General features: G+C 42.9%; 2 protein-coding genes across 2 annotated transcripts; both read right to left on the bottom strand.

Annotated features, from left to right (window-relative positions):
• Window positions 1–30,494: 30,494 nt before the first annotated feature.
• On the bottom strand, window positions 30,495–52,438 carry CMTM6 (CKLF like MARVEL transmembrane domain containing 6). Its single transcript, XM_040246319.1, has 4 exons — window positions 52,229–52,438; window positions 42,220–42,396; window positions 35,425–35,523; window positions 30,495–32,921 (listed from the first exon to the last, which is right to left on the bottom strand). Exons 1-4 carry the CDS (start codon window positions 52,361–52,363, stop codon window positions 32,784–32,786), a joined length of 549 nt encoding a protein of 182 aa, XP_040102253.1. The 5' UTR covers window positions 52,364–52,438; the 3' UTR covers window positions 30,495–32,783.
• Window positions 52,439–75,605: 23,167 nt separating this feature from the next.
• DYNC1LI1 (dynein cytoplasmic 1 light intermediate chain 1) lies at window positions 75,606–129,387 on the bottom strand. Its single transcript, XM_040246318.1, has 13 exons — window positions 129,088–129,387; window positions 128,822–128,895; window positions 93,515–93,631; window positions 92,555–92,785; window positions 90,329–90,498; window positions 88,050–88,143; window positions 85,359–85,494; window positions 84,531–84,642; window positions 82,545–82,604; window positions 82,376–82,420; window positions 81,594–81,714; window positions 79,300–79,455; window positions 75,606–76,807 (listed from the first exon to the last, which is right to left on the bottom strand). Exons 1-13 carry the CDS (start codon window positions 129,231–129,233, stop codon window positions 76,695–76,697), a joined length of 1,575 nt encoding a protein of 524 aa, XP_040102252.1. The 5' UTR covers window positions 129,234–129,387; the 3' UTR covers window positions 75,606–76,694.
• Window positions 129,388–144,179: the final 14,792 nt, after the last annotated feature.

Raw genomic sequence — 144,179 nt, 5'->3', positions numbered from 1 at the left:
TTCTCTTGTCATTTCTGTGGGTAGAACCACTTGGTTATCTCCTTCTAAGCAATCACGGTTCTCCAGGCTTTAGGTTTGATGTAGGGATCATAGAGGGGTCAGAACTGAAAGCTTCATAATCAGTGTATTCATAACTCCAGTCTCATTGTTGCTCTGGAGTTTTTAGGGTCAGAAAAGGATGAATCGGCAACAGTGGCAAGGCAATTAAGATGAGGATGATGACTAAAAATTATTCAGACTGTTTCAACTTCTTATGCATCTCTTGTCTTTGTATGTGTTAGTTTAGTCATCAGCATGAGTGAAAGTGAAAATCTCTCAGTTGTGTCCGATTCTTTGTGACCCCATGGTCTATAGGCTGCCAGGCTCCTCTGTTCGTGGAATTCTCCAGGCAAGAATACTGGAATGGGTAGCTGTTCCCCTTTTGCAGGGGATCTTCCCGGCCCAGGGTTCAAACCCAGGTCTGCCGCATTGCAGGCGGATTCTCTACTGTCTGCGGTTTAGTCATTAGCATGAGTGATATAGTTTAAAAAACCAGAGAGCTAATAAAAACAACGATGATTCATGTGTGATCATGAAAATGTAGGAGCTCTTCTGTGATGGGTTATATTGCCTCTTGGAAGTCGAGTGGAAAAGGATATGCCATGGAGAGAGAGTGAGTTTTCACCTGTATTTTAAGTTGAGCAAAGTTTTGTAATTTTTACTCGATCTCATTTATCGAGAAGTGCATAATGATTATGGTGTTTGCTTGAAACCAGTAGAAGAGGGTGTGATTCCTTCCTTTCCTAATTATTTTAGACTGAGGTAAGTGGGTTCTTCAAATGTGTGACGTGGTGGAGGGCCTCAATGTCATTACGCTGACTTTGGAAAGTTATTCTACTGTTGAGACCTCTTCTTGTGATGCAAATGCTTCTCATATTATGAAAATTATTAGTATGAGTGCTATAAGTGGAATGCAGGAACCTGTTGATGAAATGGTATTTTATGTTGTGTGGGCATAAAAGTAGTAGGAATACCCTGGTGGTATTCCAGATAAACCAAGAAAATGTTGTCGGAAGAAGGTTTTCTTTGCACCTATAAATAGCATTACAAAATGTATTTTTCTCCTGTCGGATTGAGTGTTTAACCCAGGAGCAGCGGGAAGCAATGCACAGAGCCTCCTGTGATAGCAGAAACGCCTCTGGTGACATGATGATGTCATTTAGTCACCAGGTTATGTCTGACTCTGTCACCCCATGGATTATAGCCTGTCAGGCTCCTCTGTCCATGGGATTTCCCAGTTAAGAAAACTGGAGTGAGGGTGGGGAAGAAAAAAGAAGAAAACTGGAGTGGGCTGCCATTTCCTTCTCCAGGGGACCTTCCCCACCCGGGGATCGAAGCTGCATCTACTGCTTTGGCAGGTGGATTCTTTGCCACTGACGCACCAGGGAAGCACCTCTATGGTGATACATGGTGAAAAGCTATAACTATGTACTATGTATTGTGAAGGACAGTATCGAGGGTTGAGCTGGCGATAACAATTCCTGTTAAACTGCTGCTGTCAAAAGGAAAAGAAATCCTAGGGCTCACAGTAGACGATCATTTGCTGTTATCTTTGTGAATGGTTGCTAGTCAGCTAAATACTTTTACTCTACGGTAGGAATAATTGTGATAACTGACATAAGGTATGGTTGTGTATCAACATCTGTACCTACTGTAAATATATGATGGGCTCAAAGGATAAATTCTAGAAACTGATGGATATCGTGGCTCAAACTCTGCCCATCTATCCTGAAGACTTTTTTTTTTTTTCCTGAGACTGTACTTGCGAGATTATTCCAAATCCTAATAAAATAAGGATATAAACTTCAGGGTAATTAAAGAATCAGAATAAAAGTGTTGTATATAATTGGGTCTCCTCCTCCTCCTGCAGGACCAAAAAATATTGTGTTTAGAATTTGGTCTGTTAATAAGAAAGTCATTCCAGCTGCTGATACCAGTAATGATAATAGGAATATAGCTGTCATCAGTACAGATCATACAGATAATAGTATTATCTGTATTGAGATAGTATCGAGATGGTTTTGTATTAATGATTGCACTAATGATATTAGTCCGCCTAGGACTAAAGAAACACCTGCCAAGTGTAGGGGGGAGTGGTGAGGTCACTGGAATCTCCTGTGTGAGCTTGATTTTCAGCTAAAGATGGACACACAGTTCAGCCTCTGCTGGCACCCACATCATTGATGTTGTAAGAAAGAATGTGGGCCTCTGGGTTTTGTCAGTCTTTTAACTTTTTTGAGGCTTTCAATGGCTAAGTCAAAGATCTCACGTGGTAAATGTCACACTGCACTTGAAAATATGTGGGTTACTTTCAAAATACTTTTGATACTGATTTCTAACATAATTCCACAGTGGCCAGAGAAAAAACTGGATGATTCCAGTACCTTTAGACCATGAAGATTTTGTACCTTGTTTCATGTCCGTGGATATGTTCCACTGTCTCCTGGTTTATGGTCTATGGGAACTTGAATAGAATTTGTTTCTTGCTGTTGTGTGAAAATTGTATACATCTTAATTATGTTGAAAAATACACAATTAAAGTCTTTGTGGTCTGGAAAATTGTATTTATGTCATGAATGTAATACACAAGATATATTCAGTCTAGAGAATACTTATTAGAGTTTCAGTATCTCTACATTTGGGCATTTAAGATTCTTTTGTATTTATTTGAAACAGCTGGATACTTCATTACTTACTTGTCTAATTAGAAAAACTTGAGTTTATTAAAGACCTGGTCATTTAATGATCCTTAATACTGTAATTAATACATCGATGGATTTTCCTCAATGATATAAATTTGCACTAAAAGTATGATTAGAAAATGAAAAATGAATGGGAAGGCAACAGTTTTTTGGATGTTGCTTTGGGTGAGGACACATACCGCTGTTAATAGTGTGGCGATTCTCCTCAGCATAACGTTTGAATGGATGTATTCCTTTTTTACTGGGAGTACAAGCAAATAAACAGAAAAATGCCTGCTTACAAGCCCTGTGCTTGATTGGAGTAGGGCTGAGCGGAGGTAGTGGGGAGCTCTTGCTGCTGAGGGAATTCAAGCTGGGAAGCCAAATGGGGTGGGTTTTCCATTTGCGGCTGGAAAACAAGTCCTCTGAAGGGTAAGTTTGGATAGTTTAGATGAAGGAAAAATTTGTTGTAAATCCTATACGTTTAAGTTGAATAAGAATCATGCTATTGATAAAATGAATTGGATATCTCTGATGAGATTATATAAATTTACTTGCAAAGGAGCTGGATTTGAGTTACCTCCTGTTCAGCCGTGCCATCATCCATCAGTAAAAAAAGATATAATTCCAACTCCTCCTCATCCAACAGAAAGTTGGAAAAGATTGTTGGCAGTACCAAGAATTAGCACTATCATTAGACAGAGGGAGAAGTATTTGAAAACCTGGTTCGTGTTCAGGTCTGTGTGTATGTATCATATTGAGAATTCTATAACAGATCACGTAACAAGGACAGCTACTGGTGTGAACGTTATTGAAGTCATCTCTTATGAAGCTAAGTGATCATTTGAAAGTTTGGTGATTCAGTGTCCATTTGAAGTCATTATTTCTTGGCTTGAGTGAATGAATATTATTGTGGGGATTAGACTGGTAATAAAAGCATATAAGAGTGGTTTTTATGTAGGATGGATATGTGTTATTTTAGTAGATGTTACAGTACGTGTCTATACTTGGTAGTGTTAATATGAATTGTGTAACTAGTGCGAAAGAGGCAAATAAGATTCCTTTTATTTGGAGTTACATCAGTGTTTTGGCTCCAGAGATTAATGGATGATGACTATCCTTTAAAAGCCTGAAAAGGCCATCCTGTTACGCATGGGGGCTTGAATTAGCAGTTCTTGAATACTTTTTCAATAAATAAGAAGGTTTGAGCTTCTGTTACTAGATTAACAATCCTCATTGGTTCTTTAACATTGTATTTATAGTCAAAGGACCCCCAAATAATTATGGGGTGGAGTGATAGAGAGGGAGGAGGTAGAGTTATAAGGGCATTTTCTCATGTCAGTGATGGCTTAGTGTTAGGCGTGTGATGTGTATAATTACCTCATTGTGTTATAATAGGGAGTGGAAAGCAGTCATTTCTATATTAATTCCTATGATGATAATGGTGGTGTTTGATCATGAGAGAGGTAATATTATTACAAGTAATTCCCCAGTTAAGTTGGCAGTTGAGGGCGGGGCTAAATCTGTAAGGCTTGCTAGGAATCCTCATGTTGTGAATGGGAGGAGCATTTGTAGACCTCATGCTGGGGTGGTTGGGCTGTGGATGTGTTGATGTGAGATTGCTGGGAGAAGGGTATAGTTGGTGTGATGTGGGGGTGATTATTAGGGCAGCAGCTGCTCCATAACTTCAAGGTGTTTGGATGAGAAAGGCTAGTGCTGCATGGCTGACAAGAATATGCAGTGAGTAAACACTTTGAGGTGTAAACCCTTCTAGTGAGTGAGATTTATTCCTCAGAAGGAAACTGTGAGAAAGGGATCTGCCCTGAAATCTGTACATGGGTTTGAAATGGTTGTGACCTTACATGCTGTAGCCTCCCTGTAAAATTACTAGTACGGCTGCAAGGACTGTGGCCCCTGCCCGGGGGCTTCTGTGTGGGCTTTAGATGGTCAGAGCTGAAGGTCAGAGGTGGTTGTTTTTCTGAAGGCTGTTCTGCATGTTAGTCCCATGAAAATGTTAGATCAGGAGTCCAGTATTAATTTGTATTCAATGTTGAATTATTAAGAAGTTTAAATTGAATTTATATTTAGTTGGAGGATAATTGCTTCCCAGTGTTGTGTCGGTTTCTGCTGTACGACAGTGTGGATCAGCCATAGGTATACATACATCCCCTCCCTCTTAACCCTTTCTCCCACCCCTCCAGGTCATCTCAGACCTAAGCTCTGTGTGTTACACATCAACTTCCGGCCAGCTATCTATTTTACATATGGTAATATATATAGTTGATGTACAATATTGTATTAATTTCTGCTGTACAGCAGAGTTGATTCTTTTCTTAACAGACTTCCCTGGTGGCTCAGCTGGTAAAGAATCCGCCTGGAAGACCTGGGTTCAGTCCCTGGGTTGGGAAGATCCCCTGGAGAAGGGAACGACTACCCACTATTCTGGTCTGGAAAATTCCATGGACTATACAGTCCACAGGGTCATAAAGAGCTGGACACGACTAAGTGACTTGCACTTCACTTTGCCGTTGTGGTCTATCACAGGATACTGAATATAGTTCCCTCTGCTGTACAATAGGACTTTGTTTATTCACTCTGTATATAATAGCTTACATCTGCTAACCCCAACCTCCCATTCTGTCCCTCCCCCAGCCCCTCACCGTTGGCAACCACCAGTCTATTCCGTTTGTCCATGAATTATTAAGAAGTTTCATGAGCCTGTAGTCTTGTGGTTATATCCTAGGGCTATGTAGAGTGGGAGGGATCCTACCAGTGTGTCGAACAAGAAACTGTATATATTCAGATCCTGTCTGAAGTCGTTCTGTTTGGTTACCCCATTGGGTAATGACAGTAAATGTTGGAACTAATATTGTTTCAAATAAAATGTAAAATGGGGTTTGTTCTATGGCAGCCAATGTTAAGATTAGGACTATATGTAATATGTTGATGGAGATTTTGGGGGAGGTTTAAGGACTCTTTGGACAGGTGGATTGGCTGGCTAGAAGTGTGAGCAGCAAAGTCCTATTGTTAAAGCTGATGAGGGAGTCACAGAAAAAGCTCGGGAAAAGTTGAGGCTGTTCTTATTAAATTGACTGAAAATAAATAGGCTTATTCCACTAATCCGTAAGCTGTGGCCTGTAGTGTTAATTCAGATGATAATATTCTTTGAGAATCATGTTAGTGGTACTAATGTTGGCATAATGATTTTTATCATTGGAGAAGGTTAAGATTTTGTACCTAGTTGGTGCCGTACATATTTGATGCTGTTACTAATAGGAATAGTCCAGGTGCCATTCACAAGCTGCAGATACTAGTAGGACAATGGTATTTTGCTGGCTAGAGTGAAAGGTGTTTTTAGAAATATTAGTGTTGGTCTCATGAACAGTGATCATATGATTCCTTCTTGGCATAATAGTGAGGCTGTTAGGTGAGACCAGTATGTTAATAATCTTATAAGAGATACTGTACGTGCTGCTGCTGCTGCTAAGTCGCTTCAGTCGTGTCTGACTCTGTGCAACCCCATAGACGGCAGCCCACCAGGCTTCCCAGTTCCTGGGATTCTCCAGGCAAGAACACTGGAGTGGGTTGCCATTTCCTTCTCCAGTGCATGAAAGTGAAAAGTGAAAGTGAAGTCGCTCAGTTGTGTCCGACTCTGAGCGACCCCATGGACTGCAGCCCACCAGGCCCCTCCATCCATGGGATTTTCCAGGCAAGAGTACTGGAGTGGGGTGCCATTGCCTTCTCCACTGTACATGCTATGCTAATATATATACTAAAGACATTTGATAATTATGACCTCAATCAATCTACTCTATATACACATTTATACATTCATTCATTTTAGCTTAAACTGATGATCATATTCAGTTGATTCCAGTCCTTTTTGGGTTCATCCATCAGTTCAGTTCAGCTCAGTTGCTCAGTTGTGTCTGACTTTTTGCAACCCCATGGACTGCAGCACGCCAGGCCTCCCTGTCCATCACCAGCTCCCAGAGTCCACCCAAACTCATGTCCATTAGTCACTGATGCCATCCAACCATCTCGTCCTCTGTCTTCCCCTTCTCCTGCTGCCTTCAATCTTTCCCAGCATCAGGGTCTTTTCCAATGAGTCAGTTCTTTGCATCAGGTGACCAGAGTATTGGAAGTTTCAGCTTCAACATCAGTCCTTCCAATGAACACCCAGGACTGATCTCCTTAAGGATGCACTGGTTGGATCTCCTTGCAGTCCAAGGGACTCTCAAGAGTCTTCTCCAACACCACAGTTCAAAAGCATCAATTCTTCAGTGCTCGGCTTTCTTTATAGTCCAACTCTCATATTCATACATGCTGCTGCTGCTGCTAAGTTGCTTCAGTAATGTCCAACTCTGTGCGACCTCATAGACGGCAGCCCACTAGGCTCTCCCGTCCCTGGGATTCTCCAGGCAAGAACATTGGAGTGGGTTGTCATTTCCTTCTCCAATGCATGAAAGTGAAAAGGGAAAATGAAGTCACTCAGTTGTGTCTGACTTGTAGCAACCCCATGGACTGCAGCCCATCAGGCTCCTCCGTCCATGGGATTTTCCAGGCAAGAGTACTGGGGTGGGGTGCCGTTGGCTGCTCTGCCTCCATACATGACTACTGGAAAAACCAAATCGTTGACTAGATGAACCTTTGTTGGCAAAGTAATGTCTCTGCTTTTTAATATGCTCTCTAGGTTGGTCATGAGTTTTCTTCCAAGGAGCAAGCATCTTTTAATTTCATGGTTGCAGTCACCATCTGCAGGCATTTTGGAGCCCCAAAAATAAAGTCTCTCACTGTTTCCATTTTTTCCCTATCTATTTCCCATGAAGTGATGGGACCGGATGCCATGATCTTAGTTTTCTGAATGTTGAGCTTTAAGCCAACTTTTTCACTCTCTTCTTTCACTTTCATCAAGAGGCTTTTTAGTTCCTCTTCACTTTCTGCCATAAGGGTGGTGTCATCTGCATATCTGAGGTTATTGATGTTTCTTCCGGCAATCTTGATTCCAGCTTGTGCTTCATCCAGCCCACCACTTCTCATGATGTATTCTGCATATAAGTTAAATAACCAGGGTGACAATATACAGCCTTGACGTACTCCTTTTCCTATTTGGAACCAGTCTGTTGTTCCATGTCCAGTTCTAACTGTTGCTTCCTGACCTGCATACAGATTTTTCATGAGGCAGGTCAGGTGGTCTGGTATTCCCATCTCTTTCAGAATTTTCCAGTTTATTGTAATCCACACAGTCAAAGACTTTGGCATAGTCAATAAAGCAGAAATAGATTTTTTTTTGGAAAACTCTCACTTTTTCCATGATCCAGCAGATGTTGGCAATTTGATCTCTGGTTCCTCTGCCTTTTCTAAAACCACCTTGAACATCTGGAAGTTCACAGTTCACATACTGTTGAAGCCTGGCTTGGAGATTTTGAGCATTACTTTGCTAGCGTGTGAGATGAGTGCAATTGTGCGGTAGTTTGAGCATTGACATTGCCTTTCTTTGAGATTGGAATGAAAACTGACCTTTTCCAGTCCTGTGGCCACTGCTGAGTTTTCCAAATTTGCTGGCATATTGAGTGCAGCACTTTCACAGCATCATCTTTCAGGATTTGAAAGAGCTCGACTGGAATTCCATCACCTCCACTAGCTTTGTTCATAGTGATGCTTCCTTAGGCCCACTTGACTTCCCATTCCAGGATGTCTGGCTCTAGGTGAGTGATCACACCATTGTGATTATCTTGGTCGTGAAGATCTTTTTTGTACAGTTCTTCTGTGTATTCTTGCCACCTCTTCTTAATGTCTTCTGCTTCTGTCAGATCCATACAATTTCTGTCCTTTATCGAGCCCATCTTTGCATGAAATGTTCCCTTGGTATCTCTGATTTTCTTGAAGAGATCTCTAGTCTTTCCCATTCTATTGTTTTCCTCTATTTCTTTGCATTGATCACTGAGGAAGGGTTTCTTATCTCTTCTTGCTATCCTTTGGAACTCTGCACTTAAATGGGCATATCTTTCCTTCTCCCCTTTTGCCTTTCGCCTTTCTTCTTTTCACAGCTATTTGTAAGATAGAAGGTCTATCTAGTCATAGCTGTGGTTTTTCCACTGGTCATGTATGGATGTGAGAGTTGGACCGTAAAGAAAGCTGAGTGCCGAAGAATTAATGCTTTTGAACTGTGGTGTTGGAGAAGACTCTTGAGAGTCCCTTGGACTGCAAGGAGATCCAACCAATCCATGCTAAAGGAGACTAGTCCTGAGTGTTCATTGGAAGGACTGATGCTGAAGCTGAAACTCCAATCCTTTGGCCACCTGATGCAAAGAGCTGAGTCATTGGAAAAGACACTGATGCTGGGCAAGATTGAAGGCGGGAGGAGAAGGGGACGACAGAGGACGAGATGGTTGGATGGCATCACTGACTAATGGACATGAGTTTCAGCAAGCTCCGGGAGTTGGTGATGGACAGGGAGGCCTGAAGTGCTGTAATTCATGGTGTCACAAAAAATCGGCCATGACTGAGTGACTGAACTGAACACATTGTGAAAATTTTTGCTCTAGTTCTGTGAAGAATGCTGTTGGTAATTTGATAGGGATCACATTAAATCTGTGGGTTGCATTTGGTGGTATAGTCATTTTCACAATACTGATTCTTCCAACCCAGGAACATGGAATATCTCTCCATCTGTTTGTCTTTGATTTCTTTCATCGGTGTTTTATAGTTTTCTGTAAACAGCTTTTTTGTTTCCTTAGGTAGTTTTATCCCTAGGTGTGTTATTCTTTTTGTTGCAGTGGTAAATGGGATTGATTGCTTATTTTCTTTCTGATTTTTTGTTGTTAGTACATAGGTATGCAAGTGATTTCTGTGTGTTGATTTTGTATCCTGCAACTTTACTAAATTCACTGCTTAGCTCTAGGAATTTTCTGCTAGTATCTTTAGGGTTTTCTATGTATAGTATCATGTCTGCAAACAGTGAGAATTTTACTTCTTATTTTCCAGTCTGGATTAGTTTTGTTTTGTTCTTCTCTGATTGCTATAGCTAGGACTTCCAAAACTGTGTTGAATAACAGTGGCAAGAGTGGGCAGTCTTGTTTCTGATCTTGGAGGGAATGCTTTCAGTTTTTCTCCATTGAGAATCATGTTTGCTGTGCATTCATTATATATGGTCTTTATTACGTTGGGGGAGGTTGCTTCTGTGCCCATTTTTTGTAGAGTTTTTAATCATAAATGGGTGCTAAATGTTGTCAGGTTTTTCTGCATCTATTGAGATTAGCATATGGTTTTTAATCTTTCATTTTGTTAATATGGTATATCACATTGATTGATTTGCATATATTGAAGATAAATGGGATAAATCCTGGGATAAACTCAACTTGATCATGCTATGTGATCTTTTTAATGCATTATTGATTTCTTTTTGCTAGAATTTTGTTGAAGATTTTTCCATCTGTATTCATCAGTGTGATATTGGCCTTTACTTTTCTTTTTTTCTGATGTTTTTGTCTGGTTTTGGTATCAGGGTGATGTTTGCCTGGTGGAATGAGTTTGAAAGTGTCTCTTCACTTGAAATTTTTTGTAAGAGTTTCAGAAGGATAGGCATTAGCTCTTAAATTGAAATATAGTTATTTTTAATAGAAATAAATGACAGATAGTAAAAAGAATTTATAAGTTTCTGTTTGTCTAATTTCTGATGAATGTTAGTGTTTGTGAGGCAACATGAACTAGTGAAAAGGATGCAAATGTGTTCTAAATTGACTCAACTATTATAGTGTGGTGGGTACTTGTATGTATCTTGATGTGCGGGGAAGGAAGCAAGAGTGGGGTCTAAAAAACCAAAATAACTACCCCCTGGGGTTGCTGGGCTTCCCAGGTGGCACTCGTGGTAAAGAACCTGCCTGCCAGTGCAGGAGACCTAAGAGGTGCGGGTTTGATCCCTGGGTCTGGAAGATCCCCTGGAGGAAGGCATGGCAGCCCACTCCAGTATTCTTGCCTGGAGAATCCCCGTGGACAGAGGAGCCTAGTGGGCTAGTCCATAGGGGTTGCAAAGAGTTGGACACAACTGAATCGACATACACACACACACACACACACACACGCACGCGCGTGCGCGCGAGTGCTGTAAGAATTCAGTGAAATACTGCACAGAAAAGTCTCTTAACAGCATGCTAGACAGCAGGCAGGCACTCAGTACAGTTTACTTATACATTTTCTTCTTCATATACCATGCCAAGATTTGAAGTCTGTTTGATTTCAACAAATGAAAGCAGTGAAAAAAGGATTATAAATATGTCAGAACTGTGTCCTGAATTTGACTGTGATCAAACATAATTATCTGCGCCTGTCACTTCTTTTTGCACTTCCTGGCTAACTCTAGGCAAAAACAGTGGGCTAAATACTTATACTGATTCACTGTGATCAGATAGATAGGACCTTCTAAGGGATAGAATTTTAAGATGAAAAGAGCCAAGGAAGAGGGCAGCCAGCTGGGACAACTGTAATGTTACAATCCACAGAGCACTTTATGTGTCCCACTGCTCCTTCACATCCGTTGATCCTTACACGGATGAGCCAAGCATGGATGATACCAGCCTCATTCGTGGGCGAGAAGGAAACTGAGGCCCAGAGAGGTGAACTGACTTGCCGACACTCACATTCTGGGCAAAGCCAGGTCTTACACCCAGGCAGTTTTTATTCCTATTATTCTGCCAAGATCAGTGGACTGTTCAAGAGCTAACAGTGCAGAGGGAAAATCTTCTTAGAAACAGGACAGCCTATTTTCCCAGCAGACGATCAGTGCATGTATTATATATATTATATATTTTGGCTTAATAGTATTCGGTTAAGCAGTGAATAAAAATCTTAAGTCTGAAAGTAGTCCAATATCATTTTGGTAAATCTATTGGAGGGCGAGGAGTTATGCTTTGGTGTTAGCGTTTGTCCATTGTGAGTGAGGATTTGTTGAAGAAAATTGTGTTGATTTAATAAACCATGTATCAGCCTCTTAAAGGCACAATGGGCCTACTAAACTTTGGGCTGTTGGCTGTTTATTCAGCAAAGAACAATCAGTAAAGCTCACTTGGAGGCCACCTGGGGACGAGAGGCGAGCACGTGAAGGGCCATGTGTGTGTGACTTTCATGGAAAATGCACTTTGGTGATGATGAAGTACAGGAAGGGCAGCTATGCTCAAAGGAGAAATCGAGGGTAGGGGAAGATCAAGGGCAGTTGGCTTGCAAGCTTACCCAGCAAAAACATGCACTGTTAAACCAATTACAAGGATTGTAGGGTCTTAATTTTTAGGAAGGATTGATTGTTGAAGAAGCCAAATTCCAGTCTGCAGAAACACCAACTGAAATTTGAAAGAGAATTGACCAAGAACTATTTAGGTATCTTTTCCATGTCTCTGAGAAAATCACGAAGCATGAAGAGGGCATTCCCCACACCTCTTTCCAACCTGTCAACATCCTGGCCCCAGGACGCAGGCTTTTTAAGTCAATTAGAGAGGTCCGGGGCCTACAGTTGGGCTCCATCATGTTCCTTTCACTCCTTTTTTCACCCCACCTTTCCCTGATTAAAGAAACAGCTGGGTGTGCGCTCCCAGTAGTGCACGCATGCCTGCTCTGTGGCGTCCAACTCTTTGCGACCCTCCTCTGTCCATGGGATTCTCCAGGTGGGAATACTGGAGTGGGTTGCCATGCCCCCCCACCCAGGGGATCTTCCCAACACAGGACTCGAACCTGCGTCTTCTGCATTGGCAGGCGAATTCTTTGCCAGTGCGGCCCCTGTCTAGATTGAGGTATAGTTGATTGACAGTGTTGTGCCAGTCTCTGCTGTACAGCAGAATGGCTCAGTAATACACATAGAGACATTCTTTTATAAAAAGATATTCTTTCCTATAACAGTTTATCCCAGGATGTTGAATATAGTTCCCTGTGCGATACAGTAGGACCTTGTTGTTTTTCCATCCTAGTTTGCATCCACTAATCCCAGACTCCCAATCCATCCCTCCCCCAGCCTCCTTGGCAATGACCTGTCTGTTCTCTGTGTGATTTCTGTTTCATAGATAGGTTCATTTGTGCCATATTTTAGCTTCCACACAGAAATGACAGCATATGATATTTGTCTTTTTCTTTCTGACCAGCTTCACTTAGTTTGATAATCTCTAACTGTACCCATGCTGCTGCAGATGTCATTATTTTATTCCTTTTTGTGACTAATATTCCATTGCATATACGTACCACACCTCCTTTATCCATGCATCTGTTGACAGACGTTTAGATGGTTTCCATGTCTTGGCTGTTGTGAATAGTGCTGCTATTCCTTTTTGAATTAAAAGAGCTTTCTCTGGGCACACGCCCAGGAGTGGGATTGCTGGATCCTATGGCAACCCCAGCTTTATGGGGAACCTTCATGCTGTTCCCCATAGTGGCCGCACCAGCGTACATTCCCACCAGCAGTGCAGGAGAGTTCCCTTTCCTTCACACCTTCTCTGAAAGAAGGTTATCTTTACAAATACAGATGGAGTTTTGCTCCTTCGGAATTGAGTATATAACCTGAGACAAGCAGGAATCAGTGCACAAAGCCTGCTGTCCTGGTGAAGGGCACTCTTGCTGATAATACACAGTGGAAAACTGCAGCTGCCCAGTGTGGGTCAGGGAGGACAATAACTAGGGCTGAGTTGGTTCTAATAATTCCCTGTCAAAAGGACAATCCCTAGGTCCCATAATATAGCAGAGGTTCACTTGATGTTTGTTGCCTCTGTTGTTGTTGGTTGGTGAGTCAGTAAATCGTGTCTGCCTCTCTGTGACCCCATGGACTGCAGCATGCCACGCTTCCCTGTCCTTCGCTGTCTCCCAGAGTTGGCCCAAACTCATGTCCATTGAGTCAGTGATGCCATCTAACCATCTCATCATCTGTCATCCGCTTCTCCTGCACTCTATCTTTCCCAACATCAGGGTCTTTCCCAATGAGTTGGCTCTTGGCAGCAGGTGGCCAAAGTATCGGAGCTTCAGCATCAGTCCTTCCAATGAACACCCAGGACTGATCTCCTTTAGGATGGACTGGTTGGATCTCCTTGCAGTCCAAGAGACTCTCAAGAGTCTTCTCCAACACCACAGTTCAAAAGCGTCAATTCTTTGATGCTCAGCTTTCTTTATAGTCCAACTCTCACATCCACACAGGATACTAGAAAAACCATAGCTTTGACTAGACAGACCTTTGTCAAAAAGTGATGTCTCTGCTTTTTAATACACTGTCTAGGTTTGTCATAGTTTTTCTTCCAAGGAACAAGCATCTTTTAATTTCGTGGCTGCAGTCACTGTCCATAGTGATTTTGGAGCCCAAGAAAATGAAATCTGTCATTGTTTCCACTTTTCCCCATCTATTTGCCATGAAGTGACAGGACCAGATGCCATGATCTTCGTTTCCTGAATGTTGAGCAAGCCAGCTGTTTCACTCTCCTGTTTCACCTTCATCAAGAAGCTCTTTAGTTCCTCTTCACTTTCTGCCATTAGGATGGTGTCATATGCATATCTGAGGTTGATGTTGCTCCCAGTAATCTTGATTTCCGCTTGTGATTCATCCAGCCTGACATATCACATGATGTACTCTATGTATAAGTTAAATAAGCACAGGGACAGTATACAGCCTTGATGTATTTTTTCCCCAATTTTGAACCAGTCCATTGCTCCATGTCTGGTTCTAACTGTTGCTTCTTGACTGTCTACAGATTTCTCAGGAGGCTGGTAAGGTGGTCTGGTATTCCCATCTCTTTAAGAATTTAGAGAGTTTGTTCTGATCCACACAGTCAGAGGCTTTAGCATAGTCAATGAAGCAGAAGTAGAAAAGTTTTTTTTGGAATTATCTTGTTTTTTCTGTGATCCAACAGATGTTTGCAATTTGATCTCTGGTTCCTCTGCCTTTTCTAAATCCAGCTTGAACATCTGGAAATTCACGGTTGATATACTGTTGAAGCCTGTCTTGAGAATTTTGAGCATTACTTGGCTAATGTGAGAGGAGTGCAGTTGTATGGTAGTTTGAGCATTCTTTGGCCTTGCCTTTCTTTGGGATTGGAATGAAAACTGACCTTTTCCAGTCCTGTGGCCACTGCTGAATTTTCCAAATTTCCTGGCATATTGAGTGCAGCACTTTAACATAATCATCTTTTAGGATTTGAAATAGCTCAGCTGGAATTCCATCACCTCCACTAGCTTTGTAGTAATGCTTCCTGAGGCCCACTTGACTTTGCAGTCCAGAATGTCTGGCTCTAGCTGAGTGGCCACACTATCATGGTTACCCGAGTCATTAAGACCTTTTCTCTTTCTTTCTTTCTTTTTTTTTTTAAACAGTTCTTCTGTGTATTATTGCCACATCTTAATATCTTCTGCTTCTGTTAGGTCCATACCATTTCTGTCCTTTATCGAGCCCATCTTTGCATGAAATGTTCCCTTGGTATCTCTGATTTTCTTGAAAAGATCTCTAGTCTTCCTCATTCTGTTGTTTTCCTCTATTTCTTTGCACTGTTCATACAGTGTTACCTCTGTTAAGAGTTACTAATCAGTGAAATACTTTTACTCCTATAGGAATAGCAATAATTATAGCAGCTGATGGAAAGTGTACTTGTGTATCAACATCTTTACCTACTGTAAATATATGATGGGCTCATAGGATAAATCCTGAAAGTAGATGGATATCATGGCCCACCTATCCTAAAGGTTCTTTTTTTATTTTTTTCCGGAAGAAGAAGTTACAGTGTGCGAGATTATTCCAAATCCAGGTTAAATAAGGGTATAAATTTCACAGGGCGACCAAAGGATCAGAGTAAGTGTTGGCAGAGAATGGGATCTCCTTCTTCTGCAGGGTCAAAAACATTGTGTTTAGAGGTTGGTCTGTGAAGAACAGAATCATTTTGGCTGGTGACACTGGTATGAATGATGATAGTAATACAACTGTTATCAACACAGGTCATGCAAACAATGGTGTCTGGCATTGAGATCCATCGGTTGGCTTTATATTAATGATGGCACTAAGGAAATTAATCGCTCCTAGGACTGAAGAATGGAGAAGGCAATGGCAGCCCACTTTAGCACTCTTGCCTGGAAAGTCCCATGGACGGAGGAGCCTGGTGGGCTGCTGTCTATGGGGTCGCTAAGAGTCAGCACGACTGAAGTGACTTAGCAGCAGCAGCAGGATTGAAGAAACACCTACTAAATGCAGGGAACAAAACCGTAAAGGTGACGGAAGCTCCTCCAGGAGCTCGGTTTCCTGGCGATGGTCGTCACACAGCTCAGCCTGTCACAGCCCCAGTTTGCATCACTGATGCGAGTGAGAGTAAGGAAGAGGGTGGGAGGAATCTGAAGCTTCTGTTACAGGTGAAGCTGTACTGGGTGCTCTGGTTATCAGTGAGACTAGCCAGCTTCCAAAACCTCCAGTGATGGCAGGTATAACTGTGAAGAAGAAGACTGACGAAGGCATGGGCTGTCACTGCTGCGTTGTGGATTGGGGCATCTCAGAGCCATGCTCCGGGGTGACCTAATTCAGCATGAATTAGTTGGCATAGGGGAGAACCTACTGTTCCAGCCCAAGCACCAATTAATAAACATAAGGGGACTTCCCTGGCAGTCGAGTGGATAAGAATCTGCCTGCCAGTGCATGAAAAGGGGTTCAATCCCTGGTCCAGGAACAAGAATTAAATAAACTGTACTTGCGCAGGGCTTTGAAGGCTCTTGGTAGCGGTAAGATTGGTATGAGGGGTAGCATTTATGTGGAGATTGCAGTTAACATTGGGAGGAAAGTCATTTCCTTTGTGTGCTCAAGCTGTTGTTTATGGAGGGGAATATGTTTAATGATGTAGCGTGTGGGAGTTGTGTGGGCTTTCCTAGTGGCTCAGACAGCAGAGAATCCACCTGCAGTGCAGGAGACCCTGGTTCGATCCCTGGGTGGGGAATATCACCTGGAGAAGGCAATGGCAACCCACTCACTGGATGGGTTGCCTGGAGAGTCCCATGGGCAGAGGAGCCTGGCGAGCTGCAGTCCACGGGGCCGCACAGAGCTGGACGTGACTGAGCGACTAACACAGGCAGTGCTGTAGTAGTGATTAGTGTAGGTAAAATACTCTTGTCATTCCTTGACTTAATTCTTTTATTTTTTGGCCACGGTGCATACGGGATCATAGTTCCCTAACCAGGGGTCAGACGCATGTCCCCTGCAGTGGAAGTACAGAGTCTTAAACACGGAGAGCCAGGGACATTGCTTGGATGATTATTCATTTGAGTATAAATTCTGATAGTGGTGGGAGGTCTCCTATTGATAATAGAATAGAGAGAATAAGTGAGATGGGTATTCTGTTTCCTGTATATGATCATGCTAACGTAGTATTGGTTGAACTGTGAATGAATAACATTAATGTTGTGAGTGTTCTTATAGAAATGGGTAGGTTTAGGATTGTTCTTGTTGCTTGTCCCATAGGGGCAGTTGATGAATAAGCTATGATTTTTTTGTTTGATTTAGTCTGCCTTATCCCCCAGTTATAATGGGAGTGTGGATATAGGTAGTACTAAGTTTAGGTTAATGGAGAGTGAAATTTGGTATAACCCTGACAGGTGGTTGCAATTTTTTGTCACATTAATAGGATTAAGCCTGCTGTTAGTGAAAGGCCTTCTGTAACTTCAGGTACTCCAATGTGGAATGGGAGACTCCTCCTCTTATGACTAGGCCACTGTTAGGATCGATGATGTGTTGGATTAAAGGTTTTTGTGATGGTTCATTGGCTGGTGTATAGGAGATTAATGATGATGGCTAGGGACTTCACTAGTGGTCCAGTGCTTGAGATTCCATGCTTCCACTGCAAGGGGCTCAGGCTCAATCCCCATCGGGAAACAGATCTGCATGTCCTGAGATGCAGCCAAAAATTAAAAAAAATTTTTAGTAATGATGGCTTAAACTGTGAGTAATATTGATGCAGTGGCTTGTGTTAAGAAGTTTTTTTTTTTTTTAAAGAAGTATTTAGTGGCTTCTTCTATAGCTCATGGGTTAAAGTTATTGTTAGGATGGGGAGGATACCTAGTATGCTTACGTTAAATCTGATGCAGATAAGTAATCAGTGTGAGCTAGTTGTTACAATTAAGGTGCCTGAAATAATAGTTGACACAAAGAAAATGGGGTTTCTTAGTACAGGAAGGCTATAAACCATCATTTTCAGGGTCTGTATGGGCCTGATAGCTTATTTAGCTGACCTTACTATAGTGTGAAAATGAAGTTGCTCAGTTGTGTCCGACTCTTTGTGACCCCATGGACTGTAGCCTATCAGGCTCCTCCGTCCATGGGATTTTCCAGGCAACAGTGCTGGAGTGGATTGCCATTTCCTTCTCCATGGAATGTAGTATAATGTGGTAGTACCAAGAGTTTTGGATTCTTAAGTGAAAAGGATATGAAAATGTTAGTTGCTCAGTTGTGTCTGACTCTTTGTGGCCCCATGGACTGCAGCCTGCCAGGCTCCTCTGTCCATGGGGCTCCTCCAGGCGAGAACACTGGAGTGGGTTGCCATGCCCTTCTCCAGGGAATCTTCTCCACCCAGGGATCAAACCCAGGTCCCTGCATCACAGGCAGATGCTTCACTATCTGAGCCACGAGGAAGCCCCAAGGGTCAGTCCAGTTCCTATAATTCTAGAAATAAGATGGAAACCTCCGTCACTCTATCAAAGGAACTTTTATCAAACATATTGTTTATGTTTGTGGGGCTGTGTTTGACAACGTTTTGATAAGTAGTGAGATGTGTCATATAGATGGGGCTAGTGGCCCCATCTGAAATTTTTTCAGAGTAGAGGTATGAGTGATCATATTGGAATTGTGGGTAGGATGCTCAGATTCATATGAAGAAAATTGCTAGAGATTTGTTTTTTTTTGTTGTTGTTTTTATTTTGCCATACCTCTAGGCAAGTGGGATCTTAATTCCCCAACTGGGGATTGAACACAAGTCCCCTGCAGTGGAAGCGTGGAGTCTTAACCCTGGACAACCAGGGAAGTCCCTAGTAAGTGTGTTTGGATAGTGAAGTTAGTTATATATAGGTCTGGTGTGTGGGGACCGTGGACTGCTCCTAGGAATAGGATTGTAGTAAAGATATGATGATAGTGGTGTATTCTTCTGGGGAAAATATGGCAAATGGGCCTGCTGCATATTCCACGTTGAAGCCAGATATGAGTTCTATTTCTCCTTCTGTTAGATCCAAAGGGGCACAGTTAGATTCTGGTAGGGTAGAAGTAAACTGTGTGATCCACTAGGGGATAGGATGAGAAGATTATTCATAAAACGTTCTTGTGTTGTGATAAGGGTTGGAAGGACAAAGGATTCATTATTCAGTTCAGTTGCTCAGTTGTGTCCGAGTCTTTGTGACCCTATGAACCGCAGCATGCTAAGCCTCCCTGCCCATCACTAACTCCCGGAGTCCACCCAAATTCATGTTCATTGAGTCGGTGATGCCATCCAGCCATCTCATCCTCTGTCACCCCCTTCTCCTCCTGCCTTCAATCTTGCCCAGCATCAGGGTCTTTTCAAATGACTCAGCTCTTTGCATCAGATAGCCCAAATACTGGAATTTCAGCTTTAGCATCAGTCCTTCCAATGAACACCCAGGACCGATTTCCCTTAGGATGGACTGGTTGGATCTCCTTGCAGTCCAAGGGACTCTCAAGAGTCTTCTCCAACATCACAGTTCACAAGCATCAATTCTTTGGCGCTCAGTCCTCTTTATAGTCCAACTCACAACCATACATGACCACTGGAAAAACCATAGCCTTGACTAGACTGACCTTTGTTGACAAAGAAATGTCTCTGCTTTTTAATATGCTGTCTAGGTTGGTCATAACTTTCCTTCCAAGTAGTAAGTGCCTTTTAATTTCATGGCTGCAGTCACCATCTGCAATGATTTTGATAAAAGGGGACTTTCCTCACAGTCCAGTGGTTAGGACGAATGCTCTAACTGCCGGGGCCCAGGTTCAATCCTTGGTGAGGGAACTAAGGTTCTGCAAGCTGTGCAGTGGCTCAATGAAAAAAGACAATGGTAGAAAGCTAATTGGTAGTGGTGCGTCATGTGAGACTGTCTGTTCCTGCTCCCAGGAGTCTAGTCAGTGCAGGTTTTGAGCATGAAGCTCGTCCGGATGACATAGATGATAATAGAGGGGCTTCCCAGGTGGCTCAGTGGGTACAGAATCCACCTACAACAGGAGATGCGGGTTCGATCCCTGGGTCAGGGAGATCCCCTGGAGCAGGGCATGGTAACCAGTCCAGTATTCTTGCCTGGAGAATCCCCATGGACAGAGGACAGTCCATAGGGTTGCAACGAGTTGGACATAACTGAAGCGACTCAGCACGCACACGCTGGATAACAGAATGGAGTAGACTGCAGCCATGAAGTTAAGACGCCTGCTCCTTGGAAGAAAAGCTGTGACCAACCTAGACAGCATACTAAAAAGAATTAGACGTTACTTCACCAACAAAGGTCCATCTAGTCAAGAATGGTTTTTCCAGTAGTCATGTATGGATGTGAAAGTTGGACCATAAAGAAAGCTGAGCACCAAAGAATAGATGTTTTTGAACTGTAGTATTGGAGAAGACTCTTGAGAGTCCCTTGGACAGCAAGGAGATCAAATCAGTCAATCCTAAAGAAAATCAACCCTGAGTATTCATTAGAAGGACGGACAGTGAAGCTGAAGCTCCAATGCTTTGGCCACCTGATGCAAAGAACTGACTGACTTGAAAAGACCCTGATGCTGGGCAAGATTGAAGGCAGGAGGAGAAGGGGACGACAGAGGATGGGATGGTTGGATGGCATCAGTGACTCGATGGATATGAGTCTGCGCAAGCTCTGGGAGTTGGTGATGGACAGGGAAGCGTGGCGTGCTGCAGTCCATGTGGTCGGAAAGAGTCAGACACGAGTGAGCGATTGAACTGAACTGACTCAAGGAATGCCATGTCTAGAAGAATTGGATTAAATATTAAGAAACATTTTATTAAGGGAGAGGAGTGCAACCTCTGATTATAAAAGTTTAAGTTTTACGAAATTACAGGGCTCTGTCACCCTAACAAACCCTTTTCTTGGGCAGAGTAATTATGAATTAATTACACTAAAATTATATCCTTAATTATTTTAAGGCACTTTAGTAAGGTAGGCTCATTTCTCGTGTCCTTTCAGACTGGGAGAAATCCAGCGTAGATGGAGATCAGCTTGGATGGCTCTATTCTGAACTCTGATCACATAGGACTTTAATCATTGAACAGACGATCATAGTGGTTACACCACTGGGATGTCCTGAGCTGACACTGCTCGTAAACCCTGCTGTCGCCAGGAACTCTAGAATAAGGCTGTGCTGTTAGCCATAGGGCAACCAGTTCTCTTGATTGAGTTTTTGGATCAAAAGATATTTCATTACTCTGACCACTAGGTGTAGATTTTAATCACTTGGAGGCTTTTTATTCTTCGAGATCACCCCAGCCAAAATTGTTGATCCGTATGAAATCGTTAGCCATTAATGGTTTAATTTCTGCAGTTAATTAAAACTTCGTAGGGTCTTGTCTTACTTGGTCATTCCCGCCTCTTCACAGGAAGCTCAGTCTCACTGACTGAAAGTGAGAGACAGTGAAACCTTCGCGTGGCCTTGCATGCAAGTCCGTATTTAGAGAGCAGATAGTGTCGCTGTCTTCACACTGAGGGCACCGCCCCTGTTTTCCTGACGCTGGTGGCAGGCGGCGCCTCTTGCACTCGTTATGCTAGAGGTAGTGTGAACAGGCACAGCTTATGTCTGCCAAGTTCTTTTATTTTTTAAAATCTTCCCATAGGTGCCTACCTGTGTTGGTTTAACAATATATTTGATAAATAGTTTACTATTGGTTTAGTTTTACTATGATCAGTATAGTATTAGTCATGGATGTAAGCTTATGCTTACATTGCTTCTCACTCATATTAACATTAGTGCTTCTATAAATTAATAGATTGTTCAGGGTTAAACTAGGAGTTGATTAATTTGCCGTTGGTATTAAGATAATGTTGAATGCTTTCTTAACTGATGGCTAGGTAAGATTGTAGACTGTTTCTGAAAAGCTGTACCTTTTTAGATGAACGTTTAAGTTATAGTTTTCTGAGTAATTTGTAAAGTTGAACTAAAGTTTTCTGGACAGCCAGCTTTCACAGGCTTGTTTGGCTTATCACGTCTACTTACAAATCTTCTATTTTGCCGCATAGATGAATCTGTTATGGGAAACTGATTAGCTCATCTGGTTTTGGAACATTTAACTTAAATTCTCTTTGTTAAATATTTACTAGTTAAATTATGCAGAAGCAAAGGGGATAAGCTCTGATTTTATTACTTTCACTGCTTCTCTCCTCACTCCCTTATGGTGCATTCTTTGTTGTTTAGGTGCTCAGTCATGTCTGACTACTTTGCAGCCCCGTGGACTGTAGCCCACCAGGCTCCTCTGTCCATGGGATTCTCCAGGCAAAAATACTGGAGTGGGTTGCCATTCTCTTCTCCAGCAGATGTTCCCGACGCAGGGATGGAACCCGGGTCTCTTGTATTGCAGGCAGATTTTACTGCTGAGCCACTGAGGAAGCCTAATGCCAAAAACATGTTGAATTTCTGTCTCCTATACTTAATTTTTTAAATTAATTTTTATTGGAGTATAGTTGCTTTGCAGTGTTGTGTTAATTTCTGCTGTAAGCAAATTGAAGCAGCTGTACGTATACATATATCCCCTCTTGTTTGGATATCCTTGCCATTTAGGTCGTCACGGAGCACTGAGTTTCCTGAGCTATGCAGTAGGTTATCATTAGTTATATACACTGTTGACACTATGTGTAAAAAAGATATATCAACCTCAATCTCCCAGTTCGTCCCACCACCCTCAGCCGGGCCCCATTGGTGCCCACACATTTGTTCTGTGTCTCTATTTCTGTTTTGCAAATAAGATCATCCGTACCATTTTTTTCTAGATTCCACATATATGCATTAATGTGATATTTTTCTCTGATTCAGTTCACTCTGTATACCAGTCCCTAGGCCACGCCTCTGTCAGTAACCCAATTCTGTTCCTTTCTGCCTAATTCTCCCCTGTATACATGTACCAGGTCTGCTTTATCCATCCATGTCAATGGACATTTTTGTTGTTCCCATGTAAATAGTGCTGCAGTGAATGCTGGGGTGCCTGTGTCTTTTTGAACTATGTTTTTTTCCGGGTATATGCCCAGGAGTGGGATTGCTGAGTCATTATCTCCTATGCTTTAGATATTGGGTGAATGTCTTATATGACTTGTAGTAGTTGAATGTGTGGGCGGTTTGGACTGGATTCAGTTCAGGGTATTTGCGGATCATGCATCCTCCTGGGTGTGAGCAGGTGCTCTAAGCAATACTTTGATTTCTCCAAGCACCTTCTCTGGTCTGCCGGGCTTCCCTGGGGGCTCAGCTGGTCAAGAATCTGCCTGCAGTGCGGGAGACCTGGGCTCCATCCCTGGGTGGGGAAGATCTCCTGGGGAAAAGGCTACCCACCTCGGAACTCTGGCCTGGAGAATTCCATGGACTACAGTCCATGGGGTCACAGAGTCAGACACGACTGAGCGACTTGCGCTTTCACTACCTTGTTACGACTTACTTCCTCTCCTGGTTTGTTAGGTGGTTTATGGGTTAATGCAGAATTTGAAGAGGGTGATGGGCAGTGCATGCGTGTTTCATAGCTTGATTCAAATAAGCACTCAATTCTGAATTTACTACTAAATCATTTGGCTTTCAGCTTCATGAAAACCTTTTTGTCATAGGAAATAAGTTCTTGAAATAGAAAATGTAGCCCATTTCTCCTCATCCTGTAACTTACACATCTGACCCAGTGTTTTTATGTACTCCGAATATGCTTACTGCAGTTCATTTTTAGCGTTTGCTGAAGATGGCAGTGTATGGACTGGATTAGCAAGCGCTGATGAGGTTTACCTGTGCTTATCGATTATAGAACAGACTCCTTTACATGCATAAAGCTCTGCTAAGTCCTAAGTGTAAAGCTACTGCTAGTAGCATTCTGGTGAATAGTTTTGTTACTGTAACTATTTGGGTTCAGGGCTTGGTGTAGTGGGGTATCTAATGCTAGTTTGGGTCTCCGCTGTCCAGTACTCAGGAAACATTAAAGTCACGTTCGGTTTATTTCTGCTAGGCTTTTTAAGGCTTAGAACTTGTTTGTGGTGGTGGTTATTCTGTAACACTTTACAGTGGTGTTTTCTATTAATTTGGATTACTTGTATGACTAATGGTGGCTGACAGGAAATTTACCAACCCTAGATAAACTTACTTAGACTTCATTTATGGCTTAATTTTGATTGTTGCTGTTTCCCTTGGGGGTGTAAGCTGGGCGCATGAGGTACTATTTTCATGTGCTTGATACCGGCTCCTTTTAATCTTCATGATGCTTGCATGAACAATTTTATTAAAAACAAACAGGCTGGGAGCAAACCCTTGTTAATGGAATTCAGTGTCTTCCTTTTAAGTATTTTAGCTACATTAACAGGTGAGTTTGTATATTTTATGTAATAACGTAGCTTATGTATGGTTGGTCTATATAATTTATGTTGAATTGAGTGTTGATTTTTTAACTTATTTTGGTAAAACATACACTCCTTATATAGACAGACACTTCCCTAGAACTAAGTAATTCATTGGTATGTTTAGGGATATTTTCTAGGTCTGTTTTCCTTTGAACATGAAAATATTGTTAAATAGACCCACTAATAAATTCTGTGTATTTGTATTTTTTGCCTTGTTTGGGGGTTTGGCATGATGTCATAGGCATATGGAGCACAGCATTTAGAAGGGGTGGTAAGGGCAGTTTGTTTAGCGGGTTACTTACTGTTTAATGCATACATATGTGTACATGTCCACAGGGAATGTAAACTAAAGCGAGGCTGTTTCAGTGCTAGACTGGTCGTAATGGATTGTCTGAGATTAAAGGCGAGACAAGAGGGAGGAACCCAGCAAGCACATTGCCAATGAGAATATAATCCAAGTGGTTCCACCACCTTGCAGACCCATTTAGCTGTGTTGAATGGAGAAGGCAATGGCACCCCACTCCAGTACTCTTGCCTGGAAAATCCCATGGATGGAGGGGCCTGGTGGGCTGCAGTCCATGGGGTCTCGAAGAGTCAGATACGACTGAGCAACTTCACTTTCACTTTTCACTTTCATGCATTGGAGAAGGGAATGGCAACCCACTCCAGTGTTCTTGCCTGGAAAATCCCAGGGACGGGGGAGCCTTCTATGGGGGGCTGCCTTCTATGGGGTCGCACAGAGTCAGACACGACTGAAGCGACTTAGCAGCAGCAGCTATGTTGAAATTGCGTATACCCCCAACCCAACAGTTTCATTTCTAAATACACACCCAACACATGTGCACAAGATGTTCGAGTATGTTTATTCGGTGCCATACTGGTTGAAATGATCAAGAATTTAAAATTTTTTTATCAACAGAGAAATGATAAGTAGATTGTGGCATATACGTTCAATGAAATACCAAGTGGCAAAAAATAGACCAACCAGAGTTACATATATCAGATAAATTTCAAAATCCTATTGACTGAAAAAAAGCAAACTACACATGTTGTACACTGTGGATATAGTACAGACAAGAAAAACAGAAAGGATGTCCACCAAATTCAAAATAGTGTTGACCTTTGGAAAAGCAAAGAGGAAGATGAGAGGTGGTGGTACTTAAAAGGATAACTTCATTTTCACTTTAAATGGGGACCCTTAAAGCAAATAATGGCAAAATGTTATGATCTACTAAAGCTGGGTGATACCTGCAACAAGCGTTATCTTGTACTTCCGGTGCTTGACATATTTCAAAAATTAAAAATAAAAGTAACCAGGGACTTCCTGGCAGTCCCGTGTTTAAAGAGATCGTGTTCCCACTGCAGGGCCAAGGCTCCCTCTCTGGCTGGGGAACTAAGATCCCGCCTGCCGCGTGGTGCGGCCAAACCAAGTAACCAAATGGCGTGCTATCAGGGAAAGAAGACTACTGTTTATTAAACCAGTTTCCTGTGGTACACATTATTTGTAGAATTGTAATTTAGTGTAATTACAATTTTCTATTTTAAACGGTTGTCGGTTAGACAGGCCTCCCCCAATTTCTTAAACAGGACAGACACTGTTGATCCCTAACCCATGGTCCTTTCTCTTGCTAACAGAACCAGTTTTGTTTAGCTATCAGAAGGCAATACGCTCCACAGGGAGGGATCTTGATGACTTTAAGCCAGTCACAGCAATTCTGTTCTCCATGTTAATAACTGATTTGGAAATAGGCATTTAATGGCTCCTAGTAAAATAGGTGAAGTCTACCAAGGGGCTTCTGTGGAAAACCTTGGAGAGACACGGATATTGTTGTAGAAGAAGATGACGCCTAGAGATGTCACCACTCTGTTACACCATAGAGGATCAAGTTCAGTTCAGTTCAGTCGCTCAGTCGTGTCTGACTGTGACCCCATGAGTCGCAGCAGGCCAGGCCTCCCTGTCCATCACCATCTCCCGGAGTTCACTCAGACTCACGTCCATCGAGTCCGTGATGCCATCCAGCCATCTCATCCTCCGTCGTCCCCTTCTCCTCCTGCCCCCAATCCCTCCCAGCATCAGAGTCTTTTCCAATGAGTCAACTCTTCGCATGAGGCGGCCAAAGTACTGGAGCTTCAGCTTTAGCATCATTCCTTCCAAAGAAATCCCAGGGCTGATCTCCTTCAGAATGGATTGGTTGGATCTCCTTGCAGCCCAAGGGACTCTCAAGAGTCTTCTCCAACACCACAGTTCAAAAGCGTCAATTCTTCGGTGCTCAGCCTTCTTCACAGTCCAACTCTCACATCCATACATGACTACAGGAAAAACCATATCCTTGACTAGATGGACCTTAGTCGGCAAAGTAATGTCTCTGCTTTTGAATATGCTATCTAGGTTGGTCATAACTTTCTTCCAAGGAGCAAGCGTCTTTTAATTTCATGGCTGCAGTCACCATCTGCAGTGATTCTGGAGCCCAAAAAAATAAAGTCTGACACTGTTTCCACTGTTTTCCCATCTATTTACCATGAAGTGATGGGCCAGATGCCATGATCTTCGTTTTCTGAATGTTGAGCTTTAAGCCAACTTTTTCACTCTCCTCTGTCACTTTCATCAAGAGGCTTTTTAGTTCCTCTTCACTTTCTGCCATAAGGGTGGTGTCATCTGCATATCTGAGGTTATTGATATTTCTCCCGGCAATCTTGATTCCAGCTTGTGCTTCTTCCAGTCCAGCGTTTTTCATGATGTACTCTGCATAGAAGTTAAATAAGCAGGGTGACAATATATAGCCTTGGCGTACTCCTTTTCCTATTTGGAACCAGTCTGTTGTTCCATGTCCAGTTCTAACTGTTGCTTCCTGACCTGCATGCAGATTTCTCAAGAGGCAGGTCAGGTGGTCTGGTATTCCCATCTCTTTCAGAATTTTCCACAGTTTATTGTGATCCACACAGTCAAAGGCTTTGGCATAGTCAATAAGCAGAAATAGATGTTTTTCTGGAACTCTCTTGCTTTTTCCATGATCCAGTGGATGTTGGCAACTTGATCTCTGGTTCCTCTGCCTTTTCCATATCCAGCTTGAACATCTGGAAGTTCACAGTTCACGTATTGCTGAAGCCTGGCTTGGAGAATTTTGAGCATTACTTTATTAGCATGTGAGATGAGTGCAATTGTGCAGTAGTTTGAGCATTCTTTGGCATTGCCTTTCTTTGGGATTGGAATGAAAACTGACCTTTTCCAGTCCTGTGGCCACTGCTGAGTTTTCCAAATTTGCTGGCATATTGAGTGCAGCACTTTCACAGCATCATCTTTCAGGATTTGAAAGAGCTCCTCCACTGGAATTCCATCACCTCCACTAGCTTTGTTCATAGTGATGCTTTCTAAGGCCCACTTGACTTCACATTCCAGGATGTCTGGCTCTAGGTGAGTGATCACACCATTGTGATTATCTGGGTCATGAAGATCTTTTTTGTACAGTTCCTCTGTGTATTCTTGCCACTTCTTCTTAATATCTTCTGCTTCTGTTAGGTCCATACCATTTCTGTCCTTTATCGAGCCCATCTTTGCATGAAATGTTCCCTTGGTATCTCTAATTTTCTTGAAGAGATCTCTAGTCTTTCCCATTCTATTGTTTTCCTCTATTTCTTTGCATTGATCGCTGAGGAAGGCTTTCTTATCTCTCCTTGCTATTCTTTGGAACTCTGCATTCAGATGTGTATATCTTTCCTTTTCTCCTTTGCTTTTTGCTTCTCTTCTTTTCACAGCTATTTGTAAGGCCTCCCCAGACAGCCATTTTGCTTATTTGCATTTCTTTTCCATGGGGATGGTCTTGATCCCTGTCTCCTGTACAGTGTTACAAACCTCATTCCATAGTTCATCAGGCACTCTATCAGATCTAGTCCCTTAAATCTATTTCTCACTTCCACTGTATAATCATACGGGATTTGATTTAGATCATACCTGAATGGTCTAGTGGTTTTCCCTACTTTCTTCAATTTAAGTCTGAATTTGACAATAAGGAGTTCATGATCTGAGCCACAGTCAGCTCCTGGTCTTGTTTCTGCTGACTGTATAGAGCTTCTCCATTTTTGGCTGCAAATAATATAATCAATCTGATTTCAGTGTTGACCATCTGGTGATTTCCATGTGGAGTCTTCTCTTGTGTTGTTGGAAGAGGGTGTTTGCTATGACCAGTGCATTTTCTTGGCAAAACTCTATTAGCCTTTGGCCTGCTTCATTCCGTATTCCAAGGCCAAATTTGCCTATTACTCCAGGTGTTTCTTGACTTCCTACTTTTGCATTCCAGTCCCCTATAATGAAATGGACATCTTTTTTGGGTGTTGGTTCTAAAAGGTCTTCTAGGTCTTCATAGAACTATTCAACTTCAGCTTCTTCAGCATTACTGGTTGGGGCATAGACTTGGATAACTGTGATATTGAATGGTTTGCCTTGGAGACGAAGAGAGATCATTCTGTCGTTTTTGAGATTGCATCCAAGTACTGCATTTTGGACTCTTTTGTTGACCATGATGGCTACTCCATTTCTTCTAGGGGATTCCTGCCTGCAGTAGTAGATATAATGGTCATCTGAGTTAAATTCACCCATTCCAGTCCATTTTAGTTTGCTGATTCCTAGAATGTCAACGTTCACGCTTGACATCTCGTTTGACCACTTCCAATTTGCCTTGATTCATGGACCTGACATTCCAGGTTCCTATGCAATATTGCCCTTTACAGCATCGGACCTTCTATCACCAGTCACATCCACAACTGGGTATTGTTTTTGCTTTGGCTCCATCCCTTCATTCTTTCTGGAGTTATTTCTCCACTGCTCTCCAGTAGCATATTGGGCACCTACCGACCTGGGGAGTTCCTTTCAGTATCCTATCATTTTGCCTTTTCATACTGTTCACGGGGTTCTCAAGGCAAGAATACTGAATTCCCTTCTCCAGTGGACCACATTCTGTCAGACCTCTCCACCATGACCTGCCCTTCTTGGGTGGCCCCACAGGGCATGGCTTAGTTTCACTGAGTTAGACAAGGCTGTGGTCCTAGTGTGATTAGATTGACTAGTTTTCTGTGATTATGGTTTCAGTGTGTCTGCCCTCTCAACACCTACTGTCTTACTTGGGTTTCTCTTATCTTGGATGTGGGGTATCTCTTCACAGCTGCTCCAGCAAAGCACAGCCGCTGCTCCTTACCTTGGATGAGGGGTATCTCCTCACCACCGCCCCTCCTGACCTTGAACGTGGAGTAGCTCCTCTATGCCCTCCTGCGCCCAGGCAGCCAGAGGGTCAACCCAGAGGACAAAAACAGAAGGATGGGCAGGAAAACATGGAAAGAGCCTGGGTCCCTGGTGACACTCCTGAGCCACTCAATTTATCACCTGTGGAACTGAACCACCCAGACTTCTTGTGAAATAAATTTTCCTTAGTGTTGAAGTGTTTTAGGCCTTCTCTGGTGGCTCAGCTGGTAAAGAATCTGCCTGCAATGCAGGAGACCTGGGTTCGATCCCTGGGTTGGGAAGATCCCCTGGAGAAGGAAAAGGCTACCCACTCCAGTATTCTGGCCTGGAGAATTCCATGGACTGTATAGTCCATGGTGTTGCCAAGAGCCTGACACTGTTTCTGAGCAACTTTCACTTTCTAAGTGTTTTAAGACCCACCTAGTTAGATATTCTGCTCCTTGTAGTTGATTGTATATTGATAAAATCATGCTCTTTAGCAAAACACAGATGTCTGAAGAATGTACAAATTCCAGTGAGTTCGTGATGACTATAAAAATCTTGTTATTCTCATACGTCTGGAGGCAGGAATTTTGCAAGCTACACAAATACCTGTAGCTTTACCAGAACCAGCCTAGTTTTGCTTCATTTTCCCAGTCACTGAACAGCCTGAATGAGAATGAGCCTGTTCTGGGGGCTATTACCCACACTAGGAAATGTGACTGCGTCCAAGTTTGCTGCTTTGGAAGGATCTGAAGGCCTTTAGTTCACGTTTTTTGTAACTCTTCACACATGGTTCCCTAAAGATATTGTCTGAATGTGTATTCTAACTTTCCAAGAGAGAAAGCCCACAGGTGGATGTGTTTTTTCCTGCCCATGCCCCACGCCCTGGCAGATCGAAAGTCCAGTATTCTCACCCACGTTGTAAAGCCAACTCCTAGAAGTCTGGAGAACACTTTCATTTAAACACTATGCTTCTGTAATAAACGACGACAAAGGTATGAACAATAAAGTGGATTTATTTAGAAAGACTACAAAATTTGACAGACAAAAGGCCCACAGGATTTAAAATTATTAAATATAAAAATGATTGGCTATAAACAATGTAAAAATACATTCCCCAGTCCCCATACAGAACATAATTTAAGTATAGCAATTATAAAATCTCTGTACTATATGTGTATTTCGCTCTTAAAAGAACTGTTCTCAAAGGTCTACTTATATAAATTTACCATTATTTTACATTTGAGTTTGCCCTTTTCTGTACCAGTGGCTTTGGTTTCAAGTTCTCCTTGAAATTTTTATTGACCACAAAGATCTTTTTACTCCTAACTTCTATCATAGCAGATAGAGGCTAATTAGTCGTGAGTCCTGTTTAAAAAAAAAGATGGTGAAAAAAGGTTCCAGGATGACCTGAAATACCAGTGAAAGTATCTTTTGGTGGTTAGCCAGGAGCTCCATTCTGCTCCAGTGAAACAAGCGAAGTGAAACCTCAGGACAAGGAGAGCTTAAGCTCCGCACCGGCCTGCTGGGGCCATTCCCTCAGCCTCCCGAGTGGGGACCCTGAGGGGGCCCAGATGGTCTGCTGCGAGTTCAGCTGGGCAGAGATGATACTTAAAGGACAACGGTACCTGCCTACCACAAGCTGGTTATCTGAGCCCAGGTTAGACCTAAGGCAGTTCTCCTCCCTCACTTAGCACACCCTGTGAACACACAAAGCGCATCCTCAACTGATTCCATGATCTCCCGAGAAGGCAGTGGTGAGCTGCCACTAGCAACCAGACTGACACAAAGGGATACGGCTCTGCACGAGGAAGACAGCAGAGGCTGTGTCTGGGCATCTGTGTCTGGAACCCATCCATGACACAGCAGCAGATGAGAAACCAAGGACGGGGCCATTAACCTGCCTCACTGGAAACACGAGTCCACGCTGGAGTCTTTGAGTGAAAACTCTGAACAAGAGGACAAGCAAGGTCTAGCCTGGTAAGAACTTGGCTCGAAAGGTCCCGTGATAAAAAGACCTCCCTTAGGAACGTCTCATTCATAGTGCCCTGGCTGGCTCTAAGTTAGCCTGCTGGCAACACAGTTCTTCAGTTACAGCTGGTTATGAAGTTCTCCTGAGGGGGGTCTGGCACTCTCTTCCACCATCAGCAGTACTGAACGGGGCAAGAGTCTCTGGGCACTCCCTTTCTTAAGGGCTCCTCTGAAGAGAAACTAGGGCAATGTCTGTGTGGGAACGAGAACCCTAAAGATCCTGCTGTGAATCTCTGCAACTTGACAGGCCCAGGAATCTAAAGAAGCTGCCGTCAAGGCAGCCAGAGCCCCAGGCCCACCTCTGCTGGCTGCTGGAGCAGTACCTGGACCATCCTGGTAAGGAGACAGAGCGGGGAAGATCTCAAATCAAAACTCAAAGGTTGAGGTTTTAAAGTAAGATGGGTTCCAAAGAAAACACTGAACCTTAATTTCAGGAGAAATAATCATTTGCAAGAAGGAATGAACCGTGTTCTGTTTCATGGTGTGAACTCGCCTCTTCACACTGGAAAGTGGTGCGGGCCTGCTTCTACACTTGCTTTCCTCTGCACTGTGCGAACGCAGAGCTTTGGTCCTTCATCAGGGTAGCGGTTTCTTCCATTTTTCTATGTGTACTTTTACATGGGGTTGCTGACACTGTTGCTTTTAGAACATGTAAAATATCAGCATCTCCCATACATTTTCTATTAGGCTATAAAAGGTCTCAGAAAGAGTTAATAATTATATCCTAAAATGTTACAGTATAATTTTAAGGCAGAGTGAGATATGGTAAAAGTCTGGGTTTTACATGTGTAAGGAAAAAACGTAGACCAACATTTAAAATAATGATCTCTTAAATATACATTAAACTGTATCTAGTCATCAGAAAGTCACAGCTAAGCAAATTAAAAGTGAAACCATTTATAAATGGATGAACTTCATCACGCTGTTCATACAGCTATAAAGCATAATTTGAAACCTAACCCTAGTAACAATGATGGAATAATTCATCAGTTGAGCTATGTGATTTAAAGAAACAGCTGTTCTTAACCTCCAAACAAAAACAAAACTTCATCAGACACAAGTTTCAACTGTTACAAAAAAACTTTTTAAAAGCCCTCTGGCCTTATTCATGGTGAGTGATACACAGTCCAATCAATACTGATCAAACTGCCGTCCTGCGTTGCTCTCCAACAATCAGCGGTTTAACAGGGACCCAGGGTCTACAGGAGCTGCCCCACCCCACGCAGCAACCTCGTGCCCCCGTCCTCTCGAGTCTCTTAAGCATTCAGAGGTTCGGTGAGGTATTCTCTCCTCACGGCGGCCTCCCCTTTTCTCGGCTGGGGCTCCTTATATTTTTCACGGAGCATAAAGAAGAAGTCAGCCACGTAGGTAAGACTTGCTAGCATCCCAAACACCTGAGGAGTGAAAGGGGACAAAGATTCCATGAGGAAATCTGGAGTACACTCTCACATTTCCTACTTGACTCTGGACCCATTTTATACAAACAAGACAAGTCGATTTACTTTATATGCATCATTCTTAACGTGTGTGTGCCCTTGGGCACATGTGTGTGTCGTGCCTAACTCTTTGTGACCCCAAGGACTGGAGCCCACCAGGCTCCTCCGTTCATGGGACTTCCCGGGCAAGGATACTGGAGCAGCTTGCCATTTCCTTCTCCAGGGATCGAACCCACGTCTCTCGAGTCTCCTGCATTAGCAGGCACGTTCTTTACCACTAGTGCCACCAGGGAAGCCCCATTCTTAACATTAAGTAAAAAAAAATTTTAAGGTCAGGTCATCAAAAAATGCAAAGTTAGAAATTTTCGGAATAACGCCCATTAGTCAAAGTCTCCCAACATATTAACGTCCTGTCGTGTGTGTGTGTTTGTGTTCAGTGCCAATCTATGACGCTAAGGTTAACAGATGAAAACCAAGTCCTGCAACATGAAGCAAAACAAGACTGTTAGCAAGGGTTGGACGACACAGATGAAAGGAGCAGGCAACCACGCCTAGGCAAAAATGGCAAGTTATTCACAGCAGAGCATTCTACAGTGAAGACACTCTGCAGGGGCCTAGAAGCTGTTTTCCACTCACTGTTACGCTGCAGTGACGCAGCAACGCGATGCCACTACCTGCTTCCTCTGCCTGACTCACTTCCTCATTGCACTCGCCTAACATCTGAGCAAGCATGCTGAGAATTCTGGCAAGAGACAGAAGAACAGTGCGAATTCAGCTTCATCACAAACAAGACCCTGAAGGTCGGGGCCCAGAAGAGTGCTCTGCAGAAAGGGACACTCGCTGGGGGCGTGGCTGAGGTCCGCAGCTCCACGTCAACACCTGGCTGTCAGCCGCCGCAGCCCCGGCGCTCCACCCTCCGCATTTCACAGGAAAGCAACAGCTTCCTCATTCACCGAGCGTCCCCAACACATCCAGCCGAAATGCCACGAGCAAGTCCACCCCTCAAACACCCAAGGCCCTTTCCCCCTCTGGAGTCTTCATTTGGCTCGAGATCTGTCCCCTGATTTGGCTGGCAAATATATTCCATACTTCAAAGGTCAGACCAGACGTCACCTTGTCTGTGACGACTGCCTCAGAAAGCTCTGGTCTATACAGGACCCCCTCTGTGTATCACCCAATGACCTTTCTTGCTCACATCAGGATTTTTTTTTTAAATAGACTTCTCACGCATTTAAATCTATATAATTTTCATACTTAGAAGGTTAATTTTCAGCATATTATAAATACCGAGCTTTTAAACCACCACTCTTAAACATATTCAATGAGACTGAATACTGTAACATCCTAACACATCACCTAATTAAAACACACAAATAAGCTTTTATATATCTGGGAATTTTAGGACATGCTCTCTCCCACCCTCCATGAACTGAACATCTCTATTTCACTTTGCACTTCCTCCACAGGATTTTTATAGTAATACATTTTTATACTAGAAATTACTGCTTCATCTTATACTCTTCTGCAACAAAACTGAGTTTCTCTTAAGTACTAAGATGTGTTCATGTAAGTAGGTAGATAATATTACAGCCAACGAATTGTCTGAATGCCTTTTGAGTTGTTCTAAGCAGTTTGAATGATCTATATGCTGATGTTTCCATTAATTACAACTTCAGTTTTGTTATGAACAAAGCTTTAATTGAAAATCGGCTGACTAGTGAGAAGACTTGTTAACTAATTGTTAATTGTTCATATTCACAGCACTGGCCCCGATTAAATCCACGATCTTTGATCTGCAATTCTGAAATTCAGAAAGCTACAAAAAAAAGTTTCATGATTTACTTGGCACAAAATTGACACACGATAAAACTATTTAGTCTTTACCCATCTCTCTCTTACTGTGAATATTCAGAATAATATTAATATTCAGAACTATTAATGTTAGATAACAAGGTGCTGCTCAGACTGTCCAAAGGTGTGTGATATAGTATATGTACAGTTATTGCCTTTCTAAAGTCCAGAATATTCTGAATTCTAAAAAACACTTGGCCCCTCAACAATTTCGGATAAAATGTTTATTTATCTCTCTCTTATATTAGACTGAACTTTGGGGTCATACCTGCTATTCCCTACACTTAAAACAGCACCTGATATGTGTAAGTGTGTTCTGTTGAACTGAAAAGGAAGAAATTTTAAGATAATCAGTCAATCCTACCACTTCCATTAGCAATAATGTTCATAGGCAAAGTAAGTGGATTTTTGTTAACAGAACTCAAATTCTAAAGACAGGTTCTAAGTTTTTAAGGCTATCATATCTATTTGCCTTTAGGTCCTCTATTGAAAATTACACTAAAAAATAAGTTAGACGAACTACTCTCCCTTACTGTATAACCTGTTAAGTACTTTCCAAATTCTGTATTTTTAAGCAAACAAAAACAAGCAAAGGATGAAGGGTACTTACAATTGCAGCAATTTCAGGTATGGTATTGTCATGTGTCAAAGCAAAAACGACGGATGCCACGAAGAATACCAGTCCTGTGCCCAGAGTGATAAAAAAGTCCTACACACACAAGAGACACAGAAGGGACACAGCATGGTTAGGCTGGTTGAAAAGGAGTGTGTTTTACTTTTTAACTTTTAAAAAACAGTGGCTTCTTTTTTCTTTACTCAGACTTGCATATTTCAACTACTTTTCAATAAGCTTGGTATTTCATAAATACCCTGTAAAGGAACACCCTATAAATGTGCACATGCTATACCCAGAAGGTAATCTGTTAATAAAAACAGTTCTCCATTATCACCTATATGTGGAATCTAAGAACTAAAATCAATGTATGGAACTTTGAAACAGACCCACAGATGCAGAGAAACTAGTGCTGACCAGTGGGGAATGGGGAGGGGCAGGGCAGGGGGTGCCAACTATCTTGTTTAAATAAGCAACAGATGTAAGCACTGCAGAGCACAGGGTGATCTAGCCAGCATCTTGTAACTGACTTTAACTGGAGTATAATCTACAAAAATATTGAACTGCTGGGTTTTACATCTGAAAGTAATAAAGAATCAACTGTATACCATTACAAACAAATAAGAGAGTCATATAAAATCCACTGTATACCATTACAAATAAGATGAAACACACGTGCATGCATATGAACCTTTTTCTTTAGGACATAAAGATCAAAGCCGTAAGATTAAATGCCATATTACTTCCAGCAAAAAAAAAACATTTTTCTTTCCTTTCCAGGTAACCCATGGTAGGATGGCCTCTCTCAGAGTACTTTGTTGCTTTTAAACTACAAAGGACTGCCCATCATTAACTCAATTGGATAGCCTGTTGTTTTCAACTGTGCCCACCAGGTCGGTCATCCAGCACAAGCTTGTATTAAGAGGATGAGATTATCTACCCTGTAAGAGCACCCAGAGCTCATCAGAATGCAGCTTACAGCACTGGAATAGCTTCCTGGTTTCCAAGAGCGCTCTCGGGCATCACCTCACGAGGCTCTCTCTCAGAAGCCGACTGCAAACACCGCTTGACACACAGACCTGATTCAGAGGAGACTGGAGACATGACAGCCGCGCCCAGGGGTTTCCAGTCTGAGTGAGTTTACATTCTCCACTGAACCCAGCACCAACAAAACCACCCAAAACAGAATTCACTATTTTGTTAGTTCAACATTATAAAAAACGCTTGATTTTTCTCTTTGCTTCTAAAAGAGGTGTTTTTCATATCTGAAGTACACTCGAAGTATTTAAACAAGACACTCATTTTGAGACAGAACGTAGTATTCAATAACATGGGCTCCAGAGCTAGACTACCTAGGTTCACATCCCAATAATGTTCCTTCCTAGCGACATGACTGAGTTCATTACCGATCGTCTGTGTGCTTTTATTTCATCTGCAAGATGAGTAGTAACAATATTATATTCATAGGTGATTCTATAGAGTTCTTTAATCCAAGAAAACTGCTCAGCCCAGTGCCAGATACACAGTAAATGTTTCTTAAACACTGGCTATTGTTCTTGTAATGGGACAGAAAAGATTCTCTCTTCAAAAAGATTACTGTTCCACCCTAGATACCACACCCACTATATACTCAAAAACGATTTTCTCAAAAAGAAAACCCCCCAAAATTTTAAGTATATTAGAAAGCAGACAGTAAGAGTAATTTTTAAATCAAAGAAACAGGAATTCCTTAAAATGTTAGGTTGAAAAGTAGAATATATATATGATTACAAATATGTTAAAAACTTTCTATAAGACCCAGAAGAAATATTTTAAGATATTTTATGAAAGCTATTTTAAGATGAAGTGACTAACTTTTTTTCATCAATATTTTAAAATCAGTATTTACTCATAACTTTTTAAATGCTGGAGTTTGATGAAATCAGTGTTCTACATTTTGCTTATTTTGACCATAAAAGTAGAAAATTTATATTGTTTCTCGTCCAAAAGATCAATGTTCTTATGAACAACTAACTATTTCTAGGGCTTCCCTGGTGGTCCAGGGTGCACTCCCTGGTCTGGGAAGAGCCCGCCTGCCAGGGGGGAGCCAAGCCTGTGCTCCAGCACAAGTCACCGCACTGAGACACCCAAGCGCTGCATTGGAGAGCAGCCATCTGTCACAACCAGAGACGGCCGGCCTGCAGCAACGAAGGCCCAGTGCAGCCAAGAAGTAAACAGTACTTGAAAAACACCAACCGCTTCTAAAATGCTTTTATGGAAAGTAAACTTTTATGGAAAGTAATGCTATTCGGCTGTTGGACGAGAAACGCATGAATGTGGTCATCAGAGGCTTTGTGGATTTGATTAAGACTCTGATTTTCAAAGTTTTTTTTTAACTGTTCAGTATCAACTTTCTGCTGCTTCATTTTTCAACCTTAAAAGAATCATTAAGTATATGTACTTTTTAATTGATGTATGGCCGATTTATCCTTTTGTGTTCACTTCAGGTGTAATACAAACTGATTCAATTATGTTTTCTCAGAATATTCTATTATAGATTTATGTTTTCTTCAGATTATATTCCATTAGAAGTTTATTATAAGATACTGAGTACTGTTCCCAGTGCTAGCAATAAATCCTTATTGCTCCTCTATTTTATGTATATAGTCTCTTAATGCCACATCCCTAATTTGTCCCTGCTCTCTTCCCTCTCCTCTTTGGCAACCACAAGCTTGCTTTCTGTATCTGTAAGTCTGTTTCTATTTTGTGTATATATATATATCTTTTATATTAAAATTTTTTAAGAATCCACATAGTAAAGTGCTATCATATAGTATCTGTCTTTCTCTGACATAGTATAATATTCTCTAGGTCCAGTAACATGTTACTGGAAATGGCAATATTTCATGCTAAAAATAATTATTTTAAAAGACAGTATCCAATCAAAATGGTGTAATAGGAAGACGTGGAACTTGCTTCCTCGCACAGTTACATGAGAAATACTTCTACAGATGGAACAATGCTCACAGAACACCTATTGAACACCAGCGGGAGACCTCAAACCCCTCAAAGGACAGGAATGATCTCCAAGTGACAGGCAGGATGAAGGGCGGGGGAAGGCGGCAGGATGGGACCTGTACCCCTGGGAGGAGCTGGAAAAAGGAAGGTTCCCATCCTGTGGGAAGCCGCCTCACTGGCCAGGAGACGAGCGCGGCAGCCGGTCAGGTGCAGGAGAGACAAACTGCACGTGAGGTGCAGGCCACCACCCTGCGCGCCCCAGCCTGAGAGAAACTTCTGGTACAGGCAGAGGCCGGGTACTGAGACGCAGGAGTTTAGAGGGCAGGCCTGCGGAGAGGACTGCTGTTGGCTGCACGGAGACGACCCGAAGAGGCCGGCATGTGCTCTGGCCACAACTTCAGGGGCTCCTGCCCTGGGAGGCGCCTGGGAGCCAACGCCAGCAGGCTGCCCACACACAGAGGCGGGGCTGAAACCTCAGCTGGACCCAGGGGCCGCGCGGCTCAGGAGCAGGACTGCGGTCTCTCCCCACAGCTCCAGGAGCCGCCGGCGTCCATCTCTGCTGGCAGCCGTGTAAACTCAGCACCCCCAGAACATCGTGCGGACCACGGGTCCTTCGCGGCTGGAATAGATGCAGCCTGAGCAGCTGGGGGCCTCCTGGACACGTGCGCACAGGGCCTGGGCCGGGCCAGGGTCTGAACACCGCCAGGGCCCCACAGCAGGTCCAGGGGCACCACTCCTGTGGTCCTGAAGCCTGACTTCAGTGGAGCTGAGCTGGTGGCCTTGTGAACACCAGGCCAGAAGGACCCTGGGTCCAACTGATGGGAGTCCCAAGGCTGAGACGGGGGGAGGGCAGAGCTGACCACGGTACGTCGTCTTAACAGGTGCCAGGCGAGCACACTCACCTGAAAACCGCTCTGAGGAAGACTCAGTGGGGACGCTCCAATCCCCCCTACCTTGCACAACTCAGAAGCACATCTGGGACCTTCTACTCCCAACAGCTAAGGGCACAAACCGGACCCCTGACAGGCCAATGACAACCAGAGAGCAAGAAGGCCCCGCCCAATGTCCGCTGCAGGTGCGCTCACGTCAGCCACACGTGCCAGCAAGGGGAGAACAGCGAGCAGACGCTGAGGAAAGCAGTGGCAGGCATCCATGCTGCAAACAGCCCTCGCCCCCAAGGTATTAGACAGGGCTACACAGGGGTGCTCCCACATAAAAACAACCCTCCAAAACCACAGCAGGTAACTGCTTCTCCTAAATGCATACAGCAAGGGAAACACAAGTAAAATGAGGAAGCAGAGGGACCACTCTCAATTAAGAGATCAAGAGAATTCCCCTGAAAAGAACCAACAACAAAGCAGACCTCTCCAGTCTAATACACGGCAAATTCAAAAGGGAGAGAATGAAAACTGAGCAAAGTAGGGATTATGGATAGAAATGCAGATTACTATGAAAAGGAACTGGAAACTGAATTCAACAAGAGGAAGAAAGAAAAGGGGACTGAAAGTGCATCTGAATAAATTACGGCTGAAAACATCCCAAATCTACAGAAGGAAACAGACATCCAGGCACAGGAAACACAGGAAGTCCCCAACAAGGTAAACCTGAACAGACCGACACAGACAAGACCTATTTCTCCAGAGAAACGCCGCAGGCCAGAGGGAATGGCAAGATACACTCAAAAGTCCTGAGAGGGAAGAATCCACAACCTGAGATACTCTACCGAAACAGGGAATTTCCCGAACAACTGAAAACTAAATACAGCAATACTAAACCCATCCTAAGGGGAATACTGAAAGGTTGTCTCTAAGCATAAACGAATTTTAAGCATCTACAGGAAAGAGAAAATCATAATCTGAAAGTAAATCACTTAGGAAAGCTAGTATGCAGATTAAAAAATCAAAAATTTCTGTGAAGTGGGAGGTTGGGGTCGACATACACGCACTATTGATACTATGTATAAAACAGATAACCAATGAGAACCTACTGTATAGTGTGCAGTGCTCAATGGTGACCTAAACTGGGAGAAAACCCCAAAACAAGGGGCTAAACGTAGTAAGCATATAGCTGACGCACTTTGCTATACAGTAGAAGCACTGTAAAGCAACTATGCTCCAACGAAAACTCAAACAAAAAAGCATGGTTCTGGCACAAAAACAGACGTATATAGATCACTGGAACAGAGTAGGGAAGCCAGAAGTAAACCCTGACCCTGGTGGTAGGAATACAAATGGGTGTAGCCACCATGTGGAACAGTATGGAGGTTCCTCAAAAACTACAAATAGAGTTGCCATAAGATCCCGCAATCCCGCTCCTAGGCATAAACCCAGACAAAACTGTAATTTGACAATACACATGTACCCCAGAGTGCATAGCATCACTATTGGTGCCGAGACATGGAAGCAACTTAAAATGTCCATCAACAGATGAGCAGGCAAAGAAGCTGTAGTGTGTGTGTTTGTGTGTACACAGCGAAACATTACTCCATAAAAGAGAATGAAATCAGACAATTAGCCACAAAATAAATGGATTAATCTTACTAAGTAAGTCAAAGAACAGATACCATATCACTTATAGGTGGAAGCTAAAATATGGCTACAAATGAACCTACCTATGCAACACACTCAGAGACACAGAGAACAGACGGGTGCTGCCCCGGGGGGAGGGTGGGGCCAGCAGAGCAGACTGATATATATAGGATGGGTGAAAGGCACAGGGAGCTACCCCCAGTATCCTGGATAAACCACAGTGGACAAGAACATGAAAAGAACGTGCGTGCACGTGTGTAACTGAATCATTTTGTTGTACAGCAGAAATTAACACAACACTGTAAGTCAACTATACTTCAGTACCATTTTTAAAATGCAAAAAAGAAGGTAATACATTCTTATGGTACAAAAGGGTATACAGAAAAAAGTAAATCTCAGGTATATTATCAATATAGGACCCAAAGCTTGCTTCTCATTAAAACAATAATAAAATCTTAACTGGTTTATATTTATCCTATTATCTTGTTTTTAATAGTTAAAACTTAACTATTTTATCTTTCTCCTCAAAACTGTGAATTTCATAAATCAACCCTGCTAGTTACAATTCCTCATAAACAACTCTTGAGAACCTGAATGCTACTGAATAAAATGTTCAATTTTTTCTTCCTTAAATGCAGTAACTCTATAAATTAGCTCATCTGTCATCTCACAAATCCATACTAAACGAAAAACTGAGGGTCAGACTAAGTCTTTAGAAAGTTACACATCTCTTAATTTTGTGAATATAAAATTGCCCCTCTACTTTTATTAAGAGGGTTATTTCTAAATAATGAATTTAACAAATACCTTCTAAATTCACTTAAGAGACAACTTTCTTTCATAATAAAATCAAAACAAAATAGCTAGAGTTACACGCTGTTTTGCTTAAAGGCTCCGAAACCTGTCGTCAGATCACTGCTCCATCTCTTACATCCAGCACAACGCCAGACCTACAGCAGGCACAGTGCAGAACCCAGAACCCACTCTGAAATGTGCGAAGTCAAAAATCATAAAAATCCCAGTTTTTAAAAAATACCTAATGTGAATCAGATTAAACCACCAATACCTGTAAATTATTGGCAGTGTCTGTCACTACAATTTCACCCTCCCCCAACCGTCCCATTTGGCAGGGAAAACCAAGGTGCTTGGAGCTAGACCTGAAACAATGGATAGTGTCTTTTCCTGTTAGAGTTGTGAATAATGCAACTACACAAGGTCTAAAAACATCTACGCTGTTGTCACAGGGATTGTGTGTTCTCGTGCTTACCGATGACTTGACTTTTGCGGGGTCAACTCTGTCGTACACGGGCGTGCAGTACACAATCAGGATAAGAAGACTCAGCAGAAAGGCACTGCAGCTGACAAACTCAAAGAAATAGAGTCCTCCACACAAAGTGCACTGCGACACAATTTCCTCACAGATGAAGGCCAGGAGAGACAGCACCTACAAAAGAAACAGAACGTTTGGCTTACCTGTTTCCGGGAAACCTACAGAACTCAAGAGGATACCATCTTGTTCACTCAAGTATTTGTCGAGTGCAGACTTGGCAAACAAGATTCCTCAATGAACCCGATCTATCTACACGGGACTCAGTCCAGACGCCTTGAAGGGAATATAAGTACACAGAAAATTAACTCCTGTGCCCTGAATGCCAGAACAGGAGGAATTCAGGAACTGTCATAAGAGCACACGGAACAGGCCCTCAACCTGGGGTTCAGGAAGGGCTTCCTCCAGGGAAGCTGAGGCCAGGAGGGCTGCAGAGTCAGTTTGGGAGTGGGGAGGCAAAGGATGGGGGAGAGTTTCAGGCAGAGGAGCAGTGTGCAGGAGGCCTGGAGATGAGAGGGCATGCGCCGCCCCACCCCACCACACACAGAGATACCACATCCCCACTGAACTGAGAGGGGCTGGGCCAACACAGAGCCCATAGCCCCCACTGAACTGAGAGGGGCTGGGCCAAGGCGGGAAGGGATGCAGCGCAGAGATGGTGACATGAAGCCAGGGAGGTAAGCCGAAGGATTCTCTAAGTGCCTCCATGGGCTTCCCTGGCGGTCCAGGGGGTAAGAATCTGCCTACCCGTGCAGGGGCACAGGTTGGATGCCTGGTCTGGGAAGACTCCACCTGCTGCAGAGGAACTAAGCCCATGTGCCACAACCACTGAAGCGCCTAGAGGCCGCGCTCTGCCACGAAAACCACCGCAATGAGAAGGGATGCCCCACAGCCAGAGCACAGCTGTAACAACAGTGAGCCACACCCAGCGAGGAGGACCCGCGCAGTCAAAAATAAGTGTATGAATAAACAAACGCCTTCTTTTCCTAGTGTAAGGAATCTGAATCTTAAGGGTTTTTAAAGCAAAGGGCGACATGATCAGGTTTATGTTTTAGTAGTTCTTTCTAGCCACAAGATAGCGAAGGGATGGGCAAAGGGCAAAACGGGGGGTTGCCATCCAGTTGGGAAGCTGATGCCAGAAATGAAGGGCAAGTGTGAACAGGGGAGTTGTGATGGACGAGAGTCAAACCCCCGATGATGGAGCAGAAGCCCTCAGCTGGCAGGACGACCACAGACAGAGCAGGAAACAAGATGACACGTGTGCTTGAACACTGTAACGCAAAAACGCGCGCTCATTCACCCACCGGTCTGCAAGCGGGCCTTTGGGAGTGCACCCGACTGGAATTCCCCTTCACGGCTGCTGCATTAATCACCTCCATCATTTAGGACTGCCACTTCCAGACTGATGTTATTTCAAGTGGAACAAGGTCTGGGACACTCGAGAAGTACCATGCTGACTCCTTCTAGAATCAGACTAGTTTTACTAGCCTTTCACAGTTGCAGTGCTCTTAATTCCACAGCGAGTATTTATTAACTTATTTTTTGGTCTTTCTAAAGCATCCCATTTATTTTCATAGAAACAATTCCTTTTCACATTGAATTTCAGTCTTGCAGTATTTAACTGGCCACAAAAAATATTTTAATGCATTTGCACTGGAGAACAGTTATTTGGCTAATTCAACAACTCAATTAAATGCAGGTGGGTTTTAACAGCGCTCCCACTGTTGGGTGCTGAGGTACTAACACACTGATGCCTCATTGCAGAAAGAAGAGTCTGTCTGCTTGGTAAGAGGCAAGAGTGTTGGGAAGAGGATAAATTCATTTTAAACATGCTGTAAATGAGAGGTCTGTGGATGACTTAGGTGCTGCCTGAGGCAAAAGGATATATGGGTCTGGAGCTCGGGGGACACATCTGAGGTGGAGCCCAGCGTGTGGGAGGTCACCCAGAGTTAGAAACGCTGGCCCACGGAAGACTGTGATAAACCCCAAGACTGGAGGGACCAACAGAGGGGGCTGCTGGTGGTGGTGATTCAGTTGCTAAGTCATGTCCAACTCTTGGGACCCCATGGACTGTAGCCTCCCAGGCTCCTCTGTCCATGGGCTTCTCCAGACAAGAGCACTGGAGTGGGGTGCCATTGCCTTCTCCAGGGGATCTTTTGATCCAGGGATTAAACCTGCGTCTCCTCCATTGCAGGCAGCTTCTTTGCACCTTGAGTCACCAGGGAAGCCCCAAAGAGAGGAGGCGATACGAGCACAGGACAGTTAGGAGCAGCAGTCCGAAGGGGAGCAAATCAAGAAAAAGGATTTCCATGCAGGGCAAGTGAGCAGAAGTGCTGACTGCGGACTTCCCTGGTGGTCTGGTGGTTGAGACGCCGTGCTTCCAATGCAGGGGGCACAGGTTTGACCCCTGAAGTCGAGATCTGAGATCCCAGGCCTGCCGTGTGGCACAGCCAGACACAAGAGCCACCATCACGAGTGCTGAACGCTCCTCAGAGGTCAGGCAAGAACGAGACTGAAACGCTACAAGAGACTGAGTTTCAGGGCTGCTGCTGACACCAACAGGGCCACCTCAGTGTGCTCGGCAAGGGCAGGTCACACTCCAGCGCCGTCCCCCGGCAGCGAGGGGGCGAGGCCAGCAACAGACACAGCCCAGTCACCAGGCGCAGCCTCACGCAGCCAGGTGGAGGGTAGAGGTGGATGGGCTCAATGGGGAAAGGCATTTCAAAACAGAGAACTGAGCATGTTTAAACATGTAGAAACCTAGGAGAAGTCCAAATAGGAAGAAAAGAGCATCTCTAAAAGCAGGATTCAGGGCTCAAGGTGTGGGCTAGCACTGCTCTAGAGAAAGGAAGAGGGGGCAGAGACTCACTTGGGCAGTCTGTGTGGGTTTTGTGGAAGCTGAGGGAATTTCCTTCTGAGCATTAAAACCTGATGGCTGATGAAATGACTGATGACCCAAGTCAGAGCCTACTGGGAAATGTCACCTTACTCAATGCAGGCCAGCAGGTGCAACCAGATACATGAATGGCAATAAGACTGCTACCAGAATCCGCAGTGACATTTCAGAATAGCTTTATCCACAAAACATTTTCATCAAAGCAGAGGCCCTTGGTACAGCCTTTCTGGGAAAAGGGTTAGCGATTTCTTTAAAAACTAAGCAGGCAACTGCCATATGACCCAGGAACTACATTTCTACAATCTGCTCATTTCTTGGTCCAGAAAATGAAAATGTACATTCCTGCAAAAACTGATATGTGAATGTTCTTAACATTTTATTCATCAGTCCAAACTCTGAACACTCCAGGTGTCCTTCAATGGTTAGGCAAACTGTGGTATCCATACCATGGAATACTACTCTCAGCAAAAAAAGGGAAGAAACTGGATATATGCAACAGTCTGGATGGATCCCCACAGAATTCTATAAAGTGAAAACAATCCAATCTCAGAAGGCTACATACCGCAGGACTGCATTCACAGAAGAACACAAGTTTTGGAGATGGAGAACTAATCAGGGGTGGGCGGGGCATGCGGGAGCTGCGTGGTAGCGGAGCAGTTCTGGTTCTCGGCTGCAGTGGTGGTCAGGGAAGCCACACCTGATACAACAGCACAGAGGTACACGCACACACACACGTGTGGATGCAAAGGACCTCCCTTCGTGTGTTTTTTTGCAAGTTCCTGTGATACTATGATTATTTTAAACAAGTTTAGAAACAAATCTAAATTAGCATCGAAGCCTCTAAGGGATTTCCCCCCTCCTACTGGCCATACAAAATTCACATGTGCCCACAACTGAAAGACCAGTGTGTAAGGATGAAAATAGATCCTGTTTTGCTGTGATTTCCTGTAAGTTAACGAGGCATAAAACAGTCCAGAAGATCCCAAACAACTTCCTCATATCAGACAGATGTTAGGTTGAGGCGTTCCCAGTCACGGCACCACAGACAAAGCGGCACACCAAGACAAGTCCCAGAAAGTCACTGTGTAAAGGAACTTCCTCTCTCGCAATTACACGAAGGGTTTTTAGTGTCTAGAGTGTAGTAAGTGCCAAATGTTTAAAACTCCACTTCTTTTGTTCCCTACTATGTTAAATCTTAACTGAATGTTACGAGTTTCTCTACAAGAAATCTTCAGGATATACCTAAGTTGTATGAAATTAACTGTGAGAAGATAAGAGCCTAGAACTCACTGAGATGTGAGAACAGCAGCTCTGGACCATCCTTATTACAAGAATGAGATTATCGGGAACACTCATCAGTGTCCCTAAGACAATAAAATCGTTATCTGCAGTAGATACAGACCACTTATTTACTCTCCCCAAGAAAAGTGCAGGAACCAGCTGGGCCAGAACCCATCAGAGACAAGTCATTACAAGCCCTCTTCCAAACTCCTCACAGGAGCCATTCTTACTGACCTTAATTAAACCTTAGGGCTCCATCAGGAGGGGGGTTCAGCATGGACATCCTAAGAGAAGGAAGGGGTACTGTGTCAAGCTTGGATATTTACTAGTTCCTATTCCCAGTTAAAGGCCAAGAAATTAGCACTGTAAGTTATATTCAGTATGAAAACTCATGACTCCCCACCTCTGTTAATACCAAGCTTCCTTTAAAATCTCTCACGGCTCCATGTGCTTCCCTGGTGGTTTAGTAGTCAAGAATCTGCCTGCAGTGAAGGAGATGTTGGTTTGATCCCTGGGTCGGGAAGATCCCCTAGAGGAAGGCACGGCAACCCACCCCAGTATTCTTGCCCTGAGAATCCCACGGACAGAGGAGTCTGACGGGCTACAGACCATGGGGTTGTAGAGAGCTGGACACAACTGAGCGACTAAACAGTAAGACCAATAGCAGCTCTATACCGTCTCTAACACAAAACAGAGGCAACATCTCAGAGTCTACACAAATGTCGCGTCATTACGTTGTATACATGAAACCAACGTTATAAGTTGATAACATCCCAATTAAAGTTTTTTAAAGTGTGTTGAGTATTATGTATCCAACATTGTTGTATGTGTAGGAACATGTAATAACAAAACAATAAGACCTATATATGGACTTCCCTTGTGGCTCAGATGGTAAACAGTCCGCCTGCAATGCAGGAGACCTGGGTTGGGAAGATCCCCTAGAGAAGGGAAAGGCTACCCACTCCAGCCTGGAGAATTCCATGGACTGTATATAGTCCACGGGGTCACAAAGAGTCGGATACGACTGAGCAACTTTCACTTTTAAAACCTATGTATAAGGGGAAAAAAAAAAGAAAACAATAATTTTATCTCTCATACTTGAGCACTTGGTATTAATTCAGGAAAATGTTCAGATCCACCTGGATTAATAGTAGCCGAAGAAGGATGAGTGAAAAGCAAGATCCAGGATCAGGGCAGGCAGAGGGCACTCTGGGTGTGGCACAAAAGGAACAGAACCACACCAGTAAGGATTTGCAGGGCAGCCAAGAGGGTAAGAAGGCGACTGACCTAACTGGATGGGGAGTGATGAGGAAAATGATTAAGGAGCGGAGTGTGGTTATGTGATGAGCCTGCCAGAGAGGACGGACTTTCCGACGCAGGAACTGCCTGCCTGGTTTTGCTGGTTAGCAGGCAGGAGGGGTGGAGGACTGGGAGAGGCTGAAGAATGTCACAGTCCAAGCGGAGGAGGGACCAGGGCAACCGGCACCCGGAGAGCAAGGCATGGGCAGCTGGACATTTCTCGGGGAGACGCCTTAAAAAGCAAGTAAACACTCCAAATTGTTACTCTACCAGCGAGGTAGCAGAGGGTACTGTTGAGACCTACAGTGTGACTTATTTTAATCTCATATATAGATAACGTATATTTGTAAGCAGACATTTTTTTGTATTAAAGAAGAAAAGTAAAAGTTAAGGGAAGAACTTCAAGAAATGTGTGGTCACCAGCATTAAATACCTAAGTGGTTGAAGACAGGAAAAGAGAGAAGGTCACTGAATCACGTAAGGATATGATGGTGAATGCAACCTCTAAGTTTAGAGGCTCAGTGATTACTTTCTGGTAAACAGTACTGCTCTCAACAGCATGAAAGCACCGTACTAAATACTGCTTAGTGAGTATTAGGCTAAGCAGCTAACACAGTACACGTGCCCAGTATGGCTCCTTCTAATAATGATACAAAACTGTACCCAAGCGTAATCAGGGGCATTATCAAGCTGCTAAGAGTTGGCAGGGCCCTTGGAGAAGACGTTCTCCCACCCTTCTGTTTACAGCTGAGGGAGTTAAATCTCTGACAGACTAACTCCCGAGTTAGCCACACACTCCCAACTCCCACTCTGCACTCACTGACCCCCTAAAGCACTGTTTATTAAGTTCATCTTACCACTGGGTGTGTCTGTGTAGGACTTCCCTGTCAGCTGGGTTTCTGAAGTTATAACCATAGTTCTGTCCATTTCCCTTTTTGCTGTTAAGTCATAAATTAAAACCACCATGCTAGTCAACACATTTGGGAAGCCTGGGTGACTGAAGACGCACTTACCGTTCTGGTGACTTCAACATTCAGATCATGACTCCTTGGTGTCTCCATTTCAGTTTCACTACCCTTTCTGAAACTTCAGCCTTCCCTAAAATTAACAGTCACCACACTAAATACTAATTCTCCACCACTGAACAGTCTACTGCCAAAAAGTTTCTCATAAAAGAACTTTTTAATGTTTGCATTAATTGTAAGGCTCCATCTACACAATTCTATCAGTCTGTGAATTACTAAACTCGCTTTAAAAAGCTTGAAGTGATATGTAAGGTTCAAGTAAACAAATGTGTTGGCCTGTAGTCAAGCTAAGCCTCTCGCGCTTTCCCGCTTTCAGCAAACATTTACTCAAAAAGGTTCGAGGATACAATTTGCTGACATTATGGATCTTCTTCAAGGTAAAAATAGAGCACTTCAATTTAGTATGTATCAATTTTCACATTTAAGTCATGAAAAGAGTACCAATATAAGAAAAACGGCTTCCAAGTGATTTGTTTCTTGGCACTTACAAAATAACACTATTCACAATTTAATACATTTACATCACTGGTGAATTCTGAATCAAACTGCTTGCCTGAAGAGTCATTATAATCATAGTACTATGCAGCCTTCAGACATTCAGCTGGTACTATAAACACAATGCTTGCTTGTGGCAGAGACTGTATCATACATACTTAGATCACTACACCAGTTTACTAGCAAGGAATCTGGCTGCCAAAAAAGTCAGTTCTTCCCATAAGACCACACACAAAAAAAACCCAAAAAAAACCTGCCTCAAAAAAATAACAGTAACAACAAAAACCTCCCAAAGTCCATGTGTAAGGACCAACATCGGGACAGGGCAAACTACTGAAGTGACCCATGGACTGAGGACTGCAGTGACGCCTTATGGTACCTTCTCAGCTGAGCCTCCATTTCCTCTTCAGCTCTGCAAGGGTGGACGCACAAGCCTTTGACAAAACTGAGGGCACGTGTGAACGCAGATACAGCCCTCTAACTCCCGGAGTCTGTAACTCAAGAGGCGGTCGTGCCGTTCTCGCTCTAGCCCCGCTTCTGTTGGCAGGTGCCGCTCTCTACCCCCCGGTGTTCGGCTCTGTACTGGCACGCACATCCTGCAAAGCCTCAGGACCGTAAAAAGAGTAAGACTGGGAAGAACCTCAGAGGAGACCCAATTTCACCTCCGGACTCCATGAATTTCCTAAGTACACAGGGTCTGGTTTGTTAAATTTCAGAATAAGACATTTCTCTTTTGGGGTTTTTGAGAATCTGGTATGATTTATGGGTCTAGAACAATGAACATGGAAATGCACTGTATTTTGAATAAAACGTCCTCAGGCTTGCAGGTCCCTTGTTAAAGTACCTCCGCTTTTGACTATGGGTTTCTCCACTCCAATTGTTCCTTATTAGAGCTTGCCAACTCTTTTTAGTTAAAAAATAATTTATCTAAAGAAACCAACCTAAAGGCAGAGTCTCAGTTACGGCAAAGAAGACTTTGTCTGTTGCCCTTGGCTGCATAAGTTTTATTTACTCCAGATAAAACTTTCTTGGGACTTTCTGGGTAAATCTTCTATTGTTGTGAAGAGGTAAGACATTACAACAGACAAAGCAGGCGCAAAAAGACAACCATCAGAATGAAAGGCAGTACTGAAGAAATATTTTTCTAAATCTATGTTAAAGAAAATGTAGTAAGTTCCCTGTAAACAAGGAGATTCTCTGGCAGTCCAGGGATTAGAACTCCAGGCTTTCACTGCCAAGGACAAGGGTTCAATCCATAGTCAGGAAACTAAGATCCTGAAAGCCGCAAGGTGAGGCCAAAACAAAGTGAAAAGGCTGGGACAGGTTCACCATAAACAAACAAATGGATTTCAAGAAGAGACATTAATTTTCATTCTTTTGCTCTTTCTCCTTATGATGATAGAGAACAAGCAGGAATAGTCTAACAATCCTTGCAAGGCAAACTCATCCTCCCCCTTCTCTCCAAGTAAAAAGTCTACCATCCAAACTTACGGCTGCATTCTAATCAGAAGATATGGAACTACAGTTTATTAAACTATAAATAAGGCAATCGGAAACTTTACTTTAGATTTGCCAGTTCTCACTGGAAAGAAAAAAGAAAGGCAAGTGAAAAGATATTTAATGGGCAACAGAGGGATACTGACAATGTCTTTTGAACAGCAAGAGTGCTTCAAATGAATATTAACTCTTTCCTGTTCCAAAGAATTCTTCTACTTGTATAGAAACATTTTAGCTCTAAGGCAGAGAAACACAGCTGACATCTAAGAGTCATGCAAGAGCTGAGGACAGGAAGAGCAGAAGGAAGCCCTTCTTGGGTAGGAGGATCCGCTGATGCAGAAGAACAATGGCAGGAGGGGGCAGAGAACACGGCAGGAACAGAAAGGCTGGCAGCATGCAGACCCAGCCCGACCCTCCTGGGCCACACTGTCACTTCCTTCCAAGTGACTTCCCAGTTATTCCCAGAAGTGATCATTTAGGGGGCTAAAAAGCTATGTTAGGCTTTTTACTGCAATTTTTCTTTTCAATGAAAGTAGGTCATCTGAGTTCTAAGAATGTTATCTGGTTATCTGACTTCTAAGAACCTAAGATCTTCCAAAGAAAACCAATTGGCTGTTTTCAATGGGGATGATTCAAAAACCAAACCAACCCAGAAATATTCTAAACAAGCTGATTTTTCCTCTTGCAGAAAATGTTACTCATTGTTGGTTAAAACAGAACAAAGGAGCTCAATGTGCATGTGATCTGAATGAAAATGTAAGTCTCAAAGATGGTTTGGTATTTTCACTAGTAGATTTAAGGTGCTTAGCAACGCCTAAAGCAAACTGAAACTCAATGTCCCTGAAAGAGAATTCCCTCGCTCTGCTACCTTCACACAACTCACACAAAAAGCTGTCCTTTTGACTTTGTATTTGGTACACACACTGCTCATTTAGAAGTAATTCTTTGCCAGTTAGTATTAAAACTTAAGAGACAACTTATTGTACACATCTCTCTCTACGCCTTGCGTAGTATCGGAACACTCTGTCCAACAAATTTAACTGTCCCGTCGGGTTCGCAACAAGAAACCGAAAGAACCAGAGAAAGATAAAAAAGCCTTCTGTAGTCCAAACACGGACACTTTGGGAGACAACGCAGGGTAACAGCAGCAGAAGAGCCAAAGGTCGCTACACAACAGCAGAGACCGGGGTGGGCTGCCGGCTTGGCTCGCCGACGCACTTCCCGCGCCCGCCCACCACGCCGGGTGGTCCCAGAACCCCGGGAGCCCGGGGGCGGGGGGGGGGGGGGGGCGGGCCTCGAGGAGGGCCCGGGAGGAGGGGGCGCCGGCCGACCGCCCCGCGGGGAAGGGCCCCTCCCGGGGCGGAGAGGGAGGAACTGGGAAGTGGACACGGCCGCCGCCGCAGCAGGCAGAGCGCCGCTCGCCGCCTCCTCTCGCCCGCGACTGCCGCGGACTCACCAGCTCCGAGACTTTGAGTCGCCGGAACCCCGAGAGCCGGCTCAGGGTGAAGTAGGCGGCGAGGCCGCTCCGGGCGCCTCGGCCGGGGCCCGGGTGCGCCTCGGTGGTGGCTCTGTAGACCTCCCCGTTCTCCATCGCCCAGGGCCCGGGAACGCAAGGCCGCGGCTGGCGCCAACTCCTCCGACTCGGCGGGCTCGGCCGTCACTTCCTGGGCCTCCGCCCCACTTCCGGCAGGCCCCGCCCCGGCCCGGCCCCGCCCCGCCCCCTGCCGCGAGCCCTGGCCTCTCCCCTCGTAAAGATCTTCGGAGAGACTCGGGGAACATGAACGGCAAGTGCAACCGTCCCGCCTCTCTCTGAAATGGCTGCTGTGGCCAGGCTGAGCAAGGGAGAAGAGGAGGAGTTAGGCTGGAGAGGCAGGCAGAAGCCAGACAACGTAGGGGCCTTGCAGAGCAAGGGAAAAAATGAATTTCATTTTCAGTGTTACGGGTTATCTCAAAGGACTTTCAGGATTGCTCCCTCCTGCTTCTCTGAATTCCTTTCAGGCTTACATGTCAACACTGCTGCTATAGTCCTCCCATATGTTAATTTTGTGTGAACTCATCAAGGAAGGTAATCATAATTTAGCAACCTCAAAGCTGATCGATTTACATGCCAAGCACACGTACTTTCTCCACAATATACTGTAGGTACTGTCATTACATTAATTTTACAGATGAGAAAAAGGTACAAAAGCCCCCCGACATGTCCCCCAGTTCTTGTTTTTAGAAAAAGGCTTTAGGTCTCTTAGGCCTTCCCTGAGTTCCGAAGAAGAGATGGGAATACCAGACCACCTAACCTGCCTCTTGAGAAATCTGTATGCAGGTCAGGAAGCAACAGTTAGAACTGGACATGGAACAACAGACTGGTTCCAAATAGGAAAAGGAGTACGCCAAGGCTGTATATTGTCACCCTGCTTATTTAACTTCTATGCAGAGTACATCATGAGAAATGCTGGACTGGAGGAAACACAAGCTGGAATCAAGATTGCCGGGAGAAATATCAATAATCTCAGATATGCAAGATGACACCACCCTTATGGCAGAAAGTGAAGAGGAACTAAAAAGCCTCTTGATGAAAGTGAAAGAGGAGAGTGGAGAAGTTGGCTTAAAGCTCAACATTCAGAAAACGAAGATCATGGCATCTGGTCCCATCACTTCATGGGAAATAGATGGGGAAACAGTGCAAACAGTGTCAGACTTTATTTTGGGGGGGCTCCAAAATCACTGCAGATGGTGACTGCAGCCATGAAATTAAAAGATGCTTTACTCCTTGGAAGAAAAGTTATGACCAACCTAGACAGCATATTCAAAAGCAGAGACATTACTTTGCCGACTCAAGTCCGTCTAGTCAAGGCTATGGTTTTTCCTGTGGTCATGTATGGATGTGAGAGTTGGACTGTGAAGAAGGCTGAGCGCCGAAGAATTGATGCTTTTGAACTGTGGTGTTGGAGAAGACTCTTGAGAGTCCCTTGGACTGCAAGGAGATCCAACCAGTCCATTCTGAAGGAGATCAGCCCTGGGATTTCTTTGGAAGGAGTGATGCTAAAGCTGAAGCTCCAGTACTTTGGCCACCTCGTGCGAAGAGTTGACTCATTGGAAAAGACTCTGATGCTGGGAGGGATTGGGGGCAGGAGGAGAAGGGGACGACCGAGGATGAGATGGCTGGATGGCATCATGGACTCGGTGGACGTGAGTCTGAGTGAACTCCAGGAGTTGGTGATGGACAGGGAGGCCTGGCGTGCTGCGATTCATGGGGTCGCAAAGAGTCAGACACGACTGAGCGACTGGACTGGACTGAACTGAATGAAGGAAGTGAGGAATACAAAAGTAGTCAAGACAGCAGTTCAGGGATGAAAGAGTCCTAGTTCTTCCTCAGGCGATGCCTGCCTGTAACAATCTGACTACGGATCTTGAAGGTGTTCTGCAGGAAGAACTAAGACCCACATGCAGGTGGAAGGTGGTGACTACAGGCTGACCACCAGCACACAGACTCCAGACTTGCTGGAACCAGACAGCCGATGAGGAAGATTCCTGAAATACCACCCTGTTACCTCACCACCAACCAATCAGAAGAAAGTTACGCCCTCTGCATTCTCACCCCAAATGCTGCCTTTAAAAGCTTCTGATGAAAACCACCGGGAGTTCAGGTCTTCTAGCACAAGCTGTCCATTCTCCCTGCTGGGTCCTGTGGGAAACACTATCCTTTCCTTCACTGCAAGCCAGTGTCAAGTCCAGCTTTCCTGGACTGTAAGCAAGAGGACCCAAGTTCAGTTCAGAAACAAGGCCACGAGGCTGAGTATCACATCCAAGGTCAAACACCCACAGGCAAGTGGAAGGTAGGCCCAGGCCATCTGACTCGCAGCCTTGCTGCTGGCCACTAAGCCAGAAGCCCCAGCCTGTACCCCTTCAGGGCCTGGAAACCCAAACGTGAAAAGGAGGGGATGCTGCTTGCACGTGGATCTTCTGTTCTCCACAGCCCCAAACCTCCCTTTCTCCCACTCAAATGGAACAAAAACAGTAGATCCTATGCTGGGAGTGAGGGGGTGGGGGTGGATAATCTACAGTCAGCCCAAACTATCCTACTGTCTTTGATTAAACGTTCTTAACCTCTTGCCAAGGCCAAGCAGCCACTAATCCTAGCCAATAAAGCCTCTGTCTTTTCACAAGAGCTATAAGAACTCATTGCCTCGTTATTCTTCAAGTCACTATCATCCTAAACTAGACACTACCTGTGTCTGAAATTCACTTTGAAATTCATCCCCTACAAGGAGAGAGAGATGGGTTAATGAACAGAGCGATGGATGAAAGGAGAGACTCGTGATAAAGTAACTGCAGGAACATGTTAATGGTGAAGCACACAGGAGTTCACTGTACAATTATTTCAACTTCTGTGTTTGGATATTTTCAAAATGAAGTATTAAGGGAGGGACTTCCCTGGTGGTCCAGTGGTGCAGAATCCCCCTGCCAAAGCAGGGAACACCCATTTGACCCCCAGTCCCAGAAGATCCCACATGCCGAGGAGCCGCTAAGACTGCAGACCGCAAGCACTGGGCAGGGCTCTGGAGCCTTGCTCTGCAGCCCGGCCATCAGTGCACCGCAGTGAAAGAATGCCCCACGCTGGCAGAAACCAGAGAAAGCCTGAGCACAGAAGCGAAGACCCAGCACAGCCAAAAAACCCCAACAAGTAAGGATGTGCCCAGGTTATATACAAATACTACATATTTTTAAAGGAAAGACTAGAGTCTCTGAGCATTCTGGTATCCAAAGGGGGATCAAGTGAAGTGAACTGAAAGTCGCTCAGTCATGCATGACTTTGCGACCCCATGGACTGTTCATTCCATGGAATTCTCCTGGACTGAGGAGCTGTTTCCTTCTCCAGGGGATCATCCGAACCCAGGTCTCCCACACTGCAGGCAGATTCTTTTACCGTCTGAGCCACCAGGGAGGCTCCCAAAGTGGGGTCGTAGAACCAATTCCCCCAGACACCAGAGGATGACTATATTAGGGAGTCCTTTCGATGGGGGGCACCCACACAGAAAACTTTCCCTTCATTGATGAATAAACAACCCTGAATAAATGCTGGGACTGGCTACATTGAAATGAGAAATCTTACTTATGGAGAAAAGATACACCAAATAAAAGGAAGATTAAGTTTTGAAGATTATTCAGTTTTCTCCTTTAATAGCAGTATTTTTTTTTTAATGAAGGGAAAAAAAAGCATTCAAGAAGAGACAGTTTGGGAAAATATAATTTGAGATTTTCACTATTCAAAAAGTAACCTGGTGCTACTTTTTCAATTAAAATTTTGTTTTAGCAGCTCCTACTGAAACAACTTCAGGGCTGTCTTAACTATGTTAGCACTGTTAAGCAGGAGCGTGGATACAAAGCTGGATCACAGACACTGACTGTCCTACAGAGATGTCCACAAACGTCCACGGCACAAAACAGAGTGTGCATGCATAAAAGACAGAGGACCCAAACTATAAAAAATAAAAAAAAGGAGAGAGATAACACAAATTAAATGTTTTGAGAACTCAGAGTCGAAGAAAATGACTTTCAGCTGAAAGGATCAGTGTGGTGGAGCTTCAAGCCAGGGGTTAAAGAATAGTGGACTTCAGATGCGCAGGAAGAGGACAGTGGGCACAGCAGGCAGAGTGGCAACAGCAAGAGAAGCCAAGACATGCACAGGAAACAGCAGAGGAGGGAGGGCAGAGTGGAGGGAGGCTAAACCGACGGTCCAGTTTGGGAGGGCCTGAAGAGGCAGGCTAAGGAGGCACCTGCCTGTGGTCTAGTGGTTAGGACTCCGTGCTGCCACTGCGTGGGGCACAGGTTCGATCCTGGGTCCAGGAACTAAGATCTCACATGCTTCTTGGCACAGCCAAAAAAAAAAAAAAGAAATCAGGCTAAGGAACTAGAGCTTTCCTTACTGCTGAACAATGAGGAACTACAAAGGAGCAAAGTGAACGGCCAGAGCTCTGCCTTGGGGGTATTTTTCGAGCATCCTGGTAATGGGCAGGGAGGGACTGTTGTAGATGTTCTGGAAACAGGAAAGGGAGGCTTGAACTTGGACAGTGGCCACAGAAATAGAGCAGAAGGGGCAGCCTGAACAGACTCCGCCCAAGGGAAAACCAGGGCGATTTGGAGGCTGATTTGCTTGAAGAAAAAGGGATGAACTGAAACAGATGCTAAACTTTCAAGCCATGTAACAGATGACGAGAGACAGGGAGCACAGGAGGAATTATCTCTTGTCGGGATCAAAGCATGCATTTCAAAATGTTAAAAGCCTGACGGTCCTACAAGCAGAGTCAGCATGCTTCAAAGATTTATTTAACTTACTGGCAGTCAAAAGAATGCAAGAACACTTCGCAGGATGATATGAACGATTGTGGAATGTATATATATGTGTGTGTCTATGTATGGAAAAAAAAAAAGGGATACGATTACTAGGCTAGTTCCAAAACTAGCTGATACTGTACAGGACATAAAATGGCTGCTTCTGTGATTAACTAGAGCAGAGAGAAATCATTTTCATCTCTATCAGGACAAAGTGAAGTAAGTCAGACAAAGACAAATATCATATGATATCACTTACAGGTGGAATCTAAAAACTGAGACAAATTAACTAATCCACAGAACAGAAACAGACTCTCAGAAAAACAAATTTATGGTTGCCAAACGGGAAACGCAAGAGGAAGCGGAGGGATAAATTAGGAGGTTGGGCTTGACACAGACACACAAATATGTATAAAATAATCATCAAGGACCTGGTAGACAGCACAAGGAACTCTACCCAATATTCTTTAATAACCTACACATATGGGGAAAGAATGTAAAAACAGAATGGCTGTATGTATAACCGAATCAAGTCAGTGTACCCCTACAACAAATGTCACACTGTAAGCCAACTCTACTCCCGTATGGAAGAGAAAAATGTTTAAATGCCTCCCATACCCCTCAGGCCCTGGTGACCCAGGCTGGTGTCACAGCCCTGGAGCCTTGGGTCCCAACGACGGACCGTCACGAGGCTGAGGGAGCCAGGGAGGGGGTGCCAGCAAATGAGCCCCGCTCGGGCGTAGAGTGCACAGTCCTCTCTGGTGGGACCACAGTCTCCAGATTCAGGCGGGCCCTCCTCCAGCTATACCAAGCCAAGGACACCCTCCGAATGGTGGACGCTCTGGGCTGGAAGAGCTCTGAACAGTCACCCCGTCTGCACGCGGCCTGATGCCAAGTCCCCACCTCCAGCCTCCTTCCCTAGAGCGGCCCCGCCTACGGACAACCGTGCCCCAAGTGTAGCAGCTGTGCAGGGGTTGCCGTTTGTCTACAGAAGGGTGCAAGGGGAAGAGGTGATGAGACACGTCCTTGGGTTCTGTTCTGGCACACGCCACCCTAACTGACAACCCAGAAACTCGACTCTTCCTAAGGCTCTGACTGGCCCAACCGACCCGAGTGGGCAGGAGAAACGCTTCTGCCTCGCGGCCGTTTCCCATCATTGTTCAGCCGCTCAGTCATGTCCGACTCTTTGCGACCCCACGGACTGCAGCACACCAGGCTTCCCTGTCCTTCACTATTTCCCAGAGTTAGCTCCAACTCATGTCCACTGAGTCAGTGATGCCATCCCAACCAACTCATCCTCTGTCGTCCCCTTCTCCTCCTGCCTTCTATCTTTCCCAGCCTCTGGGTTTTTTCCCTGATGACAATGAGTCAGCTCTTCGCATCAGGCGGCCAAAACTAGTGCTTAGGGGCACTTCCTATTCACAAGGCCCGTGGGGCTGGAAATGACACCTGCCCTCAAGAAATGTCCTATGGTAGGTCACAAAAAGCAATTCAAAACAGGGCTGACTTTCAAGAAGTAAATTTCACTCATACTTATTGAAAAAAAACTTTTAATGGAAAATATGCTCCACACAGCTATTATTAAGAGACATGCAAATCAGAACTGCAAGGAGGTATCACACTGTGCCAGTCAGAATGGCCATCAGAAAAACATCTACAGACAATAAATGCAGAGACCCCGAGGAGGAAAGGGAGCTCTCCTTCCAGGCTGATGAAAATTGGTAACATGCAGTCTGGAGAACAGTGTGAGGAGGTTCTTTACAAACTAAGAATAAAGCTAGTTGATGATCTAGCCACCCCAGTCCTGGACCTACCATCAGAGAAACACAGAATCTGAAAAGGCGCACCAACATTCATTGCGGCCCTGTGTACAACATCCAAGACACGGGAGCCACCAGTGTCCACTGACAGAGGAACCGCAAAAGAGGGCGTGCCACATGTCCCGAGGAGGCGATGGCAGCCCACTCCAGTGCTCTCGCCTGGAGAATCCCAGGGACAGGGGAGCCTGGTGGGCTGCTGTCTATAGGGTCGCAGAGTCGGACACGATGGAATCGACTTAGCAGCAGCAGCAGCTACCTGTATACAGTGGGATACTGGCCATAAAAAAACAGATGAAGTGATGCCATCAGCAGCCACATGAATGGACCTAGACAAGATCATACTTAGTGAAGTAAATCAAACTGAGAAAGACAAGCATCATATGAGATCACCTACATTCGGAATCTAAAAATTGATACAAATGAATTAATCTATACAAGAGAAAAAGACTCACAGAGTTAGAAAACAAATGCATAATTCTCAAAGGGGAAATCAGGGGCGGGAGGGATGAGTTAGGAGGTTAGGGTTAACAGATACACTGTCCTATATACAGAAGAGATATCAAGAAGGACCTACTGTATAGGACAGGGAACTCAACTGAACACTCCTGTAATAACCTATATGGGAAAGGGACCCAAAAATCGAGACATCTACACGTGTGCACAAGTGAGTCAACCAGCAGTGGCCCTAAAACTAACACAGCACTGTAGATCGACTCCACTTCATGTAAAAGAGAAACTAACACAAGCAGAGCCGGCCACACTCCCCACAGGCCTCAGGGACCCAGGTGGGCGTCACATCCCTGGGGCCGAGCAGGCCTGCGTCTGGAGGCTGGACTCTCGTGGGACTGACGGAGGATGTGCAAGCAAATGAGCCCCCCTTGGACCTGTACTGCCCGCTCCTCTCTTGATGGGACCACAATCTCCAGAGCCAGGCAGGCCCACAAAAAGCCACAGGAAGCCTATTTCACCCAAAAATCTGTGGATCCTCCCGGGCTGGAAGAGCTTCCTAAAGTCACCTAGTCTCCCCTCCTCCTCGCGTCCTGGTGCTGGGCTCCCACCTCCACCCTCCGTCCTGAGTCCCCACACCTACAGACCACAGCACCCTTGGCAGAGCAGTGTTGCAAGGACTGGCATTTCTCCATGGGGTGAAAGGTAACAGGGAAGGAGGAATGACACACAAGTCCCTGAGCCTCTCTTCTCACGCATTCCGCTCTCCTGGGCAACCCGGGAACGTGACTTTCCCAAGCGTCTGGCTGCCCAGGTAACCAGATCTGTATGTGGGCAAGTGCTGCCGCCTCGTGGCTCTTTCCTGTAACAACACTTTAAAACCTGCAGCTCATGGGCACTTCCTATTCAAAAACCCTGGGAGGCTGGAATCGGCACCCACTCTCAAGAAATGTCCTGCGGTAGATCTTGGAAGAATAATGCAAAACAGGGCTGACTTTCAAGAAGCCAATTTCAACAGGCAAATTTCATTCACACAGTTTGAAAAGAAAAGTAGTGGAAAAGAGAACCCACTGGCTATTAATGCGCTGTGCTTAGTCGCCCAGTTGTCTCCGATTCTTTGCGACTCAGCGGACTGTCGCCCACCAGGCTCCTCTGTCCGTGGGGAGTCTCCAGGCCCAGAATACTGCAGTGGGGAGCCATGCCCTCCTCAAGGCTGGTTCATAGAGAAACGAAAATGAAAACCACAAGGCCAGGCCTTCCCTGGCGGCTCAGGGGTAAAGAATCTGCCTTCCAATGCAGGAGACGAGGGTTCAATTCCTGAGCTGTGAGGATCCCACATGCCACGGAACTCAGCCCATGAGCCACAACTACCGGGCCTGCGTGCCTCAACTACTGAAGTCCGTGCACTCCAGAGTCCGGCTCTGCGACGAGAGAAGCCACTGCAATGAGAAGCCCGTGCACCACAGCCAGAGAGCAGCCTCCGCTCTCCACAACTAGAGGAAAGCCCTCGCAGCAACGAAGACCCACAACGGCCAAAAATAAGTACATTTTAAAAAAAGAGCTGCAAAGATGTATCACCTCACATCAGTCCCAACGGTCATCAGTGAAGCATCTAAAAACACCAAAGGTGGAGACAGCGGGGAGCAACGGGAGCCCTCCGATGCTGCTGCAGGGATGTAAGCTGGCAACAGCCACTATGGAGAAACCTGCGAGGGCCCCTCAAGACCTAAAAACAAACCCAGCATATGGTCCAGCAACCCCACACCCGCACATACGTCCAGAGGAAACTACTTTTGAAAGATACATGCGCCCCACTGTTCACTGCTGCACTGTTTACAGCAGCCAAGACACGGAGGCAGCCTAGATGCCCATCGACAGACGAATGGACACACACACACACTCAGCCATAAAAAAGGAACGAATCTGAGTCAGTTCCAGTGAGTTAGATGAATCTAGAGCCTGTTATACAGAGTGAAGTAAGTTAGAAAGAGAAAGACAAGTATCATACGTTAATGCGTATAGATGCCGTCTAGAAAGATGATACTGACGAACTACCTGCAGCAAGAGATGCTGACACAGAACAGACCTGTGCCCACACTGGAGGAAGGAGAGCATGGGATGAATTGAGAGAACAGCACTGAGACATATATATACACACATATAGAACCATGTGCAAAAGAGACAGCCAGTGGGAACCTGCAGTCTGACACAGGGAGCTCAACCCTGTGCCCTGTGACAGCCTAGAGGGACAGGATGGGCGAGGGGAGGGAGGCTTTAGTGGGAGGGAATACACGTATAATTATGCCTGATCTGTGCGTTTGTACAGCTGAAACCGTCATCACGGCAAAGCAATTTTCCTCCAATTAAAAACAAAAACTAGCCTAGAGGCTAGGCAAATCATATCGTCAATCTCATTTCATTTACACCAGCAGAGGGCTGCAACGGCCAAGGAATGCTGCTGCTGCTAAGTTGCTTCAGTCGTGTCTGACTCTAGGGGGACTCTGTGCGACCCCCTAGACGGCAGCCCACCAGGGATTCTCCAGGCAAGAACACTGGAGTGGGTTGCCATTTCCTTCTCCAGTGCATGAAAGTGCCAAGTGAAAGTGAGGTTGCTCAGTCGTGCTCAGACCCCAGGGACTGCAGCCCACCAGGTTCCTCCGTCCACAGTGCTGCCTTTTTTCTAGGGCTTCTGCGTGCCTGTACATGCACTTAATTCCTCCATGGTGTCTGGGGGGAAAAAAGACTACAAAACTCAGCCTCCCTGCTCCCATATCAGTTGGGTATATTTTAGTTCAGGACGGTTGGATTACTTGGGAGGGAGATGTGATGGAGAAAGGTAAAAATCACAACCCTTTCTAACACCATACCCAAAAATAAACTAAAAAGGGATTAAAAGACCAGAAACTATAAAACTCTTAGAGGAAAGCAAAGGCAGAATACTCTCTGATATAAGTCACAGCAAGATCCTCTATGACCCACCTCCCACAGTAATGAAAATAAAAACAAAAGTAAACAGGTGGGACCTAATTAAACCTAAAAGCTTTTACACGATGAAAGAAACTATAAGCAAGGTGAAGCGACAGCCCTCAGAATGGGAGAAAATAAAAGCAAATGAAAATGAAAGATAAAGAATTAATCTATAAATACACAAGCATATCATGCAGCTCAACACCAGAAAAACAAACAACCCAGTCAAAAAATGGGCAGACGGATTAAACAGACATTTCTCCAAAGAAGATACACAAATAGTTAATACAGACATAAGACGCTCAGCATCGCTCATTATTACAGAAATGTGAATCAAAACTTCAATGAGGCATTCTGATATTCTGACCTCGTACCAGTCAGAATGGCCATCATCAAAAAATCTACAAAAAACAAATGCTGGAGAGGATGTGGAGAAAAGGGAACCCTCTCACACTGTTGGTGGGAATGCAAAATGATACAGTCACTGTGGAGAACAGTAGGGAGAGTCCTTTAAAAACTAGGAATAAAACTACCACACGACCCAGCAGTCCCACTGTAGGGCATATACCTTGAGGAAACCAGAACTGAAAAAGACACATGTACCCCAATGCTCAGCACAGCACTATTTACAGTAGCTGTAAATAACTGGAAGCAAGCTAGATGTCCACTGGCGGATGAATGGATAAGGAAGCTGCAGTAGTTGTATACAATGGAGTATTTCGCAGCTATAAAAAGGAACGCATTTGAGTCCGTTCTAATGAGGTGGACGAACCTAGAGCCTATTATAGACAGTGAAGTCAGTCACAAAGAGGAAGGCAAGCACCGTACATTAATACATATGTATATAATCTAGAAAGATGCTGCCAACAGTCCTGCATACAGGGTAGCAAAGGAGACACAGATGTGAAGGACAGACTTGTGGACTCGGTGGGGTGAGGAGAGGATGGGATGATTTGAGCGAACAGCACTGAAACACACGCATTCCACATGTAAACCAGCTGACCAATGTTTAATGTATGAAGCAGGGCACCCAAAGCCGCTGCTCTACGACAGCCTAGAGGGACAGCGTGGGAAGGGAGGCAGGAGGGGGGCTCAGGCAGGGGGGGACACGTGTGTATCTATGGCGGATTCATACTGACGCACGGCAAAACCCATCACAATACTGTGAAGTCATTATCCTCCAATTAAATAAGTTTTTTTTTAAAGTTTTGATTGCTTAGGGAAAAGAGAAGTCCAATCTGGCAGTGTGAATTACAGGGCATCTCTGCCGTTACAAGGCCACCAGAGAATTGCCTCATACTGAGAGTCAGTACAGAATACAGAAAACAGGTTTCCACTCATCATCAACTAAATCCTAGTGTTTGAAAATGGGAAGCATTAACAGAGGTTCCCGAAGCAAACACATAACCGAAAGGTAACCACTCTCTGAGGCCCCAATTTGTTTCATCTTCCCTGTGTTTCTGTCGTCGAAAGAGACATATGCTCTCCTGGAGCCGCTGCATGTCAGTTTACAGAAATCAGCCTCGTTTTGTTTTTTAAATAATTACACTGAGTGGCCATACCTCAGTTTATCTACCCCATTTCCCATGAAGAGGCCTTTAGGTTGTTCCCAATATTTTGCAATTAGCAACAATGTCGCAGAGAGTAACTGTGTGCATTTTATTTTTGTATCCTCAGATATATACCTTTGGGGTAAGTTCCTAGGTTAGGTGGTTACTGAGTTTGCATAGTTTGGTTAAATAGTGCCAGTTTCCCTCACCAGAGGTTGTACTGTTTTGCACTCCCAGAAATAGTGCAAACACCTGTTTCTCCAACATCTCCCACAAAGTGCAATCTCAAGCTCTGAATTTTTTCATTCAGATAGGGAGAAATAATATTTAGTGTAATTTTAATTTGCATTTCTTCCTGAGAAAAAACTGAATGTATTTACATATGTTCAAGAGCTACTTTTATGTTTTACTTGTCTGTTCATGTTTTTTGCCTATTTACATCCTACAGGGATTTTGGTTCCCCTACCTCTATTTTAAGAATTCTTCAAATATTAGGTATATCAGCTCTTTCTCTGTGGTATAACTTTTTTCTCTTAAGCTTTCTGCCTGCCTTTGCTTCTGTTTATGGTGTTTTTTCCCATCATGCTTTTTTTTTCCAGATTATTTTTAGATAGCTAGGTATACAATTTTTCTTTAATTGCATGTATACTGAGTTAAAGTTAGAAAGCCTGTCCCCATTTGGATACAGAAGAATTTTAAGTTTTCTTTTAGTACTTGTATGGGTTCACATTTTACATGTAGGTCTGATACACCTGGGAGCTGATTCTTGTGACTGATACCAGGGATGGCTCTAATTTTACCTTTACAAACAGCCAGCAGTTGGTCTAATACCATTTTATACATGTGTATGTATAAATACATATTTATACATATGCATATGTGTATATTTATACATGTAAATATGTATATATACACACACATATAAACATGTCAAACCGTTTTCTTGTAGAAGCAAGCACACAAGGCAGTGTGGGCTTTTCAGAAACGGTCAATTACACTAACACACTTAGAGCAGAGAGCTACAGGTGCTTGAATAATCGTGGGACTAGTATTTAGTGACTTTATGCAAACTAAAATTCCTCCCCTGGTGGCTACTAACATTCAGTTTGTGTAACACTTTACAGTTTAGAAAAGGACCCCCACATCCTTAATCTGGTTTACCCCGTCGTAACTCTAATCCCAAGCAGGCTGTCTTCAACACACAGAGGATGGGGCTGAGGCTACAGAACCGATGACTTACAGAGGCATGCACTGAGTGAGTGCAGTAACCCAGCTCTCCTCCCGCTTGCCCTGGTTCTCCACAGAACTGGCACCACAGTGCTTTCACATTAAGATAGCTGTGGCTTTACAAAGTCCACTAAGAAGACGGTGGTGGCTAAGACGCTCAAGTATCTCTTGCAAGCCAGGGTTGGATTAAGACTTTACTTGAAGGTTAAACCTCTCAAAATACTGAGCATCTCCCGCAGCTAAGGAGCAGCAAAATATCTGGGAGCATAGCAAAAGAGGTGGCTATCCAGCAATTCCACTCCTGGGTATGTATCCAAAAAACCAAAACACTCATTCGAAAAGACACATGCACCCCCGTGTTCAGAGCAGCATTCCTTACAACTGCCAGATATGGAGGCAACCTCAGAGTCCACCAACAAATGAACGGATAAATAAGATGTGGTACATAAATACAATGGAACATTAATCATAAAAATGACTGAAATTTTGTCATTTGCAGCAATATGGATGGAGTTGGAGGGCAACAAGCTAAGTGAAATAAGTCAAAGACAAATACTGTATGATATCACATAGATGGAATTTTAAAATCACAATAAACTAGATACAGAGAAGCTATAACCACTAGAGAAGCTAGTGGTTACAGCAGTGGGGGAGTGGGAGGTACAAACTAGCGGGTGTAAGACAGGCCCAAGGATGTACTGTACAACATGGGGAATATAGCCAGTATTTGGTAATAACTTAGTGGAAAAGTACTCATTCAAGATGTATTAAAATTTTTTTAAAACTAAAAAAAAAGTTGTGGTTATTATCTACCATCTTAATAGTACTTTCCATCTGCACAGAATTTGAAAAGTACACACAGACACAAAACAGAGGGGGAGCCCAACCCAGTTAACGATGGTGAAGTTGTAGCATTAAAGACAGAACATACCTTAATAAAAAATGCTTGGAAGAGTCACATCCTACAGGATGTCAACTCAAATTTCTGAACCAAAACCTGGCTTTAAATTTTAAGGCAACATGGGGCAACAACAAATGACTAATTTGGCTACTGAGTTATAACAGCAGTTCTGAGAGTGATCAGAGGACCCCTGGAGGTCTGGAGAACTTCACAGGGATTCTGTGAGGTCAGAACTATTCTCCTCCTCCTCCTAAGAGGTCATTTGCATTTCTCACTGTGTGATTTATTGGTTTGCACTGCAGGTGGAATACAACTAGGAGCACTCTAGCACAAGGCAAGGCAGTGGAAGCAACTGAATCTGTAGCCTTTCTCTTCTTCACCACTCTGTGGGAAAATACAAAGCTAATTCACGTCAGAATTCCCTTGATGAAGTAAAATTTTATTAAGCTGCACCAACCAGTACCAGTTCTTGCAGCTCTGTGAGGAAATGGAAAGACACATGTACATTTCTGCTGCTTACTGAAGTGTTTCTGTACTACTGAGTGATAAGCTGATCTAGCCACTTCTTTCACCTACTTGAAAGAATTACTTATAGACCAACTGGTACTTCAGGCATATCTGGGAGACATTTTCTCAATAATGTGATCCTATCAGTACAAGCAATATAAACTGATAGTATCTGTTGCACTGACAGAATCTGAACTTAGAATCTTGGAAAATTTGTATTGGCCACTGAGCCTGACAGTTTCCCACCACTTTAAACTTTTCCAATGAGATTTAGTAATAACTAAAAGTATGTTATTTGGGGAGGAAACATTTTATAATGGGACATGTTAGAATTTGGAAGAACCTGGAGCTCAGCAAACTGATATTTTCTAAATGCAATGAATAATGTTACAGAAGTCACACAGGGGTAGAAACCCACTCCAGGTCAAAGACAGACCGATGGTTTTCTCCCGCAAAAGACACTTGTCAAGCCTTAGCATCGAAAGAGAAAATTCACAATTCTCTGGAAAACCTATTAAAATACTCCTACCTGTTTCCACCTATGTATTTCTGAGGCTGCATTTTCTTCCTGGAATTCAGATAGCATTTCAGATCCGAAGGAACACAGTAGATGGGAGAACCCAGTTGTCTTCCATTAAGCCAGACACTAAAAGAGTTTATAAAAATGTAACACAATGGCACCCTTCCACAGACTTTTTTTAGTTTCACAGAGTTGTTTTCTGTAAAGTTATGCTAACATAAAATGGATTTACTATTGCTACTTATAAATGAATGAATATTTTTAAATTTTCAGCTTCTATTTACAACATGGCAAATACAGATAAGTGACCACATTAAAAATAATTCTTTGGGGTTCTTAGTAAGTACAAATATAAAGGAATCCTGGGAATTCCCTGCCGATCTAGTGGTTAGGACTCCACGCTTTCACTGCTGAGGGCCCAGGTTGGGGAACTAAGATCCCACAAGCTGCAAGCAAAAAATAAATAAAATAGAAGAGGAATCTTGTGACCAAAAATTTTGAAAATCGTTGTATCTAAATTTTAAAAAAATAAATTTTATACCAAGACAGAAAAAAATTGTCACCAACTAGTTCTAAAAAGTTTTGGTAATAAAATGAGACCCAGGTACAGCTCTGCCCCAAACCTATGAGTGGTAGTGTGTGTGTGGGTATGTATTACTCTCCCTCCAATTATATATAATCATATTTTGAGAAATTTGAGGCATCATTATTTTATTGTTTCTTAAAAATATATCTCCATATATGCTCTATCTGAAAAATCTTTTAAAATGTCCTTGAATTTCATGTACCTCTTCACATTAATCACTTCATGTATTTTTTTACTTTATGTATATACTACAGTTCTTCCTATAATTCTCTAAAGTGATCATGATCACAGGATAAATCCTACACATACAGTGAGAATTCCCTATCACTGTCTATAATCCTATTGCAGCATAGGGAACCACTATTTGATAAAGACATTAATAAGGGTGCTACATGAAGGAGGAAGTCCCATATTCTGGCATTTTGCCAATTTAAGAAGCAAGTACTTTCTGTAAAGCAAAAGCCCACATAAAAAACTGTAAAGGATACTACCATTTGGGCTACTGTTAAGTTCCATACTGGGCCTCATAAATTGATATCTGACAGCTTTAAAGAAGCAAAACTAACAAGTTCTACATCAATCTTGGGCTTCCCTGGCGGCTCAGTGCTAAAGAATCCGTGCCTGCCAACGCAGGAGACACGGGTTCAATGCCTGAGTTGGGAAGATCCTCTGGAAAAGGAAGTGGCAACCATTCCAGTATTCTTACCTGGGAAATCCCAGGGACAGAGGAGCCTGACGGGCTGTTACAGTCCATGGGGTTGCAAGAGTTGGACTCAATTTAGTGACTAACCACCACCACCACCAATCTTACATAAACTCTTTACAATGAATACAAAGAGGGAATACTCCAAAACTTGATTCATGATGTCAAACATAAACTTGATATCAAATATGGACAAGTCCATGAAAAGTAAAAGCCAATTTTTCTCGGAAGCATGATGTAAAATCCTAAAAAAATATGAGCCAACCAAATTCAGTTTTATCAAGTTAAATCTATTTCAGAGACACAAAGTTGGCTTAATATTTCTAAGAGGTAATGTAACCGATAATCATTAACAGAAAAATTATCTCACTATATAAAAAATGTTTTATAAAATTTAATACCTGTCTATGATAAAATTTTATAATATAAACTAACTAGGAAAGAAGAGAACTTTCTGACAGAGCATCTACAAAAGGCATGCAACAAATAAACTCAATAGTGAGATATTTGAGATATTTAAAGCTTTCACTCAGGAAGCAAGATAAAGATACTTCCACTCATTGGTCCCAGAGAATCCTACATTGGAGCGTGGGTGTCACAAAGCAAAACAACTTTAGAAAAGAAGAAATAAAACTCGTTATTTACAGATGACATAATTGTACTAGAAAAATGTAAACTACACCTTTAGGTGCACCTTTCCATAACCCAATTTGTAAAGCAGAGGACTGTAGACCAGATGCATGTATAATAAACTACAGATGAATTATTATTACATTAATAAATGGATTTTAGTAAGGTTGCTAGATAAAATCAATATTAAAAAAAGTGTATTTCTACATATCAGCAACAAAGTAACATTTTAAAAGGATGCCATTTAAAATACCATCAAAAAGAGAATGCTCTGGCAGTCCAGTGGTGAGAACCCCTTGCTTTCACTGCTGAGGACCCAGGAGTCTGGGAACTAAGATCCCACAAGCTGCACAACGCAGCCAAAATAAATCAACAAGTAATAAAATAGCATTAAAAAATAGCTGGAAAAACATCTACTGAAAGAAGATGCAACCTGAAGTGCAAGTGCACTCGACACCACAGATACCGCGAGAGACTGGAGACCTGCGTAAACACAAAGACGCTCCTCTGCAGAGTCCTGGAGGACGTAAAAATCATAATCACCCCCAAAAGGATCTATAAACTCAATGCAATCTCAATCAAAATGCCACTTTTTTTGCTGTGGCAATGGACCAGTTGACTCTGAAGTTTATATGGAAATGTAAAACGTCAGGAATAGCTAAAATAATCGTATGGAAATACATTAGAGGAGGGCTTGGGCTGCCAGATAAAGGCTTCTTTTTTTAACTACAGAAATTGAGAAGGTAGTACTAGTACAGGATAGACAAACCGGCATTATGGATACGACAGAAAGCCCAGAAACAGACGCATGCATCAAGACAGTCCAATTACGACCAAGGTGACACTGCGGTTCAGAAGGACGATGCCCTCCCCGCAACCAACGGAAGGAAAGCTGTGACCAAGCTAGACAGCATATTCAAAAGCAGAGACATGACTTTGCCAACAAAGGTCCGTCTAGTCAAGGCTACGGTTTTTCTTGTGGTCATCTATGGATGTGAGAGTTGGACTGTGAAGAAGGCTGAGCGCCGAAGAATTGATGCGTTTAAACTGTGGTGTTGGAGAAGACTCTTGAGAGTCCCTTGGACTGCAAGGAGATCCAACCAGTCCATCCTAAAGGAGATCAGCCCTGGGTGTTCTTTGGAAGGAATGATGCTGAGGCTGAAACTCCAGTACTTTGGCCCCCTCATGCGAAGAGTTGACTCATCGGAAAAGACTCTGATGCTGGGAGGAATTGGGGGCAGGAGGAGAAGGGGACAACAGAGGATGAGATGGCTGGATGGCATCACTGACTCGATGGACATGAGTTTGGGTGAACTCCGGGAGTTGGTGATGGACAGGGAAGCCTGGCGTGCTGAGATTCATGGGGTCACCAAGAGTCAGACACGACTGGGTGTCTGAACTGAACTGAATGATAATGAATTAACTGAACACATTAAAAAAAAAAAAACCCTTATCCCCTACTTCACACCAGCTACGGAAATCAATCCCAGATGAACTGATGAACTGTAGAAAAGTAAAACAATAAAGCTTCTGGGGGAAAAACAAACTTAAGACTATCTTCACAATCTTTAAAAGTGAAGTCGCTCAGTCATGTCTGACTCTTGGAGACCCCATGGACCATAACCTACCAGGCTCCTCTGTCCGTGGGATTTCCCAGGCAAGAGTACTGGAGTGTGTTGCCATTTCCTTCGCCAGGTATCTTCCTAACCCAGGGATCAAACCCAGGTCTCCCACATTGCAAGCAGATGCTTTACCGTCAGAGCAAGCTCTGAGGACAAGCAAAAACGTCTTCAGAACAAGTACAAAAAAAAAAAAAAGTGAAAGGGCCAAACCACAGAATGAGAGAAGATATTTGCAATGCATATCTGACAAAGACTAGTATTCTGAATATGTGAAGAATGAGTCAGAAAGAAGTCGAATATTTCCCTGTTTTTCTGAGAAGGGGAAAAAAGAAAAGAGTCTTAAGATTCTCAAACAGGTACATTACAAATGAGGATAACCAAATGGCCAATAAACATGAAATGTGCTTAGTTTCACTAGTTATCAAGGAAATAAAATTAAAATCACAATGAGATTCCACTGTGTAAAGAAAAATCCTGCCAGAATGAGAGACAATAGCAAGTGTGTACAAAGATGTAGAGCAACTGGAACTCTTGTATATTGCTGGAAGTAATGCAAATTCCTTTTTAAAAGCTGATACATAATTCATGTATTATAATTCACCCTTCTGAAGTGACAAGTCTTGAGTATATTCCCAAGACTGAAGACTATCATTTCAGAACTACTTTTATAACCCTCAAAAGAAACCCTCTACCTATTAGCAGTCAATCCTCATTGCCCTCTCCTCTTGCAACCACTAATATGTCTCAGAGAATTGGCCTATTCTGGACATTTCATATAAACGGAATCACACATTTTGATTTTTTGTGACTGGCTTCTTTCACTTAACATGTTTCCAAAGTTCATCTATGTTGTAGTAGATAGCAATACTTCATTCCTTTTTTTTGTTTTTCTGGCCATACCACCTGACTTGTAGGATCCTAGGTCCTGGAGCAGGGACTGAGCCTGGGCCCTCGGCAGTGAAAGCACAAGAGTCCTAACCACTGGACCACCAATTTCCCATTCCTTTTTATAGCTGAAAAATACTCCATCGTATGGACAGGCCACACTTTGTTTATCCATTTGTCCACTGATGGATGTCTGTGTTATTTTCCCCTTTTAGCTATTATTACTAGCTGTAATAGCTGTACTGTTATACATAATGCTGCTATAAACATCTGTATACAAATGTTTCTAGGAGGACATACATTCTCATTTCTGTTGGGTATATATCCAGGAGAGGAAGTGCTAGGTCTTATGGTAACTATATGCTTACCCTTTTGAAGAACCACCACACTGCTGTCCAAAGTAGCTGTGCCGCTTTACATTCCCAACAGCAACATACAGGTGTCCTAATTTCTTCACGTATTTGCCAATTCTTATTTTTTGGCTCTGAGGTGGGATCTCTTTGTGCCTTTGTTTTGCATTTCCCCAGTTACCAATACTAATGACATCAAGCATCTTTTTATGTGCTTGTCATTTGTGTATCTTCTCTGAAGAAGTATCTACTCAAGTATTTTGTTCATTTTAACACTAGGCTGATTTCCTATGAAGTTTTAAAGAGTTTTCCTATATTCTGAAAACTAAACCCTTATCAGATATGTAATTTGCAAACATTTTCTCCCAGAAATGCAACCTCGTATAACTTTGGAGAAACTGTTTGGCTAAACATTTAGTATCTGCTAATGTTGAAAATACCCCCAGCTTATGAATCCAGCAATCCAGGTCGACACACACCCCCAACAGAAAGGACACATTTTCCACAAGACACACTGAAGACTGTTCGTGACAGCACAAGTCCTAACAGCAAGAGGAAGACTGAATAGCCACCCAGGTATCTGGCAAAAAGCCTGATACCAGCCCCCGAGGATGCCCCTGTCCTAATCCCTGGCGCCTGTGTACACTACTTCTCTTGGTAAAGGAGCTCCACAGGTGCAATCAGGATTCTGAGGGGGGAAATCAGACTTCCATATTCTTGGAAGTCATCCCTCCATCCTAATAAGTAAAAAAGCTGAACACACTGAGAAAAATAAACAGGTCTCCTTGGATCTGTCAGAGAAGTGCGGTGATAGGGCCAACTGGAGAGACAGGTGGGTGGACACAGAGAATCACAACTTACTGAAGCAGAAACTTCCAGGCAGAAGCCTCTAAGGGAGGCAGCGCTGGGGTGAGACTGCCTGGACTGTGACTAACAGATTGCTGGAGCTCAGCACGGACAAGTCTGTGAGTTAAACACTACGGGGATCATAAGGGGATCCCCGCAGTTTTGTGAGTTTTACGTCCAGGAATTCTACTAGAGTCTCAGAGGGAAATTCAGAGAAAAATCCCCTGGTGCTTCTGGCAGGGGAAGGAAGAAAGTAACCATTTTGAAAAAAGTCAAAGTCATCTGTTCTTAACAAGGCCTGCCCTCAGCAGAAATTATTTTATTAGAGGCTGAACATACTGGTAGGGAAATCCCCAACTCCAGCTCCTCCTAGAGAACCACGCGCGAAGTTCAGAGCCCAGGGACACAGGCTTCCTGAGAACTGATCACAGGACTATAGAAAGAGTTCCTCCCCAACCCCTCACCATCACAGCACTAAAAGGTCTATTCACTGGAGCGCCTTTTACCCAGTACATCATGTTCAGCTAACAACAGAAAATTACAAGGCAGAGTAAAAGGCCAAAAAAAAAAAAACCAAACCACATCACAGTCTGAAGAGACACAACAAGCATCAGAATCACATTCTAATATTTCTTGGCAGAAATATTAGAACTATTAGACCATGAATTTAAAACAACTGTGATTAACATGTTAAGGGCTTTAACAGTAAAAGCAGACAACACACCAAAACAAATGGGTAATATAAGTAGAGAGATGGAAATTCCAAGAAATAACCTTTTTAAAAAACAGACAGAAAACTAACAGAAATGATTAATGCTTTCCATGGGCTCATCAAGTTGACTGGACTTGGCTGAGGAAGAATCTCTGAACTGGACAACAGGGTAACAGAAACTTCGAAAACTAAAAGGCAAAGATAAAAAAAGACTGGGGGTGGGGAGGTGGGAAAAAAAGAGTAAACAGAATACCCCAAAACTATGGGACAACTACGTAAGATGTAATATATACATGAGAATGCTAAGAGAGAAAAGGACGGAAAAAATATTTGAAGCAACAGTGACTAAGAATTTCCCCCAAGTTAATATTATTGAGAATTTCCCCCTAATTAATGTCAGATACTAAACCACAGACCCACGAAGTTCAGAGAATACTAAAGATAACCACTCATTCACCCCCACCCCTAGGCATATCATATTCAAGCTGCATAAAATCAAAGATGTTTAAAATCTCAAGAGAAGTCAAAGGTAAAACACCACCTATGGAGGACCAAAGGCAATAAAATAACATTCAATTCCTCTTCAGAAACCACGCAGGCAAGGAGACTGAAGCGTTGGGGGAGCTTACAGCGGATTACTCACGTGGGCCAAATTTAATCCCATGGATGCTGATATGCAGAAGCAGCAGGGTCAGAGTGAGAAGCGGTGTGCTGGAAGCAGAGAGCAGAAGATGCAACGCTGTTGCCTTTGAAGATGGACAGGGAGCCAGGAACCAAGAAATTCAGGCAGCCTCTAGAAGCTGGAAAGGAAGGAAACAGACGCTCCCTGGAGCCTCCAAAAGAAATCAGACCTGCTGACACTTTAACCTAGCACAGCTGATTTCGGGCTTCTGCCCTCCAGAATGGCATGATCACACATTTGTGTTAAACCACTAAATTCTGTCAGTGTGTTACAGCAGCAATAGGAAACTAACATATCCCTGTCAACAGCACACTAGAGAAATTAGTGTTTTTGCACGACCAAGTGTGATGTGATGAGAATTAGTAACTATTGCTACAGGCAACAAAATGGAGGCACCCCAGAAAACTGAAAGAAGCCTGACGCAAAGAACTATAAATGTTAAGAGTCCATTGATATACAGCTTAAATACAAGTACAACTGATGTATGGCTTTGGAGGAGGGCTGGAGTAACGTGGTAGGTGGGAGGACTGCGGGGGAATGCAGGAAATACCAGTAATGTTGTCTTTCTTGACGCTGGTGCTGGTTGTATGTGGTCACTTTGTGGTATTTCAAACCATACACCTGTAAGTTGTCTACTTTTCTGTACTGTGTACTTCAATTAAAAAGAGCTAAAAAAAAAAAAAGTAAGTAGCTTAAAAACAAATTTCCTTGCACAAATTGGGACCAAAAAAGGTTTAAATTCTAACCGCAATAAACAAAAGATCTTCAATTAGTTAAAACTGAATCTCATATAAAGTGAACAGTTATAATTAATTCAGGTAACAAAGCAATTCTAAGGGTTTTCTAGTATATCTCCAATGTACACAGAAAAAAAAACAAACATGAGTTGGTCTAGACATGCAAACACAGCAGACCACGGTATACCACGAAGCACAGTCTGCAATTCTCTTCATTGGTTTCACTTACTTCAAGTACAACTAGTTTAGAAAAACTGGCCTTTACGACACCAGAATTGCAGAATCATTAAGATTTTATCAGTGGCATTTTCCCCCTCATATTTTATCAAACAAAATGTTTTTGCAAATTAATTTTTCCATGCCCACAAACATACTAAGTTTTTCCCACAATGAAACAAATCATAACCCTCTCATATATTTTAGTATTTACATCCAACCATTAGGAGCCAAACACTACTATAAAACTAAACAGATTTTAAAGTTATAATGAAAGAATTACATTTGAAAGTAGAGGTATTGTCCTCAAATATTTTGTGGGAAAAAAAATCTTTGGAATTATATATTATAAAGTTATAACAAAGACCAATGTAAATAGTAGTAACCGTTTTCCTTCAATTATCTGAAATTAAGCAATAGGTCAAATGTACGTATGTTCTTTAGCTGAACATCAGTAGGAAAATCTGACTGTTCTTACAAATGTTTCAAAACTGAGTATCAAAAGGTGAAACTACCCTCAGGTGATCTGACCTGGAAGGACCGGAAAGAGTAGCCATATGAATTTGCTGAACTTTTAAAACAGTTTCTGCCCATTAAATAATGATAAAAAAGGCTTTATTTTTTCCTACTAGGAATGCTGACATTAGATTTGATAGTTCAAGACATGCTGATACGGAAGACGTACTGATCAAGGTAAATTCCTAATTTAAGGAGACTTACAGGGTAGTAATCTCAGGTACTTACTTGTCTCTTAGAAGAGTAGAAAGCTTAATAATCCTATGAAGTTAAATAAAATACTGACAAATCTTATTCATTGTATGATAAATATAGATTTACATATAAAAGAATGCAACAACTTATTTGAACCTGAATGCAGAGAATAAATACTTTATTAACTGATTACAGTTGAAAGTCACAAACAAAAAAGGGGTATATTAAGGCAGAGTCATATATATATATATATAGGTAAATATATATATATATATAGACAAATCCAGACTGTTATACCTCTTTACATTTTAACCTCTGCATTTTTCTTTTATCCATTTAGGCAGTGTGCTTTCTTTTTCTTCTCAGTTAAAGAAACAAATCTTGACCAATGTTTCTAAATCACGTTTTGATAATTTATAGGACCACGGATTAAGACAGTGACTAGTGTGTCCAATGCTGACAGTTTCTCAGCATACTCCATGTGTGGTGGTATAGTTACGGTGGTGTGGAAAATCTGACAACTGATCACCTCCTCTTTTCCAGCAAAACTAATATATAACTTTTTAAAAGATTTCTTAACAGTCTTAACTAAAATAAGCTTGGACTTCCAAGTCAGTCAAATGCCCAAAGCGTATTATTTTTCTGCCCTTCCCAAACCCTCCTAGGTGTTTTAAGTAGCCTTCAGAATATGATCCCATGGCTGTATTTCAGATCTATAAATTTGAGTTTTTCAAAATCCAAAATTACTTTCTTATGCAAAGTGGCGATGCAAATAGCAATCCTACATAGTGTAGAATAATTTTTTCTGTATAGTTCCCTTTTATTAAAAAATGGGCAACCACACACACACAAAAAGGACATAAATTTAGTCCATCTGAAAAAGCACTCCAGCTCCCTAATTCCGCTTTTGAAGGAGAAGGCAGAGGCAAGTTTACATTATCCCAGAAAACTGAATAGATGGCTTTATTTGGCATCTTCAAGAAGCTTCTCCTTCTGCAGGAGATGGAGGTGTTGTAGCGGAAACCGTCACTGGTTTCCGTGCAATTCTGTCCAGTTCCGCGTGAACATCTGACAGGACGGGCTTCTGGCCTACAGCGGAGGAAGGAAACTACGGTTCAGACACAAGGCAGAGTATCTCTGACACCAATGCATCTTCGTTTAACAACTGCCAATGGTTTCGTTAACTCTATCTAACACACATATAAAAAACATACGTAAACATACATTTAAAACACATATATATCTCTAAAACTTTACACACATATCTAAAACTTTATCTAAAGCATATATATATATATATATAAAAACATCCTAATTTAAACACAAATTCCTTCATTTTCTTTTTATCAATTTTTAATTTTGGGCGGGGCGGGGGGGGGCGCAGTCACATGGCATTTGGGATCTTAGTTTCCTAACCAGGGATCAAACTCACACCCTGTGCAGTGGAAGCACAGAGTCTAAACCACTGGACTGCCAAGGAGGTCCTTCCATTCCCTCATATTAAACTGTAGGGTCTGTTACACGGTAGCAGCAGGTACTTGAGAAAAGGGTGGCAAGAAGGTGTGATTAAAAAAGAATAGGTTAAAGTCTGAAGAGCACTTATACAAACAACAAAAGGAAAAAACATTTCATCAAAATTTAAAAATTCTCTGTTTCACAGGACACTCTTAACAAAGCGAAGGGACAACCGGCACAACAATACTTGCAAATTCTGTGTGTTTTATACAGGGGAGACAATACCTGCAAATTCTACATTTGAAAAATGTACAATAAACAGAGTATAAAAAACACTTAGAACTCAATAATAAAAAGAAAAACAACCCCATTCTAAATGGGCAAAGAATTTGAATAGGCATTTCACCAAAGAATAGATAAAAGTGGTTATTAAACATGTGAAAAGATTTTCAAAATCGTTAGCTATCAGGGAAATTCAAATCAAAACCACAATGAGATACAACTTCACAGCTGAAATGGTGTCTCTAACCAAAAAGATGGACGAGTGGTGACCATTTTGTAATGTATAAAAATATCAAATCAAGGACGTCCCTGGCAGTCCAGTGGTTAGGACTCTGAGCTTCCACTGCATAGGGCACGGGTTCAATCCCTTGTCGGGGAACTAAGATCCCACATGCTGTTCGGTGTGGCCAAAACAAAAAAATCAAATCACTAGGTTGTATACTTGAAACATAGTATTGTTCGTCAATTGTATTTCACTCTAAAACACAGACACACATGCAAAAATACTCTAACAAAGAGACATTCTGGACTTGGTTAAGCAAAACCAAAAGAAAAAACAACAAAAACCCACAAAGATGAACAGCAACACCTGCTGGAAAGGATGTGGAGACACTCAGGTCCTCACAAACTGCTGGCGGGCATGTGAGGTGGCGCAGGATTGTGGAAACTTTAAACACAAAGGTGCTACGTGCTCACCAATCCCACACCTAGATACACACCCAACAGAAATGAAAACGTGCGCGCGGGAACTGAAGAACGGATAAATACAAGAGGTATGCAGACCCACGCAATGGGATTTGGTTCAACAGTAAAAAAAAATTCATACATATGCTACAACATGGACGAAACTCAAAAACATTACTTTAAGTGGGCATATACTGTATGACTCCCATTTATATGAAATCTCCAGACAGGCAAATACAAAGAGAAAGAAAACAAATCACTGCCTAGGAGGACTGCAGGGGAGGGAAGGATAACTGCTAATAGGTTAGATTTTTTTTTTTTTTTTAATTTTTAAAAACATTTTTACAATGTTGTGTTGGTTTCTGTGACACAACAACTCAGATCGTCCATAATTATACATATATCCGCTCCCCCTTACCTCTCTCTTCTCCCGCAGCCTGTCCTTCCAGGTCATCACAGGGCACCAGAGCGGGCTCCCTGTGCCCCCAGCAGCTTACCCCCAGCTGTCCATGCGGCCTGGTGGTGCGTACATATCGCTCGTGTACACGCATGGCTGCTTCCTCCACTTGTCCTACACCCTCCCCCCCGACTGTGCACACAGGTCCATGCTCTGCAGCTCTTTCCCTGCCCTGCAAGTAGGTTCATCAGCATCACTTTATTCCAGATTCCATATATATGCGCTAATATAGTGTACTGGTTTTTTCTGACTTACTTCACTCTGTATTATTAGGCTCTAGGTTCAACCATCTCACTAGAACTGTCTCAAATTCCTTCTTTTTGATGTGGATGTTTTTAAGGAGATGAAAATGTTCTAAAATTAGATTATGGTAATCTACGTAATGTTTTGTGTGGATTCCCTGGTGGCTCAGCAGTGAAGAAGAATCCACCTGCCAGTGCAGGAGGAATGGGTTCCATCCCTGGGTTGGGAAGATCCCCTGGAAAAGGGAATGGCAACCCTCTCCAGTATTCCTGCCAGAGAAGCCAGGGACAGAGGAGCCTGGTGGGCTACAGTCCACAGGTATCAAAGAACCAGGCATGACTGAGCAACTAAATAACAACAACACAAAGGTTTGTGTAAGTCTCTAAATACATTACAACACTGAAATGCACACTTTAAATGAGCAATACAGCTGCTAAGAAAGGAAAGCCCCAGTGAGTACCTGACTTTTTGGCAGACGGTGGTAAACCGCCGCCTCCGCCTGCAGCCCCACCTCCAGGGCTACCACCACCAACACCAGGGCCTCCTGGGGAGCCAGTCTTTTTACTCAGCAAACTGTTAAAGAAATTTGCCAGGACACCTTCGCTTGTAGCTCCAGCTATTAAAAAAAAAAAAAAAAAGGATAAACAACATACTCAAAGCTTTCAACTTTTCTATAAATTATTACAGTAATGATACACAGAAAATGAATCACAAACAGACGATGTTCCACATCCAAGCCAAGTTTAATCTTTTGAGGCTGGGTAACTTCTGTAATCAATCATATATAAAACAAGTATGACTAAGTGTTAAGAATGTAAGGTAATTATTAAAAACTTAGAGTGTTATTTTTTTCTTTACATTTTATTCCTTTTTTGCTGTGCTGGGTTCATTGCTGAAAGAGGGTAGAGTGTTATTTTTAAGAGGGCAAAAGCATTTAAAACAGATGCTACTTGTGAATATATATCCCCTTTGAAAGGGGTTCTTCAAAAATAAAAATAGTTGCTTCAAGTATTACATAAAGCTGTCCAATCTGATATGAAAATCAGCAGAAGCTCTAAGAGATTAATGGACAAAGGAGGGCAATAAACAATTTACAGAAGAAAAATACAAACAGGAAGGAAATACTAGGGGCAGTGTGAGCTCTTATTAGTTAATATTTACAGAATGCTGATTAGGTGTAGGCAAATTGCAAGGCTCCATGTTGATGACACGTAACCTGACCAGTTGAGAAACATCAGGAAAGGGCATAAAAAGATACGAAGTCTCACCTACTAATCCCATGCAGGTCAATTATTCCTACAGAAATAACTATAACGCATACAGTTTTTTTCTGCTTGTTAACTGCAAATAACCCATTTCAGGTAAAACATGAATTTCTCCAATGACCTATAGGTATAGTTCAGTTCAGTTGCTTAGTTGTGTCCGACTCTTTGCGACCCCATGGACCACAGCACGGCAGGCCTCCCTGTCCATCGCCAACTCCCGGAGTCCACCCAAACCCATGTCCATTGAGTCGGTGATGCCATCCAACCATCTCGTCCTCTGTCGTCCCCTTCTCCTTCTGCCCTCGATCTTTCCCAACATCAGGGTCTTTTCAAACAAGTCAGCTCTTAGCATCAGGTGGCCAAAGTATTGGAGTTGCAGCTTCAAAATCAGTCCTACCAATGAACACCCAGGACTGATCTCCTTTAGGATGGACTGGGTGGATCTCCTTGTAGTCCAAGGGACTCTCAAGAGTCTTCTCCAACACCACAGTTCAAAAGCTTCAGTTCTTCGGTGCTCAGCTTTCTTTATAGTGTAACTCTCACATCCATACATGACCACTGGAAAAACCATAGCCTTGACTAGACGGACCTTTGTGGACAAAGTAATGTCTCTGCTTTTTAATATGCTGTCTAGGTTGGTCCTAACTTTCCTTTCAAGGAGTAAGTGTCTTTTAATTTCATGGCTGCAATCACCATCTGCAGTGATTTTGGAGCCCAGAAAAATAAAGTTAGCCACTGTTTCCCCATCTATTTGCCATGAAGTGATGGGACTGGATGCCATGATCTGTTTTCTGAATGTTGAGCTTTAAGCCAACTTTTTCACTCTCCTCTTTCACTTTTATCAAGATTTTATCAAGAGTCTCTTTAGTTCTTCTTCACTTTCTGCCATAAGGGTGGTATCATCTGCGTATCTGAGGTTACTGATATTTCTCCCGGCAATCTTGAATTCCAGCTTGTGCTTCCTCCAGCCCAGCGTTTCTCATGATGTACTCTGCATAGAAGTTAAATAAGCAGGGTGACAATATACAGCCTTGACATACCCCTTTTCCTATTTGGAACCTATTTGAGTCTGTTGTTCCATGTCCAGTTCTAACTGTTGCTTCCTGACCTGCATATATAGGTTTCTCAAGAGGCAGGTCAGGTGGTCTGGTATTTCCATCTCTTGAAGAATTTTCCAGTTTATTGTGATCCACACCGTCAAAGGCTTTGGCATAGTCAATAAAGCAGAAATAGATGTTTTTCTGGAACTCTTGCTTTTTTTGGAGATTCAGCGTGATTAAATATAACACAAAGCTTTTATAAAGTGCACACCATCGAGTGCATGTTAAAATTACACTGTAAAATGGTTCACAGTCTGATTCACTCTGAGTTTCTATCTCTATAGATACACAAAGAAGAAAATAGCTAAGGCAAGAGGTGGGATGACAGTAGGTAGATTTCTACTGTGAAATACACTGTGTTGTTTACTCTTAAAAAGAGAGAAATGTACCTTTCATGTTTGGATCGATTTTTTTTGACCCAGCAGGGATGGGTGACACGCTAGCAACGTTGGATGACACAGATCTGTTTGGTGTTCGAGGGGAGCCTCCTGGGACTCTTGGTGAGGCGTCCTAAGTAAAAAGATGAAAGCCATATTTATAAAACCCTGAAAGCTCAACTTCACAAAAACTATTATAAAAACAACTCCTTTACAACTGCCCCCCATCTCTTCTACTGGTCCCTTTATACTGCAAGCCCTGGACAAAAGTGTTTAGCAATTGTGTCCTCATTATTAGAATACCAGGGACCCCTCACATTTTAGCATACAAATTTTCCTTTCAATGGAAAAAGGGAAATACACAGAATAATGAAGTGTGGTTATAAAGAGAAGCGTGGAGTCAGATCCAGACTCCAATCTGGACTTGCATCCTATCCCACCAACTGTATAATCTCAGGCAAGCCATGATGTCTTAAAAAGCCTCCATTTCCCCACCTGCAAAATGGGGATAAGGATAGGACTTGCCTCATCCGGCTGTGGTGAGGATTTATAAAACAACATACAAAAATGGTTCAGCCTACAGGACAAATGGTACAAAATAGATCTTTATGATTTCAATATTCTAAAAGGGAATGAAACTTTATCTTTTAAAATCTCACAAATTCCAGGGGAATTCTTAATTCAACTTTATATCCAAGTACACCCATAAGAGACAGATATACAATCAAAGACATTAAAGAACTAAAACAATATGCACTGATTTTAATCACTTAGTCAAGATCTGCAATACTGACCACAGGCCTTCCAGCTGCAGTTGGTGGCTGCTTTGCTAAAAGGGACTGAAAAATACACAAAAATTCTAGGTTAGACATTCAGTCATGTATTGCTGCTTTTAAAGAAAATGTGTACAAGAACCGTTTAATCATTAACCATACTAAGTCTGCTTCTGATGTAATTTCATACCTGTAGCTTCATAAGAAACACTTGGTCATCTTCTGCCACAATTTCCTTCTCGTGCACAAACTGAAACGAGCAATGCATAAATGAACAAGTCATTATGCTAAAGTCATTCATAACTCACTCTCTAGATTAGCACAATTTTTAAAAAACACCGAGAATATGAATATTACCTGTATCACATGTACATGGGTGGACTGCCCTCCCCAGGGCCCTTCAGCAGAGCTGTCCAATATCGATCTGCACTAATATAAATGTCCTGTATCTGTGCTGTCCAACGTTAGCCTGCGGCTACTGAGGAGCTGCAATAATGGCTAATGTGACTGAGAAACTGAATTTTCCATTTAGTTGTACTTAATTTATACTTAAGAGCCATATGTAACTAGTTCCTACTGCTCTGCACAGCACAATCCAAGAGCCACACGCATATAGAATCTTGTAAGATTTACACATGCTTATAAAATCTGCATGACTCAGTGGTAAAGAATCGTCCTATAATGCAGGAGACGCAGGTTCAATCCGTGGGTCAGGAAGATCCCCTGGACAACAGAATGGCAACCCACTCCAGTATTCCTGCCTGGAGAGTCTCATGGACAGGGAGTCTGGTGAGCTGTGTACAGTCCACAGGGTTGGAAAAGAGTCAGACAAAACTTGGTGACTAAACAACAACAAAAACAACAGTTAGGTGTTTTAGAAGGGCCAATAATATCCCAGTTGAGAGAAGAGCAACTTGCTCCTGGTTTCCTGAAATAAAAATACAGTATCTCTTCTATCTGCTGAATAATTAGGAAAAAAAGGTGGGGGAGCTGCCCATGCCTCCTGCTCCTCCTTTTTCTGTGCAAGGCAGGCCTTCACCCAGCAGGCAGGGCGATCCTTTGGAGAGGTTAAGGCAGACTGGACCCACCTCCACTCCAGCTTGCCTGCCAGTCACTTTCCATCCCACTGAGCATGAAATCCAGAGTCCTCCTGCAGCCCAATGCTGAGGCCCTGCAAGACCCTAACCTTGCCTTCTTCCCTCTGCTCTGGCCCTCCGGGGGGCTCTTCCCCAGCCTCTCCAGCCGCCCTACACACTCCTGCCTCAGGGCATGCGCACGTCCTCTTCCCCGTGGCTCCACATCCTCCCCTCTCATCAGACCTGCCTTCCCCATTCCCGACTGTAACCTCCCACCGCCCCCACCCCGCTCCCCCTCCCCCTCCCTCACTGGGCTTCCTTTCTAGAGCACAGACCACCACCTGAGTGATGGCATTTACAGATTCACCACCTCATCATGGTCCTGTTTAGCACCTAATGCCTAAATGGCAGCTCAATAAATATTTGTGGAATGAATAAAAAACAATTTGAAGCACAATCTCGCTGGTAAAAGAGAGAATGGGAAAAAAATTGTTTTTAAAGTGTGCGTTTCTTCAATAGACATTCAAACTGAGTAACACACCAACTGAGTTTTCATTTCATGCTATATTTCTTATTTGTAACTGCTCTGTAAATGTTTGGATTTTTAATTAAGAACCTTATTCTATGCTGAATCAACATTACTTTTTCCTGAAGCATGTTCAAATTAAAAGTCAGTGAGAACGTACTAAATGCGAACACAACCTCATACAGCTTTTCAGAAGTGTCTATACTATCTAACCATAAAACACCATCCTTAGCGAAAGCAAGACATATGAAAGTAGAGTATCATCCGGAATCAGATTTAAAAATCTTAAGGATGACATGCAACAATACAGAATCAAGTGGAACCTGGCAGCCCCTGGATCTGCTGTGTGCTAGTACGAACAACTAACGACCATGAAGAAGGTTCAAGGTCTGTCTCAAGAGACAAACGCTAATACTACTTATCATTCTACCAAGGTGTTCTTGGCTTCTGATGGAGCCCCAGGTTGTAAAGTTCACAACTTGCCTTTCCCTTACTCAACCCCTTACCTTTCTACCTACAATCTTAAAATTATGGACTTCCCCCTCAGTTTAAAAGACTATACACTAAAATTTACCTTTCGGACAGGTGGTTTAGTTATGATGTCTTCAAAATTATCTTCTGCTTTTAACGTTTGAAAGTTTTCATGTAATATTCCTATTTTCTTATCATTATCCCACCCTGCTGGACTAGAAAGAAACACAGATGATAAATTCTCAACCATTTATACAGTCATTCTTTCATTCAATCCATGATCAGATTAAGGTGAACATTTTTTATGAAGTTAAATTGGGCCAATTATGGAAAATTAATCTAGGACAATACTCAAGTTAAAGTTTACTAATTTCTACTTAAACTTATCAACTTTCTTGATTTTAGAACTGACATTGCAGGCTTTCTTTATCTGAGAGGAAGTACTCATTAGTGTTACCTCCCAATTTATTCAGATAACTTTTCAAAGCATATCTAGGTTACACATTGGGTCCTTTATGTACCATAATCAATTAAAGAACAGGTACACTGACTGACACATGCCCCCAATAGGTAAGTTAGCTATAACAGCAGCCTTTCAAAAAGGCTCAGGCCAGCAGTAAATCTAAAAGGCAACAATAATAGATCAAAGCATGTTATAAATAAAATAATCTAGGAGCAGATTCTCACCAACTCATCATGGAAAAGTTTACTGGTCTCATTTCAAAACTGAAAATGATATCGAATCAAACTGCAGCAACAGTACATGATAAAACAATATACTTAGGAGTACAGCAGGCCTTTCCTGGTAGCCCAGTGGTTAAGACCATGCACGTCCAAAGCAGGGGGCAAGGGTTCGACCCCTGGTCGGGGAACTAAGACCCCATGTGCTGCATGGCACAGCCAAAAAATTAAAAAAAACAAAAATACTTACATAAATACTGCATCTTTTTCCACAACAACAGCAGGAATCTTATAAGGAAATCCATAGAGTTTCTGGACGATGTACTTATATACTAAATCTATATTTTTATTTTCTTTTACTGAAGTGTATATAAGTGCTGCACCATCTGAATTAATACCGTTAAAGAAATTTTTGGACAAACTCCATGAAGAGGTGTTCTCAGCTTAACATTTACACATATTAGTTTCAAAAATAATTTCCACGGATATAATTACATGGTAATCAAGAATTTCAAAACCACAGTATTTCACACAGGTTAAATTCAAATAAAGCAATCTCTACATAACTGATTTAACTCGGGAGGGCAAAAATCTCGTTAGCCAAGAAAGTAAAGGTAATTAACTGAGTTGACTACTACTTCTATATTCACAGCACATGAAGACAAGATTTGGTTTTGCTTTTTACCTTCTTCAACCTCATGGAGGAGGGATATTATTTATCAAAACAACTGTCTTGCCTTTTCAACAAAGGTAGTCGGCACTAGCATCTCTTATAGTTTTTACTAGTCTCAGGAATCAGGACTTGGGGAGAAAGCTCAGGAAAGCCACTGAAGAGAGAAGATGAACCATCAAGAACCATCAAGGAGCTTTCAGGAACAGTCCACAGCAACTGTGACCAAAATGTGATATAACACAAGCCTACATGAAGACGCAGTAAGTAACGCAGATTCTAACTCTGACCTTTATCCAAATGACCTGGTGGACCAAAAGATCAAGAGACGCCTGTGGAAAAAGAGGCCGTGGGGCTACTGGCAGACGCTGTGCTGGGAGCGGCTGACGGAATCCCGACCACTGCTTAGGGACATCTGCTAGCACCTGATGCTGTCCCAGGAGAAATGGTGACTCAGGTCAGGAGCGAGCGATGAGACTGGCCTACCCTCTGAACTGGGATACTCACATTTTCTAGGACACGAACCAAAGCTTGAGAACCTTACAGTAGAATTGCTAAACATACTTGTCATAATACTTAATTTGGTAGAAAGAAACATCATAATCTTAAGTAAAAGCTTAACTGTGTGAACTTGTCAATGATCTTTCCCACAATGAGAACCAATTTATAATAATTTGAAGATTTATACAGCTGGAAAACTTGCATTATAATGAAAAAATTTTTTAATTTTAAAGGAAACATGATTTTCACTCCCTTTGGCTTGGACAGTAAAGCGTCTGCCTGCAGTGCAGGAGACCCGGGTTCAATCACTGGGTTGGGAAGATCCCTTGGAGAAGCAAATGACAATCCTCTCCAGTATTACTGCCTGGAAAATCCCATGGACGGAGGAGCCTGGCAGGTTACAGTCCTTGGGGTCACAAAGAGTCAGACTTCACTTTTCACTTCAGTTCACTCACTTACACAGACACACACATGCACACACAACTCACTCTCCTGAAGTGACATGTTTTGTATTCCTTTAAAATCAGCCAGCTTTACTACAGGTCTGCAATTATTTTAGTGGACAATCTTCTTCCTGATTACATCTCTATATACATTTTCAAGTGTAGTTTTAAATAACCATTTAAAGAGAGTGCTTGTTCTCAAATTTTCTAATCTGCAAAGATAACAAAAAAGGCCATAAACACCTAACTTCAATCACTCCCACTTTCTGTTTTTTTCGGCAGACGAAGGCCCTTTAATTCAGCCCGACTAACCATCATGTGGGATGAGAAGAGAAAGGGCAGCGGAGGACAAAGTCCTGAAGAAAAGGGGGAAAGGGAGGCCCACAGTGTCAAGTGGTCTTATTCCGTATTCAGCCAGGCTTTCTCCAAGCCGTCTTTAAGTCAGCATCCACTAATGACGATGAAAGCCTTCGGCCGCTCTCAACATGTGTCCGTCACTTACTCTTCCTATCTAGTCCTAATACCTATCACTTAGTCACTTTTCAGACCCACAAGCTTTGGTTCAGGAATGCAACTGCTCAACAGCTGATCCACGAGGGGCGAGTGAGCACACTTCTCCTTCAGTGCTCTCAAGCCGTCTGAAGTTTTCAACAGGAAATTCTAAAAACATTCACTCACTGATTCATTTTATCCTTTGCTTAGCTGTAAATGTTATTCATTGGCTCATCTAATCCTTGCAACCTAGACTACACAAGATTCCTATGATTGGTTTTCTAACCTTGTGATCATCAAAATTACCCAGAAAGCTTTTTCAGAATTTAGCACAGATTTATCCAGCCTTCCTTTTGAATGTTCCAATTCAGTTAACTCTTAGATGGGCACACCCAGATTTAAAAACCATTTAAAGCCATTGTATCAGACTATGCAATGGAGATAAATGCATACTCTGGAGATGATTAACATTCTAAACATATTAGAAATAAGAACACACAAACCCAAACACTGATCTTGCCCTACCACCCACCCCCAATAATGAACACTAGTTTTAAATGAGAACATTTACAATGCTAAGTTGTTAGAATTTTCTGCGTAAGTCTGAGAATTATTTTTCTTAATCACAGTACTTTAAACACATCCAATCAAAGTTACCTATTTCAGTACTTGCTTTTGTATCTCAAAATACCAAGATATGTGGGAATTAAAATGAAATTTCTGACCAGAGGTAAGAAGATAAAAGTTTATGGAATTTCTAAGTTCATCAATTTACTCAATGTAAATAAACAAACAGCTTAGAAATATTGCACCAACCAATGTATTAAAAGGATACAATGTAAACAAAACTTCCGGATATGTGACTGAATAAAATCAAAATGCTCATCTCTGTAGTCATGTTCTTTCTCCAACACACTAATGGCATCACACTAATGAGTTAAAATAATTTTAAAAAGAACAATATTAACTTTAAATAATAATGGAATTATTTACATTCAATTTTGGGTGGGAGAATATCACGAAACTACAACTCTGACATGGTGACTGATTGGTAGGACCTAGAATATTAATTATTCCTATCTGTCTAGAGACTTTTAGTCAGTCTTGAGACTAATGAATACTTTCATTACTTAAAGAGGTACGAACTTCTATGATATACTGATCTCTTTGGTGATAAGAATACCAAAGAGAAAGTTTTGGTACATAAAGGAAGAATAACAGAACAAGCTTACAAAAGGCGGTTATACTTATTAACTCAATGACTTACATTCTAGAACAAGTTCTCTGAAACACTCTGTATAGCCAGGGAGTCTGTACCGCACACCATTTCCCCTTTGTTCCTGATTATCTGACAGCTCTAAACTGACCTTCATTGCTTTTCTGGTGCTTTTATTCACTCTCACTTCAATTTTACCAACAGCAGAAAAGGGGAATTACAGGGTATTTCTGAAATGTCACCAGTACAATCAATGAAACAAATCTGATTTCTACTTGCAACAAAAAAATGTTAGGAAAAAAATTAAAGCATGTTCCAAACATGACATCCAAGTAACGTCACCAAAACTTCTGAATTGGAAGCTTAGGAAATTTAAAAATAAACAAGTATTAATTTGGGGTCCAATCCGTCATTTTTTTGTCATGCATATATATATATATATATATATATCATAGAACGGTTTCCTTTATAAACACCGTATAAAATACGACATATTTGTCCATTCTATAGAACTGAGAGCATTTCAAATTATTAAAGATACGTGTAATTACCATAATGACACCTGGCAAAGCATGATAGTTTACTAAAGATATTTTTACCTGAGCTGTGAGGATGTGGCAAGTAACAGTCTGAATCTCAATTTCCAGGGTCTTTAAAATGAGCTGAGTAACCCATCTAATCTGAGACACACATTCTTCCACACCCACATATTTTAAAAGCTCCTAAACTCAAGTAGAACTGATGGTGCCTTAGATTCTATGAAATACTATAAATGATCTCTTCTGGCTTGAAAATTTTATGAATCTATGACTCATCTGATACTGATTCAGGTCCCTTTTAAACTTAACATTTTTTTCATTCGAAAATAAGAGCTTTTATGAGGCAATCTGCAGTGTAAAAACAGGAAAATATCTGTCAATAAGCAGCTGTTTGCCAAACAAAATCAAAACAAACCACACATGAAAGGATTCTATTGGGAGAGCTTAAGCACAGATTTATAGAAAAGGTACAAGTAGCACTTCTAACTACACCAGAATCACCATTTGAAAAGCAGGCAACACATTTTGACTTAATTATTTTAAATCGTACCCCCATTCCTTTGTTATTGATAATTTTTGCAGTGTTTAAAGTAAAACTTAAATTATATTTTAAAATTTATCATTTTTATTCCAAAGATGAATTCCATACCCTCTTTTCAATTATATGCACAAATTTCACATTACTTTTTGATAATAATTTTAGATAGCAAAAGCGTTTTTATGTTCTATCATTTTCTTAACTAGTCCGTGGCTTACTGAAGTAAAAACACACTACTTAAGACCAAACAGGGAGAAGAAGAAGTATAAATTATTTTTTAAAGGAAATCTGATTTTATTATAAAGTGTATATATACAGTGACAGAATGAAATTAACAGAATTTTTATAATAGCAACCCTACCAGAATCTCTTTAATAAAAGGCTTTTGATAAATGCATATCAACTTTACATAATGAGCACTGATAGGTCTTTAAAATCAAGTCTATTTTACATACATAATCTCCTAATATATCAAGACATCAGCATATAAAACTCAAGGCAGGAAAATATTTTACAAACTTGATAATCATCTTACCTGTAATTCTTTCTACTAAACTGACTACACAATTTGAAGTCTAATTAGAATTAGGAAAATGAAACTCGATCACAACAAAACACCTGAAGTAACACTTTCTTTCAAAGAAAACTACCATTTAGGTCACAAAGTGAACATGTGAACAGCATTCAATATTTTAAACTTATTTCTGGTTTGGAAGTTACCTAGAAAAACTAACACGTCAGCTCAACAAGGAGCCTAGAAAATAAACAGTTGTTCATCCCGGGTCAACATCAGCAGCAGAGTCTACAGCAAGCAGACTAACCTTTGTGCAGACCACCAGGACTGGAACGCCCAAGTTCTGTGTGAGGGTATCCGCGCCCAGAGGCAAGAGCACACTGTCACCTCTGTCTTCCTGTGACGTGGTATTTCTTCTCTGAGGGGAAGCCGGGAAATCTTCTCCTGGCTCTACATATTCTTGAAAATCTCTAACCACTGAAAATCAAAGTGAGGCGATTTAATACAGAGTTTAGAAACAGCTTTTCATTTCAGTAGGTAGCTTTTCCGCCATAATCTAGACACGTATTTTTTACTAGAGTTCGTACTTGGTCTTGTAAGAAACAAAAAGAGTTTGAGAAATCTGCTTCAAAGACAGTACATAAACACTGGACGCTGGACCCACATTAATTATCAGGAGGCAGAATAAACACTGAGTGGTTCCAAAGAGTGGGGTTCAATGCAGGCCTGGCTCATCTGGGCAAATCACCGTGGGCAAGCCACAACTGAGCTTTGTCTAACTCTTTCTAACTCACAAAGGGCACTGGACAGGATAAAGGAAAAGATAAATGTGTGCTGGGCGGGGGTGGTCCACAATTTAAAAGATGGTTCCAGATGACTTTCTAACAGTAACTTCTCTCTAAACATTTTATTCAGGTCTTTTTATCTAGGAGTCATCTTGAGCCAAATTTATTCTATCACTCCCATAAGAACTAATGAGGTATTACCAAAACTGATAAATTTTTAGAACTCAGCTGCGAAACTATCAAAACCTTCACTTATAAAAAAGCTGCCGCGAATATACCAAGGGCCTTAACAAAGTATACTTTGATTTAGTAATTCCTTGTCAAAGAATTCTTAAGGAACCAATGATAGATACACACCGGGATTTCCACATGACTGAATTTCATGTTTAAAGCCAAAACGACAGCACAGGATAGTAAGTGTATGACGGAATATTATACAGAGCCACAGAGGAGGGAAACTCTGACTGACGTGAGGTCAAGGAAGAGGGTATCCTGAACAGCTGATCAGGGTTCCTGCAGGAACGCAGGGGCATGTGCACACATCTGTGCATGCGTGCTCAGCTGCTTCGGTCAGGTCCGGCTCTGTGCAACCCCACGGACTGTAGCCTGACAGGTTCCTCCATCCATGGGTATTCTCCAAGGCAAGAATACTGGAGTGGGTTACCACGCCCTCTTCCCGGGGATCCTCCCGACCCAGGGATCGAACCAGTGGCATCTCCTGCATCACAGGTTAATTCTTTACCGCTGAGCTACTGGGGAAGCCCATGCACACCTTTACTGCCCTTCAAATCAGAGGCTGCAACCTCACAGTGGTTCTCAAATTTGAGCACGCACCACCAGAAGTTTCTCACTCGGCAGTCTACGGTAGGGCCTGAGAATATGTGTTGCTAACAAACTCCCAGCTGTACTGTTGCCAGTCGTGGGACCACAGACTGAGAACCACCTTATGGCAGAAACTTAGAGAAGCAGGAAAAAGCTCCATAGGCAATGGCCAAAAAGAAAAGAAAGGTATAGATTAAAAGCAGTTAGATATCTTTTTCAATGATTCAGGATATACATTCTCTTAAGTTTGTACTGTTTCCATGCATATAAATTTCAGTAAGCTGTCAAATTTCCCCTAAAAGTTATCAGCTAAGGACAGCAAAGAACAGCAGCGTACCATCTGTATATTTCCTTAAACGAAGGGCAACACTGACATATGAAGTGCTCTCAGTGAAATAAAGAATTGTGACGACTGGCTTACAACTTGTCAGAAATGACCCATATTATTTTCATAATTTCCATGAAAATTTCCAACTTACGTGGGCACATACAAAATATATTATGTACTTCATAAACCATAAAACCAGCTTAACATCTTTATGTTATAGTGTTAGCATCCTTGTGGACATACTTCATTTTGACAAGGTTAATAAGATTGTTCCACTTATCAAGAAACTAAAACTACTGAAAATGAGCAGCTGTAGAAAGACTCAGAATTTATCCTGAAATACTGCTCTTCAAATGAACACATACGGCCTTTTGGCAAAGAAGAAAGGGTGTCTCTTCAGAAGAGTCTGCCATTATGCGTATGTTTCCAGTGTAAAGCTGTATTAAAACCTAGTACGTCATCCAAACTGAATTTCAAAGGCAGTACTCACATGATGTTTCCCTTCATCAAACCTTTTTCAAACTCAAAAATTCCTAACAATTATGAAAGTCAAGTAGGAAATTTTGTCTTCAAAATCTGTATTGTCTAGACTACTCACACTTTTGTTCCATTTCTTTCATTTCTTCAGGAGGAATTTTCAATTTGTCAATATGTTCTCTAACAACACTTGCCCATTTCTGTAAAGAATCCAAAGCAGTCCAAGGTTTTGACATATCAACAACCAGCATAACTAGAGTGTCCTTCAGAGAAATGGCATCCAGTGAAAATTTAAGGAGGCCTTTGTGATATGGGTCTCCATCCAAGATCCATACATTACATCTTGTTTGATCTGCAAAAGACAAAGAAGGTTACCAAGGCAACAAGATAAGTCATTTCATCATCCAGTTCACAATACTACATGGTATTTTAGGGCAGCTCCACAGGAGAGGTTTCCTTTGGCAAGGTTCAATTACTTAGGTGACATCTACCAATTCAGTTAATTGCTAATGAACACTCAAGAAAATGATTTAACTGCCAACACGGAAAATGAGCATCCTCTACGTTGAACTGCTCAATCCAAAACCACAGACTGAATCGCTTGTTTCTATTCTTACCATCAGAAGATAAGAGCCATGCATATTCAAGATATTATACACAAAAATGAGAAAGCAAGTGATCCACAGAAGGCAGAAATGGCTGAAGAGATGAAAAAAGCTGGGAAGTAGATGATGTTTTCTTGTCAAAAAATGAGAAGACGGAGAAGTGAGGGCAAAATATTCACAGAATACTCTTATTTCACTAAACAGGAGAGAAAAGGAACTGAAAAACCGAGATTATTCAAGGTCAGCGAGAAAGCTGAAGTTCACATACCAATACCTTAAGATGTTTAACAATACCAACATATGAATCCCAATCCAATAAAAGCATGCCCTAAACTATTCACAGACTGGCATGAGACAGTACGGATCCTGGTAAAATAAATGACCCTAAGAAAAGCCAAAGACTAATATCCATATGGACAGCAGCGCACCCTGCAGAAATACACCAGGAAAACCAATTACACGCGAACGACACTCACCGTCCCTGTCTTCATCATGAACATTTAAGTACAAATATTCCAATCCTCTTCCTTTCTTGTACTCCTCTATTCCCTGAATTTTTCTTATTAAGCTTGTTTTTCCAGCTCCATCTTCACCTGTAAAAAGGACAGACCTTTAAAATTATAATACAGACTATTTAAGGGTGCTTCCTAGTGTGATGAGTGAAAAACCCAGTTGGAACTAGCTTCAACTAAGAGGGTGATCTGCCAGAAGATGAGTAGGGAACTATACAGGAGAAGATGCGGACTTCACCTCCATGATTCTCTGTCCATTATCTCCACTCCTCTTGTTAAGCCTCTACTTCTTCTATTACAAACGATCTCCTCTGTAGCCATCTTTTAAGAAGCTCAACTTTTACACCATCCTCATTCAAGCTACAAGGAATAAAACAATCTCTCTGTCATCTTTCAATGTGAAGACTCTCAGGTAAAGACTTTTAGTTGGTCCAGTTGGCATCATGTGCACACACCCAAGGGCCACTCATGAAGGAAGGTAATAGATAAAAACTGACCAGGACAGGGACCTGTGACTGGCCTCACCCCAATTATGAAGTCATAGGAAGTAAGTAGCAAAGGAGAGGGGTGAGTAACTTGGGGATAGTGAGCTGGGCAAGAACATGGGTAGAGAGAATGTAGAACAGACAAAAACTGTAAGCTTAAAAAATATCAATAGCAAGAAATCATGTGACTTAAACCTGGCACAAATTTCAGAAGCTTAAAACCAGGCCAGCTATTTGATGATTTGGTGGGAGGTTTTTTTAAAAAGTTTTTTTTTTTTTTTAATATTGGGGCTTTCCTGGTGGCTCAGATGGTAAAGTGTCTGCCTGCAGTGTGGGAGAGCCAGGTTTGATCCCTGGGTCAGGAAGATCTCCTGGAGAAGGAAATGGCAACCCACTCCAGGACACTTGCCTGGAAAATCCCATGGTTGGACACAACTGAGCAACTTTACTTACACTTTCTTTCAATACTACATGTTACTATTTCATGGACTTCTTTTATTATTGCCAATATCATGTTATTAGTACTTAATAAAAGTGAATTTCTTGGATTTAAGGACTTATTTCTACAGATTCGTGAGTTCTCTGAGAATTTCAAAATTATTTTCAATTTTCATGTTAAGCATTTAAGAAACTATATATCTCCTGGATCTTCTAACTATCTTTAGCTGTCAAAGCTGTCAAGAAGCTGCGGCAGCCACCAGTGCACTGGTGTTTATCATCCTACTGGTGCCAAGCTAAGGAAGGCCAAGTGACGCAGACAGAACGGAGCAGAGTGGCCACAGGGGCAAGCCAAACTCACGAGAAAGTGTCCCAGGGAAGCCAGTGCTGTTCTCAGCTGCACTGCTCCTACTGGCTTTAAACCATCTCTCAACACTCCACAGCAGGAAGTGTGGCCTTTGCTAGTTGTTCACTCGCTTCAGTCGTGTCCTACTCTCTGGGACCCCGTGGACTGTAGCCCGCCAGGCTCCTCTGTCCATAGGATTTTCCAAGCAAGAACGTGGGCTGGGTTGCCATTACCTACTCCAGGGCATCTTCCCCACGCAGGAACCGAACCTGTATCTCCTGCATTGCAAGTGGACTCATTACTGCTGAGCCACCAGGGAAGCCAGCATTTAAACAGATGCTTGGGAAAAACCTGTATTTACATAGATGCATGGAAGAAAACTATTTTCAGGAGAGCAGTAAGTGTAGCCTTAACTAAGCAATAAAGAACTTGCCATTAAAAAGAGTACTTATTTGTCAGTGCTATTTTTGCAGTAAACTATTAAAATGATCCACCAAGGGAATTTCCTGGTGGTCCAGTGTTTAGGACTCAGTGCTTCCCCTCCTGAAGCTGGATTCAATCCCTGGTCAGGGAACTAAGATCCCACAAGCCACGTGGTGCAGACAAAACAACAAAATAAAGAGTCCATCAAAATAACAAACTGGATAATGACATGCATTCCGTGATGATCACACTTAAAAATCATAAATTCAACCAGTGAAAATGAAAACACAGACTTCAGTTTACTAGGAAACTTATTTAATTTCAGCAAAACATCATTTGTTACACTGATTACTAATTTGAATGTTATCAGTTTTACAGTTTTTATGGCATCTATTATTATTTTTTTTTTTTTGGTTGCATCGTGCATCAGGGATCAAAGCCACACCCTCTGCACTGAAAGTGTAGAGTCTTAACCACTGGACCACCAAGGAAATCTCTATATATACAAATTTGCTTTCGTAGTTCAAGAACTATAAAACAAAATTTAAGAATTTGTATCTAGTCAACTAAGTGGGCACGAGCAACAGACATAAAGCAGCCTACATCACAGTGAGATCTAGAACTTGCTTTTAAAAGAGGGTCCTTGGCAAGATCAGAGGACTTTTAAGGCAGTGAGACTATTCTATGTGGCACTATAAGAGTAGATACAAGTCATCAGGCACTATATTTTCAAAGTACATAAAAACAGGCAGTAATTAGTCAGGTAAAACTTCACTTAATATGACCCAGGATTTAGCTTATCTCTTTAATTTCCATTTTAGATGTTAGAAAGTGAAAGGGTATGTTTAGAAGGGTCAAAAAACTTGAGTTAGTTTCAACTTTTTTTAAACATTTCCAATAGATAAAAACATTTCTGAATAGAAAATACATATACTTGTAGATGATCTTAAGCATAAACAAAAATAATAAAACCACAATAACATCAGTTAGAAATAATCACTGATAATTTGGTCATCTACGGTGAGACGATGAGTGATTCCTTAAGTTATAAGTTTCTGTCTTCCTTTTAGTTTATCTAATTCTAACTTTAAAGGCTTGTAAATAGTATCAGGTCAGAACTCCAAATTCATGATACTGTTAGGCAGTTAGAATAAGAAAACAGAGTCCAAAATGGTGGTGGCTAAAAGACAAAGAAAGGAAAAGCCCAAGAAAATAAACGCAAGAAAATCCGAGGACCAGAGTGAGAACCTCAGGTGGAACAAACAGCCCTCCTGGCTAGCCCATTTTATACACAGCAGGCTCGGGGGAGAAGAAACATATACACAGAGGAGCCAAACTGAGCCCCTCTTCTTCTGGGTCAGCCCACCTCACACCTCAAGGATGTATGTTCCTCTGCTTACCAAATAAAACTGAGCAGTAACTGAGCTGTAACACTGGTCCGCCAAATAAAGCTGAGCTGTGTGACCCAGCTTTAACACCGGTCAGCAATTTCAAATTTTTGGTGCAGTGAGACAGAACCGAGGAAATAACACACTCTCCCAACATATCAACAATATTATCAATTGTGGGATTTTCCCTAACAGTCTAGTGGTTAAGAGAAGAGTGAAGATACCAAGAATTGACTCAGTGGAAAAGACTTTGATGCTGGGAAAGATTGAAGACAAAAGGAGAAGGGGATGACAGAGGATGAGATGGTTGGATGACATCACCGACTCAACAGACAGGAGTTTGAGCAAACTCTGGGAGATAGAGGACAGAGGAGCTTGGCATGCTGCAGTCCATGGGGTTGCAAAGAGTCAGACATGACTTAGCAAGTGAACAACAACAACTAGTGATTAAGACTCTGCACTTCCGATACAGGGGGCATAGGTTCGATCCCTGCTCAGGGTACCAAGATTACACATGCCATGCAGAGAAGTCAAATAAATGAATTAAAAATACAGACACACACACATATATATACTGTCAATCAGAAGGACATATGCTTACAATTCTAAGTTCTTGCAGCCATCACTACAGTGTGGCTGCTTCCTTTTTCTAAGGTCTGTATAAAAGTGGAAGGGTTCAGAGTTTGTTTACCATCATTCACTTCACTGGATTAACGGTTCTTAAAAAGGCATCAGACTCCCCTGGGGAGCTTGTTAAAACACACTGCTGGGCCTCGCCTCCTGGCTTCCTGGTTCAGTAAGCCTGGGATGGGGCCCACACATGTGCATTTCTAACAAGCTCCCAGTGTTGCTGATGCTACTGGTCCAAGGACCACACTTTGAGAACCGCTGCACAGACATTCACTACACTAAGCCAAGCACTAGGAATACAAAGATCCACAGGTCAAAGCTGCTGTCCCACGAGCTCATAAACTGGAGAGGGAAAAACAAACAGAAGAGGATTTCAAGACACCGTCATCAGGACTACACCAGAGATGGGCAGCAACCAGGAAGCCAGCCCGAAGGAAGACTCTGGTTTTGCCTGGAAGTCAAAAAGGGTTTTGAAGAGAAGGTAATATTTCAGTCAAACCTTGTAATGTTCACGAACCATACTGAGTTACTCATTCCAAGAAGTAGGGAAACACATGCTGAGCCTGGAGGCAAAGAAGTGTCCTTCTAGAAAAGACAGATAATTTGAATGCAAGAAATGTAGGATGTGAGGAAGAAAGGGGCCAGAAAGTGAGCACAAAGAGGGAACGGGAGATTATGAAGGGCATCCTATGCCCGTCTAAGATAGTTAGACATTATCCCGAAGAGTCCCTGGTGGTATTTAGGCATTTTAGAAAGACTGCTATCGCAAGTGTGGAAGGGTGACTGAAAGGTAAGTTTGAGAGTAAGGAGACTAGATACAGTAACCTCCAAGTTGCAAACTTTCAAAATTGCGAGTGTGCCTTCCATTAACCTCAGGCATGAGTGAAACTGCAGCCTGCTCGCTCTGTCTCCATCGCTAACACCCGTCAGCTCTACCATCTCCCACCTCCTTTCCCTCCTCCAGCCGTAACTCTTACTGCCTCCTCACTCAGTGCCAGACCCTGCATGCACCACTGTACAGTGGACAAGGATTAGTCGTTCAGTCGTGTCCGACTCTGTGCGGCCCATGGACCGTGGCCCGCCAGGCTCCTCTGTCCATGGGATTTCTCCAGGCAAGAATACTGGAGTGGGCTGCTGTTCCCTTCTCCAGGGCATCTTCCCAACCCAGGGATTGAACCTGGGTCTCCTGCACTGCAGGCAAGGTACTGTACTGTAAGATTAAACGTTTTCTTTATTTTTTGTGTTTATTTTTTCATACATATAATCTGTGTGAAAAGTATTATAAACCTGTTACAGCACAGTACTCTATAGACAACTTTGTTACTTGGGTACCTAGGCTAACTCTGTTGGACTTAGGAACAAACTGAACTTTTAAACGAGCTCTCAGAACAGAACCTGTTCGTACGTAGGGGACTCACCACACTGGACTATTAGTGGAATGCTAGCGAGAGGCGGGCGGGGCTGGGGCAGCTGGACCCAAGGCTGCACTGGCTGGGCGCTGGCAGAGAGGGAAGCAGATGCAGAAAGCAGAGGAGCCGGTGCATGCCCCGCCTGCTGCTGCTGTCCCACCTGCCTTCAGCGGTCGGCCCTACATATTCCTGGAAGGTTCCCAACCCATCCAACGTTTCTGTTTCCCAGGGTTCCTTCTTCAGAGCCCAGTTCTCCTCACTCTACACACAAGTCCAAGAGAGTCTGCACACAAGACTTCAATACCACCTACAATCTAGTGACTCTCCGATTTCCTTCCAGTCTCAGCTGCTCAACTATTGTTCATCCCCATTGAGAGGTCCCATGAATAACTCACGGGGCAACATGCATAAAAGCAGTACTGTTATCTTGCCACCTAATTATTCATGTAACATTCCAACCTCGAGGCTTTGATCCACTGTTCCCTCCCATTTAGAACATACTCTCTTCAGAAACTTATGTTAAGGTTGTTACCTAAGCTTCCTCCCAACCTCCCTCAAATATCCTGTCCTCAGGTAAACTGTTCCTAACCACTGTATTTAAACTCACAACCTTAGGGGGGAAAAAAATCACAACCTCCCAACACTCCTCCTGTGTGTTTTATTTTTCTCCACTGAACTTACTAACATAATATAGGTTTGGTTTTTTTTTAGCTTAATCACTCTCTATCACCCCAAACTCCAGAGGACCAGGCATTTTTGTGTGCTGATGACTGCCACATCCCCGGTGCTTACTAACTCGTCACAATGGAAGGTATATTCCTAAGCCGCCTACAAAGCAGCCACTGATAAATTGTCACAAACAAGAAAAAATGTGGCAAAATAGTAACACAACTTTCACAAACCCCTGAATGAAAGATACAAATTTTGTCCCCTTAACCATAGGGAGGGTTTTTAAACTTTATTATGTACTGAAAGTGAAAGTCACTCACTCGTGTCTGACTCTGTTGCAACCCCACGGACTATACAATCCGTGGAATTCTCCAGGCCAGAATACTGGAGTGTATAGCTCTCCCCCGCCTGCTTCAGGGATCTTGCCAACCCAGGGATCAAACCTCAGTCTCCCACACTGTAGACAGATTCGTTACCAGCTGAGCTACCTGGGAAGCCCATGTATTATTACTTACTGTGTATTAATGGCTTTGAAATGCAAAAGCCTCAGAAGTTAGGATAGAAAAGGGATGAAATTTCAAGTTCATCAACGTGTTTCTATGTAAGAAAAATTAAGACTGTCATTTACCTTTGTTCACCCACATTCTGAGCAGTCAGAACCATCAGCAACTTCTGCTTCCGTCTCTATGGAAGCAGCAGTGGCAGCAAACACCGATGGCCGACTGTATGCATCTCGGTCAGTTCAGTCGCTCAGTCTTGTCCAACTCTTTGTGACCCCATGGACCGCAGCACGCCAGGCCTCCCTGTCGATCACCAACTCCCAGAGTTTACCCAAACTCATGTCCATCGAGTCGGTGATGCCATCCAACTGTCACACGAGTGTACGTTCCTCGATTCTTTGTCTCGTCACAACAGAGACTTGGAGTGACAGACATTGAAGCCCCCTCGGGGAGTCACAGCTCTCAGGTCTTGGATAGACCATGTTACAGCTCTCAGGTCTCGAATGGACCGTGTTATAGCTCTTAGACAAATCAGTGTTACAGCTCTATTTTATTTAGAAGATAGCAGGAAAATCCATCTTCGAGGCGTGAGGGCACGTCGATCTAATGACACTAGGAGAGGAGCGCCCCAGCACGCGGGAGAGAGAGTGAGCTGGCTCTGGCTCCTCTATTTGTATGTTTATCTCTCCCTGGGCCTGTCCTATGTAAATTGGGCCAGCCAGGAGTGTTGTTTGTTTTACCTGAGGTCCTCACTCCCGGTCCTCGGACCTTCTTTTGTTTCATTTTCGAGGGCTTCATTTTCTAAGCCTTCCTTGTCTTATAGCCACTGCCATTTTGGACTCCTTTTCCCTGTTCTACCTACCTAACACAACCATCTCATCCGCTGTCGTCCCCTTCTCCTCCCACCTTCAATCTTTCCCAGCATCCCGTAACAAGAAACACCACCACCACGAGCACCTCCACCCGAGGGCAGCTCCCGCCCGCCGCCAAGGGTCTTCTCCAATGAGTCAGTTCTTCGCATCAGGTGGCCAAAGTTTTGGAGTTTCAGCTTCAGCATCAGTCCTTTCAACGAATATTCAGGACTGATTTCCCTTAGGATGGACTGGTGGGATCTCCTTGCAGCCCAAGGGACTCTCAAGAGTCTTCTCCAACACCACAGTTCAACAGCATCAGTTCTTCAGCGCTCAGCTCACTTTATGGTCTATCTCTCACATCCATCATATGCATTTAACCAACAGTCTAATTCCAACACAGCCACATCTCTGGGGGCATGATGATTACCTCCCATCTGAGGATACTAGGGTTCAGAACTATTAAATGTCTTATCCAAAGCTCAAATAGTTAGGAAATGACAAGGTCAGGATCTGAAGTGATGAAAACTGAACTCCAAAACACCCTCTTTCCCTGGACTTCCCTGGTGGTCCAGTGGCTAAGACTCTGTGATCCCAACACAGGGGACCTGGGCTCCATCCTGGGTTGGGAACTAGATCCCACAAACTGCAACTAAGAGTTCACATGCCATAACTAAAGATTCAGTCCACGGGGTCGCAAAGAGTCGGACATGACTGAATGACTTCAATGACTTCACACACACACACAAACTAAATCTTCAGAAAACAATTAAACATACTGCTTATTATTTCTATCTTATGACAAAATAATAAGGTATTCCTGCTTCCAGGGGCCATTTATTTTCAGAAGAAAAGCAATTTAGCGCATTCCTCTCTCTCAACTGCCTTGAGTGATGGGTGGCTACGTTCCCACTCCCCTGATTCTGCGTCTAAGAACCAGGAATGGCGTCTGTTTTACTATACTGCTAATTTCTTTTCTCCTGCAATTTTAAACCTTGGGGATCCATTTTAAGAAAAATTTTACATTAAATTTGAAAAAGAGTATACTGTCAAATAAACGTAATATGGTAAATATGGTAGAGATTTCCCCACCATCCCCCCACCCTGGATTCTGAAATTTCTCATTTCTGGTAACAAATTACAAGTGCTCACAATGAGAATAAAGAACATTAAATAAACACACACAGGCTATAAGGAACTCAATGACATCCTCTCTGCTTACATGAGGGAGCAGGCCATGCCACAGCCACAAACACTGTGGGGCACAGTGTCAGCCATCCAAGCCTCCCCAGAGAAGGCAAGTCAGCCTTCTCAAAAGTGCGACTCCTGGGACTTCCCTGGCGGTACGGTGGTTAAGAATCCACCTGGCGACGCGGGGGTCATGAGAACTGAGCCTGCGTGCCACAAATGCCAAAGCCCGAGCACCCAGAGCCCAGGCTCCGTAACAAGAAACACCACCACCACGAGCACCTCCACCCGAGGGCAGCTCCCGCCCGCCGCCAGCAGAGAAAGCCCTCTCACTGCGACGAAGGCCTAGGACAGCAAAAATAACCTTTAAAAACGAGAATATTCTAAATCTAAGAGAGATGATTCTCAAGATGTTTGAAGATGCACTTTGCTTGCTAAAGAAAATCTTTTCGGGAACAAAATTTCTCCCCTCATCAACATTAATTACATTTGGAAGTTAAACAGTTGGCTGAAAAAGTAAATATTGATATTTTATACATTTTAAAATAAATCTTAAGCCTCAATCATAATGACCATTTTCTGTTGCTGTCCCTTTTAAAATAAATAAATAAATAAATGAACTCTGATATGATTTGTCTTGGTGACAAATGTAGACAACTGAAAACAGATTTCCTAAAAAGAGCAATAAAAGCACATGTAAACAAAATCTCATCTGTTCCCTAGTATTTCCAGAAAGCTCAACTGGAGCATCAGCAAAGATACACTCTTGTTCTAGGGCTATACCCATTTTCCAATCACATCCCATGTTAGACTGCTTTTTCTCTCTTAACCCACAGCCACCTCCCAGCTCTCTCCTCTCACTAGATAAACCTACCACTCCAAAGTGAACATTCACCAAGTTCATACCACCCTCTAATCCATTCCACATCCTACAGCTGAGTCATCTTCCCAAAACAATCAGGCCACTCACTCTCTTAAGACCCTGAAAGGGATTCTAGTTAATAGTATTTAGAGGGAAATAAGCCAATATGTGCGATTTACTTTGAAATGAATTTTTTCTTCATGGTTGCATGGTTATATGATAAGGCAAAAAGAATCTGGTTTGGGTACATGAGTACTAACTGTAAAATGCCTTCAACTTTTGTTATGTTTGGAATTCTCATTAGGATGTCAGAAAAAAATCCTTCAGGGTCTTCCTGCTATCCTCACAGTACAGAGCCAACAGTAAAGGTCACCGTCCCTTACAAAGCCCCCTGCCCTTTCCTGCCTCTCTCTCATCATGCCCCACCACCCGCACGCGAGGCTCTAGCCACTCATAACTTGTTCCAGGGCAGCAGAGAGGCCTCGCTCTCGCAACTCTAAAGCTTCACACGCGCTGTCACTTCTTTCCAGAACTTCCCCGCACCACACCTGGAGAACCCTACCTTATCTCTCTGGTCTCAGCTTAGTCTCCTCTAGACTCCCGCCTCCAGAAGTCTGGTCAACAGCCCCCTCTGTCCTCCAGCAACACACGCCCACGTCACCGCAGTGCGCCGGCCTATCTGTGTGCTTCAGTGCGTCACGTCCGCCCCCTTCTTCCAACACCCTCTGAGCAGGTTCTCCCAACAGCAGCAGGGTATGAACTCCTTGCGTTTAAGATGCTTACAGGAAAGAAATTACCCCACTCTTACCAGGCACTGTCCTTGCTGGCTCATCGAAACCAGGACTTCCCTGGTGGCACAGGAGACAAAAATCGCCTGCCACTGTAGGTGACCCAAGTTCGATCCCTGGTCCAGAAAGACTCCAGATACTGCAGACTAACTAAGCCCATGCTCCACAACCCCTGCGCCCACGCTCCAGAGACTGCAAGCTGGTCCTGCTGAGCCTGTGTGTCGCAACTACGGAACCCACTGTGCCTAGAGACTGCGCTCCACAACCGGAGAAGCCAGTGCAACGAGGAGCCTGCGCACAACTCCCAGTGGACCCCACGCTCTGCACCCAGAGAGAGCCTGCACAGAGCAATGGAGACCCGGCACAGCCGAACATACACACCTAAGAAATGCCACACGCTCTGCACCCAGGGAAAGGCTACACGGAGCAATGGAGATCCGGCACAGCCGAACGTACACACCTAAGAAACGCCACACGCTCTGCACCCAGGGAAAGGCTGCACAGAGCAATGGAGATCCGGCACAGCCGAACATACACACCTAAGAAACGCCACACGCTCTGCACCCAGGGAAAGGCTACAGGGAGCAATGGAGATCCGGCACAGCCAAACGTACACACCTAAGAAACGCCACACGCTCTGCACCCAGGGAAAGGCTGCACAGAGCAACAGAGAACGTACACACGTAAGAAACGCCAGGAACCACGTCTCTGTCTCCTCAGGCTGGGTGACTTTTCAACAAAAGACATTTAACAGTTCTGGAGGCTGGGAAGTCCAGGGTCAAGATGGTGGCGTGTCTGTCTAGAAAGCCTGGCTTCCTGGGTCAGGAACAGTCTTCTCGCTGTGTCCCCTCATAGCAGGAAGGGTGAGACAGCCCTCTGGCATTTCTTTTGTAAGGATGCCCATCCCATTCACGAGGGCTCCACCTTCATAAGCTAATCATCTGCCAAAGGCCCCCATCCCCTAATGCCATCACCCTGGGGTTAGACTCTCAATAAGAATTTGGGGGGACACATTCACTCCACAGCATCGGTCCTGGTCACAGAAGATCCTTTACCACCGTCATCCTTTTCTGGTTGTGCTGCATCTGCCCTGCTACACACAGCTCTCTCCAGCTGTGCAGAGCAGGGGCTGCCCTCCAGTGGCGGGAGACGGGCTGCTGCTGCGGTGGTGCTTCTGCTGAGGAGCACCACTCCAGGCGCACAGGCTGCAGTAAGGGCAGCACGCGGGCTCTGGAGCTGGCAACAACATTCTTATCTTACAGCCATGTGGAGTCTCTACTTCCATAACTACACCTCACCTGTCATCGCTTATCTTGAGTTTTTACCACAATCTGCTACAATGATTTACTATTACCTATAAAACTCATCAGTAACAGATCATAAAAAATACCTCCTTCACTAAAGTTAGGAAAACTTTCCAGTCACTCTACAGAGCCATCAGTATTCAACTGCCTGGCTACAGCCAAGCTGAAATAAGTTTGAAGATACTAAGTCCATCATGAACTTTCTCCCTTTATTGTATTATGCAATTAGAAGGATCAAAGTGTTAAAATTCAGGATGCCTATTGGAATTGATAAAACATTTAGAAATCTTTAATGGCCAAACTATTCAAGAAACATGTCACTAACCTCCAAGTTATTTTTGGAAAACAAAACACAGAGCCTAAAAGAGTAAAATAAACGAAAAACTACATACATACTTCATTGTATACAATTAGCATCTTTAAACAGGCAAGAAGGACAACGGGGCCTGTATGGCTTCAAACAATGCTGAAAGAATGCACCTACCTGTCATCTACGAACTTTAAGAAAGACTTATCTTCACTTCCTTGGCCTTCAACTGGCGGCGAAACACACACCAGCATTAAGTGTGCCAGCCAAATAGATTATGATCTGTAAACACACACTTGTAACAAGAAGAGAGTTCCTGTTGAAACAGACTAAGATGAAAGTCCTTCTATAAAGCACTCCTTAGTGATGATATTAAAATTATTCTCTAAATAGTTTATATGAACTTGCATTTACACACTAGATTCTCTTAGGGGTCATATTTTAAAGGAGTTCTGAAAACAAACCAGGAAATTCCCTGGCAGGCCAGTGGTTAGGACTCCATGCTTTCACTGCCAGGCTCAATCCCTGGTCAGAGAACTAAAATCCCACAAGCCAAAGGGCATGGCCAAAAAAAAAAAAATCCCCCAAAACAAAACGTAACTGGAGCTTCCGAGAAAAGATGGCAGAGAGGAAGGACAGGAGTTCATCTTCTCTTACGAGAATACCAAAATCACAACTAACAGCTGAAAAACCATTGACAGGAAAAAAAACCCTGGAACCTACGTAAAAAGATAATTCTACATCCAAACACACAGCGGCAGCCACAGCAACACAGTAGGAAGGGACACCATCATAATAACATCAGATCATACACCCGCCAGGTGGGCAACCCACAAAATAGAAAATAATTATAACCTGAGGTTCTCCCACAGGAGTGGAAGTTCTGAGCCCCACGTCTGGCTCACCAGCCTAGGGATCTGAAAATGGGAGGAGGAGCCCCCAGGGGATCTGGCTTTGAAGACCAACAGATGCTGACGGCGGCTGCAACTTCAGAGGACTGAAGGAAACAGAAACTCTAGTCTTAGAAGGCGCACACAAAGTCTAGTGCGCACCAGGACACAAGGGGAAAAGCATCGGCCTCAAAAAGCCTGGGCCAGACACATCTGCTGGCATTGGAAGGTCTCCTGCAGAGGCGAGGGGTGGCTGTGGCTCACGGCAGGGACAGACACTGGTGGAGGTAGCTCTGGGGAATACTTAGTGGCAGGACCCCTCCCAGAAGCCGCCATTTTTCCTCCGGGACCTGGCCCCTCCCAACAGCTTGTAAGCTCCAATGCTGGAGACCAACAGCGTGGGAACATAGTCCAATCTATTAGCAAAAACACAACTTAAAGTCTTCTTGAAGGCTGCCCACTAAACATATCCCCTGACACAGCCCTGCCCACCAAAAGACAAGCTCCAGCTCTACCCATCAGTGGGCAGGAACAGGTCCCTCCCACCGGGAAACCTACACAAGTCTCTCAGTCTCACCCACCACAGGGCAGATGGCAGAAGCAAGAACTACCTCTCTGCAGCCTGCAGGACAGAAACTGCAATCACAGAAAGTCAGATAAAAATGACACAGCAGAATATTTCCCAGATGAAGAAACAACATAAAATCCCAGAAGAACTAGGGAAACAGGCAGGCAATCTATCTCAGAAATAATTCAGAGTAATAGTGCTAAAGATGATCTTAAGTCTCAGAGAAAGAATGGCAACAGGACATCCCTGGCGGCGCAGTGGAGAGGAATCCACCTGCCAATACACGGGACACAAGTTCCATCCCTGGTCTGGGAAGGTTTCATGCCACAGAGCAGCTAAGCCTGTGTGCCACAGCTACTGAGCTCTCCAGCAGCCACCAAGTCCACGCGCGTCACCTACTCCATGCACCTGGAGCCTGTGCTCCGCAAGAGGCCACTGCAGTGAGAAGCCCACACGCCTCAGTAAGAGCAGCCCCCACGCGCTGCACCAGAGAAAGCCCCTGCAGAGCAATGAAGCCCAGCACAGCCCAGTATAAACTGATTTTCTGTAAAAAGAGAATGAAGGCACAGATCAAGATACAAGAAATATTTAACAAAGACCTAGAAAAAACTAAAGAACAGAGACAAACAATAACTGTATAAAACACACACTAGAAGGGGCCAACTGCAGCATAAGGGCAGGAGGCACAAGAACGGAGAAGACAGCAGAATGGTGCCAAACACTGCCGCAGAGCAGAACAAAGAAAAAGGAAGAGAACAGGCTCCAAGAGGCCTCTGGGACAACTTTAGATGCACCAACAGTCGCACTGTAAGGGTCCCAGAAGGAGAAGGAGAGAGAGAAAGGACCTGAGAAAATATCTGAACAGAGAATAACTGAGAATTTTCCTAACACGGAAAAGCAGACCACCACCTGAGTTAAGGACAGACAGCCCCAGGCAGGAGCAACCCAAGGAGGAATATGGCGAGGGACACACAGTAATCCACAGACAAACACTAAAGACAAAGAAGAAACATTAAAGCAACAAGAAAAAAGCAACAATTAACAAAGAAGGAAACTCCGGGAAGGTTATCACCCAATTTCTCAGCAGTAACTCTGCAGGCCAGCAGGGAGTGGCAAGTTATATTTAATACGATGAAAGGGAACAATCTACAACCAAGAATACTCGACCCAGCAAGGTTCTCGTTTAGATTCAAAGGAAAAATCAAAATCTTTAGACAAGCAAAGGCTAAGAGAATTCAGCACCACTAGACCAGGTTTGCAACAAATGCTAAAGGAACTTCTCTAGAAAGGAAAGAAAAGGCCACACAACTAGAAACAAGAAAATCACAAGTGCAAAATAACAAGTGGTAAAGTCTAACATAGAATAAAAGCAGGAAATAACCCACATACAAATACGATATCAAAACCAGCAATCGTGGGACGTCCCTGGCAGTCCAGTGGTTAAGACGCTGCACTTCCAATGCAGCGGGCAGGGGATCCATCCCTGGGCAGGGACCTAAGACACCACACGCTGCACGGCACAGTCAAAAAATTAAAACTTATAAAACTAGCAATTGTGAGAAGAGGAAAGTACACACGCAGGATATTGGAAATGCAGTTACAATTAAAAGACCAGCAACTTCGAACAATCTTGTTTATGTACAGACTGCTCTATCAAAACCTCAAGGTAAAAAAAAAAAAAACCTCAAGGTAGGGCTTTCCCGGTGGCTCAGTGGTAAAGAATCTGCCTGCCAACGCAGGAGACATGGTTCGATCCCTGATCTGGAAAGACCCCACATGCCCTGAAGCAGCTAAGCCCATGTGGCACAGCTACTGAGCCTGTGCTCTAGAGCCCAGGAGCTGCCACTACTGAGCCCTCAGCCCTGGACTCCTCAAGCCTGTGCACCCTAGAGCGTGTGCTCTACAACATGAGACCCGCCGTTATGAGACGCCTGCACGCCACAACTAGAGTAGCTCCCACTCGCAGCTACTAGAGAAAAGCCATGCAGCAGCAAAGACCCAGCACAGCCAGAAGCAAATAAATATACTTTAAAAAGCAACTTCAAGGTAACCACAAACCAAACATCTACAGTAGATACACTCACACAAAAGAAAACAAAGCCAAACACAAGTCCAGAGTTAGACATCAAATCACAGGAGACCAAAAGAGGAAGGAAAGAAAAAAAACCTACAAAAAAATTCAAAAGAATTAAGAAATGGTAATAGAAACAGACATATCAATAATAATTAGCTTAACTGGAAATGGATTAAAACCGATGAAAAGACAGACTGGCTAAGTGAATACAAAGACATAAATAAATAAATGAACACAAAAACAAATAAGACATATATATGCTGCTACAAGAGACCCCACTTCAGATTTAGGGACACATACAAACTGAAAGTGAGGAGATGGAAAAGGTATTCCATGCAAATAGAAATCAACAGAAAACTAGAGAAGCAATACTCAGACAAAGTGGCTTTAAAATAAAGACTGCTACAAAAAACAAAGAAGGACGCTACATAATGATCAAGGGATCAATCCAAGAAGATACAACAATTGTAAATATATATGCATCCAACATAGGATCACATCAATATAAGGCAAATACTAACAGCCGTTAAAGGAGAGATCGACAGTAACACAGTACTAGTAGGGGACTTTAACATCCCACTTTCATCAATGGACAGATCACCCAGACAGAAAATCAGTAAGGAAACACAGACCTTAAATGACGTATCAGATCAGATGGACTTAACATTTGCAGAGCATGCCATCCAAAACCAGCAGAATACCCATTCTTCCAAATGCACATGGAATAGTCTCCAGAACTGATCACATGCTGAGCCACAAAGCAAGCTTCAGTAAATTTAGGAAAACTGAAATCACATCAAGCGTCCCTTCTGGTCATAATGCTGTGAGATTAGAAATCAACTACAAGGAGAAAAGACTACAAAAACACACAAACATGGAGAGGCTAAATAATATGCTACTAAACAGCCAATGGATCACTGAAGGAATCAAAAAGGAAATCAAAAAATACCCAGAGTAAAATGAAAACAAAAGCACGAATATCCAAAAACCTAAGAGATGCGGCAAAACCAGTTCTAAGAGGGAAGTTTGTAGCAATACAGTCTTACCTCAGGAAATAAAAAAAAATCTCAAAAGCTTTTACATACATATGTACATAAACAATATGTACTATACATTTGAGAAAACTTATGAATTTTTGTCTAAAAAATTTATGAGATTTTGATTTCACTCGTTTGACTTAGAAATCTAGCATTCTAGTCATACTAATTAAAAAAACAGATATGCAACAAGGAACAAAGGTTTACTGTACAGCACAGAGAACTATAGTCAATATCTTGTAATAACCTATAACGGAAAACAATTTCAAAAAATATATGCATATATGTATAGCTGAATCACCTGCTGTGCACCTCAAACACTGTAAGTCAACTCCATGTCAATAAAATATAGATATTAAACTTAAAAACATTTTAGGGAAATAATAAAAATCTCAAACAACCTAACCCTTATACCTAAAGCAACTAGAGAAAGAACAAAACCCAAACTTAGTGGAAAGAAGGAAACCATAAAGATCAGAGCAGAAATAAATGAAACAGAGATCAAGACCACCGAGACTAAATGCTGGTTCCCTGAAAAGAGAGGCAAAATTGATGACCTTTATCCAGACTCACCAAGAAAAAAAGCAAGAGGGCCAAATCAGTAAAATCAGAGAGGAGGAGCTACAACAGACACCATAGCAGTAGAAAGGTTTGGGACTTCCCCGGTGGTCCAGCGGTCAAGAATCTACCTTGCAATGCAGAGGACATGGGTTCAATCCATGGCTGGATAACTGAGATCCCACACGCCACAGAGAAAATAAGCCTGCCTGTCACAACCACTGCGCCTCTGCGCCACAACTGGAGCGTTCACGTGCTGCAGTGAAAGGTCTCAAGTGACACAACCAAGGCCCGGCGCAGAAAGCGAGTAAAAATATTTAAAAAAGAAAGTACAATACAAAGGATCATAAAAGCAACAGGTACAAGCAACTACATGCCATTAAAATGGACACTCTAGAAGAAGTGGACAAATTCTTAGAAAGGTACAATTTCCCAAGATTGAACCAGAAGAAACTGAAAATATGAACAAACAAATCACAAGCACTGAAAAGTGAAACTTGAGATTAAAAAAGGCCCAACAAATCAAAGTCCAGGATCAGATGGCTTCATAGGTAAATTCTATCAAGCATTTAAAGAAGAGATAACACCTCTCCTAACACTCTTTCAAAAAACTGCAAAGGAAGGAACACTCCCAAATTCATTCTAGGAGGCCACCATCATCCTGACACCAAAACCCAAAAAAAAAAACATAAAGGAAAGAAAATTACTGGCCAGTAACACTAATAAACACAGACCCAAAATTACTCAACAAAATACTAGCAAACTAAATCAAACATTAAAAAAAAAAATCATACACCATAGTCAAGTGGGATATATCCACACACACACAAAAAAAAAAACCATACACCATAGTCAAGTGGGATATAACCCAGGGATGCAAGGATCTTTCAATATCTGCAAATCAGTGTGATACACCATGCTGCTGCTGCTGCTGCTGCTAAGTCGCTTCAGTCGTGTCCGACTCTTCGCGACCCCATAGACGGCAGCCCACCAGGCTCCCGTCCATGGGATTCTCCAGGCAAGAACACTGGAGTGGGTTGCCATTTCCTTCTCCAATGCCTGAAAGTGAAAACTGAAAGTGAAGTCACTCAGTCGTGTCCGACTCCTAGCGACCCCATGGACTGTAGCCCACCAGGCTCCTCTGTCCATGGGATTTTCCAGGCAAGAGTACTGGAGTGGGTTGCCATCGCTTTCTCTGGTGATACACCATACCACATCATTAAACTGAATAAAAACCATATGATCAACTCAATAGATGCAAAAAAGCTTCTGACAAAATTCAACACTCACTTATGATTAAAAAAAAACAAAACTCCAGAAAGTAGGCATAGAGGGAATATACCTCAGCATAATAAAAGCCATCTACAACAAACCTATAGCTAACATGATACTCAATGGTGAAAAGTTGAAAGCACTTCCTTTAAGATCAGGAATAAGACAACGATATCCACTCTCTCCAATTCTATTCACCATAATTTTGGAAGTCCCAGCCACAGCAATCAGACAACAAATGAAAAGAATCCAAATTGGGAAAGTAGTAATAAAACTGTCAATGTTCGCAGATGAGACTATACACAGAAAATCCTAAAGATACTGCCAGAGAACTACTGGTGCTAGTCAAGGAATTTAGCAAAGTTGCAGGATACAAAATTAATGCACAGAGATCTCTCGCATTCCCACACACTAACAAAGAAAGATCAGAAAGAGAAACTAAGGAAACTATCCCATTTACCACTGCAACAAAAAAGAACAAAATAACTAGGAATAAACCTACCCAGGTGGGCAGAAGAGCTGTACTCAGAAAACTAAGGTAGTGATGAAAGGAATCAAAGACAACACAAACAGATGGAGAGGTGTGCCATGTTCCTGGACTGAAAGAATCAATACGGTGACTGTGTCTGTACTACCCAGAAGTGAAAGCGTCACTCGCTCGGTAGTGTCTGACTCTTTGCAACCCCATGTACTATAACCCACCAGGCTCCTCTGTCCATGGAACTCTCCAGGCAAGAATACTGAACTGAGTAGCCACCCCCTTTCCAGGGGATCTTCCCAACCCGGGGACTGAACTCAGGTCTCCCACACTCTAGGCAGATTATTTACCACTGAGCCACCAAGATAAACCCAAAGCAACCTACAAACGCAATGCAATCCCTTTGATATCACCAATGGTATTTTTCACAGAATTGGAACAAAAATATTTTAAATTTGTATAAAAACACAAAAGACCTCAAATGGCCAAAGCAATCCTGAAAAAGAAAGAAAAAGCTGGAGGAATCAGGCTCCCTGACTTCAGACTAAACTACAAAGCTTCAGTAATCAAAACAGTATGGTCTGACACAAAACCAGAAATACTGATTGATGGACCCAGAAATAAACCCATGCACCTGCAGTCATCTAATCTATGACAAAGGAGGCAAGAATACACAATGGAGAAAAGACAGTCTCTTCAATAAGTGGTGCTGGGAATACTGGACAGCTACACATAAAAGAATGAAATTAGAACACTCCCTAATACCATACACAAAAATAAACTCAAAAGGGATTAAAGACCTAAATATAAGGTCAGACACTATAAAACTCTAAAAAGAAAATATGGGCAGAACACTCTTTGACAAACTCCAACAAGAACTTTTTCAACCCACTTCCTAGAGTAATGAAAATAAAAACAAAAATAAACAAGTGGGACCTAATTAAACTTAAAAGCGTTTGCACAGCAAAGGAAACCATAAACAAGATGAAAAGACAACTCTCAGAATGGCAGAAAATATTTACAAACCAAGCAACTGGCACAAGACTAATCTCCAAATATACAAACAGCTCAGAACTTCCCTGCTGGCCCAGTGACTAAGACTCCACATCACCAACGTAGGGGACCCAGGTTCGATTCCTGGTCAGGGAACTAAATTCCACATGTCATAACTAAAGATCCCAAATGCCCCAGTGAGGATCAAAGATCCCATTAAGATCCATCCAGCCAAATAAATAAATATATGTTAATATATATACATATATACGTATTTATATATATACATATACGTGTGTATACACAAACACAAGACACAAACAGCTAATCCAGACAAAAAAACACAAAACTCAACCAAAAAATGGGCAGAATACCTAAACAGACATTTCTTCAAAGAAGACATACAGAGGGCCAAACACATGAAAAGATGCTCAACATCTCTAATTATTAGAGAAATTCAAATCAAAACTACAATGAGGTAACACCTCACACCAGTCAAAATGGCCATCATCAAAACAATCTATAAACAGTAAAGGATGGAGGGACTTCCCTGGCGGGCCAGTGGTTAAGAAGCTGCCAGCCAATGCAGGAGACAGACCCGATCCGTGGTCAGGGAACTAAGATCCCACGTGCTACAGGGCAACGGAGCCCTCGCGCCACCACTACCGCGCCCAGGCCCCAGAACCCGCATCCCACAACTGCTGAAGCCCACACACCATAGAGCCCGCGCTCCGCAGCAGGAGGAGCCGCCACAACGCGGAGCCGGCACAGTGCAGCTACAGAGGAGCTCCCCGCCGGCCACGACCAGAGAGAGCCGCTGGGCAGCAATGAAGGCCCAAGAGTCAAAATAAACACACTACTACTTTTAAAAATTAAAAACTAAATAAATGCTAGCGCGAGTGTGGAGTAAAGGAACTCTCTTACACTGTTGGTAGGAAGGCGAATTGGTAACAGCCGGTAGGAAGAACAGTGACATTCCTTAAAACACTAAAAACATTAACTACTGCATGATCCAATAATCTCATTCCTGAGCATACACCTGGAGAAAACCATAACTCAAGAAGAAACATGCTCTCCAATGCTCACTACAGCTCAATTTACAATAGCCAGGATATGGAAGCAACCTAAGCATTCATCAACAGAGAAATGGATAAAGAAGACGTGGTACATATGTACAATGGAATATTACTCAGCTATAAAAAGAAATGAAATTGTGCCATTCGCAGAGACATGGATGGACCTAGAGACGCTCATACAGAGTGAAGTCAGAAAAGTAAATACCACATTAACACATATGTGGAATCCAGAAGAACGGTGCAGATGCATCTATCTGCAAAACAGAAATAGAGACAGACACAGAGAACAAACACACGGACACCAAGGGGAAAGCAAGGGTGGGATGAACGGGAAGCTGGGCCGGACAGACACACTGGTGTGTGCTGACAGGGAACTAATGAGAAGCCCACTGTGCAGCAGAGGGAGCTCTACTCACTGCCGTGGGGCACCCTAAAGGAGAAGGGAGTCAACAGTACACATGGACAGCTGCGTGTGTACAGCTGATGCCCTTTGCTGCACAGCAGAAACTACCACCTGTCCTGCCTCCTGAGAAACCTGTGTGTGAAACAACAGTTAAAACTGGACATGGGACAACAGACTGGCTCCAAATAGGAAAAGGAGTATGTCAAGGCTGTATACTGTCACCCTGCTTATTTAACTTCTATGCAGAGTACATCATGAGAAACGCTGGACTGGAAGAAGCACAAGCTGGAATCAAGATTGCCGGGAGAAATCTCAATAACCTCAGATATGCAGATGACACCACCCTTATGGCAGAAAGTGAAGAAGAACTAAAGAGTCTTTTGATGAAAGTGTAAGAGGAGAGTGAAAAAGTTGGCTTAAGGCGCAACTTTCAGAAAACGAAGATCGTAGCATCCAGTCCCATCACTTCATGGCAGATAGATGGGGAAACAGTGGCTAACTTTATTTTTCTGGCCTCCACAATGACTGCAGATGGTGATTGCAGCCATGAAATTAAAAGACGCTTACTCCTTGAAAGGAAAGCTATGACCAAGCTAGACAGCATATTAAAAAGCAGAGACATTATTTTGCCAACTAAGGTCCGTCTAGTCAAGGCTATGGTTTTTCCAGTGGTCATGGATGGATGTGAGAGTTGGACTATAAAGAAAACTGAGTGCTAAAGAATTGAAGCTTTTCAACTGTGTTGTTGGAGAAGACTCTTCAGAGTCCCTTGGACTGCAAGGAGTCCGAGCCAGTCCATCCTGAAGGAAATCAGTCCTGAATATTCACTGGAAGGACTAATGCTGAAGCTGAAACTCCAATACTTTGGACACCTGATGTGAAGAACTGACTCACTGGAAAAGACCCTGATGCTGGGAAAGATTGAAGGTGGGAGAAGGGGACGACAGAGAATCAGATGGTTGGATGGCATCATCGACCCAACGGACATGAGTTTGAGTAAGCTCCAGGAGGTGGTGATGGATAGGGAAGCCTGGCGTGCTGCAGTCCATGGGGCTGCAAAGAGTTGGACACGACTGAACTGAAACTGAAAAATTGACACATTATAAAGCAATCATACCCCAATAAAAATTTTAAAATAGAAAGAAGTAAATAAAATAGATAACCAACAGGGACCTAGTGTATAGCACAGGGACCTCTGTTCAATATTCTGTAATAACCTAAATGGTAAAAGAATTTGAAAAACAATACACACAGGTAGATGCATAATTGCTTCATTCTGCTGTACACCTGAAACTAACACAACCTTGTTAACCAACTACACCCCAAATATAAAATAAAAATTTAACCCCTAACATACTTTGGCCACCTGATGCAAAGAACTGACTCGCTGGAAAAGACCCTGATGCTGGGCCAGACTGAAGGCGGGAGGGGAAGGGGACGACAGAGGGTGAGATGGTTGGATGGCATCACCGACTCAACGGACATGAGTTTGAGTAAACTCTGGGAGTTGGTGATGGAGAGGGAGGCCTGGCGTGCTGTGGTTCATGGGGTCGCAAAGAGTCAGACACAACTGAGCAACTGAACTGAACTGAACATTTCTTTAGATCAAACTATATCATAATAAAGTTATTTTCACATCCTCATCCAGGCACTGGGCAAGTTTTTCTGTAAGGGGCTAGACAGCAATACTTTAGCTTTTGCAGGTCACATAAGGTCTCTGTCACATATTTATCTCCCCAACTCTTCAAAAATGTAAAAAACAAACACCGTTCTTAGCTTGCTAGCCACAGAACAAGCGTCTATAGGCCAAATCCTGTCCTAGTGGATGGACTAAAAGGAGGAATTCGTTAATCCAATTACAGTGAAATTCTCCACAGCAAATAAGCCTGTATTTCAAATTATTCATCTGAACCTATTCAAGTAAGTCAGTCTCTGTGAGCCAAGCACAGGATCCAAGCGCTTAAATAGAAGAACTTCAGTCTTACCATAAACCACCAACAGTCATCAATTCTACCTTCACAGCTCAAATCTGAACACCAAATTAGGGAAAAAAACTCCACATAAAGCAACCAAAACAGCATCAACACAGACATGTGCTCATGACGTCGTTTTATCTCAACAGATCTCGAGTCTAACACCAGGATGTAATGCCCATAAACTTTTTAATAATCTGATGAATGAATTAAAAACAAAGATCTAGAAGATGGGACTTCTAGTAACTGTGACCTTGTCCCCATTAATTGTGTGAACCAGGACAAGTCAGATAATTTCCATTTGCTCCCTTGTCTTCTAAATGGAGGTAGTGAAGTCGCTCAGTTGTGTCCGACCCTTTGCAATCCCACGGACTGTAGCCTACCAGGCTCCTCCATCCACGGAATTTTCCAGGCTACAGTACTGGAGTGGGTTGCCATTTCCTTCTCCAGAGGATCTTTCCAACCCAGGGATTGAACCCAGACCTTCCGCACTGCAGGCAGAGGCTCTACCGTCTGAGCTACCGGAGAAGCCCCTAAATGGAGGGAGAGTGGAGTATAAACCCGACAATCTCTGATCTTTAAAGTGATGGATTTAAAGTTCTAGGACTATCAGAATCCATACCTTCTTGATCAGTGATATGATGCACTGGGGTTTTTCTTACACACTGGTGTTTTTTTTAAAAAGAAAACAAAACCATGAATCGTGAAAATGAGCGGCTGAAACATAAGTACACACTGTACTAGGTTAGGAACAACTTGAATCCTTCCCGTGTATGCCAATGTTTGAAGCGTTTACAAACAGTATCTCACATAATCCTTACAATAATCCTCAAAGGTAAACAGTATAATCTGAAAGATTAAGCAACTTGCTGAGGAAGGGTCAGGATTTAAATCCAGCAATGCTCCTCCACTCTATTCTCTCTGTCACTGTTAGGCAGCAGGTTCTAGCACTCTCCCCTCAGCTCAAGACAGACAGGGGTGAGAAAGGGAAACGTGAGCGGTGCTCTGCCTCCCTCTCCTCCCGGCTTCCTCTCCTGCTGCCGTGGAAGGCTGAAGCACAGCACGCTCCCTGCTGGGCACAGGTTGTGTCTCTGACGCCTGCTTTCTGTACAGAGCTTTGGTTCACACTTCCACATACCTCCATTGGAAACTTTATGGTCCAGAGCATCAGGATACTAATCCTAACAGAGAATCTAGCCTGCCATATTCCTTCTTTATCTGAGTAAGACACCAACACTGTAAAATGAGCACCTCTGATTTGGCTTTGCATGATGTAAAATGAATTACTGGGCTTCCCTGGCGGTCCAGTGGTTAAAAATCCGTCTGCCAACGCAGGGAACACGGGTTCAATCCCTGGTCCGGGAAGACTCCATCCGCTGTGGGGCAACCAAGCCCACGCACCAGGGCTACTAAGCCTAGAGCTGGCGCTCCACAGAAGACACCACGACGAGAAGCCCGAGCCCCCCACCTAGAGAAAGCCCACGCGCAGCACAGAGACTCAGCACAGCCAAAAATGTTTTTATGAAAAATAAAAAAATAAATCATCCTATTTCATCTGCAAGCTCTGCTGACAAGAGCCACGCGGTCACCACCGGAGCTACTTCTGGGCGTGGACCTTCCGCATGGCTTCCGTAAGTTACCTGGACAACCCAAGTAGGCTGGGGGTTGGTCTGCTCTTCGTACCGCAAAGAGCATCTCTCCTTTGCCTCAGCCGGCAAAGGCAGGGAGAAGCTACTAACCAGCCATAGGATCTGCGGCCACTGCTTCAAGACCACCTCCCTCCAGTGTGTCAAGGAGTGCGTGTGGTGGAAAGCCAACCCTGAATCCCAGCTCAGCTGTGTACCCTCTTCTACAAGACAGGCAACATGCTCCAGAGTAAAGCACCTAGCAGAAGACTCGAGTAACAGGCACAGCACACCCCATCAGTTGGTCCTAGCCCTACCTGTGAACATCATTCAGCCATCTAGGTGACGGTAAAAGCAAAACTTATCCTTTATCATTTCTCTCACTAGACCTGAACTGAACAACACTGAGTTTAATGCAATAAACACTCACCAAGGCCAATAAAAGCTGATCCCAATGGTATTAACAGTTCCTAGGCTCCAGAGGGTCAAAGTTACCCTAATGCAACAGTTCTTGATGAACAAGCAGAGTATGTATTCTACAACTACACTGCCTTTAAATTAATATGCCAGTTTTTAACCTGCCTACCAGAGAGGCAAAGATTGACATCAACAGTCCCTGGTGTCACCAATGGTGTTGGACAAACCAGTGCTTTCACACACTGATGGCGGGACACGTAGAGCAGGCCAACCTTCTGAGACTACTGTTTAATAATGTCCAAGCAGACTCTGAAGGTACAGACTTTCCATTGGTTGAGTGCTGGGATGACAGCATTAAGTCCTTCTAGCGACAGGTCTGGAGCCTATGAGAGTCTCTCATGCTTTCATCCCTTCTAGCACATATTCAGCTTTGCACATGGAGGAGGTGCTCAGGAAACACCTGTTCAATGAATTCTGATCAACAGTATACCACAGGTTTCCACCAAGCCCTTGGTTAGATCAGTTTTAGACTAAACATTGTTTCTATATAGAAACAGTATGGAAATCTCACAGGAGAGGCAGACCTCCTTTACCTGATGAGGACTGAGGTCCTTTGATGTGCAGGCGCCATCTGCCATTTCTGGGCATCATTCATCTTTCCACATATAATATGTATTTGTGTTCTGAAATTGTCCCAAATGGTAATACTTTAGTTTATTAAATGGCATTTTCAGGGGAGTTCTTTTTAAAGATTCTTTGATTGCTGGTTTTATTTAAGATCAACGGAAATTTTTAAGATTGGGAAAAGAAACAGCTGAAACTTTGGTTATTCCATTTGTAAAATTAAATACCTTAAACTCATCATATCATTTAGCTTATTAGTACTCTTATTTTGAACTTTATAAACTGTTTCAAGTTCTCCCTTACAAATTAGTAGTTCTAGAGATGACTTTTACTGTCTTAATATTTGATACCGTGAACTTGTTGGTCTGTTCAGGATTTCGTTGAGGACTTTTATTTTGTATTTACATTTACCTTTTACCCAAACTCTGTGAGGAAAGAGAAGATTTTAAGAAGTGCTTTAACAGCTGATGCATGCTGTAAAAGTTATACGTGGCTTATTTTTAGTTAGGCAGAATCATGGAAGGAATACTTTGTAATAGTTGGATTTTAAAAGAATACTTTTTACTGAAGTATAGTTGATTTAAAATGTTGTGTTAGTTTCTGTTATACAGCAGAGTGATTCAGTTACATATATGTGTGTGTACTTTTTCATATTCTTTTCCATTATGGTTTATCCCAAGATCCTGAATATAGTTTTCCATGCTCTACATAGAACCTTGGTGTTTATCCATACTACATACTGATATGGTAGTTTGTAATCCCAAACTCCTAATCTGTCCCTCTCTCACACCCTTTCCCCTTTGGTAACCTTGTTCTCTGTGTCTGTGAGTCTGTTTCTGTTTTGGAAATAAGTTTGTTTGTGTCATATTTTAGATTCCACCTGTTAGGCGATATCATGTATGAGTACATGTATTAGGATCATTTTTCTTTTGTATGATGATCCCTAGGTCCATCCATGTCGTCGCAAATGTCATTTCATTCTTTTTTGTGGCTGAGTAGTATTGTATTAGAGAAGGCAATGGCAGCCCACTCCAGTGTTCTTGCCTGGAAAATCCCATGGATGGGGGAGCCTGGCGGGCTGCAGTCCATGGGGTTGCACAGAGTCGGACACAACTGAAGCGACTTAGCAGCAGCAGCAACTCAACCTGTGGGAATTTATCCCAAAGATAATACCTGGTAAGCGGAAAATGGGGTGTAACAGGAATAAGCTGTTTACCCATCAAGTATAATTTTATGACAGAACCATATGTATTATTCAGTCACTAAAGGGGAATCCATATCCATTACCATACCAAAAAAAAAAAAAAAAACACAACACCTTCTGATACATAAAAAGAAAAAAATTTCATTTCAAAATATAAGGTATGAGCCTATTTTGTTTAAAAAACAAATATATACATAGAGAAAATGAAGACTGATTACCTCCAGGTGGTGAGATCACTTGTTATTTTCATTTTTCTAACTCATAAGTATTTTTCTCTCTGGCAAGAAACATGTATTACTTTTATCACTTAAAATAAGCAGGTGTGCTACACATCATTTTAGTTCTTTGAATCCCAGGAAATCTTGATAGACTCTCCCCTGAAAGGCCAGGGGGCTGCACGCTGCCCGCAAGCGGCGGGAGGGCTGACTCCGGCACCGGGGCCTCTGGGTAAGGGCCCCCCACCTGAGCAGCTCGGGATTCTCACCAGGCCTTCAGCTACAGCCACAGGCCCCGGGCGTCCTGCCGCGGCCCCCTCCCCACCCTACTCGCAGAAGTTTCCTCACACACCACCTTTCCCACAAGTCTCATGTAGTCTTTTTAGCAACTGCTTCAGACTGACACAGCTGACTTTTTACCACACGCCGTGAGTCCTTCCCCACTGGAGGTCACAAGCTCCTGGAGGGCAGGGACCAAGTCCTAGCGAGCCTGGTTTCCTCCAGACGACCCAGCAGAGCATTTTGTGCACAGCACGCTCTAACAAATGCTTGATGAACAATGAATAACGAGGTTACCTGTGAGGTTTCTCTAACGGCCACCGCCCTCAGTTTACAAACAAATTAAGGACCCAAAAGGCTAGTCCGTGGTCTCTTCCTTTCCTTTTTGGCCTCACCACAAAGCATGCTGGATACAGCTCCCCAGCTGGGGACTGAACCCACGCCCCCGCGCTGGAGCACAGTCTTAACCTCTGGACTACCAGGGAGCTCCCTGGCCACTCACTCAATAGGGACACAGTCCCATGCTCAACTTGGGTCTTTCCTTTTTCCTAACTCAAGGCTCCCGCTCTGCATTTTCAAAGGCTTTTTGCTAACCTTCCTTCATGTCTTATCGCCTGACATCTGTATTTCTCCCAGCTCTGTTTTTGACAGTAGCTCAAGAAGGAAATAGATGAGCTTCTCTTGATAATTCTTAAACCTGTGTTCAGACTATACCTCTAGCTGGTATAACAATGAACCTTTAAGCAAATGATGGTCAACATTCATCCAACAGTTATTTACTGAGCACCCATGAGGGGCCAAATATTATTCGGTTAACCAGAAAGCTCTATTAACCGGCTCCTGGCGTTACTGATAAAACTGACACCCCTAACATTCTAAAAAGAGGGGCCACAAACTTCTGCCCAAAGGCCACATCTGGTCTGCTGCCTCTTTCTGTAAATAATATTTTACTAAATACTGCCAACCCCATCCACGAATGTATTCTCTATGGCTGTCTGGGGGCTACAAGGGCAGAGCTGAATACTTACAACAGAGACCATATGACTCACAGAGCCTAAATTATTTACTATGTGGCCTTGATAGGTCGCTGACCATCATAAAATACCAATATGCCATTGGACTCTCAAAACACTTTATATTGGGTATATTGTATAGCAACAGTAACATAGTAGGCAATAATTTTGTTAATCCTTTGAAAATTACCAGCCCAGCAGCATAGCTGTGATAGCACTATTCCTTATATCACATTCCTATAAGCAATCATGCCAGAAAAAACCGCCCACCTGATAAAAATCTGTTTCTCACAAGTCATACAACTTTGGGGATTTTAATCCCACTTTCTCTCAAACAGTTTCTGACTGAACAATTTCATTCTTTTCAGAGTCGGCCCTTATACAGAAAACCACTCACTTCCTTGACAAGTTACTTCCCTGAAAAGATCACTAGTCCAATGTGTATCTTGAGGCCTACTACTTGCAATAATTCAAACATAAAAGAAATGAATTTTATTTCTGATAATGCTCAGTATTTTGTGAGACTTTTTTTTTTTTGGCTGCACACTATCCTGAACTAGTACTGCCTTCAGGGGTAAAAAAGGCAGACTCCATTTCTTCCCTGAGTGGAATCAAACCGTCCACATATACAAACAAATACTTTATTAGTTTAAACACAATTACACCATGTTTTCAAAACATTTCTTCAAAAATATACAATTCACAAGCTTTACAATTAGAAATAATTATAGAATATCAGAGGAGGTACGACTTCAGAGGTCACCAAGTCCAAGTCTCTTAATTTACAGATGAGAAAGGTGAGGCTTACATGGGCCAACCAACTAGCTTTCATTAATTCACAATGGCCTCAGAACAGGAAGCGATACTAATGTCTCATCTATCAGCCAGGCACTGTGCTGGCGTCCAAAGCTACGTATGTATCTTCAAACAATTAATTCAATTAATCTTTATCAATGAGATTTTTTGCAATGAGGCAGATTACATCAGGAGAACCAAAGAAAATTCCTTAATAACTGCTAAACATCTTTTACTTTTCCTACAAAGAAAGCTCTCTTTTGTTGAAGAGAGACTGCCCAGTGTATACAGACTGAGAATACCGGCTCTGGAGCCAGGCTGCACAGTTCAGAATCCTGACATTGCCCCTTTCTGGCTATGTAACTTCAGGGCAATTTACCTAACAGCTCTTTCTTTCCTGATCTTTACAGGGATAATCTCGGTATGTAAACAATCCTAATGTGCCTGGTACATGTAAGTGCCTATAAATTTGTTGCTGTTGTTATTTTCCTTAGGTAGTCTTATCAAAACATGGTTAAGTAACCCAAGGCATAGAGAAAGTGCCCTCAACAGCAGCTATTAAAATTCATATAACTACAATCACTGTAGTAAAGTTTGATTAAACAGTAAGGGTAAAGAGGAAAAAAATTATTAAAAGGACCATTTGTAAGTTAAATCCTACTAAAAACATACACACAAGAAGTTCTGCCTTTTAATATCAAGAACAGACAAGTTCACTCTCAAAATCTTTCAAGCAAAAATGACTGAATGCTAACGCCAGAGTGTTTCTGGGTTTCACAAGGGGTCAGACGTAAGTGAATAACTTCCTCAGCATAAACACCATGGCAACAGAAGCTACATCCTAGAATCCAACAAATAATTGGATTTTACTTTAATTATTATTTTCACTCAAAGATAGCCTTTTTAAAAAGTTATGCGGTAGGAAGAGTAGGTGGCACTTTCTCCCTTGAAGGAATTTCTATCAAAAGTCCAAAATCCTCACCAAAATCAGAGGGCAGGGTCTTTACAGCTGTGTGGCCTTGGAAAACTCACTGAACAGCTCTCTAAAATTCAGTATCAAAAAAATAAAATAAAATAAAATTCAGTATCTTATCTACAAATCAGCATTAACGTCTGCACCCCAATTTGGGGAAGCTGGGAGGAAGAGGGGCAGAGGAGGCAAACTAAGATTTGTATGTAAATGCTTTGAGATGTGATCCAGCAATCCCACTCCTGGGCCCGTATCAGAAAAAAACAATTCAAAACGACACACGCATCCCAGTGTTCAAGGCAGCACTATTTACAACAGCCAGGACATGCAAGCAACCTACATGTCTATCAACAGAGGAATGGATAAAGAACATGTGGTGCACGTATACGATGAAATACTAGTCAAGTGAAGTCACTCGGTCATGTCCAAGTCTTTGTGACCCCATGGACTATATACAAATAGCTGTGAAAAGACGGGAATCGAAAAGCAAAGGAGAAAAGGAAAGATATACCCATTTGAATGCAGAGTTCCAAAGAATAGGAAGGAGAGAGAAGAAAGCCTTCCTCAGAGATCAATGCAAAGAAACAGAAGAAAACAATAGAATGGGAAAGAAAGTGCTGCACTCAATATGCCAGCAAGTTTGGAAAACTCAGCAGTGGCCACAGGACTGGAAAAGGTCAGTTTTCATTCCAATCCCAAAGAAAGGCAATGCCAAAGAATGCTCAAACTACCGCACAATTGCACTCATATCATGCGCTAGTGGCTTCCCTGGTGGCTCAGAGGTTAAAGCATTTGCCTGCAAGGCAGGAGACCAGGGTTCGATCCCTGGGTCAGGAAGATCCCCTGGAGAATGAAATGGCAACCCACTCCGGTATTTTTGCCTGGAGAATCCCATGGACGGAGGAGCCTAGTAGGTTACAGTCCACGGGGTTGCAAGTCGGACACAACTGAGCAACTTCATTTTCACGCACTAGTAAACTAATGCTCAAAATTCTCCAAGCCAGGCTTCAGCAATACGTGACTGTGAACTTCCAGATGTTCAAGCTGGTTTTAGAAAAGGCAGAGGAACCAGAGATCAAATTGCCAACATCTGCTGGATCTTCGAAAAAGCAAGAGAGTTCCAGAAAAACACCTATTTCTGCTTTATTGACTATGCCAAAGCCTTTGACTGTGTGGATCACAATAAACTGTGGAAAATTCTGAGAGAGATGGGCACACCAGACCACCTGACCTGCCTCTTGAGAAACCTCTATGCAGGTCAGGAAGCAACAGTTAGAAATGGACATGGAACAACAGACTGGTTCCAAAAAGGAAAAGGAGTATGCCAAGGCTGTATATTGTCACCTGCTTATTTAACTTATATGCAGAGTACATCATGAGAAACGCTGGGCTGGAAGAAGCCCAAGCTGGAATCAAAATTGCCGGGAGAAATATCAATAACCTCAGATATGCAGATGACACCACCCTTATGGCAGAAAGTGAAGAGGAACTAAAAAGCCTCTTGATGAAAGTGAAAGAGGAGAGTGAAAATGCTGGCTTAAAGCTCAACATTCAGAAAACTAAGATCATGGCATCCAGTCCCATCACTTCATGGCAGATAGATGTGGAAACAGTGGCTAACTTTATTTTGGGGGGCTCCAAAATCACCGCAGATGGTGACTGTAGCTACGAAATTAAAAGACGCTTAATCCTTGTAGCTATAAAATTAAAAGACGCTTAATCCTTGGAAGGAAAGTTATGACCAACCTAGACAGCATATTCAAAAGCAGAGACATTACTTTGCCAACAAAGATCAGTCTACTCAAGGCTATGGTTTTTCCAGCAGTGATGTATGGATGTGAGAGTTGCACTATAAAGAAGGCTGAGCACCGAAGAACTGATGCTTTTGAACTGTGCTGCTGGAGAAGACTCTTGAGAGTCCCTTGGGCTGCAAGGAGATCCAACCAGTCCATCCTAAAGGATATCAGTCCTGAGTGTTCATTGGAAGGACTGATGTTGAAGCTGAAACTCCAGTACTTTGGCCACCTGATGCAAAGAACTGACTCACTGAAAAAGACCCTGATGCTGGGAAAGATTGAGGGCAGGAGAAGGGGACGACAGAGGATGAGATGGTTGGATGGCATCATCAACTCAATGGACATGGGCTGGGTGGACTCCAGGAGTTGGTGATGGACAGGGAGGCCTGGCGTGCTGCAATTCATGGGGTCGCAAAGACTAGGGCATGACTGAGCAACTGAACTGAACTGGACTATAGCCTGCCAGGCTCCTCCGTCCATGGGATTTTCCAAGCAAGAATCCTGGAGTCGGTTGCCATTTCCTTCTCCAGGAGATATTCCCAACCCAGGGATCGAACCCAGGTCTCCCACACTGCAGGCGGACTCTTCACCATCTGAGCCATCAGGGAAGCCCCTGATGAACTCTCAGCCATTAAAAGGAGTGAAATAGTGTCATTTGCAGAGACATGGATAAACCTAGAGACTCATACAAACTGAAGTCAGAAAGAGGAAAAAACATGTAACACTGCTTATATGTGGAATCTAGAAATGATACAGATGAATTTATCTGCAAAGCAGAAACAGACACAGATGTAGAGAACAAAGCAGTGGATACCAAAGTGGGGAGGGGAGGCTGCAATGAGCTAGGAGATTGGGACTGACATACACATACTACTACACACAAATTACATAACTGATGAAAACCTACGTATAGCCCAGGGAACTCCACTCAGTGGTCTGTGGTGACCCAGATGGGAAGGAAATCTACAAGAGAGAGGGGTGTATGTACAGCCGGTTCACTTAGCTGTACAACAGCAACTAACAACAATGTAAAGCAACTGTACTCCAATAAAAAGTTTTAAAATAAAGAAAAGAAAATGTGTTGAGGATGGCTCACACACAGGCAAATATTGCCAGTTTTGAGTCCTTCCACCCCAGGCAGTGGGAGGGTAGGCTGCAGAGCAAGGTAAAGCTAAACTGCCATTTGTGTTCAGGATATATGATCTTTGATCACTGTTATTGTTTTACATAGTAGTTGGAAATGTAAAATCTTTTTAGTCTCAGATTTGGTTTTTTTGAATATGGGACTCCAGAGATCACCATAATTCATATTAAGAAAGACATACTAGAGCCAAGCATCCTTTGCCTAGCACCTTCAAACTCATAACAAAGAAAACCACAATCCCCATTTATACATTCTTCTCTTACACCAGCATAAACTGAAGGCAGCCATAATACATGATGGTAAAATGTGCTTAAAAAAACCTTTAAGAGGTATTCCAGAAAATTAAACCTGGTTATGTAATCAGTACAAAAATCTGTTGTCAGCTTTTTCCCAAAGTTGAAAAGGACTTTGATGAAATCCTAGTAGAAATAGTACCCCCCCAAAAAAAATTTTTTTAATTATAAACTTGCATAACTTGGTATCAGGTGGAGCTGGAAAAGCTCATATAAAAGCAATCTATTCTACAGCAGAGATGATATAGAACAATCTATTCTAAGTTTGGAGGGATGGAAGTCTAGGGCCTCTAAGTATATTCAGTCTTTGACCCAAAGACAAGTTTTAAAAAGGGTTTAAAAAGCATGGTGCAACCTCAGTGCAAATTAGACACATCAAGAAATGAACAAAGCTGTCACTTTTGTTTCACTAGAAACAGAACCATGTGAGTAACATCTGATGCACTAAGGATTAGTTGGGAAGAACTTCTCAAATGAAAACAAAAATCAGGATCTTATCTTAACAGCAGTAGCATTTGTAAAGAAGTCTTGAGAGTATTTAAAAATACAACCCACCTCAATGAGGTCAAGCTCTGTTAGGTACATTTTAGTTTAAGCACTTAATAGAAATTTGTTTAAGCTAGTAGATTAAAAACATTTTCTGGATTTTTTTTTTTTTTTTTTTTTGCTTTTGGATTCTGTCTCTGGCCTATATCACCACTTATGTAGGTACTAACTCAATTTTTAAAATAAAAATATTTTCTAATCCACTTAAAAGAGATTCACAAAAAGTCACTGCTGTTATCAGTTCACATTCTCTCACTCAGTTGTCCCCATAATAATAAGTAAGTATTATTTCTATAATGTCAATTTTAAGAAAGAAGAAACTGAGGGTCACAGAAGTCAAAGAACCTGCTTCAGATCACAGGACTAGTATGTGATAGGGCCATGAGGGAACCCAGGTGAATCCGCAGTAGATACTTTCAATCACATTAAAAACAAAGGTAACACTAATTTTTCAAATAGCTTCATTAACTTTAATTAACGTCAAGAATCACACTGCAGACTGGCAGCAGTTCATAAAAAATAATGTTTTTATTTAAACATTCCCATTAAAAGCAGACCCTGACAAACAGATTTGAATTCTGTTTCCTTTCCTGTTTTTAAATGCACATAAAGTCTTGAGGCATCAATACCAAAGTTTTAAAATTTAACCGTCATCTTATGAGCCAAACCAAATTTTCACATCGAAAGAGTATGAAAGAAATCTCTCCTCTAAATGACTTTGGAGCTAAGCCTGCAAAAATGTGAACCTGTGAATTGTTCTCCACGTCCACCCGCAGACTCAGTAAAGAAACAAATACCTAACTACCGGAGAGCAGAGGGGATATAGAACAATCAGGACACATTAGACCATTTCTCCTTATTACTCCTAACTGGCCAAAGGGGCTGGCTGAACAAGAGAGCTGTTTACTGCCCTATAGGTGTCAGTGAAAAAGGCAGCTGCAACACGAGCCCATTGTACCTATAAAAGCTGACTCAAATAAGAACATTTATCACAACTACCAGGTCTCCTTTCTAGCGTCCGTCAATTACACAAAGAGCTTGCTATTAAATATTGATGGCATGCTATTTGCAACAGAACTCTGGCGAAGAGCCTCCTGCTACCAATTTTTGTTATGAAAGAAAAACCGTCCTTATTTTCGACGTAAAGCCCAAGCCACGAGCTCTCTCCGACGGGCTATCGCATTGTCCTTCCCAGGGGAGGCTGTCAGGGCCACCCCCACACACACCCAGGGGAGGAGACGGGTTCTGGGGAGGGCGGGTCCCCGCAGGTCTCGGGGCAGGGGTCCCAGCCTCTCTTCTCCCCAGCTGTCAGCGACAGGTCGGAAGGCGGGGCGGGGCCCGGCCAGGCTGTTCGCACAAAGCCAGCCAGAGCGCGGCGGGCAGACCCGGACCCAGGCCCGGGAGGACGCCGCGCAGGGCGGAGCAGGTGGGGGCACTCACCCAGCAGCAGCACGTTCTTCCCCGCGGGGAGTTTGGAGCGCGAGCGGGTGGAGACCTCACTGAGGATGCAGGACCTGGCGGGGAACAAGGCTCACGCTCAGGCCGGGGCCCCGCGCCGGAGGGGCTGCCCCGGCCTCCACGCCCGGACGGGGGCGGCCGAGAACGCGGCGGCCTGGACCGGGCGCCGAGCCCCGGCGGGCACGCGACCCTGGACCATCCCCGGGCCGGCGCTGCCGGCGGGGACCAGGGAGGGGTGCGATCCTTACCAAAGGTTCTGTCCGTCCTCGTCGTCGCCTGCCGCGGCGACGCCGTTGCCCGACGCTAGCTCATTGGCCAAGGGGCCGCCTGTGTAAGTCGCGGTTATTCCTGGCGGGCAGGAACCGAAGGAGCCGACTCGCCCCACGGCCGCCATCTTGGTCGGGAATCGCTCCGCTCCCGGCAAAGCTGAATGAGCGCGGCGGCGGCGGCGGGAACCCGGATATGGAGCGTTCGGCGCACGGGAGCGGGGCGGGGCCTGCGGGGGTGGGACCCAGGCTCTGCAGGGACTGAAGGAGTAAGAGAGGGCGAACTGCGCGTGCGCTGCAGGCTGCCCGGCGCGGCGGGGATGCGCATGCGCAGATTATCCGCCCGGCCGCCCTGCTGCAGCGCCAGTCCTAAGCTCTGCGGGTTGATTGCCGCCACCGCCACCCCCACCCTTCCCGCAGTCCTGGGCTGAAGCCGGGCGCCTTCGGGTGTGTCAGGGGAACAATGCTCTCTCTCTCTCTCTCTCTCCCCAACCCCCCCCCTTCGGGTCCACAAACCTCGTAGCGGGTGTGAAATTCCTGCACTGTCACTGCTGTCCCGGCTGCTGCAATAAGAGTTGGTTGTTCTGTTTACCTAAGACACAGCTGTCAATCTGCAATCTCCTTTCACCATTGTTGTGCGGATTCTGTTTGCCTCATTCCTGTGTCTTTTTTCGTATTTTAGTGGAGAACTTCCTCCGTTGGTTTTATGAGAAAAAAAAATCGGGTATGGCTATGTTTTGGGAGACCTGTATTCAATCAAGATCCAGGTGAAAGCTTAATGAAGGAATAATTGATAAAGGTGTTAATGATCTTAAGAGATGGGGTTGGCAAGAGCAGGAAGATTTAGGGCTGAAGGGAAAAAGGAAGGAATGTTCACTAGAATCCAGAGAGCTGTAGCGGTAAGAAAAGTGTTGATGAGCAAGACCTGTGGCTTTGAGTAAACGGACACAGCACCGACCTCGCTCCTTCTGCCCTGAGGTATCCCACCAGCGTCACATTTGCCGAAGCCATCAGAAGCCCAAAGGCTAGAGAACTCGAGCAAACGAATCCGTGCAGGTTTACCTATCTGAGCACAAAGAGGGATAGAGAAAGGATCAGGAAGAGCAAACAGAAGACAGCCAGCTCACCCTGTCTGTTTGAAAATGCAGATAGTCTGTACCCAGTGATAGTCTGGCTGGGTATAGAATTCTTAGGATGCAAATTATCTTGCCTTATGTTTTTTTAAGGCCTTTACCCCTTGTCTGCTAGATTTTAGTGCTGTCATTGAGAAATCCAAAGCCATTCTGATTCCTGCTCCTTTGTTATGTGGTCTTTTTTTTTTTTCTACTTGGAGGCCTTTAGAACTTGCACAGATTTCCACTAACACACATACCCCTTCCAGTTTCTGCACTATCACACTAATTATCCTGCCAAGTATCATAGACAAATAATGCATCAGCTCAGTTCAGTCGCTCAGTCGTGTCCGACTCTTTGCGACCCCATGAATCACAGCACCCCAGGCCTCCCTGTCCATCACCATGTCCCAGAGAAATAATTCACACTCTTACACTAAACCAACAGCCCCACTTCTGCACTGGATTCCATCTCCTCTCCACCACTCAAGGACATTGCTCCAACAATTCTCCCCGCCTTTCTCTGCTACTGCTGCTAAGTCGCTTCAGTCATGTCCGACTCTGTGTGACCCCATAGACTGCAGCCCACCAGGCTCCCCTGTCCCTGGGATTCTCCAGGCAAGAACACTGGAGTGGGTTGCCATTTCCTTCTCCAATGCATGAAGGTGAAAAGTGAAAGGGAAGTCGCTCAGTCATGTCCGACCCTCAGCGATCCCATGGACTGCAGCCTTCCAGGCTCCTCCGTCCATGGGATTTTCCAGGCTCCTCCATCCATGGGATTTTCCAGGCAAGAGTACTGGAGTGGGTTGCCATTGCCTTCTCTGCCCCTTTAGATAATCATTTATTGATTTCAACTGGATCATTTTCTCTTGGCCCTCCCTACTCTTTCACCAGCTACCACTACATTTCTTTCCTCCCTTTTGCAGCAAAACTCTTTAAGACAGTTGTCTTTACATGCTATCTTCAATTCCTCTTCCCCTTTGGCCTTAGAACTCACTTCAATCAGATTTTTACCCCATGACTCCACAGAAACTGCTGTTATCCTTGTAGTCAATGATCTCCTTACTACTAAATCCAATGGTAAATTCTACTTCCTCATCTTTTTAGCCTTTCAGCATCGTATTCCGTAGCTGATATCCTTGCTAGATATTCTTCTTTACATGGCTTCCTGTGTCACTAGCTGCTCCTCCTCAGACTCCTCCACCATTTCCTCATTTTCTTGACCACTTAATGGCTCAGGGCTCAGTATCTGTTCCTCTTCTCTATCTATACCCAATCCTTTGGTGATCTCATATAGTCTCATTAAATTCCATCTGTATGCTAAATCTCCCAGAGTTTTCTCTCCAGCCTAGAGCTCCATCTAGAACTCCATATTAATACATCCCAACTGTTTCTTCCACATCTTCACTTGGATATCGAACAGCAGTCTCAAACTCAGCATGCTTTAAACTGAGTATCTGACCTCTCCCTCCAAATTCTGTTTCACCCATCACCTAACCTAGTGATCCCCAACCTTTTTGGCACCAGGGACCAGTTTCATAGAAGACAATTTTTCCATGGATAAGGGAGGGGGGTTTGAGTGACGGGGAGCAGTTATATATACAGATGAAGCTTCACTTGCTTGCCTGCCACTCACCTCCTGCTGTGTGGCCTGGTTCCTAACAGGCTACAGACCAGTACTGGGGGTTGGGGACCCCTGACCTAACCCAATAGGTAGCAGTTCCTTATTGCCTACGTTATTCTTGACTCCTCCTTTCTCTTCACACAGCCCAATAGAATACATCAGGAATGCAAAAGTCTTTACCTTCAAAATATACCCACAATCCAACTTCTTAACACTCACCCTCTGATACTACTGTGAGCTATCTTCTCTTGCCTGAATTGCTATAAAAGGCTCTTCAATACAGCAGCTGGAGGGATCTTTTAAAAATATGAGCCAGGAGTACCCTGGTGGTCCAGTGGTTAGGACTCAGAGCTTTCACTGCTGTGGCCTGGGTTCAATCCCTGGGCAGGGAACTAAGACCTCACAAGCTGGCTTTTTTAAAAAAAAATCATATCATTTTACTCTTTTGCTCAAAATCCTATAGTGATTTCTCATTTCAATCAGAGTAAACGCCAAACTCTTTACAATGACCCACAAAGTCTACAGAATCTGGCCCCCATTGCTTCTCTGGACTTTTCTGCTCTAATTGGTCCCTCAGTTTCCCTACTCAGCCATACTGGTGCCACTGTTGTTCTTTAAACATATTGTGTATCCCTTTGATTTAGCTGTTCCCTCTGCCATGAAGGAGATATTGAAAGTGAAAATGTCAGTCACTCACTCATTCCCAGCTCTTTGTGACCCCATGGACTGTAGCCCACCAGGCTCCTCTGTCCATGGAATTTTCCAGGCAAGAATACTGAAATGGGTTGCCATTTCCTCATCTATGATATCTTTCCCAACCCAGGGCTCGAACTCTGGTCTGCCACACTGCAGGCAGATTCTTTACCATCTGAACCACCAGGGAAGACCATGAAGGAGATAAGGAGCTGCCAAACCAATATCGTCCACCAAACAGCCACCTGGCTACCTCCCTCTCCACCTTCAATGCCACCTTCAGTTCTCAGCTTCTAGATGAAGTCCACCCTGACTACCCCATTCAATGCTGACATTTAAATCTTCACCTCTGCAATTCCAGGGTCTTACCTTGCCTGCCTTTTCGTTTTCCGTAACACTACCTTCTGACATGGTATAAGATGTACAGATTATTACTTCGTAACCTACTACCGTCATCCTCTATATCTGCAGGGGATTGGTTCCAGGACCCCCAAACAAATGCCAAAATCCATGGATGCTCAAGTATATGAAATGGGGTAGTTTTGCATTAAACCTTCGCACACCCTCCATATACTTTAATCATTTCTTTGTTGTTTTAGTGACTAAGTTGAGTCTGACCTTTTCGCAACTCCATGGACTGTAGCCCACCAGACTCCTCTGTCCATGAGATTCCCTAGGCAAGAATCCTGGAATGGGTTGCCATTTTATTATCCAGGAGATCATCCTGACTCAGGGATTAAATCTGTGTCTCCTGGATTGGTAGGCAGATTCTTTATTGCTGAGCCACCAGTTCAGCTCAGTTACTCAGTCGTGTCCAACTCTTCGTGACCCCATGGACCACAGCACGCCAGGCCTCCCTGTCCATCACCAACTCCTGGAGTTTACTCAAACTCATCTCCACTGAGACAGTGATGCCATCCAACCATCTCATCCTCTGTCGTCCCCTTCTCCTCCCACCTTCAATCTTTCCCAGCATCAGGGACTTTTCAAATGAATCAGCACTTTGCATCAGGTGGCCAAAGTACTGGAGTTTCAGCTTCAACATCAGTCCTTCCAATGAACACTCAGGACTGATATCCTTTAGGATGGACTGGTTGGATCTCCTTGCAATCCAGAGGACTCTCAAGAGTCTTCTCCAACACCACAGTTCAAAAGCATCAATTCTTCGGCACTCAGCTTTCTTTATAGTCCAACTCTCACATCCATACATCACTGCTGGAAAAACCATAGCCTTGAGTAGATGGATCTTTGTTGGCAAAGTAATGTCTCTGCTTTTGAATATGCTGTCTAGGTTGGTCATAACTTTCCTTCCAAGGATTAAGCGTCTTTTAATTTTATAGCTACAGTCACCCAACTGCAGTGATTTTGGAGCCCAAGAAAATAGTCAGCCACTGTTTCCACTGTTTCCCCATCTATTTCCCATGAAGTGATGGGACCAGATGCCATGATCTTAGTTTTCTGAATGTTGAGCTTTAAGACAACTTTTTCACTCTCCTCTTTCACTTTCCTCAAGAGGCTTTTTAGTTCCTCTTCACTTTCTGCCATAAGGGTGGTGTCATCTGCATATCTGAGGTTATTGAGATTTCTCCCGGCAATCTTGATTCCAGCTTGTGCTTCCTCCAGCCCAGCATTTCTCATGATGTACTCTGCATAGAAGTTAAATAAGCAGGATGACAATATACAGCCTTGACATACTCCTTTTCCTATTTGGAACCAGTCTGTTGTTCCATGTCCATTTCTAACTGTGGCTTCCTGACCTGCATACAGGTTTCTCAAGAGGCACGTGAAGTGGTCTGGTATTCCCATCTCTTTCAGAATTTTCCACAGTTTATTGTGATCCACACAGTCAAAGGCTTTGGCATAGCCTTTATATAAAGCAGAAATAGATGTTTTTCGGGAATCCTTTTGCTTTTTCAATGATCTAGCGTATGTTGGCAATTTGATCTCTGGTTTCTTTGCCTTTTCTAAAACCAACTTAACATCTAGCTGAGCCACAAGGAAGCCCTTAATCCTCTCTCAATTTCTTATAATACCGCATAAGTAAGTGTTAGTCACTCAGTCGTGTCCAACTCTTTGCGACCCATGGACTGTAGCCTACCAGGCTCCTTGGTCCACAGGATTTTCCAGGTAAGCGTACTGGAGTGGGTTGCCACTTACTTCTCCAGGGGATCTTCCCGACCCAGGGGTGGAACCCAGGTCTCAGGCATTGTAGGCGGACACTTTACATCTGAGCCACCAGGGAAGCCCTTAATATAATGTAAATACTGTGTAAATAGTTGTAAATACAATGTAACTGTTATACAAATAGTTGTAAATGCTATTTAAATAGTTGCCTGAACAAGGCAAATTCAGGTTTTGCTTTCTGGAATTTTCTGGAGCTTTTTTCACAAATAATTTTTTTTCTTGGCCACACCAATTGGCATATGGGATCCTAGTTCCCAGACTAGGCATTGAGCAGGCAAAGAAGAAAAGGAAAGATATACCCATCTGAATGCAGAATTCCAAAGAATAGCAAGGAGAGAGAAGAAAGCCTTCCTCCGTGACCAATGCAAAGAAATAGAGTGCAATAGAATAGAATGGGAAAGACTAGAGATCTCTTCAAGAAAATTAGAGATACCAAGGGAACATTTCATACAAAGATGGGCACAACAAAAACAGAAATGTTATGGACTTAACAGAAGCAGAAGATATTAAGAAGAGGTGGCAAGAATACACAGAAAAACCATACAAAAAGATCTTAATGATCCAGATAACCAGAATGGTGTGATCACTCACCTACAGCCAAACATCCTGGAATGTGAAGTCAAGTGGGCCTTAGGAAGCATCACTACAAACAAAGCTAGTGGAGGTGATGGAATTCCAGTAGAGCTATTTCAAATCCTAAAAGATGATGCTATTAAAGTGCTGCACTCAATAAGTCAGCAAATATGGAAAACTCAGCAGTGGCCACAGGACTGGAAAAGGTCAGTTTTCATTCCAATTCCAAAGAAAGGCAATGTAAAAGAATGCTCAAACTACCGCACAATTGCCCTCATCTCACATGCTAGCAAAGTAATGCTCAAAATTCTCTAAGCCAGGCTTCAACAGTATGTGAACCATGAATTTCCAGATGTTCAAGCTGGATTTAGAAAAGGCAGAGGAACCAGAGATCAAATTGCCAACATCCATTGGAGAAAATAAATCTAGTTCTGCTTTATTGGCTACACCAAAGCCTTGACTGTGTGGATCACAACAAACTCTGGAAAATTCTTAAAGAGATGGGAATACCAGACCACCTTACCTGCCTCCTGAGAAAGCTGTATGCAGCTTTCAAGAAGCAACAGTTAGAACAGGACATGGAACAACAGATTGGTTCCAAGTTGGGAAAGGAGTACCCCAAGGCTGTATATTGTCATCCTGCTTATTTAACTTATATGTAGAGTACATCATGCAAAATGCTGGGCTGGATGAAGCACAAGCTGGAATCAAGATTGCCAGGAGAATTATCAATAATCTCAGATATGCAGATGATACCACCCTTATGGCAGAAAGCAAAGAAGAACTAAAGAGCCTCTTGATGAAAGTGAAAGAGGAAAGTGAAAAAGCTGGTTTAAAACTAAACATTCGAAAAACTAAGATCATGGCATCTGGTCCCATCACTTCATGACAAATAGATGGGGAAACAGTGGAAACACTGAGAGACTGTTTTCTTGGGCTCCAAAATCACTGCAGATGGTGACTGAAGCCATGAAATTAAAAGATGTTTGATCCTTGAAAGAAAAATTGTGACCAATCTAGATAGCATATTCAAAAGCAGAGATATTACTATGCCAACAAAGACCATCTAGTCAAAGCTATGGTTTTTCTAGTAGTCACGTATGGATGTGAGAGTTGGACTATAAAGAAAGCTGAGCATGGAAGAATTGATGTTATTGAACTGTGGTGTTGGAGAAGACTCTTGAGAATCCTTTAGACTGCAAGGAGATCCAACTGGTGTATCCTAAAGGATATCAGTCCTGAGTCTTCATTGGAAGGGACTGATGTTGAAGCTGAAACTCCAATACTTTGGCCACTTGATGCAAAGTGCTGAATTTGAAAAGACGCTGATGCTGGAAAAGATTGAAGGTGGGAGGAGAAGGGGACGACAGAGGATGAGATGGTTGGATGGCATCAGTGACTCAATGGACGAGTTTGAGCAAGCTCTGGGAGTGGTGATAGACAGGGAAGCCTGGTCTGCTGCAGTCCATGGGGTTGCAAAGTGTTGGACAGGACCGAGCAACTGAACTGAAGCATGTTCTTGGTAGTCCTGTAGTAGAAGTGTGGCTCCTAACCACTGGACCACTAGGGAACTCCCTTTCCAAATACTTTTAATCTGAGGTTGGTTCAATCTGTGGATGTGGAACCCACAGATACAAAGGGTGGACTATATATAATTTAATTATTTATTACAACTTAATCTTTGTGGGGGCTTCACTAATGTAGCCTTTTGTGCCTAGAACACAGCACAAGATTTGTTGAAGGTATGAATAAAGGAACAGATTGACTCTTTGTCACCAGGTTTCTAAAATTTCAGGATAATGATGGCCTGGATAATGGATAATGATGATGATGATGATGGTGTTTGTGCATTTCAAGAGGGAAAAGGAATTTTAAAAATTCTTTAAAACTTGAAAGCAGGAGGTCTCTTTTACAATATGTTAGCCACTTTTTGATATGTATGGGTGTGTGCGTGTGTACGTTCAGTTGTCTGACTTTTTGTGATCTCATGGGCTATAGCCCACCAGGCTCCTCTGTCCTTGGGATTTTCCAAGCAAGAATACTGGAGTGGGTCGCCACTTGCTACTCCAGGGGATCCTCCTGACCCAGGGATGGAACCTGCAGCTCCTGAGTCTTCTTCATTGGCAGGCGGATTCTTTACCACTGAGCCAAAATCCTTCTAAAATGTATTCCACATCCTCTTGCTACTTTAAGATGCTGCCTGAATACTGATTTACCTTTTCTTAAGAGGCTCTGGGCCTCTCTAGGTTTCTCAATAATAGAATCCTGCTGTTGTATGAGGAAGTCTTAGATCCTACTGCGATACCCCGGGGTGTACCCCAGATATCCTTTTTAGTTTGGCTTCTAATTCAGCTGAGCCACGGAGCCTGGAAGTGGGAAATGGAGCACTAGTTAGAGAGGAAACAGCTCCCCTCTCCAGCTTTCCATCAGGGAGGAACTATGTCTCCTCTGTCAACCATCATCCCCTGCTTACTCATCAGCTTCCTCAAGGCCATATAGTTAGGGATTATTTTTCTCAAGAAAAGTGATTATTTGTCAGGCACAAGAGCTCTGCACAAAACTGGTTAGGGAAGAGAAGCTTCTGGAGGGCTGAGGGATGGAGGGCTGAGGTGGGGGGTGGGGCTGGTGCAGGCCACTTCCTCTTTCTGCCTGGGATGGCTCCCTCTGTGTTTGAGAACTGGGACAAAGCAGCCACCCCTCGAGCTGCTTCCTCTTGCACCAGCTCCCACCGGCTGTCTCTGGCAGATTTTCAGATAAGACTTGCTTCACCCACTGCGGCAAATGCTGGCAATCACAGTGGACACAAATGCCAGCTGAAAAGCCAAAAGAAAAAGGAACTAAGCAAAGCCGGGAGTGACCTTTAGAGGCTGACTCTATGAACAAGTCAAACAATAAAAGAAGTTCAACAGTCCCCTACATAATATATGATTTTTTTTTTTTTTTTTTTGGGTAACACCCTGATGTTTGAGAAAAAACAGTAATTCTAGAATTGGCAGAGTCTCTGCTTACAAACTTTCCCAGCAGGAGATCCAAGGACCCAATTAGAGGGAAAATATGCCTAATCTTGCTTTTTTTGCTTTCCTTTGAGTTGTGTTTATCTCATTCTAAGTACCTCTGTAGAATGAATGCAATGATGGGTATTTAATTCACATTTCAGTCACCAGTCCCTCTAAATTACACACCTAACCTCTCTCCTACCACTCACCTAGGACTTTTACAGGTGAGCCCTGAAAGAATTTCATGTCTTAGACAAAGAAAGAGAGGGGGAAACAACCTGAGAGGAGAAAACAGGAACAGACTTTCTTAGGTGTTTTTTCCCCTTTCATGGAAAACACCTGAAAAAGAATCACTTCTATTTCCGGGTCGAAATTGAAATCCATGCCCTTCTTTCTTTAAAAAAAAAAGTGCTTGTGTATGCATATGTGTGTGTATAAAGCATACCTGAGGATCACAGTTTACAAAGAAAAAACGCTTCATTTGCTTTGAAATATATAATTGAAAAATATTATGCTCTGAATATTTTTTAAAATTCCAGAATAAAGCAATTATTAGAACTGTCTTTTCGTTTCAGGCTAAGCTCCTCAGGACAATACCCATGTTCATTCCTGGAAAAATGGGTGATGAATGAAAGGGTAAAAACCTGTAAATCAATCCATATTCACATGGAGTAGATGCTTGGTGACACACAAGGAAAACAAAGGGCTTATCTTTTAGGCTAGAGGAATGTTTATCTAAGCATTTTAATTATCTGCTTATACATTTTTAATACCGAATAAATACGATTTTTAGAATGGTTAGTTGTCACTGTTGTTTTAATCTGTTCTTTACCACAAAAAAGAAGAAAGAGAAAGGTCCACTGATTAATGTATTGCTAGCTGGATACTTATTACATATGTTTTTGGAGGATCTCATTGCCTTGTAATCAGATGCTCTCAAGTTCAAGTCCATTACCTTTTTAAAGGAATAGTGATTTCACCGTGGCTTACTTCTTAGATTTCCAGAATTACACTCTGCCACCCTAACTCCCTAAAGGAGAATATATTTAATAACTGACTTTATAGATTGAGATCTGCCAACATTAGATCATCAAGGTCATTACATTTTTCTACTCTGGGGGCTCTACCTGAGGCAAAAAATAGGAAATTCCATGGCATTTCCCCCCCCTTTTTATTCCATGGTGCTTTTAGAAATGTGCTGTCTTTTGGGGCTGCAGGTGATTTCATATTCATAACAATTTAGTCTACTTTATTCTAGAGCTAATTATGGTTTCTTATTGCTTTGACTAAAAGTAAGCCTAGGAGTATAACCTATTATATTCTGCACCAACAAAAACATTATGTTCATTTCTTTTTTCCCCACATGGGAAAGAGGATGAAAGAGGTGCCCAGTGGGAAGTTTCTAATAAGCAAAATGAATCAGTTATTTTACACCATGTAAAATTAAAGAGTTGTTTATTTGCAGGTGTTTGAGATTCTCAATTGATTCAGTGCATGCTAAATCGATTCAGTCATGTCCTTCTCTTTGCGACCCTATAGACTGTAGACCATCAGGCTCCTCTGTCCATGGGATTCTCCAGGCAAGAATACTGGAGTGGGTTGCCATGCCCTTCTCCAGGGGATCTTCCCAACTCAGGGATCAAACGCACCTCTCCTGCACTGGCAGGCGGGTTCTTTACCACTAGCACCACCTGGGACACTCTTAAAGAGATTCTAATGATCTTCAAACTCTATTCTTCTAATCTATTAGAAAACAGAGGAACTTCCCTGGAGGTCCAGAGGTTAGGACTCAGCACTTTCATTGCTGGAGGGTGCAGCTCTGATCCACGGTCAGGGAACTAAGATCCTGCATGCTGCTCAACCGAAATGAATACAGGAAACAGAAAATTAGCCTTCCTGAGTACTATAAAGGTGACATCAGGAAGTAGAGTATCCTATCCGATTCCCCCTCTGTAAATCTCAGGATTGCTTCAAAGAATCAAATTTATCTTATATTTCAGTTCATTGGTAAATGGAATAGCCAGAAAACCTAACAGAATTTTTACTCTGGTATACACACACACACACACACACACATATATATATATATATATATATATATTAATATATTGGCTGTAGTCTAAGAAGTATATTGACCATATGATCTCATGGTTTAAAATTTTGCTTTAAATAGTAGCAATATTATAATGAATCTGACATTTTAGATTACTGTCCACATGATCCAACCTAAGTATTCAATGAAACAATGTTAATGAAAAACAGAGAGAACTAGATAGCAGACCTGCATCATTGAGATGAAATAAAGTGTTTGGATTAGGTGTTCAGAGTGACGTCAGTACGGTCATGGGTTACAGTCCAGGCTCCACAGTCAGACCAATTTCACTTCAAGTCTAGACTCCATCACTTACTAATTGTGCAACCTTGGAATTGTTTCAAATCTAAAGCCTCTAATAGAGTTATGAGTGGTAAACAAACAAAATCTGACATATAGTGAGGATTCAATAAACATTGGAAATATTTACTGTTATTTGAAATAAATTTATCAGGTGTTTGTACAGCAGGCTTTCTCAATGTTGAAATGGTTTAAAGGTGCACAGGAATTCCTTGGGAACCTTGTTAAAAAGCAGATTCTGATTTAGTAGGACTGGGATGGGGTCTGAGCATCTACATCCCTAACAAGCTTCCAGATGGGTATCTCTACCACTGGACCACACATCAAGGATACGTGGGAAAGAAGAACACATACTTTGGTTTTATTCATCTGCAGACTAGAATCCTGACTCCAAACATGTTAGCAATATGACCTGGGCAAGGTCAAGCTTTCTCGTTATTACCATGGAGATGATAACATGTATTTCTAGTTAAATCAATTTTTTGAAAATAAAAAACAGTGAATTCAGGGACTTCCCTGGTGGTCCGGTGGCTAAGACTCTGAACTCCCAATGCAGGGGGCCCAGGTCTGATCCCTGGTCAGGGAGTTAGATCCCACAAATGCCACAACTAAAAATTTGCATGCGGCAACTAAAAAAGATCCCATGTGCCACAACTAAACACCCTGCATGCTACAACTGAAAAAATATATATGTATCCAGCATGCCGCAACAAATCCCAGGTACTGCAAGAAAGACACATTGCAGCCAAATAAGCAAATAAACATGTTTTTAAAATAGTGAAACTGAAGCAATACCTGCCATCTTATAGATACTTAACAAATCTGAGTTCATTTTTTTCCATAAGACGTGCTCTACTGGTTCATCCAATATGAAAGTCTATGGTAGCCTTCCTTCCTGGCAAAGCTGAAAACTCCAATCTTCTTTGAAACCATCTTAGAATTTGATCATTATGAAATCAACTTCAATGCTGATTTAAAAGTTTGTCATTGCATGGCAAGCAGACCAATTCAGACCAGATGTTGTGGTAACAGATCAGGAAAATGCCCCAGGCAAGTGGTGGTCAGCTTCACTAGGTACCAACACGTGGCCAGTCTTATTTTAGTTTGACGCCCACCCTCTTCTTCCATCTCTGAACCACGTTAAGTCAAATCCAAGACATAATATTATTTCACCCATAAATATTTCAATACATATCTTTAAAAACTAAGGGGTTTTTCCTTTAAAGACACGACCGTGTAACCATTATAAGAATCATTTCAAACAAAATTGCTGCTATCGAATTTATGCATGTGTGCACGCTCAGTCACTCAGTCATGTCTGACTCTCTGTGACCACATGGATGGTAGCCCACCGGGCTCTTCTGTCCGTGGGATTCTCCAGCCAAGCATACTGAAGTGGGTACCCATTTCCTTCTCCAGGGGATCTTCCCAACCCAGGGATTGAACCTGCATCACCTGCATTGGCAGGCAGATACTTTACCATTGAGCCATCTGGAAAGCCGGAGAAGGCAATGGCACCCCACTCCAGCACTCTTGCCTGGAAAATCCCATGGACGGAAGAGCCTGGTGGGCCACAGTCCATGGGGTTGCTAAGAGTCGGGCACGACTGAGCGACTTCACTTTCACTTTTCACTTTCATGCATTGAAGAAGGAAATGGCAACCCACTCCAGCGTTCTTGCCTGGAGAATCCCAGGGACGGGGGAGCCTGGTGGGCTGCCGTCTATGGGGTCGCACAGAGTCGGCCACGACTGAAGCAACTTAGCAGCAGTAGCATCTGGAAAGCCCATTGAATTTATAGCATATATAAATCACCATCCAATTTTTACTATAGTTCATGAGATTTGAATGCATGTTAAAGTAGAATTCAAAACAGCCCCACACTTAAGAACAAAGGAAATATGCTTGTTCTCTAGATGCTGCGCTTGTCAAAGAGGACAGGGCAGTCATCGTCTTACCTGCATGACTGACATCCTCGGCATCCCTCTCCTCACAGCCAGTTTGAATCGTTCTGCCAAGTCTAGGTAGGGCTTTCCTCTGCACATTGTCCTCTGTACTCTGAGCAGTCCCTGCTTCATTCTCTCCATCTGACAAAGAGACTGCTTTTGACCTTTGCCAGGAGCACGCCCCTCTGCGCACACTCATCTGAGTTCTAAGCTCACACAAAGAGCTTAGGGTTCTAGGAGCTCATAAATGTTAGACCTGGAAAGGCTAACCAGGTCTAACAGCCTAGTTCAGCCACTAGATCTGAAAACTGAGGTGCAGGAGTGATAAGTCGACTTGCCTTGTTTCAGAATTCTCTCAGAAGCTCTCAAAATAAGGGCAAATCATTGCACATCTGATCTGATCTTTCCATGATGATAAAATTTCAATCAGGGAGTTTGATCTGTTATTTTATAACATATTTTTTGTCTTGGAGATTAAGAAATATATATGATTAGAGCAAAAACATGTCATTAAAGAAGATGAAAGGTTTTTCATCATTATCTGAAAACCCATGGGTTCTTTTTGAACCCATATAAAATTTCTATTTAAATTTCTAATTATAAAATATTTCAAAAATATTAATATAAAAATCAATATATATATATAGTTAATTAACATGCATTGGAGAAGGAAACGGCAACCCACTCCAGTACTCTTGCCTGGAAAATCTCACAGACAGAGGAGTGTGGTGGGCTACAGTCCACGGGGCCGCAAAGAGTTGGACACAACTGAGCGACTTCACTTCACTTCACTTAATATGCATTAATAATATGCATATTATATAAAAGTAACATATCACCATAGATATCCTTCCTGCTTAGAATTTTTTATTGAATATATTTAACATACAAGACCATAAATTTAAGTTATATAACCTTAGAAATTTTAAAAGAAAAGTCCACTCTACTCTCATCCTTTTCAACTTCTTTCTTTAGAGGTAGTCTCATCTTAAAAACAGGTGAATTTCATTCTCATGCAGATACATATTTATATATTCAACTGTATGTTTTAAATTTTTACACGAAGGCTATATACTATGTGTACATTTTACAAATTGCTTTTTTCACTCAACATTATTCTTTCAAGATTGAGTCATGTAGATATATAGGAGGGTCTTGGATCATTCATTTTAATTGCTATACTATAGAATTCTACTGTACGAATAATCCAGTTTATTTAATCCATTCTCCCTCAAAAGAAGAGCTAAATTGATCTGCTAGGTATCTTTTATTAGACTTACCACGAGGAACCCTATCCCTTGGAGGAGGACATGGAAACCCATTCCAGTATTCTTGCCCGGAGTATCCCATGGACAGAGGAGCCTGGTGGGCTACAGTCCACAGGGTCACAAAGAGTTGGACACGACTGAAGCAACTTGGCACACGATACCCTATAGTTGTGGTAAATATGCTCGATGGCATTGATTCATTTGTTATTATTTATTATTTATTAATGGAATAATAATAAAGGTTATGTCCTTGTTGGTTGCAGTTAAATCAGCATGCTATTGCTCTTT

The sequence above is a fragment of the Oryx dammah genome, unplaced genomic scaffold (genome assembly GCF_014754425.2).
Source record: "Oryx dammah isolate SB20612 unplaced genomic scaffold, SCBI_Odam_1.1 HiC_scaffold_9, whole genome shotgun sequence".
NCBI lineage: Eukaryota > Metazoa > Chordata > Mammalia > Artiodactyla > Bovidae > Oryx > Oryx dammah.
The sequence above is the reverse complement of the archived record's forward strand: the minus strand, read 5'-3'. Positions and strand labels throughout refer to the sequence as shown.

Bases quoted from the DNA above. Each gene is read 5' to 3' on its own strand.
- CMTM6 (XM_040246319.1), bottom strand. From the start codon at position 52,363: ATGGAGAACGGGGAGGTCTACAGAGCCACCACCGAGGCGCACCCGGGC. The intron at 35,524-42,219 runs GTAAGCACGAGA...TTGTGTGTGTAG, and splicing joins CCGCAAAAGTCAAGTCATCG to GACTTTTTTATCACTCTGGG. The intron at 32,922-35,424 runs GTAAGTACCCTT...TTCACTCCTCAG, and splicing joins TACCTGAAATTGCTGCAATT to GTGTTTGGGATGCTAGCAAG.
- DYNC1LI1 (XM_040246318.1), bottom strand. From the start codon at position 129,233: ATGGCGGCCGTGGGGCGAGTCGGCTCCTTCGGTTCCTGCCCGCCAGGA. The intron at 84,643-85,358 runs GTAAGTATTTTT...GTTTCTTTCTAG, and splicing joins GAAAAAGATGCAGTATTTAT to TCCAGCAGGGTGGGATAATG. The intron at 82,605-84,530 runs GTAAATTTTAGT...TGCTCGTTTCAG, and splicing joins CTAAACCACCTGTCCGAAAG to TTTGTGCACGAGAAGGAAAT.